Source organism: Plectropomus leopardus, chromosome 4, assembly GCF_026936395.1.
Source record: "Plectropomus leopardus strain MGB_pleo_1.0 chromosome 4, ASM2693639v1, whole genome shotgun sequence".
Taxonomy (NCBI): domain Eukaryota; kingdom Metazoa; phylum Chordata; class Actinopteri; order Perciformes; family Serranidae; genus Plectropomus; species Plectropomus leopardus.
This window is the reverse complement of record NC_142179.1, coordinates 11,440,917-11,545,000: the sequence shown is the minus strand read 5'-3', so window position 1 is coordinate 11,545,000 and position 104,084 is coordinate 11,440,917. Positions and strand designations below refer to the sequence as shown.

General features: G+C 38.1%; 5 protein-coding genes and 1 pseudogene across 6 annotated transcripts in view; all 6 read left to right on the top strand.

Moving 5' to 3' along the window:
* fgf10b (fibroblast growth factor 10b) overlaps window positions 1-1,861 on the top strand; it is an 8,477-nt gene extending 6,616 nt beyond the window's left edge. The window contains exons 2-3 of the mRNA XM_042488665.2: window positions 549-652; window positions 1,035-1,861. Of these exons, the coding sequence (XP_042344599.1) occupies window positions 549-652; window positions 1,035-1,226 (296 nt within the window). The 3' untranslated portion in view covers window positions 1,227-1,861. The remainder of the gene's footprint in view (window positions 1-548; window positions 653-1,034) is intronic.
* A 4,656-nt stretch (window positions 1,862-6,517) lies between these two features.
* paip1 (poly(A) binding protein interacting protein 1) lies at window positions 6,518-16,173 on the top strand. Its single transcript, XM_042489025.2, has 11 exons — window positions 6,518-6,904; window positions 10,010-10,161; window positions 10,419-10,616; window positions 10,797-10,909; window positions 11,601-11,712; window positions 12,338-12,463; window positions 12,566-12,672; window positions 13,062-13,179; window positions 13,284-13,338; window positions 13,894-13,972; window positions 15,118-16,173. Exons 1-11 carry the CDS (start codon window positions 6,706-6,708, stop codon window positions 15,203-15,205), a joined length of 1,347 nt encoding a protein of 448 aa, XP_042344959.2. The 5' UTR covers window positions 6,518-6,705; the 3' UTR covers window positions 15,206-16,173.
* An 8,292-nt stretch (window positions 16,174-24,465) lies between these two features.
* itga2.2 (integrin, alpha 2 (CD49B, alpha 2 subunit of VLA-2 receptor), tandem duplicate 2) lies at window positions 24,466-50,477 on the top strand. Its single transcript, XM_042487902.2, has 30 exons — window positions 24,466-24,621; window positions 25,854-25,977; window positions 29,757-29,866; window positions 30,118-30,209; window positions 31,232-31,346; window positions 31,781-31,908; window positions 32,028-32,176; window positions 32,429-32,579; window positions 32,840-33,005; window positions 33,177-33,253; window positions 35,390-35,528; window positions 36,526-36,671; window positions 36,762-36,905; window positions 37,048-37,251; window positions 37,387-37,517; window positions 37,676-37,839; window positions 38,975-39,126; window positions 39,254-39,364; window positions 39,692-39,777; window positions 41,836-41,977; window positions 42,239-42,322; window positions 42,441-42,517; window positions 42,614-42,697; window positions 42,819-42,921; window positions 43,013-43,123; window positions 43,244-43,354; window positions 44,528-44,641; window positions 44,784-44,873; window positions 45,103-45,219; window positions 45,805-50,477. The coding sequence occupies exons 1-30, from the start codon at window positions 24,576-24,578 to the stop codon at window positions 45,892-45,894; spliced, it is 3,558 nt and encodes a 1,185-aa protein (XP_042343836.2). The 5' UTR covers window positions 24,466-24,575; the 3' UTR covers window positions 45,895-50,477.
* A 1,355-nt stretch (window positions 50,478-51,832) lies between these two features.
* On the top strand, window positions 51,833-58,241 carry fsta (follistatin a). Of its 2 annotated transcripts, none has more exons than XM_042488784.2 (6): window positions 51,833-52,327; window positions 53,506-53,703; window positions 53,876-54,094; window positions 54,227-54,451; window positions 55,005-55,235; window positions 57,077-58,241. In XM_042488784.2, exons 1-6 carry the CDS (start codon window positions 52,237-52,239, stop codon window positions 57,163-57,165), a joined length of 1,053 nt encoding a protein of 350 aa, XP_042344718.1. In that variant the 5' UTR covers window positions 51,833-52,236; the 3' UTR covers window positions 57,166-58,241. The 2 variants fall into 2 exon arrangements, with proteins under 2 accessions (XP_042344718.1, XP_042344719.1); XM_042488785.2 differs by having other exon boundaries at window positions 51,842-52,327; window positions 53,506-53,697.
* Window positions 58,242-59,356: 1,115 nt separating this feature from the next.
* ndufs4 (NADH:ubiquinone oxidoreductase subunit S4) lies at window positions 59,357-81,708 on the top strand. The gene is made up of 5 exons (XM_042488295.2): window positions 59,357-59,514; window positions 62,591-62,669; window positions 78,590-78,762; window positions 79,415-79,488; window positions 81,502-81,708. Exons 1-5 carry the CDS (start codon window positions 59,411-59,413, stop codon window positions 81,603-81,605), a joined length of 534 nt encoding a protein of 177 aa, XP_042344229.1. The 5' UTR covers window positions 59,357-59,410; the 3' UTR covers window positions 81,606-81,708.
* Window positions 81,709-84,975: 3,267 nt separating this feature from the next.
* On the top strand, window positions 84,976-87,048 carry LOC121944164 (uncharacterized; annotated as a pseudogene).
* Window positions 87,049-104,084: the final 17,036 nt, after the last annotated feature.

Below are 104,084 nucleotides of genomic sequence, written 5' to 3'. Positions count from 1 at the left end.
CACTGTCAATATTTAGCCCGTGTTCATGTGTCCCCTCAATAAGAACGTGAAAGTAGCAAAGGACTTTTATTTTGAAACAACTGAAAAGGTTGACATCATAAATTGATGCAGAAAAGTCACCATATGGTACAAAAAAAAAAATTCCCACAATGCAGTATATCAAGTGTTTGATGCTCAGTACTTTCTGGTTGAGGACTCTGAGGAAAGCAGCTCAGCCTTGCAGACAATTTTTCCTTGTGGTCATTTGTAATATTGCAGAAAAAAAATCCCTGACTGTCCAAAAAGTATTTTTCCTATAAACGATCATTGTAAAAGATGCATCTAATTGTCATCGTAAACCTGGAAGGTAAACATTTATTGGGGCATATACACCATGCGAGCAACTCAATGGGGATGAATAGGTGCCATTGCCATTTGGTATCTAGGTTTTATTAAAATATCATATGTGTCCCCACAATGTAAAAACCAAACCTACGCCCTGGATTTTACTAATGCACTCTCTGAATGTTGACACATCTTGATATAATTGTCTTTTTGCTGAATCCTAGGTATTCTGGAAATCACATCGGTGGACGTGGGAGTGGTGGCCATCAAAGGGCTGAACAGCAACTACTATCTGGCCATCAGCAGGAAGGGAGAGCTGTATGGAGCGGTTAGTATCCGGGTCAGGGGTCAATCTGGATGCTCTAGAGAGAGAGAGATAGATAGCTTTAGATTCTTCAGTCCTTATCAAAGGAGGCCTTATCTTTACTTCTCTTACTGCTGGGTCAACTCTAAACACACACACACACGCACACACACACACACACACACACACACACACACACACACACGAACCTCTAACTGCAATTTCCAAAGTGCATGCTAGTTTATGCACAAGTACACGAAGCAAAACATGTAGATTAAGGAGTGGTAAATAAACAAGGTACAATGTGCAGCCACAATGTGTTTGCACAAGAATATGTTGTATGTTTTACTTTAGCCTCACATGCTGCGGTTTTAACACTGAAACATGATACCTGTTGTTTTTCCAGAGAGAGTTTGGTGTCGACTGCACCCTGAAGGAGCGCATTGAGGAGAACGGCTACAACACGTACGCATCAGCTGAGTGGAGGAACAAGAAGCGGCAGATGTTTGTGGGCCTGAACGTCCACGGGAAGCCACTGAGAGGGAAGAAAACCCGCAGGAAGAACACGGCCACCCACTTCCTTCCAATTATGGTGTGAGCTGGATTACTCAAGTGGAGGAGGAGGACACGCAGCACTGGACAGAGAGGTTTTTAATACTGGAAAAAAAGCTGTAAAATAAAGACACTCACAGAAATCTCTCATTTGGAAACAAGGCACTAACACTGTAACACATAAATATGGTCTCTGCTCCTGACTTTGGCTGAGATTATTTACTTTATTGAGTAGGAGAAGATGATATCTGTGTTTTCTGTGGCACGGGATGCAATATTTATCCTTTTTTTCTGTGCCAAACACTTGCAACTGAAGTATGTGTGTAATGTGGACAAAACAGAAGATAATGTCCCAGCTAATGTATTGCGGTAGATGCAGATGTTATTTATAATCCATATTCTCCATATTCTCAGACACCAACATAAAGGGAAGAGATAGGAAATGGACAAGATGAGCAAAGTGATCAGTCAGTTTATCACGTAAAATAATAGAGGATACAACCCATTTAAAGCAAATGTTTGATACTTAACCACTGTGTTTTGACTGTATTGTAATGATTTATTTATTTTGTGAAATATTTAACTGGAGGGGAACACTTACAAGGAAGCATTCCTTTGCATTCTTTACTTTTTATAGGAACTCTGTTATGTGAAAATAAAATACCACTTTCTCCTCTGCAATGTAGCTGTCTTACTTCCTCAAAAATAAACCACAAACAGGGTGCCCAATAACACACTTGGTATGGCGGGCCCCCCAATGGACAAAAGCTAAGTCCTTGCTGCAGCGGCCACGAGTTCAGCCTTTTGCTGCATGCCATTCCCTCTCTCTCCCCTCTTTCATGCTCACTCTGTCCTATCAATAAGGGTAAAAAGCTCAAAAAAATAATCTCAAAAAAAAAAAAAAAAAACCTTTACTGCAAGTAGTGAGAAACTCTTTTGAATGTTCAGGTCACAGTATGTCTATTCTTATCTGGCCCCTCTGAGGTAGGGAGGGACAAAAGGCAACTGGCCAGATATTCCATGTGGCAACCATTGCTCTAATGATTAGCTCCCAAACAAACGGGAAACATACCGACCGACCACAGCAAAATGGGAGGGAGGGAGTTTCTGTGGTAATGGTGACATCATTTCCTAATATCATCACATTACTGTCAAGCTACAACATACCCAGATTGCAGGAGAGCTTGAATAGTAAAGATACAGCAAAAATATTTAACAAAACAGCTTTGATGCTCATCTTGTAGAGCAGGCGCCCCATATAGAGAGGCTGTGTCCTTGCCGCGGCATCCCCAGGTTCAATTCCAGCCCACAGCCCTTTGCTGCATATCATCCCCTCTCTCTTACTTTCACACTACACCTGTCCTATCAAATGAATGCAAAAAAGCCCAGAAAATAATCTTTAAAAAAAACAACTTGTAGCCCTGTAGCTCACCCGGTAGAGTGGGCGCCCAATGTTCAAAGGCCAAGTTCTTGCTGCAGTGGCCTGGGTTCAATCCCACAGCCCTTTGCTTCATGTCATCCCCTCTGTCTGACTTTTACCATAAAGCCAAAAAAAATTTAAAAATTTAAAAAATTAAATAAAAACAATCTTAAAAAAACAGCTTTGTCTTATTGGTCTGCATCACTACAGCTGATAGGTCTCTGGAGGGCCTGAATGTTTGCAGAGGCAGAAATGTGAATGAGGGAGAAAAAGAGACATGACCTGTGTCTGACCACCCACTTCCCTCAGTAATCATCCACAAACACACTAATCAATGACAGCTGCCTCGATGCCAGATCAAAAGACCACGGGGAGAGCATTAACACCACAGGCTTCCGGGCCTCATGTTCTCTCATCCCGCCTCTCTGAACATCCATCTCAGTAAGGGCATGAAAAATCAGGAGAGTGTGCAGACAAAGACAGGAAGGTGAGCGCAAGAGACAATCTTCACTCCCAAATGCATCCAAGTCGGCCCGTGACTGTGACTCCAGATTGGAAACAAGAAAAGGTGACCTATAGGAATCCAGAGTACAGAAAAGCCTTTGCTTTAGGCAATATTAGCTTTTAATGTCCGTTTAAGGAATCACCGCGACGAATGATTAATACCGAGGAATGCTGCAGTGCATTCCACCATGACAGCCAGGGCCATTGGCAACATATGGAATACTATTTCATGACCACCTCTACACCATACACAGTAATGTGTTGCATTTTCCCTCCTCTCTTAAAAGATTGTGCAATGTGGTGGTTCATAACATTAGGAGGGCTTCCATCAACCCTCAAAATGAAATTGGAGATATGAAATAAGCCTGATGGAAACATGTGACTTTCAAAAAAAACCCTCCTGTTTATCGCAAAAGTGCTTTTATGCTTGCACGAGGTCCTATTTCAGGCAATTTAAAAAAGCAGTATTTCGCAAAACTACAGTGGGAACACTTTTTTTTCGCTTTTATAGGTACTGATGCCATGGCTATGCGCTTGTTCATAGGAACTGGCTCCCTCGGGCATGATGCAGCAGGCGCTACATGAGGTGTTACTGCATCATCTGGAATTTTTGAATCCACAATTCCTCTGTGAAATTGTTGACTATCACCTCCCAGAAATCCCTCATGTGGCCGCTCCCACGTACAAGGGGCTTGCCTTCGCTCGCATAATACACCTATGTCGCCTTCAATTGGAAATAATGACGGTTAGTGCAGTTGGGGCAATAGAAATAAACCTGCTAATGTTTTGAACATCCATCGCCATGCTTCTTGGAATATTATTGTTAGAGGAGAAGTCGCATAACATCAAAAGAAAAGTCACATAAAATCACTCAAAGGAAACAAATTTGTCTCGCAATTGTGTTTCATCAACATTTCAAAAATATCACTTAATTTTTGTGCAAATTTGTAATGGAAACCCATAGGTGTCCTGTGGATAAACCTGGTAAACATGTTACCTTTAGAGAAGGAAGTTTAGTATAGGGTTACTGGGTGCAGTTGCTTAAGTCATTTAAATTGAGAGAATTTCAATGCTTTTTTGGACTAAAAAAAAAAAACTTCATGCATTTTGATTTTTGTATTAGTTTGCTTATATTTCTAAAGTTAAAAGAAAACAAACCCAGCTGGAGCGGGCGTCAATATGAGATCAGGAAACATTGGACTCTTAAATAGTACAAATGTTAAATTTTGGTTGAAATCTGAATTAGACTGATGATGTTTTTAATGTCTGACAAAGTTAGAATTTCCCATTGTGTGAATGTTAAAATTATGATATTCTGCAGACTTTGGATTGTGTTCTCCATGCCCTATGACTAAATGTCGTTATTCTACATCAAGATAACGTTGGCATGAGACTTCTTTTTTTAAAATGATGGATTTTAGTTACTTTACAACACAACTTAAATCCAACAAAATATCAACATCATCTGTCATCAGTATTCTATGTCAAATTAACATTGGCATTAGACGTTTCCTGACATAAAATTATGGTCACATGATAGCACAGCCTATATTTAACCAAATATCAGTGTCTGACAACATGCAGCCAGCTGGGAACACAAGTTAGGAAGGTTAACCCTTTGAAACCTGGGCAACTTGGCTTGATTTCTTTCAAAAACATGGGAAGAAGGCAATGAACATCTTAGGAAGAAATGATCCAAAAATAAGTAAGGTGGTAGTTAAGTACAAAAAAATACCTGAAAATGAGCAAAACAAACAAACAAAAAAATGGAAAGTAAAAAAGAAAGAAAGAAAGAAAGAAATTGACCTGAAAAAGTTTTTATCAATGGAAATAATTCTGTAAAATGATTTCAAATGTAGAATTATGATAATGTAGTTTTTTAGACATTCTTACCTAGCTTTAAAAATATATATTTTCTATATACAATTTCTGTCCAGGTTACTAATTACCTCCCACCCATGTTTTCAAAAAAGAAATCAAACCAAGTAGCTCAGGGCCCACACATTTCAGCACAAGAGAAGTGAAGTCCATCAAGGTTTCGAGGGGTTAATTTGGTCTCTGGAATAAAACTACACCTACATACAGTAGCACTGTATTTTCCTACATTTGTCTTTAATTGCTTTGTATGTAACCCAGTAATGCAGTCAATAAATCACCAGGCATATAGGCTACATAAGCACTGCTGAGACATGAAACTACACTGTTTTTGCATTTAAAACCTGTGGCGATGAGTATGCACATGACCCCCCTCAACACCAGTCATTTGTCACCTTGTGCATTCCCAAGATTTCTGAATGTCTGAACTCCCTCCAAGACACTGGCACTGAGAGGGAAACAGCAATAACAGCAAATAGGGGCAGTAATCAGTTTATCAAAGTGGGTCTCCGCGTTTCTGGCGCGGGAATTCTCTGTGGCATAATTTGATCCAGCTTTGGGAAGCAAGTGGAAAATGACTGGAGGCTAAAACAACTAATGAATACTTACACTGAGAGGTCTGGTGCAACACATGTTTGTAGTGGGCAGCTACCGAGTGAGAGAGCGCAGGGAGAGAGGCACTGCTGTGGGGACGCACAGGTCCTGAGTTTTCTCTGTGATCTATGAATGTGTGTCAGTTAGAAATAACTATCCAACCCATGGCGCTTTGGCAAATATTTTAGATTAATATTAGGTTATTTAACCCATTCAACCACACATACCCTTTAACAGGTCCATCATTACACATTCGTGTTATGCACACAACCACTGCCTAAACCCAATTTTCTAGAAATTTACACATCCTATGCAGTAGTTTACATGAAATCAAACATATCCCAAATCAAGACAGATGTGAACTGAGTATTTCCAAAATCCTAACCACAGCAGCTTTATTGAGTGGTAGTCAGGAACCAGATCTTTTGAAAAAATCAAAACTTTAGTTTGATTCCTCTTAATTTCACGGAGGAAAGGTTTACTTTTTATTCCACTGGATCTTACACAAAATAAAATACATGTCTTAAACCAACCAACAAGTCAAACTAAGCACTAACCCAAGTTAATAAAACAGTAAAATGCCATATATATATATATATATATATATATATATATATATATATATATATATATATATATAGTTATTTCTTCGTTTATCTTGTTTTGACTGTATATACTACTTTATCTTGTCTTGTAAAGCACTTTTTAACTATGTTTTGAAAAGTGCTATACAAAAAAATAATAAAATAGAAATAAAGTTATATTAATGATAATAATAATAAGTAAATAAGTACATTATTATTATTATTATGGGAATAATTATGACCACTGATGTTGGTATTTTAAGGCTGCACAATGGATGCGCTTCCACTCCGCGCCACTAGAGGGAGACAGTTTTATTTTTCCATCAGACGCTGTCACAGATGATCAGCGACAGCGGGTTTGTTGTCAAAGGAAGTGGTCGAAAAAGTTGTGTATACTGTGATACTACCCGACAGAGACGAAACGCACCATGAAAGAGAGATAGGGTGTGTTTTGTTGTGATAAAAACCAAAGCGATCGCTTCTGCGCAAAACAAAACGTAGTAAACATAATTTCTTCGTCTGATGCTGCTTTGAGAATCCAGTTCATCATGAACGAGAGTTTCGACCGAGCTCCCGGAGCGGGGAGAAGCCGAAATCTCCCCACAGAGCCCGGGCTAGCGGATATCGCCGGGGACGGTGACACCAAAAGCTCGCTTTTCAACCAAAGGGAGCCGTTGAGACAGCCGCGAACATCCCCGCCTTTTGGCGAGAACAACATCAGCACGGCCAACAACATGGCTGGTGGAGGTGAGGAGCTGTCAACTATGCTAACAACTGAGCTAATTTGGCTAACTAGCTACTTTCAGAATCGGTTTCGTGTAAATGCCACTCGTTGACACTGAAGGCCAAAATGTGTCTGCCTGAATTTAACAGTAGCCACCGAACTTCCCCCGGCTGACAGTTGCTCTGAAAAACGTGTTGGTTTAGCTACTCTTGTAATCTGGTGTTAATCTCACGGTGTCCGTTAGTTAGCTATAGCTGCTAAATAACGTACCATTAATGCTAGCTTGCATTAGCATTTTGGCGTTGCGACATGCACCTGTTGGATTGTTGTTTCATGTGCGGTAACGCAGCGTCTAAATAAAGCTCCCACTCAGATGTCACGTAGTTGATTAGTTGCGTGACACAGTTAAAGCTGTCTTACTCAGCTAAAACTTCAAGAAAAAAAATATCCGTTATGGCTAATATAACGTGATGTTGACTTGGAAAAGGGGAATAGTCAGTTCCCCTTATGAATCAGGTCGGTTACATAGCTTTACTTACAAAGGAAGTAAAATAACAAATGAGATAGTTCACGGTGTAAAAAAATGTATCTATAAAATCGTATTCCCTGAGTATCAGTTGTCAAACTCTTTGTCTTATTGAGACTAATGTTTCGACCTGTGGAAATCTCATTGTGATCTTTTTCTTAACGACTTAACGACGTGGTTATAGTCAAAACCACGTGATTACACAGGCGGGTCTGAGAAGCACCACCTGTGTTAAACTGCATGTTATCAAAGTGTCCTAAAAGTACGGTTGTGTCAGCGAATATGGGTGGAAAATGTATTGTTATTCCCTTCAAAAGCATCACTTTCTCTCTGCAGTTCATAGCCAGCATGCTCCAGTACTAATTTCTGGGATGACAGCCAACCAACCATATGCTATATTGCTACTAGGTTGATGCACACTGCCCTCAGTGCTGTAACATAGAAGTAATAATACTTTGTTACAGTACTTAAGTGTTTTTTTGGGAGCACCTGTCCTTTACTTGAGTTTTTATATTCATGTTAACTTTCACTTTTATTCCAATAAATTTTCTTTATAAAATCTATACTTCTAGGTATAATAATAATAATAATAATAATAATAATAATAATAATAATGATAGTAATAATAATAATTAAATGACTAATAAGTACTCTTAGGTTCTTTTAGGCCAATGACTTTAAAAAAAGAAAAAGTTAAAAGACCCATTGAAAAACAAACAAAAAAAAAACAAAAAACATAACCCACTCCCTTGCCAAACCCCTGCTCCAATCCCAAATCATATGTGTACTTCATTAAATTAAATGTCAGATATTAAGATTTCCATTCAAGTCATATTCTTAAAAGTGACTTTAACTCCTATTAAAGTCATTTACTGAAGTGTGGCTTTCGGGCACTTCATCCGCCACTGTCTGCACTCTAGCTGCTCCTGCAGGATGACCTTAAAGAGAGAGTTCAAATATTTCGCATTTGTGTTGTATGCTGTACTTATTCATAGTTAGCGTACATCAGTCTGCACACCCCAAGTTTTAAAAAGCAGGCTGGAGTCAGACATGAAAGCTAAGTAATGTACTGCCGTGAACAGGGGTCAGCAACGAAACACATTTTAGCCACCTAGAAAAAAAGTCCCATGTAAAACGTAAGCTTTCATCAAAGCCACCAGACTCCATTTAGAATAACAGTCATTTTAGCTCACTGAACACTGGAGCTGCTGGTCTACCGCTGCTGCGATCAGTTGGTTTGATTGTGTTTTTGAGCAAATCTGAACTAACCCTTTTAAACGCCAAAGTCACACAATAACACAAATTAACAAAGTCATTGAGGCAGCAGATGAGCAGCAGGTCCTGTGACATTAAGGTAAAGCTGTGATAATACTCAGTCCAGTGAGAGCTGGGGGCTGTGCCTGCACACTGAGTTGCAGCACTGATGGGCAGGTGCACACACACTCTCTTGACAACATTAGTCCAGAATTAAACTCTTGGTACTCACAGCAGCACTACAGATAGTGGTAAATAGCAGGGTGTATTGTGTTTATGTGCTGTATTGTGTCTTTACCCTCACCTAACATAAGTTTCTCATATTTAATTTTTGTATTGTATAAGCACTCCAGGACAGTACTGTGTAGTAGTAGGTAGTGTTGTCATAATACTGGCATTTATTACTGGCGTACACTACATTGAAAACTATCAGTTATCAATATCATTTTGTTACCATGAGGAAATTTGACATCAAGGGTGCAAAATTTAAAAAAAAAAGTATGAAAAGATAAATATAACAATGGTATAACATGGTAATTTTTCATTTTTAGTAGCAGAATCACTTTAGAAAACATAGAAAATAAGAGAGAGGGGGAAAGAGCAACTGATATTGTATTGACACCGCATAAAATAATCGCTGAATCCATTTCAAATATTCAGTATTGATGTGTATTAATCAATCAATATTTTTGACAACATTAGTTGTGCTTTCTGTTTACTGTGGGTGGACAATGCCTTTGATGTCCTTCTGATTTATTTACTCTATGTTTTTATTATGTAAATCAATATTTGTTTCTACTGTCATCAAATCCTCTGAAAAGAGTAAAAGGAACAAAGAATTTGTAGATAATATGCAGATAAAACAAAAAAATTTTTATCTGCATATCTAACATATGATGTAGCTTATTCCTCTGTGCCATTTTGTCTAAGAACTATTAAAAACACACCAATGAGCTGCATTGTTAAACTGGGTGACATGGTCTTCATTATGATAAACAGTCACTGTAGTTTATTTTGAGTCATCCTACTGCTGCAAATGCTTGCTAGTGCACGAAAACATCAAACAAAAACAACAAACTCCTGGTTGAGTAAAGTTTGCTAAAAACGACAGTGCCTAGCTATATTAAGGAATAAGCTAGCCATGACAAAACATAAAAGAAACAATAAATATTTATTTATTTATTTAGTACTCTCACATGTAAAGCACTTTGCTTTGCATTTTATTCATGAAAGGTGCTATACAAATAAAGATTATTATTATTTAAAGAAAAAAGACAAAATTCCCATTTAGGATGAGTAGTGTCACATATGTCAAAGACTGAGAACATCTTTCCTCTTCCTCTTTCAGACTTTAAAAGACAGAGCAAACCCCAACAAAGTGCAAATGCCAACAGTACGTCTGCCTCCGTAGGTCTTCATGAAGTGGATTCCTTGGTCAAGTCATCAAAGCTTTCAGCCAGTGCCCCTGAGTTTATCCCCTCTGGATTTAACTCGTATGAAGTAAGATACATTTTTACACCATCACTGTCTTTTATTCTGATACTATTATCTTTAATAGTGTTTTTTTTCTCCACACCATTACATAGTATTGGTTCTCTTCACTGATGTAACCTTCCAAGTAGGAGTCAGGAACTATGTCTGTAGTACATTTGTCATAAATTTTAGATTTCTTATTTTAATATTACTCAATTTCTTTTGCATTAGAAAAACAAATTGCCTCTGGATTTCTGTTTTGTGTTTTTGTGGTTTTTGTATAGGATCCCTCTTTTTATGATGACAACGAAAGCTATTACAGTGAACCAACCTTGGCTGAGACAGTCACAGACTTCCTCGGACACCTGAGCTCCTCACCAGGGTCCTTCGAGTCCGACGTCGAACACATAACTGGCATGCTCAATTCCTGGGTTACTACTGAGGAGCTGTTGAACGAGCTGGTGGAACTGATCTACACGCAGGTTTGGAGGGACACATTTAGTCTGCATTTAGCTTTCTGTGTAAATATCAGATAATACGATTTTAAATAAACCCGTCTAAACAAAGCATACGGATTAAATATAAATATAAATGCATGTTTCTGATAAAACACACATTTGTAAAAGTTCCCCACTGGGTATTAAGGTTGCTTTTCATTGCAGTCTACTGCCATTCCAAACTTCTCTTACACGGGTGCACGGCTCTGTAACTACCTGTCCCATCACCTCACTGTCAGCCCACCAAGTGGCAACTTTCGTCAGCTGCTCCTGCAAAGGTGATTTATTTCTTTGGATTTAATGAAGGTTCAAGATCTTATAAAAATCCCCTGATCTTCTCATTCAATACACTTTCTTTATATGTCAATAATTACAAGGTTCCTGCAGATCCTTAAAAAGTCTTAAAAGGCCCCAAAACCATCAATCTAAAAATAAGAGATTACTTTGCTTTAGATGTCTTAAATTGATCCTTTTTTAAGTCCTAAATATGCTAAGACATTGGAGATGACATTTTTATTAATCTTTTTTTTTCTGACAATGCATTGCAAAAGCTGAAATAATAATGGGTAACTTAAAAATAATAATATTTTACCAAATTGCTTTAACATCACAAAAGAATTGTTTTATATTAAAATAAATATTTGAAAAATGAAATACATTTCACCCTAACCTTGAGTAATTGATGCCAACACATTTTTCCTCCCGTCAATATTGGCTTCTTTAAATTTGGTCTTAAATTTCATCCGAAATGGCATTAAAAATGAATTAGATTGATGAAAAGGGGGTGACGTTTTTTTAAGATGATGTAAAAGCATCTGATGGAAATGCCAGTTCGAGACAAGCAGTAACAGAATTTGAATCATTTTTTACTGACTTGCGATTGGGCGAGGAGTAGTAAGGTCAATGTGAAAGTCAGTTTGAACTGTCGCTGCTCAAATTGAGATGAAAACGGAAGAATGTTTGTTTCAGATGTCGGATAGAGTTTGAGCAGAGGGATACGGCTGTTAAAGGAGACCCTGAGACTCAGAAGAAATTCCACTCCTTTGTGCTCTTTCTGGGAGAGCTCTATCTGAACCTGGAGGTAAGAGGTTAACTTTGAGATTGCATTATATAATCATTCCTAAAGTTGTGTAAATGCATTTATTTAATCAGTTTATTACATTTTAAACAACATGATCCTGACTTCGTATTTGTACAATGATTGTTTTGGTGCACCAGCTGCTGCCAGATGTCAACAGTATCTGGTGTAGGGCTACAACTAGTGAGTTTTTCACTGCTGATTAAGCCCACAATTATTTTCTCAATCAGTTAGTTTTTTGGTTTATTAAATGTCAAAAGATAGTAAAAAAAATGGTGAATCTGTTTTTTAAGATGACATCCATAAATGTCTTGTTTTGTCAACAACCCAAAGACATTCTGTTTACTGTCATAGAGAAGTAAATAATAATAAATAAATAAATATAAACTGAACTTGTCAACTGATAAAAACATTTTTTTTAAATTAGCTGGCAATTAATGTAATAGTTGACACCTAATCAGTTAATTGTTGCAGCTCCAGTCTGGCGATGCTGCCAGTGTTGCATCCCACTGTATTGTAGTTCCCTTTGCATATGTTGTAGAATTGGCTTGATGAGCCAACAGCACCAGAACAGTTTGTCTTCAACGTGTCAGTCAGTCATTGTTATTTGTGCCGATCTGTTTTTTAGATAAAGAGAGGGAAAGGACCTCCAAGTCGAGCTGATATCCTCCTAAATGCTCTGAAGGACCTGATGAACAGCCTGTTTTCTAATCCTGTGGATGCAAATCTCATCTGTGCTGTCAAACTGCTTAAGGTTTTAAAATCTCAATTAGATCTGTTTACAGATTTCTGTCGTAGGTTTTCCAGGCAGTTCTATTATTATTCAGGGAGGTGACGAGAATGTGTTCATTTTCAGTTAACAGGCTCTGTCCTGGATGACGCCTGGAAGGAGAGTGGAAAACCACACATGGAAGAACTGATCCAAAGAATAGAAACTATTCTACTGGATGCCACCTGCAGCAGGTGTGTATATCTGTGTGGTCTTTTGTGTGCAGCTCCTATTAAAGTCTTATGCTCGACTTAACTTAAGATGTACAAAGCTTGAAACATCTGAGACGCCTCAAATGTGCAGAGACATTAGCAGAAGTGTCTGCTAACATAGTTGCACCTAATGATCACGCGTGTCCTCGGTGGCCGTGTTAAGGACAGTCATCCAGTATGGAAAGGTTTGAAAGATTAGATTGACAGAGTTTTATAAACAACTGAAATGAATCCAGTCTGCAACAGTTTTAGCTTTTTACCACACAGGTACTCTGATCATGAACCATTATTCAAAAGACGGACCAGTTCAGACTTAAAGTCTTATAGGCGCGCTGGGTAAAATTTCTTGATATGAGCATTATTGTCTTCAGGGATGTCAGACAGATGCTTCTGAAACTAGTAGAGTTGAGATCTAGCGACTGGGGTAGAGTCCGTGCTGCCGCGGCAGCCAGCAACGCCACACCAGACAACGACCCTAACTACTTCATGGTGAGTGTCAATTATACAATGCTCACATTTTTTCTTTTTTTTTTTACTTCTACACATTTTTGATCATTTTAAAAAAAATTTATTTGATTTGTTTTTCTCCTCAGAATGAACCTACATTCTATACAGAAGATGGTACTCCTTTCACAGCAGCAGACCCAGGTGATCCATGAAAACTTGATCATGACCGATCAGGAGAGGACAATATATGCTGTGTATCAGCCCAAATATACCTAGCTATGTTCAGTCAATCACAGTCAGTCACAAGCACAGTGTGAAATGGTTTCTCTATACTTAATGACGTGAAAAATGTTGACTGCTACCCTTCTGGTCCAGCACCTGCCTTGCATGGTTTTTGGATGTCGAGACTACTGTGCTTTTCATCTAGTTAATGCCCACAAAATATAAAGGCTACAAAACTAAAAAAGGCTTAACATAACTAAATTATTTATTGTCCCTGATAACATATTATATATCATTGTGTTTAAAAAGTATATTAACAAAAAAGTGGGTTTTGTTAGTGAAAAAATGAAGCCATTGTATAAATAAATAGACATCGTAGCTTAGCCTATGCTAGCCACTGTCCTCAGCCGAGTCAGTGAATAAGTCCTTTAGGTGGTAGAAAAAAAATCAATCCTCTTCTACTTCAAATGGAGAACATTTGCAGTCATGGTCAGCCTCTTTTGTGCCTAAATGTCAGTGTTTTTGCTTTTACAGAATATGCTGAAAAATACCAAGAGATCCTGGACAGGCAGGACTATTTCCACGATATTGATGGAGAAAATGGAAATGACATGTGAGTACATACCACAGGGATGAAATAATAGAAAAGGGCAACGCATGCCTTTCTTTTAGGCCACAGCTACCTACTTTACCTTTTGATGGTTGTTTCTTTGTAAACCATTTAAAGAGATAATAGTCACATCTTGAAGTGTTATTCAAAATGAAAAATACCTTTTGTATAGCTATTTATCAATGTAAATTGTTTTGTTGTGGGATGCTGAGTGTTGGAGATATCGGCTGTCGAGTGGTTTGCCTCTCTCTGATATAATGGAGCTAATTGGCACTCAGCAGTTTCATGTAGGAACTATGTTCTGTCTACCAAACCACACCTACCAACCGTATCACCACGCAGAAGGAAGTGTGCATCTTCTGCTGGCTCACCTAGCATCACCGAGCTAGCTGATGCACACTTCCTTCTGCACAGTGATTGAGTTGGTGGGTGTAGTTTGGAAGAAAGAAAGAAGATCCTACATAAAAAAAACCTCATAACATCAATAGCAAATCTGAGTGTGTGTCCCTTTTTAACACAGAAGCTGAGTGTTTCTATGAATGAAACTGGTCCTATCCCCTATATAATTAATATATCTGCTTTAGTATTTTAAAAATGTCCTCAAAGAAATAAGCTGGGATCATTTCAGTGCTCATTTTGCATCTTGAATATTAGATTTGGCAGTAACAGACTAAAGCTGCAGTAACTGTCACCAGATTATGGTAATATTTCAGCTCAGATCTGTAAATGCCACAGTGCTGGTACATCTTGGGTCAGGTGACGGCACTGTAGCTGCACACAGGTTAAATAACCACCTGTGGGCCCCTGAGCGTGGCGAATGTGTTTGACTGGCCCACAATGCAACAGGGTCAACCACTGCCTCACATTCAGTTTAGTCAGCAGTTGGATGTCAAAGAGGGCTTAGCTTGCTCTCAGAACCGTGTGTGTGTGTGTGTGTGTGTGTGTGTGTGTGTGTGTGTGTGTGTGTGTGTGTGTGTGTGTGTGTGTGTGTATTCGTGTGCGTGCGTGCACTTGTGGTTTTGTGTGTCATGTAAACGCCAGTTGCTTACACATATTGTATGTGGTCAATATTAGTTACACCATCTGTACGTCCAGGAGCACATTTTTCTTAAACATTTAGTAAATCCCTGGTTATGTTGTGTTCACAGATACGACTCTGAAGATGAGATGGAGCCAGAAATAGAAGAAGCTTTTGAGAATTTTTGTTTAGAATCAGAGAGGAAACGACAACAATGACGTGACAATGAGAATCTGTGAAACACAACAGGCACATACTGTACTTTTCGAGTTGCTGAAATGTTGAAAGGAGAGGGAAGCTAGCATCAGAGAGGGTCAGACTTTTATTTTACTGCAAACAAGCAAAATAACAAAAAGAGCTGTTCATAGTTGCACTCCAGACACTTTTTTCCAATCAGTGTTGATTAGTTAATGGGGACAATCAACAGGGTTTGTTGTTCAAAATATTTAGTTATTACATTTTTTTTTTGACATGACAGTTCTCTCTTTGTTGTTTTAAATTCTTTCAGAACTTATTTCCTTTACGCCTAAACTAAATGCCAAGAGGGAAATAGTGTGCTGTGGATTTTTTTTAGCTCTTTTCTGAAAGACAGATTTTATCAGATGTGTGCATAATTTGTGAAATACTAATTAATGCCCCATTCATAAAGTGCAGGCCAAAAAACTCAGATCATTATCAGAGATGTCATCTTTATGTAAAATGCACTGTAGGAGGGTACGGTGGTGGCTTTACTAAATATACATTTCATATACAGCCTTCATCTTGACTTTGGGGAAATAGTCTCTTGTCAGGTTGCCAATATCAAACACTGTAGTCGAGGCTTTTCATGTGTTAATCTGGCTGCAGGGAATTTAAATGGTCGGGAACTCCGTGAAAGGCTGTGCAGTTTGAAAAATGTGAATAAGTGAATATAGACAAAACTAAAGTACAATAGTCATATTTTGAAAATGCAGTGCATCTAAATTCAGTTTGTTTCCTGAATGTAGCTTTAAATATCTACACATCTCGCAGTTTGCAGCAGTCAGGGCGACATAATGCAACTGCAGCAAAGGATTCATAGTTACCCCAAGACTGAGAGACTGTTTACCAGCAATCCATGGAGCCCACGAAAAGGAATGTTGTTTTATAGTTTGTAAATATTATTTATGGTATTGTTTGCCTGCAATAAATTCTTTATAATGTGAAATTTCATTTGCTTTATTGGTCTTTGAGCCCTTTGAATTTGAAGGGGATATCTGATGCTTAGAAAGCTTTTTTTTTTTTTTTTTTTACATGATCCAATACAAAGTTGTGTAACTTTATCAGAAACAAGTTTATGTACTTCATACTGACCTGATGTGCCTATCTGATGTGACCACAAAATGATATATTACATGAAAACATTTTTTATTGGAATAAACTAAGAAACATTAGTGTTGTTACTGATGTGTTGTATTACTTTAAAGGTGGTTTTGTGCGACGTCAGATAGGCAGGTCAGTATTGTAAGGGCATTTGTAGAAGCATTCTGAATTGTCTCTACTGCAGACCTCTGTTAGAGGTCAAAGGTCATTGTTCTTAGCATCATGAAAATGTGACTGATCAATAGATAATACTTCCAATGATGCATGCCTGATATTCTGTGAAGGTGATGTGTCTGTGAAAAATGACGATATAGATTTGAATCAAGACTCAATTTACAATTTACTCTGTTTATTCTAGTTTAATGTTTGTTCATTTGTCCTCTCCATGGATATTTTCCCTCTACTCTAAAAAAGTAATCACTCAATACTACAGGACAACAAGGTGACTGATACTGTATGAAAAATAAGTCCCTGGTTTCTTTACGCTTAGAAATGCAAATATTGCAGCAAAATAACCTGACAGTGCTGTAAGATGGTAATCGGTAAATTGCATTAGATTTTTTTAATGACCTGTTAGACTCTATTTCTGCTTTGGAATAAAAACTGCAATATTTCTAACTTAAAAACAAGTCAGTCTGAACCAACTCTGCCCTCATCTGGTGATTTTGTGTCTGTGCAGCATTTTCCAGCTCAGACCCGAACAAACATCACCTCACCTCATGAGTGATCAAATTACTGCTGATTGTTTAAGTCTTTGCTCACAGTACATTGAAGCTCTAAAATTTGATACTTGCTTCATTATTTTTTTAAAATGTATTTTAACTTTAATTTTCTGCACTGTGTCTGCGATTTGCATAGCTTCCTCTTAGATGTGTGCTGCTTCTGGACTGGCACCAGTGGCTATTCATCCTCACCTTCGTGCTTTACTCAGGAACATCCATGCAGAGTCTCTGGGGCTCACACACTTGTAGTGGGCCGTAAGTGATGATTGAAAGGAATTACTTTTGTATGAGTTTGTACGTTGTTTTCAGGAAAATCCTGCACAGGATAACTTTAAAATTTAAAGTGCTTTAGGTTTGCAAAGAATCATTTTTTAAGTTGTTGAAAGTTACTGAAAAAAAGACCATGGTAATGTGAAACATTAAGCTATGTTCGAGTGCACACCAGTTACTGAGGAAGACTCTGTTAATATCTATGTGCACATTATATTTGAGCCTTTGCCACCTCCTGGTGACCAAGTTGAGTAATGTTTACCACCACGGCCTTATTATTGTTGTTCAAAGTGCGTCCTGCGGGCCAACAGTGGCCTTCAGAAACAGTTTGTGTTGTCGCGGACAGCTTGCAGCTGCACTTTTCTTTCTTTTTTATGAGCATATTTTATCACCATTTTAAGAGTCATTACAGGTTATCCAACAATGAATGTCCAATGATGAATTGTATTTATTTTAAATATCCTCAGAAATGTAAGTTAGTTGTTTCCTTTAAAAATCTCCAAAATCACACCATTTATGAAAACCAAAAACAGTGAAATGTGGTTATTTATGGCGAAGGGAGGGCTATGCTTTTTCTCCCAGTCACTCACGGAGCCTGAAGAAAAAATATTTTTACCTATGGGGAGGGTTATGAGATATATATGTATCAAAAAACAAAAATGCTACCCCGCTACTCTGATAAATAAAGTGCAGTCCCATAGAAAAATACCTGATTTATATTGTTGAAATTATGCGAGAGAATGCAGGCGCCCTTCTCTTGGTTCATACAGACACCGTTTTCATCTTTGTTGCCATGTTAGAAATGTGTCATGTGTGTTCAGAATGGCCTTGAAAATTCCTAGTGGTCGCTTGAGCTCAGAGGAAAATGACAAACAGACATGCCATGACTTTGCCTTGCCCTCAATGACACACCACAGTTATTTTCCTTGTTACAATAAAATAGCTCTTTTGTGCTTTGTAACTCCCAGCACAGAGCATACATGTATGTTGAAATTCTAACACACAGAGACTCAATTACATTGAAGAAAATTGCATTCTTCTCTGAGATACGGTCTTTATTTCTTTCATCTGTCATCTGTGAGGGTTACAGCATACTGATGCATCCTGGTGAGCCGGCGATGTAAGATGCGTGCCATATAACCACAACAATTCTGCTTCCAGCCTTGTTTGGGATCTTTGTTGCATGTCAACCTCTCTCACACCGGGTGTCAGAAACATAAATCTAAAACTAAAGCTAAAATTGGGACAACACTTGAAGCTAGGTAGCATGCTTTAATATGGCTTTCCCATCATATTTTAAGTGTAAGATAACATGTTTCACTGTGCTTACAATGCCTCGCACAGAGTTTATCTAAGTTGTAAGCATCTGCCAATTCTCACTACTGTGGACCATTTTTTTTGTCAGAAAAAAAAGGAAACACTTTCCCACAAGTCTGTCTTCAATTTATTGCCAGCAAGCAGTTATGGCACTTGCGAAGGCAAGTACTGTTTTACTGTAAATGTTGTGCACTGCATCTTGCCTTTTTATTATCTAAAAAACAGAAGTAATGCTTATTTGCATGCGAGTGCTTTTTTAATGTGTGTGAGTGTGTGTCATCCATATAAGTCTGTTGAGGAAGCACATTGCTCACAGCTGATATCTTAATCTGCAGACCGCTGGTTGCCAACTCATGAACTTGCATAAATAATACATTGTCTCCCTCACATTTACAGCATTCATCACTTTCTGTGCTTCTCTGGAGGGTTGTTGGGAATGCACCTGTGCAAATCTAGAAAGAAAAAAAATCTTTGGTCATGTGACAGGACGGTAGCTTCACCCAAGAGTCACATTGCCACCGTGTCTGTGTGTAGTCATTGACTCGTGAGCCCCTCTGAGCCGGCTGGATGTGACTGCTGTCTGGCTCACAATGCAGCAGGGAAAAACTAGGCCTTAGATTCCCATTGGTCAGCAGATGGGTGTGAAAGAGGGATTAACTCTGTGTTACAGTCCTCTCTCTCTCTCTCTCTCTATGTGTGTGTGTGTGTTTCTGTACCTGTATTCATGTCCCTGCATTATTGCATAAAGTGGTTTTAAACCATAGGACTTTGTAACAAAAGCACTAAAATGGCGACGTATCTCTTCCTGGGACTGTCTGAAAGCTCTTGTGACAATCTGTGACCCTGATTCACTATTTTATTTTTATTATGTTCACGTATTCTATGTTGCTAAGATGGAGTCTGATGGTTGAGAACATTTCCTTTACATCAGAGAGGCAATAAGGATCTGAATATCTGCAAAATGTAATGCCATATTGTCCTGCAATGATCAACACCTTTGCAAACCTTGTGTGTTGGCAGCGTCAGAGAGGTGATGATTCGACTCAGTGCAGAACAAGTTACAAAAAACCATAAGCTCCCAATTTAAAGATCACACTATGAAACTGTGAGACTGTTCTTGGTTTGTGATTTATACCGTACTAAAGTTACCACTAACTGTGTATTTAATCTAATTTACCTTTATTCTCTCAGTACGTGCAGTAGATTTGGATGCAACAGCCTTTGACTCGGTCTTGGTGTTGGTGTTTCAGCTATCCGGATGTGCTTTGTGGTAGAAAACTGTTGCACATTCAATGTTGTGGTTGTTCACCACACAACATTGAATGTGATGCAAGACGGTTCCCCTCTTTTTCATGCAGAACTTCAGGGAACTGCCTTGTATGGTCTTTAGTAGTACTTTTTGTTGGTAAATATGAGACCTTTATGTTACACATGTCTGACTTCAAAACCAGTAACAAAGTTTTTGGTGACTTGCGGGAAACGACACACAATGATTGGTGAAACTATAGCCCTTTTTGTACAGATTGTGCTTTAGAGATGCTACGGAGTCCCTTCTTTACGCAGCCTTTGCATTTTTACACAGGACCAAACTATGGTGGCATCATTCCACTCCAGTGTGTTATTTCAGATCGCATACAAACATCACAGAAACAAAAAAAAGGCATGACAGGAATGACGTTTACACAACAGTGCCAGCCACTAATGTGACATTACATACGTCAGCAGCGCTTTCTAAACAATAAAAATGCCACATGCCAACATGGCAATAACATTCATTTAACGTCCCTGTTTTATGGCGGCTGATCTGGTCCTCTGTTGGAGGTTAAGGACCTCCAGAATCCCATTGTTTTCCCAATTTTTGGACATTTACAGCCGCTGTTTTCTTCTATTCTTCTCCTTCTTCTTACTGCCAAGCACTACTTTTTTAATGTCCTCCGGTGTTCAAGGGACTTATGATTGTTCAATTTGCGGAAAAATTACTGTTACTGGAAAAAATTCCAAGGTTGCACAGAATTCACAGGGATTGGTTGAATTTGCATTAAATTGTGTCAATCGTGAAAAACCAAAACTACTTGTATGGCAAGATGCCAACAGAAGCAAGTGGGAAAGCACTTTTAAGACAAAGGCTTGTCCTGTGATTATAAATGGTCTCCAAACATCCCGGCCGACTTCAAATGATTCATGCTCCTCAGTGGGGATTTTTAATGACGTGCCCACACTGCTCCATTATGCTGGGGCCTGACAGGAAGATAGACCACAGGCTTTGCTGTTTTAAGATCCTTCCTTAGATTGTTTGACAAAGTTTAAGGGATTGAGTGAGCTGCCCAAATCTCTGCACTGTTGTCAGTGACATAATGTATACAAATGAAGGAATGCAGCATCCTGTTAAAGGGAGGAGGATTGAAAAGGTGTAGTGAGTGAGACTTACTTCTTTTTATTCTTGTGGAAAGTGAATGGTTCAGTTTCTCAAAGCAAGTCTTATCAACACAAAAAATCAGCAAAGGAGCTTAGCCTTTTACAGGAACTGCACTGCGTCACTACCACACAAATGCTTGAAGTTGCTTATTTTAAATTCTCAAGGTGCTTCGGCTCACCAGATGACTTACACGTGAATCATGACTGCACAAACAGAGGAGTGGGCGCAGGGGTTTCAGCCGCTGAATAAGAAAGTACATTGTTTTTTGCAGTCCAAAAAAACCTATTGAATCAACTTAACTGAATCACATAGCTGAGGGTTGTGCATTTGTGGCTAACTTGCCTCCCTGCAGACAATGTATCTAGACACAGATGTCTGATAGAAATCATTGTACAGCTTCAGTGTATTACAGCTCCATGGTTTCATCAGTAATACTAGAAAACAGTATTTTTAAAATCTGAACAAGGTTTTCGTTTGCCTCCTTCACACAGGGCTTGTGTGAAATTAAAAAGCTCAGATGCTGATTCTGAAGACCAGAGTGAGAGCCTTTAATGAATTTTTGTGGTTAATGATGTGAAAGCTGAAAGTTTGGCAACTTTAAGGATACGCCTAAGTTCATAACTGTGATTAAAGATTTGACCTACTTGGAAGGGAGGACATGGATAATATTCAACTCATCTTTGGTATTAGGAGTCCATTGGTCTAAGCAGGGACAGCAACTCAGAAACAACAAGACAGTGTTGCAATAAAACACATCTTTTGGCAAAAGAGAGCATAGCATAATAGCTTACTATATGGAATGATTTTCATCGAAATAAACAAAATAATCAGGTAATTAATTTGTGTGCTCCTGGACTCTATATATGATATAAGTTCAGTCAAATGTCCAATCTTTATGCTACCGACTGCTGTCTGACTTTCATCACCTTTCCTGTGATTAATTGTCTGCCATATGAGGACAACAGCAGCCTTTCAAAGTAAAAACACTGAGTTCAATGATTAAAGGGCTTAATAATAACCATCAGTGTTGTCTGGTGAAATGAGTACATGATGGTGAGAGGGGTTAAGGGAAAAGGTCACCCCCAAATTTTCAAAAATACATATTTTTCCTCTTACCTGTATTGTTATTTATTAGTTTACAGTAGATTGTTGTGGAGTGAGTTGCTGAGTGAGATTTCGGCCGTAGAGATGTCTGCCTTTTCTTGAATATAATGAAGTCAAATGGCTTTTGGTGCTCAAGCACCAAAAACATACTTTTTAAAGATTCAGTAGCAATATCTTTTTTCCAGATAATCCACAGACCCTGTTGTGAGCAGTTTCATGTGGGAACTATTTTCTGTCTACCAAACCACACCTACCAACCATATCACCATGCAAAATGAAGCGTGCATCTACTGCAAACTCACCTAGCTAACATTACAGCTTAGCCGAGGAGGATGTCATTAATGTTCATATTTCATGCTGTCACAAGCATGAGGCACTTCCCTCTGTGCGGTGATGCGGTTGGCGGTTGTAGTTTGTCAGAAAGAAAACAGTTCCTACATGAAGCTGCTCAGGCTGTTCCCATGCACTGTTCATATGTTTTTCTAGCTCCCCTGGTCATATCTCCAACACTCAGCAGCTTACTCGAAACAATCCAGACTGATAATTAGCACCAATTATCAGTAATTAGAGATCCTGTATCTGGACCACTGCTCCCAATTATGTGTCCAGCTCAAAAATTGCTGGATCTTATACACTATTTCCCTTAACACAACCAAAAGCATCTTTTCGTTTGACTCTTTCTGCCCGGTAAATGCCCACATACTTCAAATTCCACAACCCCAGTTCACAATGCAGGCTTTCTGTTTAAATCTGTAGCCGAGATTATGTCATCGGGGTCATTTTGTCAGACTTCCTCCAGAGCCACAGAAGACATCATGCAACAGTTTTCTCGGGCTGAGTGGTACCTCCACTGACTGCTACCACTGGGGTCTCCCTTTTATGGCTATAGTAAACCTATCAGTCACAGTAACTTCATCTTGAGTCATTTGCTGACTAAACAATGTGACATCAGAGGGTGTATTAGTCTCAGGGTATTAAGCAACAAGCATCAGTTAACAATGTTTCCAAAACAACATTTTGGAATGAAACTTAAATGTCTGCCAATCTCCTTTACAGTCTCTTACGTAAAAGTTACAATCATCATTTTCAGCAAAGGAAAAAAGCTTTGGTCATTTTTCAAATTGATGGAGAGTCTATTATGAGATACTATGTAGGATCAAATGTATCTGCTAATCAACTGTTTACTGTTTGGGCTTAAGTTTTTAGGTTTTTCATATACAATTTCTTATTTGTGTCTCAATAATCACTCTGTTCCACACTGGCTTGTAAATGCAGAGATGAAATGGTTCAGGAAGATGAGAGATGAGACTGGTCTCAAGTAAATATTTTGGGCCTCTATTTGAACTTATACTTAATTTTTTTTTTTAAAGAATTCACCTTAACCTTTAATGCCCTGCTCAACTGTTTGGTAGAGCACATCTTTAGTCACTATATGTTCATGAGAAATGCCTTTAACTTAACTCAACCTGATTCAGTCATCTCTACGATTTGGTTTAGTTATGTTGAAAAAAAAAAAAAAATCCACTAGATGTTGTTGTGCCTTTTAACAGTGTGCCTTTTCAGTTCTCCTACAGGAAGTCAGTCCAGACTTGAGGGCTCTGTGTGGTGGGATTTTCAAAGGTAGACAACTTTTTTATTCTATTTTTACATGTTATAGTATCAAAAGTCGTACTATATATGTATATGTATATATATGATGTTTTGCCATTTCTGGGATGTTTTAAAGTACTGTACTGGTAACTACTGAGAACGAATACACGGAAATAACACTAGTACTGGTAATACTACTAATTCCACAGTAACAAACTGATATATATTGGTATACTAGAATATTTCAAGCATTACATCAGCACATGGTTTTTAAGTTTGTTTTTTTTTTTTTTAATTTTTTTTTTTTTACTATTATCATGGAATGTAATCTCAACCTTTAAAAAACTATCGGGTTGGTTTAAAAGTAAAATAATTATTTATTATTATTGTTATTATTATTAACAACAATAACAATAATTATAATGATAATGATAACAACAACAACAACAACAACAATAATAATACACTGATTTATTATAGCACCAAGGAAATAGAAAATGCAAAGAAAAAAATCCATATTTTTTTCTCTTTTTAAGTAAATCACTCAAACCTCAAGACCAGCTTCAGGTCTTCTGCTTGATCACAACTGTATATGAAGCTACAGGAAATGTCCCAACCCACTCTGACTTTATTACTGGCGTCATTCCCACCTTTTGACAATAGTACTTGGGTCAAAGTTCGGATCGGCAGGTAAGAGGCAGAGCGCGAGTCCTTATTTAGAAATCATGTCCGGTGCGTCACCGCTGACTCTCCGCGCTGCGCAGCCACAACTTTGACAAGTGCGGCGGCTTCACTTAATCACCTCATCCAAATGGAATAAAGACGACGATGGAGTTCTTCTGGGGGAATTTCTTCTTCACTGTAGTTGTCATTAGTAAGTACTGAACTTGTTTTTGGACTTTTGAATGTGTATTTTACACCGTTATGGCACTTAAAGAGTAAAACGAGACAAATGTTTTCGCCACGAATAGCGAGGGTTTTATATCGTTTCAAAAGGTTGGAGTCGGTAAGGTTTATTGGTAGTTAATTGCAGCTTTTTATGTTATTGTCAAACGTTTGCATACACTTTAAAACAATCCGAAGAGCAGCAGCGGAGTGTGCGATCCCCCTGTAGTCTCTTTTACTAAATGAATTTGCCTGAAGTGCTTTTGTTTTGAAAAAGATTTCACATCACCATGCAAGGCTTTTTCCTTTACTAACAAATGCATGATCCATAGTCAAAACACGTGGATTAAATAACACCAGATAGGTTGTTTTATTGTGCATCACATGGCGTGAAGTGTAGAAAAGAAGTCACATCATACATAATGTTTCAGTGTCTGCCCTGTAACGTGTGAGGGCTTTCAAACTACAGCCAGACAGACACTTTTAATTATTCTCCCATATGCACGTTTTCCCAATTTGTACAATGAAAGGAAATATTAATGTGTTGTGGGGTTTGCAGAGTCTCAAGAGGAGGCAAAGTGCTACTTTGTGCTGCAGGTAAACAGGCGTGGCAGGAGGCTATGCAAGTGAAGGTCTCTTGAGTCCAGTACCCATCCACATTCCTCTGGCTGCTGATTGAGGGGAGGGCAGGCTGATAGCTGAGCTCTGCCTGTATGGGCTTGTGGGTCTGATGCTGCAAGAGTCTCTCTTATAGATGAAAAAAATTCCATGTCCTGAGGGGGTTCAGAGGGCTGTGCTTGAAGGTGGATTGTGTCTATGGTGAAACACACTGTTCCCGCACAAGCAATGTCTATTAACACAATCTTTAGCACTTCATGAGTAAAATGGTCTTCCTGCGTTGTAGAGTTTTTTTAGTCAGTTGCCTTGCATGACTCAAGCTGATGTGGTTTCTACAACGTATATGATTCAGCGACAAAAATCACCCACTTGACTTAAAGAGGAAGCCAGGTTGGATGAAGGGACTTACCTTAAAATCTTTTTCTGATAAACAACCAGAGTCATGATAACACTTTTGTTTTGAACTTTTAGATACAAAAATGCAAAATAATGATTCTCTTTGTGGAGTTTGTAGTAGGTATAGCCTGTACAATGTTTGACAGGGTTGTCATGTGATGTTGATCAGTGTCAATGACATGCAACCTCATTTTTCTCCTCCACCAGCTGACAGAATCTGGCACTCACAGTCCTTCAACGTCGGCACTGCAGGTGCCAAGATTTTCCGCGGACCAGCTGTGGAGGAGTTTGGCTACGCAGTCCAACAGGCGACAAACCATGAAGGCAAATGGTAAAGTCTTTGTTTTGTTGTCTAATACTGTGTTTCCATCACAAGCAGTGTCCTGTCTGGGTGCTATTGCCCTCAGTCCAGTTAATCATTCATTTGGTTAATGTTTCTTTGTAACCTCTTTGAAATAGCAATAAAGCTGAGACAGATAATGACATCCCATATCATGCAGAGAGCAGTTCTAGTCTCGAGCAAACAAGGTGCGGTTGCATGAGGGGACCACCTTTGCAGATACACCTCACCAGTACAAACCTGTACAGCAGAAAAGGCTGAAATCCAGATATAAAGGCCCAGCGTAGGATTTAGAGGGTTATATTGGTAGAAATAAATTATAATATAATAAGTATTTTTTTGTGTATAATCACCTGAAAATAAGTATTGCTGTGTTTTCATTACCTTAGAATGAGACCCTAATATCGACATAGAGTGCGGGTCCTCATTATGGAGATCGCCATGTTGCATTGCCATTTCTGCTACTGCAGCTAAACAGCGGCTCTTGATACTGCCATTCGTGTTTGACATCGGCCGCTGTAATTAGCAGCCCCTCCACGATGAGCGTGTTGGAAAAGCACTGATTTTTTTAACGTGAAACTGATTGTCTGGATCTTAAATTATCAGAGAAAAACCATGAGCACACATGAGCAGGGGCTGGGCTAGTGGAGACATGCTGAAACGCATAAGAGAAACATTGATTTGTAAAGTAACCCTACTTTATTAAGGCTTTTGATCACTGGGTTTACTTCTTTGGAGAGGAACAGATCTCTGTGGATTTTTCGGCTCAAGGCAAAAACCTCCTAAACAATGAACACTGAGGGAATTCTAACCAGTAGAAGTATCAGTTAATACAATCTGAAGTCTTTTAAACAGTTGTGTGTATGACAAAAACGTCTGTGTACCTAATCCCTAAGATGCTTTATAGCACAAATATGGGGCCATTTTTGCAAAATGTTTTGTTAATAAACAAATACAATATTTATTGGTATGTAAGAAATTAGTTGGCTGTTCGCAACCTTTCAGTGTTTGTTGTCCACTTTTTTTTTTTTTTTTTGCAAAGAGGCAAATCAAGTCGCAGCAGCCAGGCAGAGGCCTCCCCTGGCATTTTGTTTAGCTTATTTTCAATGTGAGTTAGGAAATGGTCGGCAGGGCACCCCGGCTGGTGCCCTATTCATAAATAATGTCATGAGTCACTGCTCTACAGGTTTGAGATCTCAGTGTAATATTTCTGAATCCTTCAAGTGCAATGTGCATTTGTGTCATGTGTTGTGGGGAATTTCCCTGGTAGAAGTATCCATTTTGGAAATGAAGGCCTGTGGCTGTAAAGCGATGCACCTGGTCATCAGCAGTGTGGCTTGTAAACAACTGTCAGCAGTGTTACACGACTACCACGACCAGCCTGTGCTGCTGACAACACAGAGCCAAAGATTCGTTCTCTAGTCATCAGATTGTTGTAACAGACACCATGATTTAAAAAAAACCATCCCATTTTATTTGTGTCCAGTTCAGCTTTATCATTTTCCCTTAAAAAAACTAAAATATTGCTTTACCTGACTTATTTTCCTACTAATCTAGGTCACTCTACGTGGCCAGCAACTAACTGGTACAACCTAACACATTATACATGTTAATAATAAATGAAAGCAAAAAGTTGATACGCAATATGTGACTTAATAAAAAGTTTTTATTTTCTTCACCATGTTTCTGCGTCTATGACGTCATGACCTTGTTTTTGCTGACTTGAATTGTCCCAGTCAGGAACTAACTTTTCACCACATGAATGAGATATAGGTTCAGCCTCACAGAGCCACTTGCTTACATGGCTATAGATTCTTGTTCTTGAACAACTTTTCTCCAAATTCTGCCACCCCCTACTCATCTACAAGACTGTCAGGACATTTTTTCACGTCTCGCCATGTGGGATGGGGGTGCCATCTTGTCAGCATGTTACATTGTCCGGGCTGCTAAGACAGATAACTCTATGTTGTTTATCGTGATGAGTTTATCTAAATACCATCACTTGACCAGGTAACAGAGCGTGTTCCTCACCAGGTGGCTCCTCCGGCTGAAAAAAAATGAACACAGAGTGACGTCAACTTCACATTTTCTATAGCAGTTAATAGGTATTGCACAAGATTTCGGAGGCAGATACAAATATTTGGGAGTGTAAGCAAAATCAGATATTATCAGTCTAGCTTTTCTGATAAGTTCATGTTGTAATACGCTGTTGATGCATCCTGGGTAATCTCCTGCAGAACTGAAGAAACTGTAGTCTTACAGTCCCTTAGTTGCTCAATTTGTCTGAGCTGTCATGATTTGCATGTGTCACACTAACAATCCTGCCATGTTTAAAGCCATTTGTTAGTGTAGTTAAACAGTAACTGAGCCTCTCCGTGTTGCCTGGATGTTGTGCACTCTGAATCATAGTCTCATAGAGTAACTCACTGTCTGGAGGAGTTTCCTGTTTTTGGGAAACCGGGGGAAGTGTACAGTATCTGATAGTGCTCTCTGACTGTATATTACACGAAAGTAACCATGAGAAAGCAACAGTGGCACATCCTGTTTCCTGTCCTCTTGACTAATGAAGAAGAATGATGTCTCCAACTTCTTGAGCCTTGTGGGAATAAGACAGTGTCTTGATGTTGTGACGAAGTTTGGGGTCAGCCTTTTAGCAGTTTTTACAAGTGGCTCTGAATTTTAAACCGTAAGGGTCCAGTGTGTAGGATTTAGGGGGATGTATTGACAGACATGGAATATAATATACTAAATTTTCTTTAGTATATAATCCGCTGAAAATAAGACTTGTGTTTTCAGCTGGACACTGGTTCTAGCTAGGGCCATTAACATTGTTGTGTTTGCCACTGTTGTCAGAAGCCCCTCTGCAACAAGCAGAACAGTATTGGAAAAAAACTGTTTTTTTTACTATAAAACTGTTTGTACTGGTTTAAATCACCAGGTCAGCTCGTTTTGGGGTGGAAGAATCCTCCGTGGATAACTTGGCTCCTGGTAAAAACGTCTTCAAAATCTGGATCTTAATTTATCAGAGAAAAAAGTTGAGCACACATTAGCAGGTGCTGGGCTTGTGGCCTGTCTGTGAACAGTGTCAGAGAAACATTGATTTGTAATTTCAAACGGCTATTCAGGGTTTTTCGCAATTTTTATCAACTGGTCAGTTTGTTTTGGAGAGGAAGACCGATAATTTGGCTCCTGGTAAAAACCTCCTGAACAATGAACACTGAAAGAATTTGAACCGGGAGAAATTTCAGCTGGATCTGCAATCCTCACAGCTAGATGCATATAAATCCTACACGCAGCTCCTTTAATAACAGCTCAGTCAACAGAAACCTGCATCTGAATGTTGTGAAATGGAGAAAAAGTGTTGTGGATATTTTCTAAGTGAACTTGTAGAATCTTGTTTGTGGTTTCTAAAAATGTTATAAGAATGAGATGACGGACTTGTTTCCATTTGCCCAGAACAAGTCCACACAAACCTACTGTGACAATGTTGTAAAGACCAATTTTTAGATCTATTTTGGATTGCTTTCATATCACAATTGTTATTAAAGAGTGATTTCTGTTTATATTGACATGTAGTAGTAAAAAAAAAACAAGTTGACATTTATAGATAGAAATTCTGTAACCATTTACGGCATCAACAAATTTGTATGACTCTCATTCCTCTGCTGTATGTAAAGCTGATTAAGCACTGAACATGAAAACATTCAGAGATGACTCTTTTTTATGTTTATGGGAGTGAAGAACATAAAGATATTTTTTGTATTCTGTAGGCTCCTGGTTAGTGCCCCATGGAGTGGTTACAGTCAAAACAGGAAAGGGGATGTTTACAAGTGTCCAGTCTCAGGGTCCAGAAACAGCTGTGACAAGCTCAACCTTCAAGGTAAGTTTTGGTGTTTTATTGCTTAAAGTTTGACCTCTCTACCAAACACTGGCCATGTACTTAAAATGCCTTTACTGTTCTGAAAAGATGCGTCATCCTAAACATCTGAGCAGTCTCCAGACATTTTGAAATTTAAAGTTCAGTACAGCAAAGCATGTCTCTGTGTCATACTTATATGATTGCATACAACTCAACTATGAGCTGAACTTGAATGTAAGAGTATTTTGTCGTCTTTGCAACTTTATCCACAGATTCCATTAGTATTCCAGATGTGAAAAACGTTGACGTAAACATGTCCCTGGGTTTGACTCTGACCCGGATGCCTTCAGTCAATGGTTTGATGGTATGTGTGTGTGTGTGTGTGTGTGTGTGTGTGTGTGTGTGTGTGTGTGTGTGTGTGTGTGTAGTGTGTTTTCACACAAGAAATAGAGAGAACATGATGCTATTTCAGAGATTGGAAGGTTATGCAATTGCTTCTTAACCTAAAATACTACATGTTTCTTATTAATCTATTTGTTGTCTTTGTATTGTTAATTTCTTATAATACTAACTTTGATTGAACGTTCTTTATTTTTAAAGGTTTAGTGGCACAGCCTCCATGTGCTGTCTGAGATATTTTAATCACAGTTGGGCAAACTTTGACCACAATAACCATCGACAAGTCATATTTCCTTTGAAATTTACATACAAACATTATTTTGAGGTGGAAGGAAGTGTGTCAGTGACTTTAGGTAAATTGATCACTGCAGCAGGAAGAAGCGCCAAGACACTGCACAACTACCTATGTTTCAGTTTTCTCTTTGTTGTTATTTAGTAGTGGTGAAATGTAAGTAAGTACATTTACACAAGTACTATACTCAAGCACAATTTTAAAGTACTTCTACTTTACTTTAGTCTTTCCATTTTCTGCTACTTTATACTTATACTTTGAAACATTTGTCTCACAACTTTAGCTACTTTTCAGATTTTGATTATCAAATAAAAAAACTCAATTGATGAATTATGATATATTATTATAGATAAGGATATCCAACATTATATATTAAGTAATTTAAATTAGCCTCACTTTAACTACATGCAGCATTAAAGCGATGAGCACATTATTGAATCAGCACACTTTTAGTTAGTCATAATTAATGTTTTAGAGGGATTATTTCTGTATGAGTCCATACACGGTTTTATAGTAAACTTTAGGTAAAAGATCAGATTATTTCATTCACCACTGTTATTTACTGCCCAAAAAACCCTAAATATAAGTTAAGTTGAATTTATTACTAACAACAATTAAATTCCCTATTAAACTCGGATATAAGAGATAGTGGCAGCTGACAAACTTCCCATTAAGTCTCCTCTCATCTGATACAGACATGCGGTCCTCTTTGGGGACAGCACTGTGGCGATCAGGACTTCTACCCAGGAATATGTGCAAAAATGAGACCCCTCTTTCAGCCTGAACCTGCCTTCTCTCCTGCCGTCCAGAGTAAGAGCTGTCATTTTTTAAAAATATGGCTATAGATATTTTGAGCCGTGTAGATAGAAATCTTTTAAGATAGTCTTCAGTTCATATGAGAATGAATCCATCACAGCCTTTTTTACATATGTTTTTATTTCTAAATCTTGCAACTTTTATGTGTCAGATTAGATATTTTGGTTATTTATTTCTTTATTTACTTTAATGAACATTGGAGGGAGCCTGAGATCTAAAAGATTTTCATTGCTAACAGCTACTCTGTAATTGTTGGGCGGTTAACAATAAAAAATTTAAAAAGCATGTTACCTTTACCTCAGGCATGTTTAAAGTCTGCAAATAATGTTCTGGCATAATGTGAACCTGGTGGCTGGGAGTTTCCTCAGTAACATTCATCACAGCTGCTCAAAAGTATAATTATGCGTCTCCTCTCATGACGTTTCCAGCATGCGGAGGACCTATGGACATCGTGATTGTTTTGGACGGCTCCAACAGCATTTATCCTTGGGATCCAATGAACATGTTCCTCCAGAAACTGATACCTGAGCTCGACATCGGGCCCCAAAACACACAGGTGACATCATGTTTCGTCAACCAAAAGCAGGAAGTTATCATGTGATGAACGTGGGATAGTCTTGTGGCCATTATTAATAGCTTTCTGTGTTTTATCACAACATTTTTTCATTGTGCCAGGTCAGCGTCATTCAGTATGCAACGACTCCCAAGTTTGAGCTCAAACTGAACCAGTATAGAACCAAAGAGGAGGTGATTACTGCGACGTCCAGAATCAGACAGATGTACGGTCAATCTACCAATACCTTTGGAGCGATAGAATATGCCAGGTTGGTGTTGCAGTAAAACTGCATTTAATGTATACAAATGTCTCTTTTTTTAATTATTTTATATGTTTGATTATTTTACTTAATGTTGTCCTTTTCTTCTTATATTTTGTCTGTTGCTCTGTCTGTCTTAACTGTTCATATGTTTTATTATTACTTGATAAGGTGTAACATTGTTTTCTTGGTCCATCAATTTAAAAAAAAAAAGAGTGGGTTTTTTTTGCTCTCTTATGAAGTACTGTGTCTGGTCTTCAGGGATCGGGGTTTCCATCAAAGTAACGGTGGTCGACCAGGCGCTGCCAAGGTGATGGTGGTCGTCACTGATGGGGAGTCTCACGATGTTCACAAAAGAGATGCAGTCATCACTAAATGTGAGCAACAAGGAATCACCCGCTTCGGTATCGCTGTAAGTGTTGATCTGCCATTTACTACTAATAACTTGCAGCTACCTCCAATTTTAAAGAAATATAATTAATATTTAGTTTAAAATTATCATTGTAGATATGAATGATATATACTGATTGCAGAGTGTTGGATATCTTTGTGAAATTCCACTGCCAAAAGTTTGCATCTGCATATATTTCTGGTTGATTCGATGTTTCTATGTGACAGTGTTGTTAACCTAGACCTCCTGAATTTGTGGTCTTTCCATCTTTTTTCCCCCAGGTCCTTGGTTATTACAGTAGAAACAACATCAACACAGACAACCTGATCAAAGAAATCAAATCTATTGCCAGCACACCCACAGCAAAGTACTTTTTCAATGTGTCAGAAGAGGCGGCCCTCTCCACCATCGCTGGAACATTGGGGAACCGGATCTTCAACATAGAAGGTTCATATTATTCTTTTTGGTTTAACTGGCTTTTAAAGGGCTTCATGTATAATCTACTTGACACTACATGTTTATTTCTACACTCTTTCCAAAGAAACTCATCTATGCATGATACAATTTGTCTGTGTGTGCTCCTCTGGTTTTGATTCTGGTGCTGACTGTTTCCAAAAGGCACTGGAAAAGGGGGCGACAACTTCAAGATGGAGATGTCCCAGGTTGGATTCAGCGCTCATTACTCAAGCAATAAGGTACAGAGCACTGCCTCTTAGTTAAGTTTATTTAACAGGGTCATGCACAGCACAACTGTTGAGCCAGAGTTAGCTATACAGCTCATTTGAAACTGCAGATGCCGGACAGAAAGATATTTAAAGACAACACGGTACAACTGCCCAACAGGCAAAATATGGGTTATTCAACCACACGAACCCGACCCAACCTGCAGACCACAGCCTTCATGCATTATAGTAACACAGCTGTCAGGACTGAGGACTGAGACACAGAGAGACACAGACTAAGCACCATGACGTGTGTGCGCGTGTGTGCGCGTGTGTGTGTGTGTGTGTGTGTGTGTGTGTGTGTGTGTGTGTGTGTGTGTGTGTGTGAGTGAAAGGGTGGGTGGGGGATGTTTTCATGCAGTGTTTCTGTAAGTTATCAATAATGTATTTAGAATGCTGCTTTATCAGTTTTTGACATTTCATATATTGATATTTTTATACTAAGCTAACCCGAACCTGCTGCATCACTATTGAAAAACTGGCAGATAGAAATATAACGTCTTTAATGCCTGCAGGTTAAAAGCACAAATTTGGGGTTGGTAAATCATTAATAAAATGATTTCCATCTCAATTGTTTTGCGGGTTGCTTTAAGAAAAGGAATAAAAAAAAAGATAGCCTAAATACTGTAATGCATTTGTAATGATTTTCTGAAATATTTAACATTTGGTGGGGTAGAGGGAAAGCTTTGGCGACTGGATGTGGCCGGCAGTCCACCAGTTGACTGTAGTTACTCTTCATGGTCAACAATGTAAAAACACTGATGCACTGTCCAGATATTGTTAAGTGTGAGTGCTTCGCAAATGGACGTATAGACCACTGACCACCAGTATCTGCTGTCAGAGTTATGAAAACATACGTGAAAATAACTAAACAGTAAAGCAACCTTTTTTTGTTTTTTTTACCAAAGCTTTCAAAATATTACTTCACCTCCTGTAACCTTCTCTTACTACACCCTGTCTGCACTGCTAGTGTCTGATCAGAGATGTCTGTGTCATTCATGATGTCATTTTACTTTTTTACTGCAAACTGGCAGCACAAAGTCACACTGCCAACGTTTTCTTTTACTGACTGTTTAATTACATGTATAAGCGAACAGTAAAGCTGGTCACAGGATACAACCCACAACCTCTTCACAGCTGCCCACTTGCTCTACGAACGTTGCGTTCTCACTAGAAGGAAAGAGGAAGCTGCTTTTTTCACACAGCAGTCTGCCCTTCGAACTTCACCAGTTGCCTTTTTTTAAACAATGCTCACACAATGCCATTTGTGGGTTTTTTTTTACTAGGAATTTAGTAGAATAGTGAAGGAGTTTTTCTCTTGGTTGCTGCAAGTAGAAAAAAGCTCTCACCCTCTCAGGGTGAGTGTTATGTTCAGAATTCTTACAAGCAACTCAATAATCAGTAAATAACTGAATGTCCACACTGAATTTAAAATTTTGAGTTCAAACCTTTTAGTGAATCTTTTCAAGCAAGCAGTGAGCAATTACAGAGCTCTGGATCAGAAATAACTCTCCCTGGCCGATAACATCAGCGAGTCAACCTGCATTCTTTCCCTGATCCAGTCTTTTATACTATTTACAATGAGGAAATGTGAATGAAGGAAGAATCATCTTCTGGTTGGTTCCCCTCATTATCTGGCTCCCTTGTCAGCATGGCATCGTCTTAGGATTGGTCAACTTCAATGACAATCCCTTATTAGGAATTGTTTTTCTCTTCTGGGTGTCCTGTTGAACAAAATCATAGATACCACACATCCACGCCCTTTTGACCCACATCCATTCCGCACATCTCCTCCTCTTATCTCCATATATCAAGCTCTCTTCACGTCATGCTCCCACTCTCACAACTGACCCCCAAGGTTAGACTATCATCCAGGACACTGATTATGCAGCAATATATCTTCTCTCTTAGCTTATTTGAACATTATGTTTCATCTTTCTTATAAGGAGTGGACATGAACACTGAATCATACACTTACATACTCCAACAATAGTTTCATTTAATGTAGATGAAAATCTTTGACACACACAAAAAAATGTTGGTTTTGAAGCTGCTCAGTTCTAATCTCGATTACATGGTGTCTGTTGACTGTATCTGTGCTGTTTGAAGGATGTCATGATGCTGGGAGCAGTGGGAGCGTACGCTTGGAGCGGGACTGTCGTCCATCAAAAAGGATCAAAAGTGGACATTCTTCCTTTTTCAGCCTTCGAGGGAATACTTCAAGACAGAAACCACAGCTCATTACTTGGTAGGCAAATCTTATGCAATAATTTGTTATTTTTTGGTTGGTCAAAGTAGAGCGGTGAAAGATTGTTTTTGGACATAAAGTAGCTATACTACAGTGTATATGCTATGTTACAATAAGGAGCGCTGCATTCCAAATATTACTCCAGTAAAAGTTCACGTGTCAGAAAAAGGTAGAAATGATTAATTACGTAAGTATTAGCTTTGCAGAGTGTCAGTTTTTTTGTCTTTATATATGATTGTGTTGTTACTGATGCATTTAAGTATAAAATGAAATTTTATTCTGAAGCTTGTAGAGATAGAGCAAATTCTGACTGCTTACTATAGTTTGGTGGTGTTATCAGTAATAATGCATTTTTATAAAGTGATCACATGTTGTATTTTTCATAATAATCTTAATGCATAGTCCACAGGTGTTATCACCATTATGGGTCTTTACAAACTGCTCTTGACTGAAATCTCCCTCACGCTTTCTTGATTTTATTGTACCTGTTGAGGCAAGACACCCTGTAATTATTCCCACTGGTGGAGTCATCACTTAATTCCCAGCATCCACCCAGTCTGACTGGAGATCTAATCAACCAGAATAATGTCTGTAAGTGAGCATATGCTATGTTTGTGTGGTGGCAGACACACACTGGCTGGGGTGTGACTTTTTCTATTTACTGACTTTTTCTATTGACCCTTACTATATTTTTCAAAATCCCACTTTTTCTGACCTGAAAAGTCATGGAATTATTAAAAAGCACTGAAAGTTTTGGAAAAGTCATGGAATTTTGTTGTTTAACGTAACTGTTACAGTAATCCTCAGTGGATACATTTTCATGTTATACAAAGTGGATAGATAGATAGATAGATAGATAGATAGATAGATAGATAGATAGATAGAGAGATAGAAAGATAAGATGGGAACTTGGGGGAGTCTGTGCAGTAAAGTACCATCTACAAATAAGTAAGTCCCAAGTTTAGATGTGAACTTGTAAAATGTGTCATGTTTCCAGGTTACGCTGTTACAACACTGAGCGATGGACCAACAGAATATTTTGTGGCTGGTGCACCTCGCTCCAACCACTCTGGACAAGTTATCGTCTACACAGTCAATGCCCAGAAGCAATCTGCTATCATAGACTCAGAAAGAGGAAAACAGGTAGGATCACATCTTCCTAGGACCCAACTGTATAAATGTAGAAACAAGTTTAACTTTTCATCAATAAATGGCTGCCAATTGTTGTCCTAGATTGGGTCATATTTTGGAAGCGTCCTGTGTTCTCTGGATGTAGACAAAGACGGGGTGACCGACCTCCTGCTGGTTGGTGCACCCATGTTCATGAGCAATCTGAAGAGAGAGGAAGGCAGGGTCTACGTCTTCTCTGTCACTAAGGTAAAAATGAGCAATATGTTAGTTTTTAGGAAAAGTCAAAGATATATTCTCAAATCTGGACTTCATTTCCTGAATTTAAAGGAACTGTGGCGTGACCTTTAGCTGCTCTGATTACATACTTTCTCTGTCTTATCATCTGAAGGGTATACTGAACGAGCAGGGATTCCTCAGTGGTCCGCTCCCAACTGAGAACGCACGTTTTGGGATGGCCATCTCTGCTGTTCCTGACCTGGATCTGGACAGTTATAATGACGTTGTAGTTGGAGCTCCACTAGAAGACCAAGGAAAAGGTGTCATTTATATCTACAACGGGGAGCAAAAGGCTTTAAAGAAACAGTTCTCACAGGTGTGGAGGCAAACGGTTATGCTTAAGTTTTTACTGAAAGAGAAAGCTATTTCGTTTTTTGTTTTAGTTAGAGCTAAATAAATAATATACTATCTCATGTAATATATAATTTTATTCATGACACTTATTTTTTAGAGAATTCTTGGCTCCAAACTGGATCCTCGACTGCAGTATTTTGGAAGGTCCCTGGATAGCTTCAAAGATCTGAATGATGATTCCCTCCCTGACATCTCCATTGGTGCATATGGAAAAGTGGTGCAGCTCTGGTAAGATAGGCAACCTCTGATAAACTTTGAATGATTAAAAACTAACTAGATTCCGTAATGATTTACTACATTATATTACTATCAAGTTCAGTAAATGAACCCATTATTTTTATAATCAACAAGGCTGGCAATGATTTTACATTGCACTTGCTTTTCAGGTCCAGAGGTGTGGCGTCTGTTACGGCTAAAGCTTTATTCAAACCTGATAAAATCAACATCATCAGCAAACCCTGCGACATTAATGGACGCAAGCTTTCGTGTTTCAACACCAACCTCTGTTTCAGTGCTGCGTTCAGGCCTAAAAACCCTGTTGGACCCCTTGGTAAATGTGACAACCTATTAAACTTCTCAACAGTATCCAGATTCCTGTTTCATAAATGTTCAGTGTGTAAGATTCAGGGGGATTTAGTGTCATCTAGTGGTTAGGATTGCATGTTGCAACTAGCTGAAACTTCTGTTGGAATTCCTTCAGCGCTTATTGTGCAGGAGGTTTTAACCAGGAGTCGAATTAATCACAGACGCATCTTCCTCTCCAAAACAGACACAGAAAATAAAGCAGTTTCACTTTACAACTCACTGTTTCTCCTACAATATGTGGCATGTGGCACAACAGGTCACTGCTAATGGGTGCTCAACTTTTTTGCTCTCTTAACTTCGGGAGAAGTCGTTCAGAAGGTTTTAGAATCCCAATTATCTGCAGAGGTCTCCTTCTCTCCAAAACAAACAGACCCTGTGATTTAAACCAGTAAAAACACAGAATAAAGCAGTTTCACATTTAAAAACGTATGTTCCAATGCTCTTCTTGTGGCAGGGCTGCTAACTATGGTCCCCGATGTGAAAACACTAATGGCCCTATTTATAGCCAAAGTTTGTTTTTTCCATTTTGGGCTGCTGTAGAAACATAGTGGGCTCCAAGGATGAGGACCCACTCTCCATGTAGATACAAATGGCTCATTCCAAGGTAAAGAAAACATTACAATTCTAATTTTCAGGTCATTATACACTAAAGAAAACATACTTATTATATTATTTTCCATTTCTACCAATAAAGCCCTCTAAATCTAACACACTGAACCTTTAAATCAAAAGCTTGACAAGCTTCTTTGCTCTTGTTGCAGAGTTAGATGAGAGGATTGATACAACTCTCATGTCTCTACGATAAATATGAAGTTACAGGCAGCAGATGTTTAGATCAGCATATAATAAAGACTGGAAGCAGGGTTGCCTCTTAAATGGATTTGTTACCTGTGGACAGAGCCAGGCTCGCTGTTTCCAGTCTTTATTCTAATTTAAGATGACTGGCTGCTTAAACTTAGCTACCAACCTTCTCATCTTTCACTCAAACAAGTTATTTCCCGAAATGTCAAACCTTTGCTTAAAGATAGTCAAATCTCATCCTAATCCTTTTCAGATGTAAGAGAGTGTGTCATATTAAGTACTGTTTTCACTTCTTTCAGATATATCCTACACTTTGACTCTGGATGCTGACTTGCAGTCCTCACGAGTGACATCAAGAGGACTCTTCACGAAAAGCAATGAACGCTTTCTCACAGAAAAGGCAAAAATATTAACTACAGCCCTGTGTCAAGACTACCAGGTTTATGTTCAGGTAAAGGATGAAAATCACCTGTTTTGCAGTCATCAAAGAAGATCGATGACTGTTTTTATGTGAGCACCTTGATTTAATGAAGCTTGTGGAGATATTACTTCATATTTATTTTTTCCTTCTTCTATAGGAGGCACCAGACTTTGTCAATTCTCTCAGTCTGAAAGTAGAAATCGAGCAGCAGAATGCAGATGTGAACCCGGTCCTTGATATGTTTGCTCCCAGTGCCTGGGAGTTCTTTGTAAGTGACTGAAACAGTACATGATATCACTGAAACCGTGTCAGTCAAAGGTCTACAGGAAACACATCAGGTGACGAAGACTTTGAATATAGTTGTTTTCTGCAGAGGTGTTTGAACAGTCATCTAAAATGACATGGTGTGTGAAGATTACTGGCTTTTAAAACTTAGGTGTTTCACAAAGTCACGCAAGCCCTTGGATTTACACACTAGGTGTTTTGCCCCCACAATATTTAAGTTTATCCAGTGCACTAAAAAAATAACAAACTTCCTTTATGTTACATGGCAGCAGCATCCTGTGCTGAATTTCCTGCTCTGTTACCGTTTCAGATCCCCTTCACTAAAGACTGCGGCCCTGATGACGTGTGTGTCAGTGATCTGGTGCTGGCTGTGAAAACAGACACAAAGGGGACCAGGTGAGAATACTGACCAGTTTTAGGTATATTGTTTATGATGTTATGCTTGCTGTCAGTTACATGAACAACATACAGTATTAGATGTCCAGTTTATAGTTTAGATGTGATGATTCGATGTGTTTCATGATTTCACTCAGTTTTCTCAAGATAAAGAGTTCATTTATGGTTGAAGTTGAGAGTAGAAATAATAGTGTGTGTGACAGTACATGCTTGGGCAAGGCGGTGTATTTCTTTGATATGAGTCATTTGTGAAACAAGGATAAGTGATTATCTTAAAGGCCCTGAAAATGTTTTGCCCAATCAGCTCTTCGCTATAAGCAGTTGACTCTCACTGTACATTAAGATTTTGTTTACTGCTAGTTAGAATAGTTCAGTTAATAGATAAAACTAAAGGTTTTGGGGTTTTTTTTCATAAATTTTCATTTTTAAGATTATTTAGTTGTCATTCTGTAATTTGGGCAACATTTTTAAAAAGCAAAAAAATACAAACTTAATGTGTATTCATAATAAAACATAAAGTGCCTCAAGTCAAAATATTAAGTGTAATGTAGCCACTGGTTGGATAAATTCATTGATATATATCAGTATGTATGTGCTATTCAAAGAATATCCGATGATTTATCAAGAACACTTTGAGGGAATTTCTTACAAATTTAGCACAAATGGTCACTTGGACTCAGCGATGAACTGATTAGATTTTGGTGGTCAAAGGTCAAAGGCCACTGTGACCTTGTTTGTCTCATTGTTCATCTCTTGTGAACACAATATCTCAAGAATGCTTTGAGGGAGTTTCTTCAAATTTGGCACCAAAAATCACTTGGACTCAAGAATGAACTGATTATAATTTGGTTGTTGAAGAACAACGGTCAAAGGTCAAGGTCACTGTGACCTCTTAAATCATGTTTTTGGCCATAACTCAAGAATTCAAATGCTAAAATTTCACACAAATGTCTAGTAGGATATAATGACGATATAATCCAAGAGTTCAAAGGTCAACTCCACTGTGGCATAGTTATGTTCTGCAAAAAACGTTTTTCATACAACAGGGTGGCGGTAACTCGTGATATTTTAAGAGAAAGGATATTTTTGTTATTTACCCAAAAAGTTCTCGCTAAAACCTTTCTAATCTCATGAGATGGGCCGTACTGGGTAATAAAGTTGAAAAGATACCGATTTTAACCAATAATTTCAATGGTTTCCCCAGCATGGCTGAGAGTATGTAATTTTCTTTTTCATGTTACCCTTAAATTTCAGCACATTCTTTTTATTAGAATCACAAAAGAGGGAGGGACCATGTAAAAGCCCCTCTAGCTGCCCCCGGAGGCTGTGCTCAACTAAACTACTAACCAGATATTGCAGAACCATCCTCAGAGCCCTGTATTTCTTATGCAGACCTAAAAAAAGTGTAAAATAGGGATGATGTCACATAAAGGCAGCATCTAGTAGTGTGCATTTATATAACAGAGAAGAAAGAATTGTTTGAAAACCAATTTAGGAAAAAAAGTCTCTATTTAATGTTATGTCATGGTTACTCCCAACAACCATGACATAATTTTCTTTTTTCTCTGTTTTATGAGTCTGTCTTAATTGCCAGTAGCTGCACGAAATTAGTTTTCCAGTTTGCACAGCAACTTCATAGCCCATTAAATAGTCGGGTCAGACTTGTGAGCTTGGAAAAGAAACTTATAAGGTTTGGGTGATATGTGCCCAATGAGTTAAGTCGGATGAAACGATGGTGTGGTTTTGCAGTGGCTATTCATGTTTGTGTCTGTAGACTTAGCTGTATGCTTCTTTTTGTGCATCTCAGTTTAAAGGAAGGCCCTGTGATTCATTACTATATAAATAATGTTTTTTTTTGGGTGGACTTAGATACAATATGGTTCTGGTAACTTCTGTTTTAGGTGCTGTTTTGTTTCTCTTGTATTTAAAGCGATTAAGGAAGAAAAAGAGAAAGACCAACGTGTTTACACAACATGAACAAATTGCCAACAGCTCACAATATCATCACTTTAACCATTCCCTCTTATTTTTATCGTCCTGGTCGCTGTCGTGTTGCAGCTCAGATCCATACATGGTCAGTGCAAATAACCGAGAACTGTCGTTTGAAGTCGTCGTGAAGAACAAAAAGGAGAACGCGTACAACACTCGGGTCCTGGCCACGTTTTCCAGTAACCTCTACTACTCCTCCATCGTTCCTTCTGTGAGTGATAAAGGCTTCACTGAGAGATGTCTTCACATGATGCACATTACAGAGTTTTAAGGCAAATTTTCCAAAATAATGGTCATCAAGTTACACTAAATAAATCCATAAAAGTCCATTAATTAAGTGTGTTAAATGTCAGAATATTTACTTTTCTTTTAGCATTATAAATGTTACATTTTTTTAGCTGTATGGTAATGTGTTGTTGGTGTAATAAAGCCGTATAGCAGTTAAACACCATTCTGATCTATAAATTTGCAGACAGATGGAGTCAAATGCACCTCAACACAAACACAAACCATCACTTGCCAAGTGGGATACCCAGCATTAAAAACAGATGAAGAGGTAAGTGCGAGAAAAGCACATTTTTACTCCTGTGCTTTGAACTGATTTTGTCTATATAAAGTTCTTTGTTTGAGTAGTTATAATGAGTAATGAAAAACATTGTGTTGTGTAATTACAGGTGAAATTTAAGTTGAATTTTGACTACAGTTTTGACCAGTTGGCAAGCCTAGCTGAGGTGAAATTTGTGGCTAAGAGGTACGCTGAAATAATTAGAAATTAAATTAAAAAATAGGTCTCTTAATAAAAGTGATTGACATAATATTTTCCTGTACTTTTTGATTCTTTTTACAGTGACGGTGAAGAGGAAAGACCTGCAGACAACAAAATGGACATATCCATTCCTATTCGATATTTGGCAGGGGTTGTTTTATCGAGGTGATTTCACTTTCTGCCACCATAAATATTTTTTTTTTCTTATTTTAATTACACTGTAACATTGATAGCTGACTTTGGGAAATGCTTTTTAGTGTTCATTTTCATGCCGTTGTTCTCCTAGGGAGTCAAATATCCCATTCTACGAGCCAGATGTTGCAGTTCCCGTGGTAACAGAAGTGAAAAGTCTAGATGATATTGGCCAAGAGTTTAACTTCACAGTGAAGGTGCAATAAATGAATCCATCTCCTAAAAAAATCATCCTCTAATTTCTCATTATATTGATTTTAAATGTATTAAAACAAAATGTATTTAAAGGTGTCAACAAGTAACTTCCCAATCAGCCTCCTGTATCTGACCATTGCTCTGCCGGTGGCCACTAAAGGTGGAAATCCGCTCCTCTATTTGACCAGTGTGGACACACAAACAGTGAGTGCTCAGATACCAAATAGCAGCAACTTTTTAGAGAGTTTCAAAGCAGTTTTACCTCATAAATATTCTGGTTGATACCCAATCTGAATAACTGACATGAGGCTTATTCACCTTTAGGGAGGCGCCATGAGCTGTGATTCCAGCGGCCTGGTTGATCATCTGAAGATCGGAGTGGGGACCCGCAGAGCGTCTTTCTCAGAGGAAAATCTTAGAGGCACAAAGAAGCTGGTCAGTCACTTGTTTCTTTGCATGTTTTTATTCTTTATATATGTGAACTTTCTTAGGAGAAATTATCTGGTAGTATTTTCAGCTGAGGATGCACAAAACGCTGTTCATGAGGTACCTAATGGATAGTTTTCAGTGTGTGATGTACACAACATGATCTATTTTGCTTACAAGTGATTTGATCATATTTTTGTATATTTGTGATTTGATGCATTTTTTAATGCCTCCACATTAGTAATAGCCATAGTCGGAGGCATTATGCTTTTGGGTTATCCATCCCATTCTTGTGAATGCAATATCTCCAGAATGCCTTTAGGGATTTTTTTTTTTTTCAAATTTGGCACAAACATCCATTTAGACTCAACAATGAACTGATTAGAATTTGGAGGTCAAAGGTCAAGGTCACTGTGAACTTGCATCCAGTGAATGTGGTATTTCAAGAGCACCTGTGTGAATTTCTTCAAATCTAACACAAACGTTCACCTGATTAGAATCTGGCAGTCAAAGGTCACTGATTTCACAAAATATGTTTTTGGCCGTAACGCATAATGAATTGAACATGTGAATAAATTTATAACAAATTGATCAAAAACATTTTCTGGCTGATATTCGACGTCAAAAACAGAAGGGGAGAAGTTTGGTCAGTTTGTCAATTGGTGACACTAATCTTAAGTGTCCACCTTGAAACTGTGCTGACTGTATAAATCTTCTTTGTTGCTGTGCACTGAAATAATTAGAACATTTTATGAAAAATTCTGACACTGAGATGGATGTTTATGAAGCATCCATGTTTTCAGACATGGATGTAAACTGTAAGTGCAACTTGACTGGTTCGCAGAGGCATGCAACTGCAGGGTGGGAATTCTAGTTTTTTAAAGCAACATGAATTATAAAGCTACAAAACTGGAAATCGCAGATGTTTTTAATATTTATGTTTCATGTGAATATTTTTAGATATTACTTTATTTTAATTAATAATGTATTTATATTGTACTGTAGTGCCTCTAAATAATAGAGGTAGATTTAATTAATATTTATAGAATAATATACACTGTTATTTTGTTTTTGATAACCCAGGTACAGAACATTTTAGGAAATCTTAAATTGTGGTTGCATTAAAATAAAGTGCTGTATACTGATTTTCTTTTGTTAATTTTTTTTTTTTTTTACCAACAGGACTGCAAGAGTGCAAAATGTGATTATATTAAATGCATCCTCAAGGACACAGAACTTAAAAGTGATTATTATGTGAAAGTTAAAACAAGAATCTGGCATGGCACTTTTGTTACGGTAAATACACTCAATAATTAATCATAATTATGGAACTGATTGTTTTGTCTGCTTTTATTTCAACTGATTCTGTTATGTTACTGATTATTGAATTCATGCTGATGCTTTAAGTGGCCTCACTTGTATAAATTTGTCACGAAAGGCCTCCTATCTGACCACTGAGCTGATCTCCAGTGTTGATGTTGAGACCTTTGACCCGAAGCTTCTCAGCATCCCTCTCAAACAGCTGCCAGTAAGATTGAGATTCGTTGCCTCACATGAAGAAATTGAAGAAGAAAGAGACTTTTGAATTTGGAGTTTCAGTTTTTTTTTTTTTTTTAAATTAAAAAAAACTTTTTGTGATGTTTTTTCCTGTTAAATTAAGTATTAAAGTTTGATTTGTGAAATTGTTTTTTGTAACTTATCCCATATCTGAGTGAGGCAGAGCATGTAATGACCTCTTCTGTCCTCCTGATGTCCAGGTGGTGGTGACGATCAATAAACCTGGAGAGAAAGCTGATGTTCCGGTGGGAGTGATCGTTGGCAGCGTCATAGCCGGACTGCTGCTGTTAGCTCTGGCTGTTGGACTGCTGTGGAAGGTAACTGTTTGTCTACAATTTGGTGAAAATAATCTTAACATAGAGAGGAACATCAGTACAGTATTACCTCCACCATGGAGTTTTTGGTTGAGTTTGTTTGTTTTTAGCAGGATTATGGAAAAACGACTTTATGGAAGAGTGTGGCATGGGCCAATTTCGGCGCGGCTCTTCACTTTCGTTCACATTGCGAGATAGAGCATTTAGCCTTGGCGGGGGTCTGCGCTTCCTTTAGTGGCCCTCTAGTTTTGTACAGCTTAGACATGCTGTCTGTAAACATGAGCAGCCAAGGTGAGAAAGGAGAATAAACCTGATCTGTGTTTTAATAGAAATGCACAACTTTATGTCAATAGATCCAAAATAAAACTTGATTTTATTGCTGTATATTTACATATTACCACATAGATGGATAGATAGATAGACAGATAGATAGATAGATGTGTATAAGACAAATAGGCTATGTAAAATGCATTATGGATAATTATTATTATGGATATACAGTATTCTTACAGAGAGAAAAAGAAAATACTGTATATACTGTAATCTGATATTACAATTGTTTCTGAACTCATGCTGTTTACTTTGCAGTTTGGGTTTTTCAAAAGAAAGTACCAGCAGCTTCAGAAGGAGGGCGATGAAGACACACAGAGCCACGCACACGTCGACGAGGTGTTGTGAGTTGGACAGAAAACCTGCAGCCTTCTCGCTTCACTGGATTGTTTCCGGTACTGGTACTTGTCATTGGTTCTTGTAAAGTGCAAATGGACTAAAGCTCAACCACTGGCGTTTTAGTGAAATAGAAGCTGCTCAGTTTGTGTAAAACTGGGATTCAATTCTCTGGCAATTTTTAGGGAACTATTTTTGTAACTATGTGTTTGTGAGCTTGAGTAAAGTTGCTGTTATGCACTGATTTTGAGTAAAGCCTAAAAACTGTACCAAAATTCAGTTTTAGGCAGTTCGTGTGAGGTTTTACACTGTAAATGCATCCAACTTCTGGTTTGCCCTTTGTTTTAAGAAAGTCTGGGCAATGTGATCAACAAATAACCCTCTCAGTTGGATAAATAATAATCTTGAATGAAGCTCACTTGTCAAAACATCGGCCTTTTTAGCACACAAGCTGCAGCCAGTCAATCTGTAGCATAAACTGAGATCCATCATCACCTCTGGCACTCAGGGCTTTTTTGCATTAATAATATTGATATCAGAAGTTTGTACGCAAACAGGAAATGATACCCATCCTGTAAATAGTGAAATCTGTCACTCCCCTATTTCATTGTGTTTGTGCTGTATATACTGTAAGATAAAATGCTGATATTTCATGTTGGGTTTTATATATGAAAGGATTTGAGGTTATATGGGTCCATAGCTACTCGTGTTTTTGTTATTGATGATGTGATATTGATATTTTGTTGTTGTGTTTTTGTACCATTCGTGGCACAGTTGTCAGGTATGAGTATTTTTGTAGCATAGTGTGTTTCAGTGATCTGCTGATTATTTTCTCAATGAATCGATTAATGATTTTGCCTATTAAATTTCAGAAAATAGTTCTAGAAAATCTGTTTCATGGGTTTGAAGCGATGTTTTCAAACTGGTTATTGCAACATTCAGTCCAAAACCAACATTACTGTCCTAAGACAAAGAAAAGCAGTTTAAACCAGCAAATGTTTGGCATTTTTGCTTAAGGAATACTTCACCTCCTAAATGATCATTTGTATATTGATTATTTGACCTGTGTTACATTGAATTTGGGAAAACTGTTTTTCTCTTGCATGCCTCCGCTGAATGAAGAATACAAAAACAGAGAAATTCTTGATGAATTGAAGTCATAAAAATCTGCATTTGACAACAGCAAAATTATATGAAAACATCTCTTTAAATGTTTTCACACGGCTTGTGCAGCATAATCCAAGTGCATTTAATGCAGTATAATCTAAATCAGATATTTCCAGTTGTATGACCTCTTGAACACATGCATGTTTCGTAAGACCTTAGTATTTAAAACTCTTGTGCATAAATAGCACAGATGTGCTACTCATCTGTGCACGAGACTGTTCAGGCAGAAGTGTGAAAATTCATGTGTTTCGGAAATAATAGGACTGGATCAGTATAGACTAACATTATACCGCATGAGTTGTGTTTGAGTTTGTAAACTGATATTTTTATTTAGTTTTGCTGTTTTCCACCGCAAAGCCATGCAAGAAAAACAGTTTTCTTTCTGAATTCAACATATCAGAGGGTGAGAATTTGATACAAAAATTATTATTTGGGGTTTAGGTATTCCTTCAAACCATTAAATCGGTTATCAAAATAGTTGCAGATGCATTTCCTGTCAGTTAATTAGTTGATTACTTGACTAATTGTTTCAGCACTAAAATCATTTATCTGTAGGGCAACAATGCCCCATATGTAGACATTGTTCACTACACGTAAAATATTTTTTTTTAAAAAGTGCATGATGGTTGCCAAAACACCAATCAGTTTAATTTACTCCTTAAAAACAGCCAATCTGTACTTTTGGTTATTTTTACAGAAAGAAGTTTGTAAGAGCGTTGATGAAGCTAATCCTGCAGGATCTAAATGTGTATTGGCACAGCTTTGCCACAAGATGGCAGCATAATATCGATGACATGTTGACGCTGTTCACTATTTTCTCACTGCTCCCTTGATGACTTGAAAACTTAATAACCCAATCAATGAATGCATCTTAATTTGTGGATATAGATTGTGTTTTCTAATCTTCTCTTGTCTTGCAAAAACTTCTCATGTCTTGCATCCTCTCCTCTCCTCTCCTCTGACATTCATGGAACCCTGCACGGACCATTTCCCTCCAAACATCAGTACAATTGAAGTTTTCCCTCAAACTCGATTAATTTCCTCTCACATTTTTGTCGTGTTCTCCCACAGTCAGGTTCGTCTGTCCCTTGACTGTGTCGGAATGCATTTCTGAATGTTTTTCCTTCTGAACGAGCCAACTCCAGCAGAGTCTTTAGCATTCATTTCTCTGGATCTGGCTGGGTGGAATACGCTATTTGTCTTTAATAAGTAGCATATTTTTTGGGTAAGCCTGGGCTTGAGCTTTCCATGTTGGAGGGGATATATAGAATTTTGATAGATGATAACTGCTCTGTTTCACAATTACTCATGCACTACGGTGTTGTGAAATAGCCTTTGGATTCTGTCTATATATGTGCAGGGAGCTGTGTGGAAATAGTTGATGAAATGTGATACAGTGGAAGTGTTTGAACACCTTTGTAGATTCGTCCCCTTTGGGGTTTCCTGCAGGTGATTGGCAGTTAGAGCCAAACAATTGAACCCTGCCACGATGGGATGATTGCTCACAAATGACTGCAATGTTGTAAATCAAAAAATGATGTCATAGCAAATTATTTAATAACTGTTGGCTTTCTTTTGCACTTTGCAAGACCTTTAGTGTTACTGTGATTTTTAACGTTTTTCCCCTGACTACTTTTGTACTTTTGAGACTTAGAAAAGACATTTACGGATTGTCATATACTTGGCGGGTCCTTACGTTTTCTTTTGATAATTAAAACTTGTGTCGTGCAAGTTCATAGATGGGAGTAGCTACAGCCACACAGCAATCAAGTAAACATTTGACTTTATTATGCAAAAATTCTGCATCACATAAAAACAGAGTAAATGTCATCCCCCATGGCATCATGTGTGTGCAACAAATCAGTACTGTATTTATAATCTGTGACAGTGAGCGAGCTTATTGTTGCAAACAGTTCCAGTCGGTACAAATCATTCGCTGCATGTGTCCGTTTGAACCAAATTCAGCACAGAGTCTGGGACAGGGAGCACAGGTTGTCCCTCTGCTGATGCCATTAATGGCTTCAGGAAAACAGCCAGCACTTTAAAGTTGATACAGCAGCAGGGCAGAAATGTACTCGCATGTCAGGAAGTGTTTTGGAAGCTTCGACTCTTCAAAGACTCTGATCTCACAAATCACACACACCAGATGTTGAATGATTTGCCAAACATAACTCAATGTCAGGTAAACATTTTTCAGATTCGCTGAAATAAGTTAATTGTCACAAATGCTGACTTGCTGCTTTTGTCAATGTTTTGATATTGTGATAATTCTTAGACACTAAGTGGCATGAACACTACAATTTCAAGGTTTTTATGCAGCTTTCAGTTGGGTGATTTGAAATCAAAATAGTCTAATAGCGATGTTCACTAATTTGACAGATATTCAATTAATGTGACAAGTCTGATTCTTAAGTAACATGGTATGAATGGACATCACGAAAAAAAGGTTTAGTTTTGATAACCAAATGGGTTACCCTGCTTGATAAGATTAAAAATAGCTTAATAAAGAGTACAAGTGTGGTCCAGTGACTGCCCCTAAGACAGATAATTTTATTGATTTACTTCATCAAAACACAGTAAAATGTTCAATCTAAGTCCAGAAATGTGAAATTTCGCAAAATTTGATGATATCTCATTCACTCATGTTAGCAATCACCACAAGCTGGAAAAGTTGACAAGCATTTTCTGCAGTAGAAAGATTACCTCACAGATACTTTGGAAGAACAATGTTTGGTGAATGTGTTTTATCAGTAAGAATAGAGGGCAAAATGTCAAAATATTTTCCATAAGAGACTCAAAAATAGCTGATAAGTACTGGAGAGAAAATATGGTAATAGCAAGGGAGTGAGTTTTGTTTCAACATTGGGGAGGATAGTTATGAAGTGGGGGTTACAGGGTCTTCTTTCAGGAAACTTTGCGTGTCAAACACTTATTTTCCTGCACTCTGATGGTTTTTTCAGTGCCAATTTGTGTATTTTCTGCCAAAGTTAAGGCAGAAATGTATTTGTCACGTATTCTAAATACTCAGGTGTACATTTCCTGTGTCTCCACCTAATCTACACCTCTGCTTAATAGTTTTATATTCTGGCATTTAAAATTCGATTGCATCCATGATTTTCAGTCTTTCAACTAACTGCTGTTTTTTATTTTAATTTAAAGCAGGTTGTTTGGAATTTATGAGCCGTCCAGTAAGTAGAGGATGAACACATCTTCTTTTTCCTCTTCTGCTTTTTTCTTCTTGAGCACAGATGTCTTTATGTAGCAACTGAATCACTGGATCACATAAAGGGTACGCCATAAATAATACTGCAAGGACTTATTAAATGAGTCTAACACTACAAATCAAACGTTCTCACTTTAGTGTTGAATGGGAGACAGTGGGTGGCCTTACTGTTATGAATAAAATGGAACATGGGGATATGATTACACTATGAATGAATGTGTGATTAATTTTTTTTAAGGGGGTAGGGGGCACATGCCCCCCTCAATGTTAAAACATGTCAATTTGTGCACGTGTTTACCCCTCAATAAAACATTCTAGTTTTGACAACGTGTAAGATATTTGCACTAAACAAGGAAAAAAAAAATTTAAAAATCACCAGAATGCAGGAAATTAAATGCTTAATGCACAAATCCCCACACAAATCTGTGTTATTGTAGGAATACTATTTTTTAAATCATAAAACCACTTTGTTAGTGATTTGTTATAGCTACCAATCCCCTGTTTGTTTTAATAACAGTTTGTAATAAAAATCAGTCATAAAAAGTTATTGCCCAGTGCTGTTAGTAATGATAATGCACTAACAAGAAAAATAAAAATAAGACGGATACAACACAAACCTAAAAAAAAGAGAGAAATAATTAGGACTTGTAATATTTTTTGATAGTTTGGTTGTCCTGGGACATGAATTCCTATACATACTTACAGCAACACGAACAGCTCTGGATATGTGGGAATATTTCAGTTTGGAGTAAATGTATTCTCATATTTTGTAGATTAATAACACCTAAATTGTATTTCTCCGGAATTAAAAAAAGGGGGTATTACAGTGTCATCTTTCTGACCGACAGATAATTAACTCCCTGGTGTCTGATTCACACAGCAGACACTTTGCTCTTTGCTCCCGAGAGCTGTAACCAGAGTTCCGCTGAAGAGGTCGCGCAAGGACTTCTGACGGAGTTCAGCCTGTCTGTGCGTCAGTGTGTGTGTGTGTGTGTGTGTGTGTGTGTGTGTGTGTGCGCGCGCGCGCGCGCGTGTGTGTGCGCGCGCGCGCTTCATTCAATGAAACGCAACACCCCGCTCCTCTGTCTGAAGCCTCTTCGGAAACAGGTTTGATTATATTTAAAAGCTTGACCCGGGAGAGAAACCCAAACAACTGTCTGTTCTAATATTAGCAGTACGGCTGCGGAATACTATGAATTCTATTATTGTCTGGGCTCGGATATATATTCCAAAAGGCAACTCTCATCAAAAGATTTACACTTTTGTCTGCAGTTGGTGGAAAAAATATCAGTTACCAACAAGTAGTACTCTTAATTTGAAGGACTGTTGGTATGCCCGGATAGGCATGTTGGCTCTGGGCCTGTTAGATTAAATAGCAATAAGGGCCTTGATATTAGTAACAATGACCTTCATTATTACTGTTATTATTATTATTATTATATTATCATTATTATTCATATTACTATTGTTAAAGCTTTAAAAGCGCGCTCCCAAGCCGTGCGTAAAAAACGAGCTATCCGCCTTAAAATGGTGGGGAAAAAAGATTAAAATTATACATTAATAATATTATTCTCCATCAAGACACACATTTATATGAACTGACACATATTGTCTGATTTGCTGTCTCTGCTTTTGTTTGACTGCACAGCCGCATGATTCCGGAATTTGCTTTTTTATTTCAAATTCAGACATATCTTCATGTTGTCTGATTATTGTGGCAAGAGAAAGTTGCCTGTAACGATGTCACCTGATTGGGATTGAGAGAACTTTGGTAAGAAAAAAAAAAATCTCCCCACCCCCACAGAAGAGGAGACCGCCCACCAGAGACAGTCAACCCGAGACCCCTTATAGATTTAAAAAGAGAGGCTGCATTCTCAGACTGACACTTATTCAACACTGCCACCTTAAGCAGATTACTTTTGCGCTGCCTGTGTCAAATACGTAGTTCACTTTGCCTCTCCATCATGTTTAGGATGCTGAAACACCACCTCCACCCGGGCTTTTTTCTCTTGTTCATATGGCTTTGTCACCTCATGGAACATCAAAAAGTTCAAGGTAAGCGCTCTTCATCCATTTTCTTCTATTCTCCTCGTTTTTTAGAAACTTCGACATGCTGTCAGCCACCAAAACGCGCTCGAGTGTCGGATACTTGCTGCAACCGTGAAACTTTTCAAAGTGAGTTTCCTCTTTTCTCCCGCTGATAAAAAAAACTCTGCATCAGACAGTGCGTGCGTAAAAGCGTCCATAAAACAGGTGCCATATGGGACACTTCAAAGTGAGACTATGGCAAGTTTTGCAGCCCTCGCTAGGCGCACAAGCCGCCACGCCGCGTTGGTGGCAGCGCCAGCTTTCCACAATACCTGAGCATGTTCTGATACTTTTGTATTAGCGTTTAATGTCTCACGGTGTTGTCGTCAAACCTGTAACAAACTTCAGAATATCAACTGTGAGTTTATGGTCGTGTTTTTTATATATTTCCCCGCACATATCCACTCAGCATTGTGTGGAAAAAATAGCTGTTTTTGCTATCTTAATCTTTGACTGAAAATAATAAAAATAATAAAACTGGAGGTTTTGCATATTCGATTGGGAGCTTTTAGATCAAATAGAAATCTGTCTTCAATTGAAGAACCACACCAGTTCATGAACACTTAATGTCATGTGTGTCTGGGTCGGTTCAGAAATCCTGCTGTTGTCTGGATTTTTTACAGCACAAAAATAGGATAACTAATCTGCTTTTATATTTTTGTACATGTTTGAAATAAACTTTGCACTGGTTTATTATAAGACAAGGCATTGTCTGGTGGGTACATGTCTGGTATATTGTTCTGAGGCGTTGGAGACGGTGGTGTGTTTAGCTAAAGACCGTGGTTTTCTGAAGCAGATTGGCTGCAATTTAACGCTGTCTAGACGCTCCACTTTCTGTCCAGTGATAACAAGGAGGCTCGAGGAATAAAGGAAACCCCCCTCCGAAGATTCTTCTTACTTTTTTGGTTTGTGGCTGCATTGTAAGGGCTGTCAGTCACAGATGGGATAGGCAAGTGTTAACAGTCTCGCAAAAAAGGAAAAAAAAATCAGACAAAATACTGCCGGGAGGGCGAAAGGGAGGGAGGGAGCGTCTCGGATAATACGGGCTGCGTGTGTGTCTAGTGCGTCTGGGTCAGCGGTTTCAGACGTTCAACATGCGACACTCGGGAATTTTTTTAAAATTTTTTTTTTTGTTTTGTTTTCAGCTGGGAACTGCTGGCTGCAGCAGGGGAAGAACGGGAGGTGCCAGGTGCTCTACATGCCCGGGATGAGCAGGGAGGAATGCTGTCGGAGTGGAAGACTGGGGACATCCTGGACCGAGGAGGACGTCCCCAACAGCACGCTCTTTAGGTGGATGATCTTCAATGGCGGAGCTCCCAATTGCATACCTTGCAAAGGTGGAGGTGCACTCATTTCCCTTCGTTCTCTCATGATACACATCCTCAGTTGAATAAATCCTAGTGGTGATCTGATTTAGTGCGTAAATTATTCCTTTCTATGCGCCAGACTAATTTTACGCACAAGGCCAAAATCCTCGCCAGCATCCCATAACACAGACTTTTTTTATTATTGTAGAAACCTGCGATAATGTTGACTGTGGGCCTGGAAAGAGGTGCAAGATGAACAGAAGAAGCAAGCCGCGCTGCGTGTGCGCGCCAGACTGCTCCAACATCACCTGGAAAGGGCCTGTCTGCGGCTCAGATGGAAAGACCTACAAAGACGAATGCGCATTACTGAAGGCGAAATGTAAAGGCCACCCCGACCTGGACGTGCAGTACCAGGGAAAGTGCAAGAGTAAGTCAATATTATTTTTTAATTCACATGAGGTTCCACAATTTAAAGCTACAAGTGCCAAGAATCCAGCGGTTTGATCTTATTTTTTCGCGTCGCGTTTCACGAAATCCTGCAATTTCTTTGTCTCGACAGAAACGTGCCGTGACGTCTTGTGCCCAGGCAGCTCCACATGCGTCGTGGACCAGACAAACAACGCATATTGTGTGACGTGTAATCGGATTTGCCCTGAGGTGACGTCGCCTGAGCAGTACCTGTGTGGAAACGACGGGATCATCTATGCCAGCGCGTGTCACCTGAGAAGAGCTACCTGTCTCCTTGGTAGATCCATTGGAGTGGCATATGAGGGAAAATGCATCAGTAAGTGTGCAACTAGAGAGTGTGAGACTCCCCGAGAGCGCCTCCAGGCACTGACTTTGAATATTGTTTGAGTGCATTTTCTTCCCGTCCAGCTCTGCAGTTATTCACTGCTCATTTTTTGCCAACATTCCACTGAGGAGGGGGTCTCAGAGAGAGAGAGTGTGTTTGGTAGTTGCTTGTGTTTGCTCAAGAAATGATAGACATCTTATTATTTCCTGATGTTGGCAGCACTATCCCATATGGGAGAGAGGGAAGTGGAGGGGGAGGGAGAAAGAGAGCAAAACAGGGGAGTGCTGGGGGCCATGAAGACAGGCTTCAAGTTAATATTTGAGTCAGATGGATTCTTATCCAGAAAGCAGCACGTCTTGAATAAAAACTAAAACATGACCTTGTGTTCCCCGCCAACAAGACCCTAACCCTATAAAAGAGGATTTAGTTTTTATTCTGAGCTTAGTTCTCCAAAAACAAAGCAGTCATCTGATCCTGCTTGAAAAGCATTCACGATAATCCATCTAATCAAAGATTTCCCCTGTTTCTTCCTCTCTACTTCTAGAGGCCAAGTCGTGTGAGGACATCCAGTGCAGCGCGGGGAAAAAGTGTCTGTGGGATGCTCGCATGAGTAGGGGACGCTGCTCACTGTGTGATGAGACCTGTCCGGAGAGCAGGACAGACGAGGCTGTGTGTGCCAGCGACAACACCACATATCCCAGTGAATGTGCCATGAAGCAAGCTGCTTGTTCTTTGGGGGTGCTGCTGGAAGTCAAGCACTCGGGATCTTGCAACTGTAAGTAAATAACAAAAATATGACAAAAAAGAAACAAAAACACCCTCCTCCCTCTCTGAGCAAAAAGACAATATTCCATGTTGCTTCCCCAGCAAAAACCTTCCCCTGAAAGTGCCCCCGCATCCCAACTTTCCCCCTAAAACTCCCACCCCAGCCATATCACCAAGCACAGCCTAAGCAAGCAGAAAGGACTTGGGAATAGAAGAACTTGCATGACGTTGTCTTTGTCGCTGGCTTTTGTTCTTGTGTTCTTGTTGTTTTTTTATTTTACTTTTTTTCTTCTGCAAGACAAAAAACAGAGAGGTGTATGAAAAAGCATAACTCCATATATATCAGCAGATTCTATCTTAGAGTCTCTGAGAAGCTAACATTAAACTAATGAGAATAATAAAGGAGACTAATTTTGTTTGCAGTGGAACAATCCGGATATTTGAAAGTCTAGTTTGAACTGCTGGAGCAGGTTACCTGAAATCTCATGCAGTTTTTTATTTCATTTTTTATGATAGTGGTCATATCTTTACAGCTTGTAAATTCCATGGTCACATTGCTAATTTCATGGTAACAGCGTATTTGTGTTTTTGTACTATTTTTTCTTTTTTTGTTGCTTTTGGCTGTAATCAATCAATTCAAAATGCACTGCCTCTTGTGACATACACCACACTGCCAACATGTCAATAAGAACAGAATACATTTGAATATACAATGTGCATAAGGTGATTGTAACATTGGTGCCATGTTAGTGATAATGGATGGGTTTTGATATTCACGTTTTTATGTATCTGTAGACCAGAGTGAGGCATTCATGCGCTCACATATTTTGGGGGGGGGGGGCATCAAAACTGAAAAATAGCCCCAAGGGAGAATCGAATTTACATTCCAGGTTGTAGGAGTGTCTCCTTGTCTCTCTTCTGACTGAGTACCTTAATGTGATGTGCCTAAGGTATGCAATGGAATCCAAGGGACCAACTTTATGATCACCTCATGAGCTAAATATAAATGTGATACTTTACAGTGTGCAGGATTCAGAAGCTTGTAGAACCACGCTCTCTTACATCTCATCTCATTATTAGAAAAACATTTATCAGCTAACTTTTATTGTTGTTTCCAGTGAATGTGTTACCAGAATATGTATCAGAAATGACAAATCCATTTGGATTGATGAGGGACTGCCTGTTTTTTTTCTTTTTTTTATATTGTCACTTGCTCTCGCTTGTGTGCTTTTTTTTTGTGTCCGATGTAAATTTCTTCTGTAAAAAAGAAAAAAATACCTCAGAACTGTGTTGATGATCTCTGACCTGCTTGCTAAGGCCAGGCTGTGACACAGAGTCCTCCCTCCTTGTATGTTTGAGCCAGAAAACAATCCAAGCAAAAAAAAAAAAAACAAACAAAAAGACCTAGCAAATCCGAGAACACAAGAGCACTTTTCTGTGTTATGTGTCTGCTTTCAGGAATCTGCCCAAAAGAGACCCGAGCCACTGGAACCATCAGTGCCCCTAATACCCCCTCCCCTAACCCACCTTACAACCCCAACCTCCCACGTACCCCTTTTTCCATGCACCCCACTTTTTTCTCTTGCTGCAGCCCTGACTTGCTAGATTATGTAAATGGAGGTTGCATAATTGAGGATGCCACAGTAATTGTTGATGCGCACAGAATCTTTCTCACATAGATGCATGCACACAAACATAAACATTTACACACACATAAAGAAAAGACACAATCGGGAGTGCTGTGTGCCAGTGGCTTTGCTGTGAGCTTTTTTTAAAAAAGAACATTCAGTGATATTTTTGGCTGTTGTGGTCCATATTCATACAACAGCTACCATATATTCTCCCATATAGCCATTACAGAAGACCAGGAGGAGGATGAGGAAGATGAGGACTCAGACTACATGGCCTATGTCCATATATCTTCTATACTGGATGGATAGGCCCCGATCACTAGGGGAGCAGTCCTAGGGCAAGGAATCATGTCCATACTGTACATTATGTGTATGCTTATTTATTTTTTAAAGAAAAAGGAAGTATACATATAGTTCAGTCTGCTAGATGTTTATTTATACTTTTTGTGTTTTATAATTTATACATTTACATTGTCAGGCTTACTATCTACCATGATATATTGTGTTACCACTCATTTCCCCCCTTTTTTGTTGTTGTCCCTTTTACTTTCTTTTTTTTTATCATGAAGAAATATATTTGTCCAAAGAGAAGCAGTGTTATTTATTTGTCATGTTACCGTGTAAGTATAAGTCCTCTACAAGCTGTAAATTGCATTCCCTGAGCTGTAAAAATCTGCTTGTTTCTGTCAAATCTCTATCACAGATGTTTATGTCACACATACGTAAATGCATGTTTAGGCTGTGTGTTTATTTATTGGGAATATATCAATCATTTTATGTACAGAAGTGTTTCTGGTTTGTTTACAACTCATAATAACTGACCAAAGGGATTATCTCAATGGTTTCGCAAAAGAGCATTGTAAAAGTTGCAACACAGCAGTGATGAAATGGAAGAGAAAAAAAGAGCCATTTGTTTTTCTTTTCTTCTTTTTGTTTTTTGTTACCCTTCAGTTTTAGCCCTTAGATATGTTTCCACACGGAGACAACAACTTTAGACATTATTCACTAGCATTTTTTTTGTCTCACCACATTAGAGCAGAGGTAAGTTTTGGACGATACTTGATTATTTTGGAAACAATGTGCCATTAACATTTGTGTGCTATCTTCTTGCCAATGTGCTCCATATTGCTCTCGCAGAGCTGACATAGGACTAACGTACTGCAGTACTCCACACTATATCAGACTTCATCACTTTGTTTCTTTTTGTTTTTTTGATTTTTTTCTCAGAATGCGTTTTTATTTTCAAACATCACAAGAGAAATACAAAATTCTGTTATGAATATATAGTTTTGTATTTTTTATGTAAATGTCATATGTACATACAAAGTTTGATGGTATTTGTACAGATATGAAGAGTGAAACAATAAAAGTTTTTTTTCCTTATACTTCTTCTGACTCTGTTGTATTATTGATTTCAGAATAACATGTAGTTAAACATGTCAAAATATCAATGCATGTGTTTAAATCAAAGTGGTAGTTGGACTTAAATCACATTTTGGACCTACATACAGTACAGGGTTAGGCAATGTGACGCTAGAGACCTTTACCTTATACAGATTAGATGAGATACATTTATCACCTATCAGATTTTACAAATCCGTTTATACTGTGAAATTAATCCTTTAATATCTCTTGGTCAATTAGGCTATTGTGGGATGGATTTTATTTGATTTTTGTATCAGTTTAATTAAGTATTTAATTCATTTGGATGAGCCGAAAACAAACATTGCTCTAAACTTGGTCTAATTTGCTGTTTCCACCGAGGAACATGAAATAAGTGTTTTAAGTAATGCTTTTAACTACTATCTTCTGGGATTTTTTTTTCTTTTTGTCATTTTAATCCTTTGAGTTGTTGAGCTAATAAAGTCCTATAAAAACTTAGAATGTATAAAACTTTACCATATCATGACATATATCAATAATGTAACAAAAAAACTACATTATTTCTTTAATAAAGGGCTTAATTCTTATTGCCCACCAAGTATCTTTCAACTTTATGTTGTAGGCCTACTGTAAAAATGATACCACAGTAAACAATATAGATTCAGCCCTAAAATCACTCAATAAACTGTGAATATTCATTGTGAAATTGTTACAAAATCAGATGGAAGAACCTTTTCAATCCATTAAACTCATGAAAACCATTTAAACAAGCATAACAATGTGGGAAAACTATTCATTAATAATAATAATTCATGTTTAATAATTATATCAGTCATTTTTTAACTATAGTTTGGCCATTTCGATAAACCTATCAAGCAAAACTGAAGAAAATAGCCTCATGATGAAGGGCAATAAGCTTTACAAGTATGAAGCAAAGGCTATTTCCTCCGGATGTGCTGAGTTTCTTTCCATTAACACCAACCTCGTCGTTATTTCTGATATGAAACAAACATCCGAGGCGGAAATAGACGCTAGATGTGTCTGGACTTGTCCCGCAGCTGTATGTAACGCATCCATGTAAAGTAATTTTAGCCGCTGGCATCAGTCCTCCATCTCCTTTCCAGCTGTCTAAGACACCCGCCCGTACAGTTTGTCCCTTCGCGGACACCGTATGACATTGTTGACAACAATCATGGCGTCTTCAATGTCACGTCTCGGTTTGGGACGTTTATCTGTGGTCAATGCTGCTTATAAATTGGCCCTGAATCCTATCAGGTAATAATATATTGATTATTAATTAGTTTTGTATTCGCGTGTGTTGCTGTGAGTCGTTTTTGTTCGAAACATTTCACTCCTGAGTCGAGTAAAGACGAACCAGGCAGGCCGTGTGTGTGACATGGCACAGGCTAGTAAGTGATGTAAGCTAGCTAGCAGTGAAATGCAAAGCTCGTTAGAGGTTTTCGGTCTTTTTGGGGCACAATGTGTTACGTTATACACTTAATTACATTCCTGGTCGCATATTTATACTTTAAAGTGACGATGCTGTAAGCAAGTGCCAATGTTATCCCGTGTCCTTACAGCACTAGGTTAGCCAGCTAATTAGCTAATGCTAGGTCTAGCTAGAAATCTTTTTTAGAGCTAACGCAATTAAACGTTGCTCACACAACATGTGTTGCATACCATGACTAATATACGACGAGACGGCGACTTTATTTAATAATAAACCTCCTTGGGAAAGTCAATATCACTGATTGCTTCGATACAGCTAACCTCAACTGAGCAGCTAACTACACTCAACTGTAGGGAAGCTAACAACTGGCATCAAATAACACGTTTGCCGTGTGTAGACACTATGCACATCTTGCCATAACAGAAATTCATCTGCATTGGTGGTTTGAGTAAGTTTTATATGAGATATAACACTGCCCTAATATATCCAGTTCATTTCTGTTTCACTGATCGTGTTTGTTTATCATGCACTTACTGTTATAAGGTCATTTAACTCATTGTTTTCTGTGCGCTGCACACTGCCGCACAATAATAATGCTTCAGTAAGATGTGTTTAACGGTTATATTGCTTCAAGATACACCTCTTTATAGCGCTGTTACTTTGTCTCTTTTCTGTCTTGCACATATCTGTCCCGTGTTAACCCAAAACATTTCCTTGCAGTACTGTAAAAAAAGTTTAATCTAATCTTTCTATTCTCACAAACATTGGTGGCAGGCATATATTCCACAAAATATAAATGTTTAATCAATAGGTAGTTGACCCAGCTGATTCAGCCGCAGTAAATGTGTTGGTAACATGATGTATATTCGCTCCTACACTTTAGTAGGTGTAGAAATAGGAATTTCCATTATTTATTAGATACTCCCTTTAACATGTCATACAATTGGCAGTTGAGATTATATGTAATTTGAGAAATGAATATTTTGATGCAGCAATGCTAACTTTTCCTTGCAGCAAGAGTTGAATATCAGTAAAAATGTTTATTTTTATTTATATTTTATATAAATCTTTTTTGACTTAGTTTGCAAGCTGAGTGAGATGATCAGTGATTACCTGCTTGCTAGACTATCATATCAACATTGCTAATATTATTAGAAGTGTACATTATCGCTATGTTATCTAGCCTACATGGGTTATTGAAAGAAAAAAAAAGCGCTTATAGTATCAGTCAGTATCTGTCAGCTCTCAATAAGCATGTGGCTCAACATAAATCAACCGGTGTCAGCTGACATATACCATAATGCATTGTGACCCTGCCTGCCACTGTTAAATGATCTGTTTCAGAATTGTAATGCATTTTAAAAAAATAATTTTTAGAGCAAATTTGCTCTTCGTCACGGCAGGGCAGTTTTTCATGCTCAAGTTACTAAAATGTGATCCAATGCATGTTGCCTAAAGGCATGTATTAAGACAGTTTTTGCTTCTTTTAGGTTTCTGTTTTGCTTAAAGAATGAAACAGTATGAGAAATTCTCCATACAGAGTAGAGGGATGGCCTCCTCAGCTTTCATAATAAGATATTGTGTAAGATGAGGTCATTGAATAATAGATGACAGGTTGGTAGCATTGCCTAACCAGAAGATACATAGTTTTGTCCCAGTAAATTTTCAAAATTACAAATGAATTTCATGGTCTTATTTTGAGTTTATAAATTGATGATAAGACATGGATAGCTTAATTTGTTTTGATTTGCTTTACAGTTTATTGGCTAAGAAAATTGGCTTTCAAAACTAAATTTCTTGAGAGAAGTACGGGAGAACACAGATCAAAAGATGAACAAATAGCTTAATACACTGTTGCACATGGTCCCGATTTGAATGAAGTAATGCAACTAATAAAACAAAAAATACTTTTTTAGTGATTGATTAATCTGTTTTTTCTTTGACCTTTTGAGTTAACAGCTGCTTTCTCAAATATTACAAGTAATCTTAAAAAATGATGCATTTCATCTGATCAGCAGTCAAAAACTCAAAGTATTTAATTTATTATACAATGAAATGTAAGAAGCAGACAACTGCTCTCATTTATGAAACTAGAACCAAAAAATACATGGCATTATTATGAGTATTTAAATTGCAAAAAATAGAAGGCCATCTCAGTTATCAGAAGTAGAGTCTAGTCATTTTCATTCCCTTGATTAATCTGCTGATTAACGTTTCAGGAGAGAAATTAACTGTACGCCAATTTTGTCGTCTAGCCTTCATGCGATTAGTTTGTATTTATTGTACCTTTTCTGTGAGTGAGTGCAGTCTATGGGCCTTCATTGAAGTGGTGACTTTAGGAGCCAAATCTTTTTTTCTTAAATTCAATCCCAACATTTACATCAGAAACCAGTTGCATTGATCTCAATGGTTTCCTTATTTTACAAAATATCTAAGTATTTTAGTTGAAATATGAGATGATGCAGGGGAGATTCTTAGCGTAAAAATCCTACATTTGAAACAGACATAAAACTGTGATTATAAGGACGTTATCTGGAGTCGCCCTTCCCTTGCTGAGCCATGATGGCACGTTGCTGTTTTGTGACAGGACACGGCTGCACATTCACAAAGAGCTACACAGTCCTCGCCTGACAGTTGACCACAGCCAACATTAAGCACGTCCTGTCATTAGGATGAGAGTGAGAGTCTGCCAGAGATTCACCAGACAGAACTAATAGGTGGCGGGGGGGATTCCCTCCTTGTCTCTTCCTTTTCACTGTATCCTCGCCACACCGCTTCCTCCAAGATAGTCAGTGATTGATTGCAGAGTGTAACTTTGTGTTCGTCTAATTTACTTCTTTGTCTCTTGTCTGCCTTTGGCTGTTTGTGCTTTGCGTGTAATGTCTATCTAATGGTTTTCAGGTCTACAAGCACATCAACATCGAGGCTGGCAGAGAAACCAGGACAAGACACGCAACTTATTACTGTTGATGAGAAATTGGTAAGGATCCCTCCGTGGACAACGTGACACACAGATTGATGTTTGTCTGATCTACTCTTCCAATTATCTTCCTGGAAAATTTGTTAAAAAAAATCACTGAATACGCTGCCAAAATGAGGTTGTATCAAACAGTGGGCTTTTGTGACAATATGACGGTAATGGCAAAAGTTATCATCGGTAGTACTGTGTGTGCTCTCATCTCTCATTAATCCTCTCCACACTTCTCCCAGCTTTTGATGACAAGTAATTAACAAAATTACTCCAACTACTGAGTGGCTTAATAAATGCAGTTTAGGTGGAAAACTAGTTAAATATGTCCGTGCTTGATTCTGATAAAATTCAGCTCAGATTGATCTCATTGCATTGTATTTTTTAACAGTGCCACAAGCTACAACCTACAAAATGACCATGAAGTTTAACAAACTCCTCTCCAAAACACAAAATAATATTTAACCTTATGTAACCTTTTAGCTAAGGTATTTTTGATTATATACTTTTGGAGACACAACATTAAGCTTAACATCACTTACACATTTCTACTTCACAGTTTGACAAAACATATCAATAAACCATGTACTCAAGGGGCACTGACCATTAGTTAAGACTACAGTAAAATAACGAGGAGGCTGGGAATCTCTATGTACTTTAAAAAAAATAAATATATATATACATATATATATATATATATATATATATATATATATATATATATATATATATATATATATATATTACTGCTCTTATATTTTGCCGTATTTGCTTTACAACTTGTCCCCATCAATATTTTCCACCACCTTCAATGCCTTATACTCTTGTGTCAATCGTCAATCCAAACAAAGAAGTCCCGGTTTTTTTATGTAACTAATCAACTAATCAACAAAAACCTGAAATGTTTTGTTTTTTATTAAACACATTCTCTTTTCATGTCAAAACCTGCTATTTACTTTACGTGCATCGTAACTTGACTGTCAACAGTTTGGTTGGGCATTCAGGTGTATAATGCTATTTAAATTAGGTTAATTTTCAAACTTGTAGTCTTCAGCCCAGCACAAGTTTCATCAGTTGACGCAGTTTGTCAAACTTGGCACAGCTTCCTTTGTAGCCACAAAATGCTTTACACAATTTTTTTTTCATATATGCAGTCCCTAAGACACTGATTTGTGAGTTGATGCTAAATATTTAGACAATAATGATGCTTGTAACATTGATTCTTTCCATCCTTATCGAAAAGGATTATATATATTTTTTTATCCATAGCTTGTATGGACAAAGAAAATGTTTGGACTGTTGCAGTGATTTGTTGCTGCAATTTAGCCTGTTGGATTTAAATCGGTATGTGTATATGCACATAAGACACCGTGTTACGCTGGAAGTTGGGTAATGTGTTTACATGCACTGTTACTGCACTGTTACATAACCGGTTACTGTGATTCTGTGTATACATTATTGACAAGTAGTTAGATGTTTGGAAACCAGTTTAGTAAAAACTTGTACCAGCTATTTTTTTTCTTACTCTGTTTCTGCCCCTTTGCAGTACTTTCTCTGCCTGAAGCCTTTGTGCTTCATAATGACGATCGATCAGTCAGTAAATCAATGGGTCAATCTGAAGAAAAGTTATCAGCCACTATGTTGGTAATAAATAATTTCGCTTATTTTTTCAAGCAAAAATTCCAATCACTCAAAAGTTCTTACTCATCCATTGCAATGATTTGATACTTTTGTTTTACATTAGTATAGACTAAATATCTTTGCACTGTTGGTCAGACAAAATAAGCAGTTTGAAGATGTCATCTTGGGCTCTGAGAAATTGTGATCGGCACTTTTTCCACATCATGTAAATTGGTAACAGAAATTACTTAGTTACAACTACGGCTGCAACTAATAATTATTTTCATTGTTGATAAACCTGTATTTTCTTAATTGATCAAGTACATTTTTATGCTATAAAATGTTTGAAGATTGTGAAAAATGTCTGTCAGTGTTTCCCAAAGCCCGAGATGATGTCCTCAAGTTCTATTTTGTCCTCAACCCAATGATAGTTTCATCTTATAGCGGAGTAAAGGAACCAGAACATATTCACATTTAAAAAGCTGCAATAAGAGAGTTTTCACTTTATTCCCCCATAAAATGTTACTCCAACAGATTTATCCAGTTGACAATTAAAAGATAATCATTGTAGCTATAGTTGCAACCCTACTGCTTAATAGAAATAGAAATTGCCTTCCTCGAGGAACATTTGCTGGGAAAATCAGGCACCTCTAATCCCCCACCGCGATTAATGGAATATTTATGAAAGTACCTGGAGAAAACCGTCTGTAACCCGATTACTTAAGTGTGTGTAAACATATTGAGATCAAATCCCTTTGAGACTTAAATGCAGTATATTTCTTGCAGCTGGAGACTACATCTGTGGTTTGTTTCATGACTTTCTGTGAGCAGTCTTACACTTGTCAACTTGTGTGGTGTGGGCACACAGCGTTGCTCCAAAAGCACGTGGAGAGCAGGTTTCAGTCAAATGTGTGTAATCAAAGCTAGTTCACAGGTCAACAGGTGACTATGAAGTCACAGTGACCTTTTCTAAGAATTATGTGTTACAGCTGTATTTAGCTTTATATTTCATCAGACAGGGTCCTTGGTGCCTCTTTTCATTAAGTCCTAAAGTGCAGCCTAAACAGCAATAAGCATGCATTTGAAGAGGCCAAGGTTAGCAGTGTACCAACTGTACAAAACAAAGAGGGAGCTTTGAAGTGCTTTGTCATTAAAAGACGAAGGCGATAGGAGATAACGGAGAAAGAGGGAGTTTGGGGAGAATGTGGGAGTCTGTTGTGGACTTGTTTGGGGTGGGGGGTGGGGGTGGGGGTTTGCTGTGTGTGGGCAGCGTCAGTGCGCTTTTGTTCCAGACCAAAGCTGACCATACTGGCAGACAAACCTTTGGCTGGGCGGAGTGTCTGTCTCTGTCCTCTCAGTAGGGGCCACTGAGAGGAACAGCAGAGGAGAGGAAAAAAAGGGCCTCTAAAAAATGGGGAGGGGGTGAAAGAAAAGAAGCTTGCATGGAAAAAAGTTTGTGAGACACCCTGAGACTCATGAAAAAGACAGTGGCCACTTCAGTGTTGTCGGCCACAGAGGTTCCTTTGTGGCATGCTGTTGCTGGCGACGGCGGGAAGTACTCTAATGCTCACCCAGACAGGCCAAAAAGAGAGGCCCTCAGCTGTTTACAGTACAGTGGTCTCCGTCTCACATGGAAGAGGGCAATGAGAGCACTCTCCCTTTTGGGCATTCAGCGTATGTCAGCACGCTAGTCATTCATCAGGCTGTCAATAAGTGTGAATTGCTTTCTGGTTAGACCAATCAAACAAAGGTCTCGATCCGCTGAGAGGTTATGCTGGGTTCGCACGCTGTCTCTCTCGAGCTGCCCGAGGAGAATGTGGTGTGCCGCTCGTTGTATGGTGAACATTTCCGAATAACCTCATTTAGATGAGGTTGCATTTTGGCCTGGGTAAATGATATTTTGAATTCACTCCAAAAACTCTGTCTGAATGTTTGTGTGACACTCATTATCTTGTCCTTAGTTCTCGTCTGTCCCAAAAAATGCAAACCTTGCAGGAACTTGCATCTCTAAAGTTTGTTTGGCCATCTCCATTACAGGCAAATTTGGGCTATGAAGGGCAAGAATCTCTTGTGGGTCAAAAATGTGAACTAATCCAGTGAAGAGGTTTTTTGATGGCATTTATGATCAATTTTACTGAAGGTTGCAGTCAGAAAAATACTGGACAACTGTTTTGATAAGTCATTGAAGGGGCTTTAATCAGTGTTTTTATAATAAGAGTGGCTCAAATGACTTTGTGGTTTGTAGTGATATACCCTCATAATGAGCAGTATCATCTGACTATGTATTTCTTAGCTTTTTAGCATCTTTCAGGGCATTGTTTTGTTTTTTGGCAACTTTACTGTTTTATTTACCTTCACAGCTCTAATCAGTGGTGCGTACAGCAACGGCAGGCAGACGTTTTCTGCAGTGAAGCTCTAAAAACCTTATGTACGCTACCTGTCCAGCAGCAAACAGCAGACAGACAAAAGTGGCACATAGCTGGTGAACACAGTGGAGCATTAAGCAGCCTAAGAGCCAGATATTTCCCTCAGAGGTTAGTGGAGACAAAAGCTTGAGCTAAAAGGAAAGTGAATAGTGGACTTACAGTTGCCAAGCTGACAGAAAAAGAACTCCAAATGAAGGATGATATTTCTCAGTATCTTTGCATACAAATTTGACATATCCACTTAATAGGTGACAATATGTTAGAGTTCACAGCTTGTTTCCACTGTCCCCCAAGTGACAAGAAAAAATACCTTATTATCTCTGCCAGCCTGGAGGGGATCATTTGTCAATGTATGCTTAAAAATCTCCTGTGGCTGTGGCAATTCACAATGATTGAACAACCTATTTTACTGGCTGTTGACTCATACCGTCATTGACTGGTAACTCCTCACTCCTTTTAACCAGTTGGTAGGGGCCACAAGTGATTAACAAAGTCTTAGAGCAAAAGGCATTTCTGGCAGTTGGCTCAGCTAAAAACCTATTCTGTTGCTGACCACAGTTTGGCCTTTGTCGTGGCTATAAAAACTGTAGTCTCATTTCATTTTGAACTGAAGCATCTGCAGAATAATTCAATTCTCGATAAGGTATGATTCACTTAAGTTAGGCAAGATTCAAAATGAATAAATCCTTATTTTTTTTTGTTTTCCTCCACTATCTTCACTGTAAGTGAGCTGGGAGGGACAATTCCACCAGGCACAGTTGAGCCGTGTGCATTGTCTAGTGTGGCTGTCGTCAGCTGCAGAACTCCTCCGAGTGCACTTTTCTAGTATCAGGTTTAAAGTCATTCCTCAAGTTAAAAAAATGTCAAACATTACTTAATTCGAGCCTGTTAAACAGTGATACTTGACTTTCTGGCACTGGATAGAGTGCTTGTTGGCCCCCCCAACTATTTTCTAATTCACATTAAATAAAAGGGATTCACACTGGGGCATATTTTTTGTACTTTTAGTGTACATAAGATGGCAGAGTGCATAAAAAAGCATCAAACTAGGGCTTGTTTATCAAAAAGAGTGCCAGAGGAGGATCCTCCGCACCCCCCAACAGAGGTCCTACATAGGCCTCTAATTTCCTAAATTCCGAGAAACATCCTAATATCCTAGAAACATCTCAAAATCCAAGAACTGTCCTGAAATCCTAGAAATTTTCCAATATTTTAAAAAATGTCCTAGAATTCTAGAAACATGCTAAATCCCCAAATCCCAGAAATGTTCTAAAGACTTAAAAACATCCCTAAATCCTAGAATGTCCTAAAATCCTAGAGACCTGTATGGGGCTGCTGTGACTTGCCCCTGGCCTCCTGTCACTCTGCAAAAGTGGCCCCCAAGCAAAGCAAGTTAAGTATCCCCTCTGTAAAGTGTGAGGATTTGCTGCTTTTTTTGTTATGTGATAGTAAATTCAGTATTTTGGGTTTTGGACTGTTGGTTACACAAAACACGTAGTTTGATAACATTATCTAAGGCTTTAGGAATTAGTGATGGTGATTTTTGATTTTTTCCAAACTTTTATTGACAAAAACAATTATGAGGCAGTAGATTAAGTAATGAAGTCAATTGTTGATTGCAGCCCTGTGGACTGATTTAATCTCTTTTCTCGTATTTTAAAGCTTACAAAAAAATCACAAATCTGCCTTCTTGGGTTTGAGATTTGTATGAGCACAACTTTGCAGGCATTGTCTGTGTTTCAGAAATAATGCCAAATAAAAAGACCTGCGTGATGGAGCTCCAGTGCCCAAAGCTGTTCCCCACAGTGCCCATGCCGACCTGCTTTTGTTTGTAATTACTGTTTGATTAAGCATGCTGGGCAGCTCCCAGGGTCCGGCTGGCTGGCCACTGATACACGGCTTTACACGGAATGTCTGCGACCTCCTTCAATTAGAGTCAGGCCTTCGCTGCACTCTCTGGCCCTCTGCAGAAACAACTGTTATAACCTTAGCAGCTGCTTCAATATGCGATAACACGATATCTCCCACTTATTCCTAAGTATCTAAGCGTCTCCCTCTGCTTCAGCCGTGGCCAAGTGCACTCCCCCTCTCCACATAAAGACAACACCATAATCTTAAAGCGCTTGTGAAGCCTTGTTATAGAGTTCTCTAAAGGCACTAGGATTTTACGAGACAGAGGGGGACAGTTATTGGAGTGTGGGGAATCGAGGGGGAAGGAGGGAGGTAGACGAGGAGCGGAAGAGAGTATTAAATTGGTAGGACCATTCGATGCTTGGCATGTTGAGTTTGCTAATCTGAAATCTTTGGTTTCTTGCGTATTTAGAGCACAGTGCTTACTTGGCAAGTAACATCACATCTGGACAAAAGATGTGGGATTTGATTGCGTTAACGCTGTTGAGTATAAAGGCAGGTTGTTGGTTGTTTTTAAAGTTTTAAATTGAAATCAGATTTGAAGAGCCTTCGTGTGTCAGTCATGATTTATCATGCAAAGATATTAGAAAATTCTCTAGTACAGAAGTCACTCAAAGGAAGCTGGTTAACACATGATCGTTTCAGTTTGAGCCATTCAATTTGACACGCCTGTTTGCCTGGTGACACTTGAGAACTCAATTTCCGCAGAATTAAATGTGTTTTGAGTGTGTCATTGGGCAAAGTTCCCTTAACCACTGCGACCTTTAACAGGTATTTACTTTCACATTTGGCAATTGAAAGAAAATAAGCGTGTAGGACGACGAAGGCAAAGCACCACAATAAAGATCCAGCCATCCCAACTATGAGGATATATTTAGCACAAGCAGTTTAAGTCTGCAGTACAGGGGTGTATATTCTCTAAGCCTGTCTAGCCTCAGACACAGAGTGACCTACAGTGGAGCAGACCACATTCACCACCCCACCCCCCTTCCTCTCCTTCTCATCCTCCTCTCCTACCCTTCCTCCCTCCTTTGCACATAGACAACTTAAGTGTCTGTTTTGTCTGGTTGCCCTCTCATACGGCGCGCTTATGCAAAAAAATCTCTCAGCTCAAGTTTGGAGTAGTGGGTCAGAGGATGTTGGTTCTTTGAAGAGTGCCAGACAAGAGGCTTCATTATGTATCATCCACTAAATAGTATTTCATTCATTAACACTCTCTTCCATAGAGACTAAGCCTCTTAAGAGGGCTCCTCAGTCCTGTCAGTGCTGGGTAGTTTTAGGAAGTGTCTAGCTGCTAAGTGTTGTGTTTGCAGAGCGAATAAAAAAAGGCTTGCTACTTCTGTTTGCCTGCACTTCTGTTTGTTCATGGCTGTTGTTAGCTTGCAGCTCTTTTTTATAATTTTAAAACTAGTTTTGGTGTCTTGCACTATCATAAGTCTGGCTTCTAATGTAACTTTTTTATCATGGGTTATCAAGAAAAATCCAGTATGCATTCAATTTTAAAATGTGCACTAGAACTTATATTCTATAAGTGTAGTACACGTTTCAAAGAATATAATATTCCTATAATATTTGTATGCTCTTATTGTCAGCACTGATAATGGATTGGTAGTAATTTTTTAAAGCAAAAATGCAAAACAATTCTCTGGTTCCATCTTTGCAAATGTACTTTTTGTTTTACTTAGTCGTCTGTAATAGTACTTTTAATATCGTTTTGGTTTTGTACTGTTGCTAAGACATTGGTTCGCTGCTAGCAGCCATATGCAGAGTATACAGTAAGTAGATTGATTCATGCAGTGGTGATCACAAGCAGGTGTTCCAACTGAAAACCTTTAGCCATACGCCACTGGCGACATGCTGATTTTAGCACATCAAGTGGCTTGGTGTGTGATTTAGTCACACTATGGCAACCACAAATTAAACTCCGGAGCTGGAAGACCTGCCTGCGGGTTTTCGGTCAGCTACAACTATACCGTAGAGTAGGGGTCAACTGATGTTGGTTTTTCTGGGCCAATACTGACTGATAACAGATATTGGGAACTGATATGCAGGTACAATAAAAATGTAAATGTTTCTGTCAATATTTAGAATTTGGAATTTAACAAACTCCAACACAAAACTTTGTTTAAATGCCTTTGGCAAATGTTTATTCAGAACGGAGATTTTCAACATCATAAACAGCAAGTTCCCAGCAAGTCAAAATTGAAATGAAAAATGAATAGATAAAAATGGCTCCCTGTGGTTTTACAAATTAAAAGTTCCTCCCATGCTGACACTTTCTTTGCACTTTTTAATTAATTAATTTTATCAGCGATCATTAAAATATATATGATAAATAAGATAATCGGCAAAATGCCAAATATCAGCTCCAATAATCAGCAAGGCCAGTAATCTGTCGACCCCACCGCAGAGTTGTGTTTAAGACAAGGCGTGTATGTGTGCGTTGCTCCAACATTGTAGGGGATGCGAATGCAAACACATTGAACATGCTAACACACATTTGATGGCATCACCCAGATCCACATGTACCGATCTCTGAGATGATGGACGTTTGGGTGCTTTGAATGTTAAAATATAGCCAATGGAACTAATTGAAACACTTTTCCTAATGCACAAGGTTTATTTGTTTTATTAATCGAGGTATGTTAAAATTTCAGTTTAATAGCATAAGAGATGCTTATGGGTTTCACAGCCTGTTGTTACCTGTTGCCTTCTGGAAAAAGTGTTAGTTCAGTGTCCGTACAGTGTGATACAGAAGTGGCTGAAATGTTTCTTATTTTATAATGAAAATAGTGTACCAAAGTTGCCACTGGGCAAAATGTTACCCTGGTCCCCAGCAAGATGGATTTGTATGTCTTTGAGACTTGCTGTACTGTCTGTTAAAAAAAAAAAAATGGAAATTGAAAGGATTTTTTTTTTTTTTCATGTGGAACAAACTCGCACCAAAATGTGACTAAACCTGGGTATGAACCAAACAATGACTTTTGTGTTACACACCCCTGTTAATAAATCTCTGAAAAGTTCCCAGATCTTAAGGGGCCATCTTCATATTGCTACCTTTGTCTACTAACAGTCCAACACTGAAATTCATTCAGTTTGCCATTAAATAAAAAACAGAGGCAAGGAGCACATCCTTTAATTTGACAAGCTGAATCCTGAGAATGTTTGGCATTTTTCATGATATATCATGCTAGTTCTAGATGATTTAGAAAGCATTTTACTTATCAAAACACATTTTAAATGGTGTCTTGCACTACAACACACAAAAACAAGTGTGTTCGTATCCAACATATTCATAAATGACTCCCTCCTTTGTCCTCTCTTTCCGATCCTCAAAGGTATGTGTAATGTGAGATTTGAGATGACCCTCAAGCCAGCTGCTTCTCGTTCTCTAGTGTTAAACCACTCCCACACACGAGAAAGCAACATAATATTTGTTTCTATTAGGGACGCCCCCTTATGTCCAATCAGTGATTGGCACGCTTTCTCAACTTCAAAGACGCCTGAAGGTGGGAACTGGCGGAGGCTGATGAGTGAGGCTCTTGGTCTGGGTGTGGGCTGGACAGTGGGGGGTTAAGGGTGATGTGTTTGGGCTTTCACCACATGCTGACTCAACATGATTCAGCTCGGCTGACCTTATGACCCCTCCTGGCTGCCGAGCGGCAGTTTTGGCATACGGGTGCTCGTGCTAAGATAGGCTTGACTGTACTCGTGTCATGGCTGTCACGGTGTCAACCATTACCCAAAACAAAGTGGTGGTGATGCTGGAAATGTTTTGTCTGAATCAGTCATTCACAGACTTTCTTTATTTGTTTGTTTGTCTGCTTGGTTACTGTACTAACAGGAAAGTACACTCTGTGCCTCAGTTTAGATTTGTAAACCCTAACAAATCTTAAAAATAGGACCACCAGTACCAGTGTGTTTAGACGATGTCAGCCTGTATCTGGCCTGCTCTTCCAGGATTAGAGGAAGCATAGGTCTGCAACTAATGATTATTTTCATTATTAATTCTTCTGTGGATTATTGTTTTCGATTCATTGATAATTTGATGTGTCCGAAAATTGACCAAAACACCATGGGGACACCTAAAAGTAGAAAAGAAAACTGTTCAAAAACCTAAAGATATTCAGTTTCCAACAATATAAAAGCAGCAAATCCCCACACTGGAGAAGCTGGAACCAGTTAATAAGTTAAGTTAATACATTAACTTCATGTCTATCTCACAAATTTTTTTCTCTCTGGTTTATTGAAAAGTTGATCATAATTGAGTCATCCAGGAACATTACAAGAACAGATGTGAATTTCCTCTTTATGTTTATTTTAGCTTTAAAATAATCCACTTTTTCTAAATATGCACAAAGGGAGTATCAAGTGATTGAGTGAAAAAGACAGGGCTGTTCAGTTCACTAAGTGAATGAACAGTAATGTGTTCAGGAGACAAGGTCCTCGTCTACATTTCTCCAAACCCCAGGAAGCTGGCCCCGTGTACCACAGTGAACCGCTGTTCAGTCTACCCTATTCAATTGATATTTTCATCAAAATTGTCTGGTTGAAAACATTTATGTGATTTGTGTTGCTTTATGTAATCATTTTCTCAAAGATGCATCCAAAAGTGATTTAGTGATACAGTCTGGTTTTCATTATTTGGCGATATTTTCTTACTGGCAAACCACTTTTCAACTGCAGGAAATATGAACATTCACCTGTAAATCATCTGAAACTGACAAGATATATAAAGCGATTTGGGGACAGTTATTGCTGGAAGACGGTTCAGTGAAGTCCAGTGAATAATGCACACAGTTATATAGGAAGATTTGGTGATTTTGTGTTGTCCTCATTGACAGCTGTTTCTTTGGTTTGACAAACATGAGCCAGTAAGGGTTTTTGTAGGTGTGTTTAAGAACAGGGATGCTTCCTTTGCTTTAGCCAGAAAAATGACCTCATTGTATTTTGTTGAGCATGGGTACGAATGATGCAGTAAATGGGTTGCTGGTTGACTTAGAGCAGGGTTGTCTAAACTTTTTTGAGAGGGGTCCAGATTAAATGATAAGATAACACCTAGATGCCAGGTGCTCTTAATATTAAATAGATTATTAAAAACAAGGCAAATGCAACTGTTTAATCTTTAAGTCAAAATGTTTGTGATTTCTCTCTGCACTGGATGTAGTTTCATAAGCCTTATTCCCACTGTACCAAATACCTGCTAACATCTGGCTTTTTAATGTTATGAGAATACCTACAATTGCCATTCGTACCTGGGTCAAATGACTCTGCAGTAGTCACAGGTATTCATCGACACCAGCTCCGATCAGCATTGATGGGAATGCAACACCGGGATGAATACGCTAATTGTAGGTCCTTTACCAACAAGATGCAATGATGCCACTAATTACCGTCTGCCTCCTGCTCAAACATCACTCCAAATTAGTCTGCACCGAATTTGAAAGAGAGACCGAATAAGTAAGAGATACAGTATATAAAGAGAAGCAACCACCATAAAGTTTTCACCTCTGTCCATGCAACTTTCTACTGTTCACCTGTTCTCCGGTCCGTCCGTGACATCACAGGGACAAACCACACACAAAGCACACTTGTCTGCTGCAGAGCCCTTTGCACAGCTCTGCTCTCCTGGCAACGGGAAACAGTCTATAGCCTATTTTCAGCAGATTTACCCTTGTTGAAAAACCTTGCAGCTTGTGCTAATTTTGGTTGGAAAGGGGTAATATTTATTGGAAAGACATCACCCTCTCGTCTAAACGGAGCTTAGAAAGCCAACAAGTGTATTTCACAAAATGTTAAACCTTTCCTTTAAATCTGCTATTTTGACATAACGCCCGAAACAGAAAAAAAACGTACATTATTGAGTTAGACTGATAAATGAAGTAAAAGGAAATGACAATCACTCTTATTATCACTTTTCATGTACTACACCAGAGCTAATTTAAAAATACCGAGAGACTTCTGTAAATGGAGAAAATTATGATCAGTTTCATTCACATTAATTTAAATAGAGCATATTCTACAATTGTTGGCTCACAACTCACAACTCCAAGAAAACTTCTTTTCACTTTTCTAGCTTTTTGATATCTCGTTATTTCCTTTGTTTTCAAAGCTTAGGCATATCCAGATCTCTGAATGTTGTTTACACAGACATATTCGGTCCCAGGTCTCTGTTGGAGCATTAGGGGTACCAGCGTTCAGCATTCTGGTGGGCCCAGTGGCCCCACAGCGACAAGCCCCTACGCTCTTTATTTGGCACGTAGCCTGGAGGTGTCAGAAATATCGACACGCTTTCACGTGACGGAGACTTTGCCTGCCTTTTTCCCCCCTTTTTTAAGCCCAGCATTCTGCCTGCCCAGCCAGGTATTGTAGGGCCCCGTGAAGGCCCTGTGAATAGTGTCAAACTTGATAGTTCTCATTTTGCTTCCTGTACATGGCTGAAGAAAAAGTGCCCACCGTGTGGGTTTTCCTTTTGTGATGGCCCTCTCTAGTCTTCCTGGGAACACACCACATTCCAGCCACAATCATTCCCTTTGTGAATCCGGGTATTGTGGTTGAGCCTGTTATGCCGATAACCCTCCTAGCTTTCAGTGTAATGCATGCAAGTATCATAGAAGTCTAGACTTGTATTTTTGCAAACAATGCCAGATAATGAGTAGAGTGTTTTCAGTGATTTGGCAGAGCTTTTGTTTTGACACGTCCTCCCTCATTCATGAAGGACCGTTTGTGCTCATCCACGCTTAAGATGTGATTTAAGGTCTACTACATCTGGACGAATTATTGTGCCGGTTTACCATACATGGGCCTCATGTGTCAGTTATGGTTTATGTAACGTACATACGCGTAACCATAGTCTGGCCCTGCTAATCCCAAGGGTATAATTTCTAATGCGTCTCGGAGAGGGGTTTTCATGCATCTATCCCCAAGAACACACCAGACCACAGACCTGCGAAATGTTTCTGACTGCAAATTTGATTTACCTCAACTCATATGGTACTTTTTGTACATGATTTTTTCCCCCCGTCCAAATGTGTTCTGGTTCACTGTGTACAAAGTATTTTAATGGTTCTTGTCTTTTCTCCAAAACTCTCAGGAAGTTAGCTCTCAGATCTTTCAAACATTATCCTTACAAATAAGAACTCGTATCCTGCAGAAAGCAATGCTTTAAAACATTTTCGATCACCTCCCGTATGCCCCAAGATGAGAATAAAAAACCTGCCATCTCATTTTGTTGCACTCTCACACTGTCCTGTGTGTTATTGTGTCATGAAACCATCCACCATGCCCCCCCCCCTTTGGGTGAAGAGAACATGTTTTCCTCCTCTCTGTGACAAGAAGGAATTGTTAAGGTTAAGTAGATAGGGCAGCCGGAAATAATTACCAAGCACTTGTGAAGTTTCCCCCCCTCCCTTTGTTCGTCTTTTCCCTTTCATTTTAACAATCTTTTCAATGTGCAGATCTTGTTTATGATTAAATTTGGTCTGGTCTTGCCTCTGAGCATGGCAAAAGATGTTTCACTGAAATGAGCAGTAGTTTAGCAGTTGGACCTGTAATTTACAAGGCTTAAATACCATTGGACGCTCCTTTGCTAAAGGAAAGGCGGGCTTTTGTGTGGAGTTCATGCAAAACGACCCCCTTTCTACAAATCAACTGGCAGATGACAGACAATGATGAAAATTTGATTCTTTGAAGTTGTAATGGCCATTGAAATGTGTAAAATTCTTGTATTGAAAGGAGAGCGCCCTGGAAAGCCCTCGGTCTTGGGTGGCTGGTGCCTGCGTGCTGGGAGGTTCGTCTGTGTTTTGTCGCCGACTTCCCATTGCTTGTTTGCTAATTCCCCGAAGAATTGGACCAGATCCTTGATAGGAGCTTGAAGGGGCTCCAGTTGCTCAGGACTATGCATTTAGTACGCCTGAAGGCCCCTCCTCCTCTTCTTGTTGCGCTGGCCTACTTTCTGATGGTCTGGAATAAATCACCTCAAGTATTAGGCATTAATGTCATCCACCTCGATGCGAAACAGTATGAATAATAGTATAAAGACGGCTTTGATATTATATATGTTCTTTGAATCCATTATGGACCTTTCCATGTATGTAGGTGATAGTTTCATATTGTTTTTAAAGGCTGTACTCTTAAACAAAAGTGTGAATCACTAAACTACCCCATTAAACACTGTTGGGCATTTACAAGCACATATAAAACATATAACATATAAAAGCCATTTAAAAAAATCACAGCAAACATCTAACAGGTTAAAGTGCAGGGAAGATCTGTTTAAGAGTGAACATTAGATCGCAGAAATAATAAAAAATACTATCCAAAGTCTTAGTTTGTTATACAATACCTATAAAAAGTGCTCACTCCTGAGGTGTTTTATTGTTTTTCTGACACTGAAGATATTCTTGAGCTATTTTTGACACTGATATTTAAAAGTGAATATAAATCTCTACAGATCGATGTGGAGTGCAAAAATATAAAACATAAAGTACCTTTTATAGCTGCTGAACATTTTCCTAACCTCATTTTTTGATACTAGGAACACACTGTCAGAGCTGCAAGTTGTATTTTATAACACCTGTGAGCTAACTGTCAGATGACCTTTCTCTACAAATGCACACACATATATTTTTGTACGAGCTCTTATTCTTTTTTGGGGGAAAAGTAAGACATCGGTCACGAAGTAAAATGAAAGTCAGAAACGTTCTGGCTGCTCTGTAACCAAAAAGATGTCAATTTGTCATTTTCAAACACACTGTTGGAGAAATGGGAGGTTGAACCCTCTATTAAGTTCTTTGTTTCTCTCAAAGGGTTGGCATTTATTTTGTAAACATTTTCTAATAATTATTCACAGATTTAATGATCTTTATTGGAAAGTGTTTTACTTAGTTTTTAAAGTTGTTTACCTGCATGTTTGCGAATCAGCAGCTGAAGCAGAGCGAAGGACTCACATCGCATCAGCATTCATGTGTTTGTAACATGAAGGCCCAGTCCACATGAACACTGGCATTTTTGAAAACAAAGGCTTTCCTTTGCATTTTGGCAAGGATTGTACTAAACTTTTCTTAAACTCCATCCAGGGTGAAGACTCTTAACGATGATGTGTAGACAGGGAAAATAGAGTTTTCGGCTTGAGACATCAAGGTGTGCGCCATGATCTCCTTTGTGCAATGGAGACGAAGACAAAATTAGTGCTTGTTCTAACTTTGTTAACAGGACTTTTTTCATGCTTACAGCATCTACATGCACATTTACTCTTTCACTATACTGAGGAACAGAGGTGTCACAGTGTGCTTTGGAGGTCATTGCGACAGGTAGCCAACTGGGACAGCTTTTTGTCAGGCTTGTGATTGGCCAACTACTACATTTTGTTCAGGTTCTTATTTTTGTTGTTGTTCTTCTTCTCCTCCCCCTTCTTCTTTTTGTGGCTTTAGGTGAGGGTTACACCTCTGCCTGTTGGTTTGGCATACTCTTGATGGTGCTTTAATTGTGGTTTTGCATTTTCATTCAGACAGAGGTTTTTATAACATTGCTTTTTTCCTCTTTTGTCTGAAAGAAAGAGGGAATCACCTCTTCCAAAATTACAGTACTTGTGTACGTGTTGCCTAGGCCTAAGTGTGATCAAATGAGGTCACATTTCATTATAGGTCCTTTTTTTAAAAAAAAGGAAACTCTTGTTGAGTCCATATAGACAATGTAATATTTCTCATAGGGCTTAATAGCCTCCTGTAAAACACCGTTACAGGAGAGGGTAGCACAAAAGTGAGTTTAAATCAATAATGCAAAAGCAAATCAGGACCAATAAAGTAAATTTAAGGTCAGATATGAAAATAGATTATGGGCACTTTCTATGAATGAAGTTATGGACAGCTACAGTATATACCTCTAGCTTTAACTGTTTCTGTTATTCTCTATTGTGAAATTCACATTAACTCTGTTACTCACAGTAGGATGTGTCTCTTTCTGTTTGTCCCTCAGGACATCACCTCTTTGACAGGAGTCCCAGAGGAGCACATCAAAACACGCAAGGTTCACATCTTTGTTCCCGCCAAAACAGCCATGCAGTCGGGAATCAACAGCACCAAAAAGTGGAAGATGGACTTTGATACCAGGGAGCGCTGGGAGAACCCGCTGATGGGCTGGGCCTCAACGTAAGAACCTACAATTTCTATTTTTCTTTTCTGTGTCAAGACTTCTTTAGGATGGCATATTAGGACAGTTGTGATTAAAAAATGTAGCCAAGAATGGGGATAATATTCTGATTAAAAAAAAAACAAACCTTAGAATTCCCGATATTAAAGTCTTAAATTCATGACATTTCACACAAAAAATAAAAAATCACAAATTTATGAAAATATAAACTATTCTGATTTTAATTCTTATTTGATACAAGGTGTGACTTACCTCGTTGAGCCACCCGCGTGGTTTGTTGACAAAAACATGCTCTATTTTTTTTTAGTAAACTTGTGACTTTAATTCCAGAATTTCTGAGTTGTTGTATGTATGTATTGTGTGCTGTATTTTCTTAGTTTTTACTTGTCATTTAATTTTATAATAAATATATCTTCTTTTTTTATAGAATGGCTCTAATAAACCTTTGTACTTTTTTTATCATAGTTTTAGCGTTTACTTTGGGTATATCAAGTCAAGTTTAGCTTTTCAAAATCTCAAAGAACAATCTGTACATCACATGTCACTCTCTATCCTTAGACCTGCTGTATGAGGTTTTTGTATTCTAGGTCTGGAAAAAATTCAGATTTTTGTCTCCAGTCAATGTGACTGTTTTGTCTCTCTGCCTCTCAGCGCTGATCCTCTATCGAACATGGTGCTCTCCTTCTCCTCCAAGGAAGATGCCATTGCTTTTGCTGAGAAAAATGGTAAGAAAAAAATAAAGAATTTCCACAATTTTAGACGGAACATAAACCTTTAATATTTAAAGCAAGACTTTTGTATGAAACAAAGCAGAATACAAAGCCTCAGCTAAACATGGCCAGTCAGTTCAGTTTAAAAATGACAGAGTAATGAGACACACGCTCCCCTCCCGCCAACATTTACCAACATTTAATAAGAAGAGTGATTTTTAAACACATTTGTGACACATTATATCATGACTTTAGTATCACATTTTTACGCCATACTATACTATGATTTTCAAACTTTCTTTTGACAAACTATAGTAGGACTTTTTTTAATTACATTTTAATGACAAACAAAAGTGTGATGTTTGTGATGATCAGATTTTTATGACATTCCTTGCTATGACTTAAGTCATACCATGTTATGGCTTTCTTAATCACATTTTTATCACATTACTATGATTTTTGTCTCACATTTTTTATGTCAAACAAAACTGACTTTTGTATCACACTTTTTGAGCTATTATACTTTGACATTTTTTAAATTATATTTTTATGCAGAACTAATCAATTTCTTTTTGACATACTGTAGTATGACTTTTTTGGGGGAACTTTTTTTAATTCAACACATCATAAAGACAATAGACAGAAGACACAGCACAAAAGAGATGTTTACAATCCAACATAACTGACTTTTTTAAATCCAATTTTTATGACATAATAGTATGACATTTTTATGAATAACTATACTCTAACTTTTTTTTAATCACATGACACACACACACACACTCACACACACTATATTATGAGTTTTATAGTGACTTTTTTAATCCCTTGCTTTGACATACTATACTAAGACTTTTTTTTAATCACATTTTTATGACATAAATTACTACGACATTTGTATCTTTGCTTTCTTTCTTTTTTTTTTTTTACATGATATAGTGAGACTTTTTCCTGCATTGTAATGATCTATACTAAAACTCACATTCTTATGACATATATTACTATGACTCTTTAATCACATTTTTTGACACAGTATAACATGACTTTATTACACATTTTTTGACATACTTTTCTATGACTTTTGTATCACATTTTTAATAATACTATAATTTCTAATCACTTTCTATACATACTATACTATGATGTTTGGATGACATATTATATTCTGCGGCTTTTTTAAATTACGTTTTTATGGCATTCTTCACAATGGCTGGCTGTTTCTCAACAAGGCCAACATAAAATAAAATAAAGCAAGACATTTACATCACAAACATTAAAATTACACCATGTCTAAATAGGAAGTGCTTTGAAATGCAGCATTACAGCTCATTTCACACTGTTTTTTAATTTATTTTTTATTCTAATTGACTGGTTAGTTACTGATTAATGGGTTTCAGCCTTTCAAAATCAAAATCAAGCGAAACTGAAATGCCTTATTGGAGAAAAGGCAGACATCTCTCGGGCCGACATCTCCAACACTCAAAAACTCACCAAAACAATCTAACTCTATAAAAAGCACTACAGGTGGGAGGAAATATGTGTATTTTTGATTTTGGGCTGAAGTGTCTTTTTAAACTTTCAACAAGGATTGACATCAGATGATTGTGATAATAGCAAAACAGCACCTGTAAAAATACCTTTTTAACAACAAAGACGTCTTGATGACAGTGTGTGGGCCTCATAACAAATCAAGTAATAAAGCATTAAGAGAATACTTTGAAGGAAAAAAAATCATTAGACAATGGCAAACAGTCCTCTGGCATTAGTTTAAGTTAAACACGGTTTGTGCAGTTTTCTGTCTAGCAACAGAAAGTTCACTTAGACTCAGAGAACCATCTGGGAAAGCTTGTTGAAACTAAGCAAAGGCACTTACTTTGTTTATTGCACCATGAAAGTGATTAGTGCAGTTTCTGACTACACACAGCCTGTTGATGTCTACAAAACACCTCATTGTGTTTGGAACTCGTCCCAAGTGAATATATGTGACGTCCTCACCCTCATCACTTACTCTGATTTTTTCTCCCTCAGGTTGGAGCTACGATGTAACAGAGAAGAGGACCTCAAAGCCCCGGGTGAAATCCTACGGAGCAAACTTCTCCTGGGACAGGAGGACCAGGAGGTCTGCTAAATAAACTGAAGACACCCATCTGTTAGTTGGCTTCCCCTCAGTTTGTCCCACAGTGGACCTGTATCATTCTTGTCAATAAATGCATAATTATATATGTGTTAACCAAACATTTGGGTTATAATCTCTCTATTCTTCAAACATTCACCTCATTACTGACTACCTAACCCATTCCCCCCGATTAATGAAGTGTTATTTCAGTGAGTCAAGTTGTGCAACAGCAAAACAAAGGAGAACATATTATTACAATTAGAACCTGTTTAAACACAGGGATAACTATCTCTGTATGCCAAAACCAGTGACATTTTTGCTGCGTGAGTGTGTGTTTCCATGCTATTACCTGAATTGTTTCATTGTTGGAGAGCTGCATAACTGTTCTTTAAATAGGAACATTTTTTTTCTTAAAAAGAAAACCAGAAATAGCTTTTTTATGACATTTATTTAAAATTTTAAATAAAAAAAAAAGTTATTTATATAGATATTTAACAGATAATGACAACAAACAACAAATCCCCCCAAACAAATCCCCACCCAAACCACAACAACCCTCCCTGGCATCCTTTTGTAGTTAAAAAAAAAAGCATTACCATATCTTTTATGAGCCTTAACCTAAAATGTCAACTACCCTTTTAGTGAGACCTGTGACCTTAACATGCCGTGTTCTTGCAGATCCTTAAAATGTCTTCAAAGGCATTGAATTCATTAATCTAAAAAAGAAGGCCTAAATTGGTATTAAAATGTTTTATATCAGTCCCCCCCCAATGTTTAGTTAACTACCATGAAAAACAAAGAATAGCAGCAAATCCTCACAATTGAGAACTAAAATAAAAACAGGAATGTTTGGCATTTATCTTGTGAAATAACCTAAAAAGTTTAATCTCTTTTTGAAATAGTTGCCAATTAATTTCCTGCCACTCATCTGATAATAATCTAACTTTTCTGGAGCTCCACATTCTACCGAACACTAAAATGCAGTTTAATTTAATGTTATTGGTTGGGTCATCTTCTAAAGTCTAACCATCTTTTCACATAAAAAAGCAGAATCCTCAAATGATGATGAAAACAGTAAAACTGGTCATGCAGAATAATCTATCTGCTTTATATAAAGCACATACAAATTTCCATTCTTGCTTTTAAAAAAAGAACCTTTTAATGTTTTTTTCTGCCCAAAGACAACATTTGTCAATAAGCAAATAAATGTGGTTAACTATGTTCTTCTCTCTATAGAGATGTTTGGAAAAGCCATAAATTCTTTGAAATGCTCTGCTATTCACACTTGGCAGTGCACTTGCTGCCAGCTCTTGTTTATGGTCTTTGTGTTCAGTAAACAGTGGTGTTACTCTGCGCCGAGTCCCAAACTGCGTGACTGCACTGATATTCACACACCAATCATGGGCGCCTAATTGGTATAGCCATTCGTTAATTAACGCACTGCATTGCAAATCTTTCACAGCCTTGCGCTCGCTATTTATTTTGCTCTGTCACTCGGCACATGAAAAGCGCCGATCTGATATGAGTGTAATGGTCCATCTGAACAGCAGGACATGAATGACAGCATGTGTTGCTTTTCCCTTTGAAATCCCCTCGGAAAGAAGCAGTGGGGAAAAACGTTCTTGGCACAACTTTGTATCATAAAAGTTGAAAGCATTCCGCCCGTCTTGGCCTATAAGCACAATAATGTATGTGAAGTGAGAAAGGCTGCACAGTGGCATTGTTCAAAATCATCATTGTAATGCAAACGTTGGTGATACAACTGCTCTGACCACTCAGGACGTAAACATTGGCTTAAAGTGTTCAATACTATGTACAGTTCTAGTAGTTTAATAGCCATAAAAAACATTTTTTTTCTAGTGTTGGTAGAGAATTACACAAGACTTTTAAACCGTTTTTTTGACATAGTATTTCAGGAGTATTATCTTTTGACATACTACACTGATTTTTAATTTTTTAAATACAATACTATGATCTCTTAACAAATTTTTTGACTATTTTATCAGTTCTTTTAACATACTGTTCTAAGAGCACATGCTATACTAAGAATATTTTTTCTACTTATGACATTTTAGACAAACATTTTCAATTAAAGCTATACTTCTTTTTAAAAGTTTTTTTGATTGTATACTATACATTTTTTTTCATCAAACTTTTTTTTTTTTTAACAGTTACGGACATACTACACAATTACTTTTTTCAAGTTTCCAAAATGCTGTACTATAGTATTTGTTGAGCCTAACAACATTGTGTTACAGTTCTGCCAGCAGTAAGGAGAGGCAGAAACTGGTGCAGGAGGAGGTGCGAACTTCAGTGGAGGAAGAGCAAACCAGCAGTGCAGTGGCCATGCGGCAACAGGGTGCCTGGATGAAGTGGGAACAGGCAATGGAGCGCAGAGTCAACTGGAAGGACGTGGAAGTGGAACCTCCAGAGGATCAAGTTCCTGATCCAGAGGGTTTACAATGTCCTTCCCAGCCCATCAGACCTGTTCACATGGGGAAAAAAACAGAAACACCCACATGCACCCTGTGTTCCAAAACAGGGACCCTTGAACACATCCTGAGCAGCTGCCCCAAGGCGCAGGGCGAGGGACAGTATCGCTGGAGACACGACCTGGTCCACAAGTCCATTGCTGATGCAGTCAGCAAGGGGATAAAAGACAGCAGGTACACCCCTACTACAGCCAAGGCCATTTGCTTTGTGAGGGAGGGACAGCAGCCAAAGGAAAGATTGAAGGATGGCCCAGTCAGTCTGTTCTCAGCAGTCTGAGACGAAATGATGATGGTTGACCTGGAGAGGCGACTGAAAATTCCACCACACATCACCCAGTCCACACTGAGACCTGATATCATCTTGGTCTGTGAGGCCATAAGACAACTGGTTCTGTGGGAGCACCTCAACCAAATGAACCCAAGGACAAGTACCCAGGACAATGGACTAATGACATCGATAATAGAGTGCATCTGCGGCAAAGACTTGTAAGAAGAGTTTAAAGATCCATCAAGGCAGGATGAGATGCTCGTTAGTGGAACCTAAGGCACAGTGCACAGTTACTTCTAGTGAGACACAGGAGGAGCCAGGCCCGGAGGCAACCCACAGTGCCAGGAGCCTGCTAGTATCGCCAACACCTGCTGCTGGCAATCCACCTGCTGCTTCTGTGCTCAGAAACACACAGAGCCCCCGAGAGCCCTCGGCTGGCTGCAGTGCACAGAGCCTCCAACATCATCAAGCTGCAGCCACAACACTTGGCTGTGCCCCCTTGCCCCGACCAAGGATCCAGTGTCCCCAATTCCTAAAAAAGAGCTGAGAAGCAGCAGTGCAATGAGGATGTTGATTGGATCTTGGAAGGGACAGCTAACGGGGATGTGGACCACCGGCTGAAAATTATGACCGCCCTCATAGTGAATATCACATCGGAGAGGGATTCAGGACAGAGGCAGCTAAGCCTGCACCATCGGCCTATGCTCCAAGCCACAGAGCCAGGATAATCCAGGGCCTCAGGGATGAGCTCAGGTTGCTGAAGAGGCTATACAAGTCAGCAGGAGAAGTTGAGAGAACTGGACTGGCAGATCTTCAAGCAATCCTCAGGAAGGAGCTCTTAAACCTGTGGGAAGCCTGTGGGAAGCAGTGCCACAGAAGAAGGCGCAAAGAGATGACAAGGAAGAGGGCAGTGTACCTGGCCAATCCTTTCAAATTGACCAAGCAACTCCTTGGTCAGAAGAGGTCTGGTTGCCTTACATGCTGCAAAGTGCACCTACAGTGACGCCAATAGAGATTAACTGCTCAGTCCATGTGTAGCAGTAATAACACCTCTGGAGCCCACATCAGAGTTCAACCTAAAGGAGTCCTGCCTAAGCTAAGTCGAGGAAGTGGTTAGGAAAGCTAGATCCAGCTCTGTACTGGGTCCCAGTGGAGTGCCCTATCAGGTGTATAAGAACTGCCCAAAGCTACCTTGATGGCTTTGGAGGGCCCTGCAGGTGATCTGGAGGAGAGGGAAGATTGTCCAGTCATGGAGACTTGCTGAGGGAGCATACATCCCAAAAGATGAGAAAACTGAGAATATCAACCAATTTCCCGTCATCTCTTCACTCAGTGTAGAGAACAAGATCTTCTTTAGCACAGTGGCCAAGCAACTTCCTGTTGAGCAAAAATTACATTGATACATCACTGCAGAAGGGAGGCATACCAGGAGTCCCCGGTTGCCTTGAGCACATAGGTGTAGTCACCCAGCTCATTAGGGAGGCTAGAGAGAGCAGAGGGGACCTGGCACCACTGTGGCTGGATCTCACCAATGCCTACGGCTCAATACCCCACAAGCTGGTTGAGGTTGCACTGGAGAGACATCAGATACCCAAGGAGGTGAAAGAACTCATCCTGGACTATTACAGCAAGGTCAGCTTGAGGGTCTCCTTGGGCCAGTTGACATCTGACTGGCACCATCTGGAAGGCAACCCCCTATCAGAGCCATCATGGATGACCCCAGAGGTGATGACAACAACTGTTCCAGGAGCCAGGTGGATCCCCCAGGGGCAAGAGTAACTCATATCCGCAAAGTCCAGGTCCTTGGTTCTGAAGAAAGGGAAGATCACAGACAAGTTCCGCTTCAGGTTTGGTGAAGACCAGATCCCGTCAGTCACAGATAAACCAGTGAAAAGTCTCGGCAAGGTCTTCAGCTCCAGCCTGAAAGACACAGACTCCACCAAGGCCACCAGTGCTGACCCGAGGGCTGTTGAGAACAATGAACAAGTCTTGGCTCCTTGGAAGATTCAAAGGATCCTCGGGCCTCTGCTCATCTACGAAGTCCCTATGACTGTGGTGGAATGCTTTGAGTGCAAAGTGAGCAGCTATCTACGCAGATGGCTGAACTCGTCACGCAGCCTGAGCAGCATCGGGCTGTACGGGAACAGCAACAAGCTTAGACTTCCTTTCAGCTCATTCCTGGAGTTCATTGTGGCATGGGCATGGGAACACCTGTAGTACGCTGGATCCGAACATTAGAAAGTGTCCAGTGCAGGGATTGCTGTGAGTACAGTTCTGCCAGCAGAAAAGCGATGCAGAAACTGGTGCAGGAGGAGGTGCAGTCTTAAGTGGAGGAAGAGTGAACCAAAGTCTGATGAGCCCTGTTCGGGGCGCCTGGACCAGGGTGTCTGTTGTAAGACCCAAAACACACAATGACCCTAGGATACAACACTGAAGATGTGTCCAAGGCTGTACATCAGAAGGTGCTTTGTAGAACTGACATACTGTATTCTACCTTTTTTCAATATTTTGACATATTATAATTGGAACCACATAGTATAGCATTTCAAGATATGGCATAATATAGAATGTTGCAAAAACGGCCAAAAACACCATAATACAACATATCAAAAAAATTATAATATAATAAAAAACAATAATAAAGTATGGCCAAAAATGTCAAAAAATGACGTTCCACAAAAAGCTGAAATTCGCATAAAATGACATGCCAAGACACACCATGGCATAGAATGTTGCAAAAATGTCCAAAAACACTCATATGACAAAAAATTACCTAAAAAGCAATGCTATAGAACAGCGAAAAATGTCAAAAAATGACATGTCCTAAAAACGGCTTAAGTAACATCAAAACAGAATGAAATAGCAAACAGAAACATGCCATAACATAATATGTTGCAAAAATGGCCAAAAGCACCATGATAAAGCATGTCGAAAAAAAATGACCAAAAAGGCAGGGCTATATTAAGGCAAAAATGTCAAAAAATGACGTCCCAAAAAGACCTTTAAACATCTCAAAACAGCACAAAATAACGTGCAAATACACGCCATAGCAAATAATTTTTCAAAAACGGCCAAAAACATCATCAAAATGCATGTTGGCAAAAATGACCCAAAAAGCAAGGCTATAGTAAGGCAAAAATGTAAAAAATGACATCCCAAAAATTGCTGAAAACAGTTCAAAACAGCATAAATTAGCGTGCCAAATCAAGCTGTAGCAAAGAATGTTGCAAAATTGACCAAAAACACCATAATAATGCATGTTGAAAAAAAATGACCCAAAAGGCAAGGCTATAGTAAAGCAAAAATGTCAAAAAATGACATGTCCCGAAAACAGCTGAAAACACTTCAAAACAGCAAAAATTAGCGTGCCAAAACAAGCCATAGCAAAGAATGATGCAAAATCGGCCAAAGACACCATAAAAATGCATGTTGAAAAAATGAACAAAAAGGCAAGGCTATGCAAAAATGTCAAAAAATGGCATGTCCCAAAAACAGCTGAAAACACTTCAAAACAGCATAAATTAGCATGCCAAAACACGCCATAGCAAAGAATGTTGCAAAATTGGTCAAAAACACCATAATAATGCATGTTGAAAAAAATGACCCAAAAGGCAAGGCTATAGTAAGGCAAAAATGTCAAAATATGACATGTCCCAAAAACACCTTTAAACATCTCAAAATAGCACAAAATAACGGGCAAAGACACACCATAGCAAAGAATGTCGCAAAATCGTCCAAAAACACCATAAAAATGCATGTTGAAAAAATGACCCAAATGGCAAGGCTATAGTAAGGCAAAAATGTCAAAAAATGAAATGTCCCAAAAACAGCTGAAAACACTTCAAAACAGCATAAATTAGTGTGCCAAAACACGGCATAGCAAAGAATGTCGCAAAATCGTCCAAAAACACCATAAAAATGCATGTTGAAAAAATGACCCAAATGGCAAGGCTATAGTAAGGCAAAAATGTCAAAAAATGACATGTCCCAAAAACAGCTGAAAACACTTCAAAACAGCATAAATTAGCATGCCAAAACAAGATATAGCAAAGAATGATGCAAAATCGGCCAAAAACACCATAATAATGCATGCTGAAAAAAAAAAGGCCCAAAAGGCAAGGCTATAGTAAGGCAAAAATGTCAAAATATGACATGTCCCAAAAACAGCTGAAAACACTTCAAAACAGCATAAATTAGCATGCCAAAACAAGCCATAGCAAAGAATGTTGCAAAATCGGCCAAAAACACCATAATAATGCATGTTGAAAAAAAATGACCCAAAAGGCAAGGCTATAGTAAGGCAAAAATGTCAAAATATGACATGTCCCAAAAACACCTTTAAACATCTCAAAACAGCACAAAATGACGTGCCAAAACACGCCATAGCAAAGAATGTTGCAAAATCGACCAAAAACACCATAATAATGCATGTTGAAAAAAATGACCCAAAAGGCAAGGCTATAGTAAGGCAAAAATGTCAAAATATGACATGTCCCAAAAACACCTTTAAACATCTCAAAATAGCACAAAATAACGTGCAAAGACACACCATAGCAAAGAATTTTTCAAAAACGGCCAAAAACACCATAAAAATGCATGTTGAAAAAAATGATCCGAAAGGCAAGGCTATAGTAAGGCAAAAATGTCAAAAAATGACATGTCCCAAAAACAGCTGAAAACACTTCAAAACAGCATAAATTAGCATGCCAAAACACGCCATAGCAAAGAATGTTGCAAAATCGACCAAAAACACCACAATAATGCATGTTGAAAAAAAATGACCCAAAAGGCAAGGCTATAGTAAGGCAAAAATGTCAAAATATGACATGTCCCAAAAACAGCTGAAAACACTTCAAAACAGCAAAAATTAGCATGCCAAAACAAGCCATAGCAAAGAATGTTGCAAAATTGACCAAAAAGACCATAAAAATGCATGTTGAAAAAAATGACCCAAAAGGCAAGGCTATAGTAAGGCAAAAATGTCAAAAAATGCCATGTCCCAAAAACAGCTGAAAACACTTCAAAACAGCAAAAATTAGCGTGCCAAAACACGCCATAGCAAAGAATGTTGCAAAATCGGCCAAAAACACCATAAAAATGCATGTTGAAAAAAATGACACAAAAGGCAAGGCCATAGTAAGGCAAAATGTCAAAATATGACATGTCCCAAAAACAGCTGAAAACACTTCAAAACAGCAAAAATTAGCGTGCCAAAACACGCCATAGCAAAGAATGTTGCAAAATCGGCCAAAAACACCATAAAAATGCATGTTGGAAAAATGACCAAAAAGGCAAGGCTATAGTAAGGCAAAATGTCAAAATATGACATGTCCCAAAAACAGCTGAAAACACTTCAAAACAGCAAAAATTAGCATGCCAAAACACGCCATAGCAAAGAATGTTGCAAAATCGGCCAAAAACACCATAATAATGCATGTTGAAAAAAAATGACCCAAAAGGCAAGGCTATAGTAAGGCAAAAATGTCAAAATATGACATGTCCCAAAAACAGCTGAAAACACTTCAAAACAGCAAAAATTAGCGTACAAAACACGCCATAGCAAAGAATGTTGCAAAATCGGCCAAAAACACCATAAAAATGCATGTTGAAAAAAAATGAACAAAAAGGCAAGGCTATAGTAAGGCAAAAATGTCAAAATATGACATGTCCCAAAAACAGCTGAAAACACTTCAAAACAGCATAAATTAGCATGCCAAAACAAGCCATAGCAAAGAATGTTGCAAAATTGGCCAAAAACACCATAATAATGCATGTTGAAAAAAAATGACCCAAAAGGCAAGGCTATAGTAAGGCAAAAATGTCAAAATATGACATGTCCCAAAAACAGCTGAAAACACTTCAAAACAGCATAAATTAGCATGCCAAAACACGCCATAGCAAAGAATGTTGCAAAATCGGCCAAAAACACCATAATAATGCATGTTGAAAAAATGAACAAAAGGCAAGGCTATAGTAAGGCAAAATGTCAAAATATGACATGTCCCAAAAACAGCTGAAAACACTTCAAAACAGCATAAATTAGCATGCCAAAACACGCCATAGCAAAGAATGTTGCAAAATCGGCCAAAAACACCATAATAATGCATGTTGAAAAAAAATGACCCAAAAGGCAAGGCTATAGTAAGGCAAAAATGTCAAAATATGACATGTCCCAAAAACAGCTGAAAACACTTCAAAACAGCATAAAATAGCATGCCAAAACACGCCATAGCAAAGAATGTTGCAAAATCGGCCAAAAACACCATAATAATGCATGTTGAAAAAAATGACCCAAAAGGCAAGGCTATAGTAAGGCAAAAATGTCAAAATATGACATGTCCCAAAAACAGCTGAAAACACTTCAAAACAGCATAAATTAGCGTGCCAAAACATGCCATAGCAAAGAATGTTGCAAAATCGGCCAAAAACACCACAATAATGCATGTTGAAAAAAATGAACCAAAAGGCAAGGCAATAATAAGGCAAAATGTCAAAATATGACATGTCCCAAAAACAGCTGAAAACACTTCAAAACAGCATAAATTAGCATGCCAAAACAAGCCATAGCAAAGAATGTTGCAAAATCGGCCAAAAACACCATAATAATGCATGTTGAAAAAAAATGACCCAAAAGGCAAGGCTATAGTAAGGCAAAAATGTCAAAATATGACATGTCCCAAAAACAGCTGAAAACACTTCAAAACAGCATAAATTAGCATGCCAAAACACGCCATAGCAAAGAATGTTGCAAAATCGGCCAAAAACACCATAAAAATGCATGTTGAAAAAATGACCCAAAAGGCAAGGCTATAGTAAGGCAAAATGTCAAAATATGACATGTCCCAAAAACAGCTGAAAACACTTCAAAACAGCATGAATTAGCATGCCAAAACACGCCATAGCAAAGAATGTTGCAAAATCGACCAAAAACACCATAATAATGCATGTTGAAAAAATGACCCAAAAGGCAAGGCTATAGTAAGGCAAAATGTCAAAATATGACATGTCCCAAAAACAGCTGAAAACACTTCAAAACAGCATAAATTAGCATGCCAAAACACGCCATAGCAAAGAATGTTGCAAAATCGCCAAAAACACCATAATAGTACATGTTGAAAAAATGACCCAAAAGGCAAGGCTATAGTAAGGCAAAAATGTCAAAATATGACATGTCCCAAAAACAGCTGAAAACACTTCAAAACAGCATAAATTAGCATGCCAAAACACGCCATAGCAAAGAATGTTGCAAAATCGGCCAAAAACACCATAATAATGCATGTTGAAAAAAAATGACCCAAAAGGCAAGGCTATAGTAAGGCAAAAATGTCAAAATATGACATGTCCCAAAAACAGCTGAAAACACTTCAAAACAGCATAAATTAGCATGCCAAAACAAGCCATAGCAAAGAATGTTGCAAAATCGGCCAAAAACACCATAAAATGCATGTTGAAAAAATGACCCAAAAGGCAAGGCTATAGTAAGGCAAAATGTCAAAATATGACATGTCCCAAAAACAGCTGAAAACACTTCAAAACAGCAAAATTAGCGTACAAAACACGCCATAGCAAAGAATGTTGCAAAATCGGCCAAAAAACACCATAAAAATGCATGTTGAAAAAAATGAACAAAAGGCAAGGCTATAGTAAGGCAAAATGTCAAAATATGCCATGTCCCAAAAACAGCTGAAAACACTTCAAAACAGCAAAATTAGCGTGCCAAAACACGCCATAGCAAAGAATGTTGCAAAATCGGCCAAAAACACCATAAAAATGCATGTTGAAAAAAAATGAACAAAAAGGCAAGGCTATAGTAAGGCAAAAATGTCAAAAAATGCCATGTCCCAAAAACAGCTGAAAACACTTCAAAACAGCATAAATTAGCATGCCAAAACACGCCATAGCAAAGAATGTTGCAAAATCGGCCAAAAACACCATAAAAATGCATGTTGAAAAAAAATGAACAAAAAGGCAAGGCTATAGTAAGGCAAAAATGTCAAAAAATGCCATGTCCCAAAAACAGCTGAAAACACTTCAAAACAGCATAAATTAGCATGCCAAAACACGCCATAGCAAAGAATGTTGCAAAATCGGCCAAAAAACACCATAATAATGCATGTTGAAAAAAAATGACCCAAAAGGCAAGGCTATAGTAAGGCAAAAATGTCAAAAAATGCCATGTCCCAAAAACAGCTGAAAACACTTCAAAACAGCATGAATTAGCGTGCCAAAACACGCCATAGCAAAGAATGTTGCAAAATCGGCCAAAAACACCATAAAAATGCATGTTGAAAAAAAATGACCCAAAAGGCAAGGCTATAGTAAGGCAAAAATGTCAAAATATGACATGTCCCAAAAACAGCTGAAAACACTTCAAAACAGCATAAATTAGCATGCCAAAACACGCCATAGCAAAGAATGTTGCAAAATCGGCCAAAAACACCATAAAAATGCATGTTGAAAAAAAATGACCCAAAAGGCAAGGCTATAGTAAGGCAAAAATGTCAAAATATGCCATGTCCCAAAAACAGCTGAAAACACTTCAAAACAGCAAAAATTAGCATGCCAAAACACGCCATAGCAAAGAATGTTGCAAAATCGGCCAAAAACACCATAAAAATGCATGTTGAAAAAATGAACAAAAAGGCAAGGCTATAGTAAGGCAAAAATGTCAAAATATGACATGTCTCAAAAACAGCTGAAAACACTTCAAAACAGCAAAAATTAGCATGCAAAAACATGCCATAGCAAAGAATGTTGCAAAATCAGCCAAAAACACCATAAAAATGCATGTTGAAAAAAAATGACCCAAAAGGCAAGGCTATAGTAAGGCAAAAATGTCAAAAAATGCCATGTCCCAAAAACAGCTGAAAACACTTCAAAACAGCAAAAATTAGCGTGCCAAAACACGCCATAGCAAAGAATGTTGCAAAATCGGCCAAAAACACCATAAAAATGCATGTTGAAAAAAAATGAACAAAAAGGCAAGGCTATAGTAAGGCAAAAATGTCAAAATATGACATGTCCCAAAAACAGCTGAAAACACTTCAAAACAGCATAAATTAGCATGCCAAAACAAGCCATAGCAAAGAATGTTGCAAAATCGGCCAAAAACACCATAAAAATGCATGTTGAAAAAAATTACCCAAAAGGCAAGGCTATAGTAAGGCAAAATGTCAAAATATGACATGTCCCAAAAACAGCTGAAAACACTTCAAAACAGCATAAATTAGCATGCCAAAACACGCCATAGCAAAGAATGTTGCAAAATCGGCCAAAAACACCATAATAATGCATGTTGAAAAAATGAACAAAAGGCAAGGCTATAGTAAGGCAAAATGTCAAAAATGCCATGTCCCAAAAACAGCTGAAAACACTTCAAAACAGCATAAATTAGCATGCCAAAACACGCCATAGCAAAGAATATTGCAAAATCGGCCAAAAACACCATAATAATGCATGTTGAAAAAAATGACCCGAAAGGCAAGGCTATAGTAAGGCAAAAATGTCAAAAAATGCCATGTCCCAAAAACAGCTGAAAACACTTCAAAACAGCATAAATTAGCATGCCAAAACACGCCATAGCAAAGAATGTTGCAAAATCGGCCAAAAACACCATAATAATGCATGTTGAAAAAAAATGACCCAAAAGGCAAGGCTATAGTAAGGCAAAAATGTCAAAATATGACATGTCCCAAAAACAGCTGAAAACACTTCAAAACAGCATAAATTAGCATGCCAAAACATGCCATAGCAAAGAATGTTGCAAAATCGGCCAAAAACACCACAATAATGCATGTTGAAAAAAATGACCCAAAAGGCAAGGCTATAGTAAGGCAAAAATGTCAAAATATGACATGTCCCAAAAACAGCTGAAAACACTTCAAAACAGCATAAATTAGCATGCCAAAACAAGCCATAGCAAAGAATGTTGCAAAATCGGCCAAAACACCATAATAATGCATGTTGAAAAAATGACCCAAAAGGCAAGGCTATAGTAAGGCAAAAATGTCAAAATATGACATGTCCCAAAAACAGCTGAAAACACTTCAAAACAGCATAAATTAGCATGCCAAAACACGCCATAGCAAAGAATGTTGCAAAATCGGCCAAAAACACCATAATAATGCATGTTGAAAAAAAATGACCCAAAAGGCAAGGCTATAGTAAGGCAAAAATGTCAAAATATGACATGTCCCAAAAACAGCTGAAAACACTTCAAAACAGCATAAATTAGCATGCCAAAACAAGCCATAGCAAAGAATGTTGCAAAATCGGCCAAAAACACCATAATAATGCACGTTGAAAAAATGACCCAAAAGGCAAGGCTATAGTAAGGCAAAATGTCAAAATATGACATGTCCCAAAAACAGCTGAAAACACTTCAAAACAGCATAAATTAGCATGCCAAAACACGCCATAGCAAAGAATGTTGCAAAATCGGCCAAAAACACCATAATAATGCATGTTGAAAAAAAATGACCCAAAAGGCAAGGCTATAGTAAGGCAAAAATGTCAAAATATGACATGTCCCAAAAACAGCTGAAAACACTTCAAAACAGCATAAATTAGCATGCCAAAACACGCCATAGCAAAGAATGTTGCAAAATCGGCCAAAAACACCATAATAATGTATGTTGAAAAAAATTACCCAGAAGGCAAGGCTATAGTAAGGCAAAAATGTCAAAAAATGCCATGTCCCAAAAACAGCTGAAAACACTTCAAAACAGCATAAATTAGCATGCCAAAACACGCCATAGCAAAGAATGTTGCAAAATCGGCCAAAAACACCATAATAATGCATGTTGAAAAAAAATGACCCAAAAGGCAAGGCTATAGTAAGGCAAAAATGTCAAAATATGACATGTCCCAAAAACAGCTGAAAACACTTCAAAACAGCATAAATTAGCGTACAAAACACGCCATAGCAAAGAATGTTGCAAAATCGGCCAAAACAACATAAAAATGCATGTTGAAAAAAAATGACCCAAAAGGCAAGGCTATAGTAAGGCAAAAATGTCAAAATATGACATGTCCCAAAAACAGCTGAAAACACTTCAAAACAGCAAAAATTAGCATGCCAAAACACGCCATAGCAAAGAATGTTGCAAAATCGGCCAAAAACACCATAATAATGCATGTTGAAAAAAAATGAACAAAAAGGCAAGGCTATAGTAAGGCAAAAATGTCAAAATATGACATGTCCCAAAAACAGCTGAAAACACTTCAAAACAGCATAAATTAGCATGCCAAAACACGCCATAGCAAAGAATGTTGCAAAATCGGCCAAAAACACCATAAAAATGCATGTTGAAAAAAAATGAACAAAAAGGCAAGGCTATAGTAAGGCAAAAATGTCAAAATATGACATGTCCCAAAAACAGCTGAAAACACTTCAAAACAGCATAAATTAGCATGCCAAAACACGCCATAGCAAAGAATGTTGCAAAATCGGCCAAAAACACCATAATAATGCATGTTGAAAAAAAATGACCCAAAAGGCAAGGCTATAGTAAGGCAAAAATGTCAAAATATGACATGTCCCAAAAACAGCTGAAAACACTTCAAAACAGCATAAATCAGCATGCCAAAACACGCCATAGCAAAGAATGTTGCAAAATCGCCAAAAACACCATAAAAATGCATGTTGAAAAAAAATGAACAAAAAGGCAAGGCTATAGTAAGGCAAAAATGTCAAAAAATGACATGTCCCAAAAACAGCTGAAAACACTTCAAAACAGCATAAATTAGCATGCCAAAACACGCCATAGCAAAGAATGTTGCAAAATCGGCCAAAAACACCATAAAAATGCATGTTGAAAAAAAATGAACAAAAAGGCAAGGCTATAGTAAGGCAAAAATGTCAAAAAATGCCATGTCCCAAAAACAGCTGAAAACACTTCAAAACAGCAAAAATTAGCGTGCCAAAACACGCCATAGCAAAGAATGTTGCAAAATCGGCCAAAAACACCATAAAAATGCATGTTGAAAAAAATGACCCAAAAGGCAAGGCTATAGTAAGGCAAAAATGTCAAAATATGACATGTCCCAAAAACAGCTGAAAACACTTCAAAACAGCAAAAATTAGCGTGCCAAAACACGCCATAGCAAAGAATGTTGCAAAATCGGCCAAAAACACCATAAAAATGCATGTTGAAAAAAAATGAACAAAAAGGCAAGGCTATAGTAAGGCAAAATGTCAAAAATACCATGTCCCAAAAACAGCTGAAAACACTTCAAAACAGCATAAATTAGCATGCCAAAACACGCCATAGCAAAGAATGTTGCAAAATCGGCCAAAAACACCATAAAAATGCATGTTGAAAAAAAATGAACAAAAAGGCAAGGCTATAGTAAGGCAAAAATGTCAAAAAATGCCATGTCCCAAAAACAGCTGAAAACACTTCAAAACAGCATAAATTAGCATGCCAAAACACGCCATAGCAAAGAATGTTGCAAAATCGGCCAAAAACACCATAATAATGCATGTTGAAAAAAAATGACCCAAAAGGCAAGGCTATAGTAAGGCAAAAATGTCAAAAAATGCCATGTCCCAAAAACAGCTGAAAACACTTCAAAACAGCATAAATTAGCATGCCAAAACACGCCATAGCAAAGAATGTTGCAAAATCGACCAAAAACACCATAATAATGCATGTTGAAAAAAAATGAACAAAAAGGCAAGGCTATAGTAAGGCAAAAATGTCAAAAAATGCCATGTCCCAAAAACAGCTGAAAACACTTCAAAACAGCATAAATTAGCATGCCAAAACACGCCATAGCAAAGAATGTTGCAAAATCGGCCAAAAACACCATAAAATGCATGTTGAAAAAATGACCCAAAAAGGCAAGGCTATAGTAAGGCAAAATGTCAAAATATGACATGTCCCAAAAACAGCTGAAAACACTTCAAAACAGCAAAAATTAGCGTGCCAAAACACGCCATAGCAAAGAATGTTGCAAAATCGGCCAAAAACACCATAAAAATGCATGTTGAAAAAAAATGAACAAAAAGGCAAGGCTATAGTAAGGCAAAATGTCAAAATATGCCATGTCCCAAAAACAGCTGAAAACACTTCAAAACAGCATAAATTAGCATGCCAAAACACGCCATAGCAAAGAATGTTGCAAAATCGCCAAAAAACACCATAAAAATGCATGTTGAAAAAAATGAACAAAAGGCAAGGCTATAGTAAGGCAAAAATGTCAAAAATGCCATGTCCCAAAAACAGCTGAAAACACTTCAAAACAGCAAAAATTAGCATGCCAAAACACGCCATAGCAAAGAATGTTGCAAAATCGGCCAAAAACACCATAAAAATGCATGTTGAAAAAAAATGAACAAAAAGGCAAGGCTATAGTAAGGCAAAAATGTCAAAAAATACCATGTCCCAAAAACAGCTGAAAACACTTCAAAACAGCATAAATTAGCGTGCCAAAACACGCCATAGCAAAGAATGATGCAAAATCAGCAAAAAACACCATAAAATGCATGTTGAAAAAAATGACCAAAAAGGCAAGGCTATAGTAAGGCAAAAATGTCAAAATATGACATGTCCCAAAAACAGCTGAAAACACTTCAAAACAGCATAAATTAGCATGCCAAAACACGCCATAGCAAAGAATGTTGCAAAATCGGCCAAAAACACCATAAAAATGCATGTTGAAAAAAAATGACCCAAAAGGCAAGGCTCAAATAAGGCAAAAATGTCAAAATATGACATGTCCCAAAAACAGCAGAAAACACTTCAAAACAGCATAAATTAGCATGCCAAAACACGCCATAGCAAAGAATGTTGCAAAATCGACCAAAAACACCATAATAATGCATGTTGAAAAAATGAACAAAAGGCAAGGCTATAGTAAGGCAAAATGTCAAAACATGCCATGTCCCAAAAACAGCTGAAAACACTTCAAAACAGCATAAATTAGCATGCCAAAACACGCCATAGCAAAGAATGTTGCAAAATCGACCAAAAACACCATAATAATGCATGTTGAAAAAAAATGACCCAAAAGGCAAGGCTATAGTAAGGCAAAAATGTCAAAAAATGCCATGTCCCAAAAACAGCTGAAAACACTTCAAAACAGCATGAATTAGCATGCCAAAACACGCCATAGCAAAGAATGTTGCAAAATCGGCCAAAAACACCATAGAAATGCATGTTGAAAAAAAATGACCCAAAAGGCAAGGCTATAGTAAGGCAAAAATGTCAAAATATGACATGTCCCAAAAAAAGCTGAAAACACTTCAAAACAGCATAAATTAGCGTGCCAAAACACGCCATAGCAAAGAATGTTGCAAAATCGGCCAAAAACACCATAATAATGTATGTTGAAAAAAAATGACCTAAAAGGCAAGGCTATAGTAAGGCAAAAATGTCAAAATATGACATGTCCCAAAAACAGCTGAAAACACTTCAAAACAGCATAAATCAGCGTGCCAAAAAAAGCCATAGCAAAGAATGTTGCAAAATCAGCCAAAAACACCATAATAATGTATGTTGAAAAAAATTACCCAGAAGGCAAGGCTATAGTAAGGCAAAAATGTCAAAAAATGCCATGTCCCAAAAACAGCTGAAAACACTTCAAAACAGCATAAATTAGCGTGCCAAAACACGCCATAACAAAGAATTTTTCAAAAACGGCCAAAAACACCATAAAAATGCATCTTGAAAAAAATGACCGAACAAGCAAGGCTATAGTAAGGCAAAAATGTCAAAATATGACATGTCTAAAAACATCTGAAAACACCCATCAACCTGACCTGCGTGTCTTTGGAATGCGGGAGGAAGCTGGAGATCCCGGAGAGGACCAACGAAGACTCGGGGAGAACACGCAAACTCCGCAAAGAAGGGCCCCCGTCCACCAACCAAATCATGTTATATCCTCCAGTGCTCACCACGACAACATTGTGCTGCCTATTTAATTAATTGTTTTTATTCATTTTTTATAAGCTTTGTGCTATCTTTTTATTGTTGTTGTTATTCTTCTATTATACCTTCAGTGTTTCTTCAGTCATGAATGCCTGTTGTTACCTCAGTTATGATTTTTCTTTATCTTTCTTCTATCTGAAGTTGATCTGTCTGTTTGTAAAGCACTTTATGCTTCAATGTTTTTTGTATCAAAAGTACTATATAAATAAAGTTTCACTGATTGATAGTATGGCGAAAACTATCAAAATATGTTGTGTCCCAAAAACAGCTGAAAACACTTCAAAACAGCATAAATTAGCATGTCAAAACAAGCCATAGCAAAGAATGTTGCAAAATCGAGCAAAAACGCCATAATAATGCATGCCGAAAAAAATTACCCAAAAGGCAAGGCTATAGTAAGGCAAAAATGTCAAAAAATGCCATGTCCCAAAAACAGCTGAAAACACTTCAAAACAGCATAAATTAGCGTGCCAAAACACGCCATAGCAAAGAATGTTGCAAAATCGGCCAAAAACACCATAAAAATGCATGTTGAAAAAAAATGAACAAAAAGGCAAGGCTATAGTAAGGCAAAAATGTCAAAAAATACCATGTCCCAAAAACAGCTGAAAACACTTCAAAACAGCATAAATTAGCGTGCCAAAACATGCCATAGCAAAGAATGTTGCAAAATCGGCCAAAAACACCATAAAAATGCATGTTGAAAAAAATGACCCAAAAGGCAAGGCTATAGTAAGGCAAAAATGTCAAAATATGACATGTCCCAAAAACAGCTGAAAACACTTCAAAACAGCAAAAATTAGCGTGCCAAAACATGCCATAGCAAAGAATGTTGCAAAATCGGCCAAAAACACCATAATAATGCATGTTGAAAAAAAATGACCCAAAAGGCAAGGCTATAGTAAGGCAAAAATGTCAAAATATGACATGTCCCAAAAACAGCTGAAAACACTTCAAAACAGCATAAATTAGCATGCCAAAACACGCCATAGCAAAGAATGTTGCAAAATCGGCCAAAAACACCATAATAATGCATGTTGAAAAAAAATGAACAAAAAGGCAAGGCTATAGTAAGGCAAAAATGTCAAAATATGACATGTCCCAAAAACAGCTGAAAACACTTCAAAACAGCATAAATTAGCATGCCAAAACACGCCATAGCAAAGAATGTTGCAAAATCGGCCAAAAACACCATAAAAATGCATGTTGAAAAAAAATGACCCAAAAGGCAAGGCTATAGTAAGGCAAAAATGTCAAAATATGACATGTCCCAAAAACAGCTGAAAACACTTCAAAACAGCAAAAATTAGCGTGCCAAAACACGCCATAGCAAAGAATGTTGCAAAATCGGCCAAAAACACCATAAAAATGCATGTTGAAAAAAATGAACAAAAAGGCAAGGCTATAGTAAGGCAAAAATGTCAAAAAGTACCATGTCCCAAAAAAAGCTGAAAACACTTCAAAACAGCATAAATTAGCGTGCCAAAACACGCCATAGCAAAGAATGTTGCAAAATCGGCCAAAAACACCATAAAAATGCATGTTGAAAAAAAATGAACAAAAAGGCAAGGCTATAGTAAGGCAAAAATGTCAAAAAATGCCATGTCCCAAAAACAGCTGAAAACACTTCAAAACAGCATAAATTAGCATGCCAAAACACGCCATAGCAAAGAATGTTGCAAAATCGACCAAAAACACCATAATAATGCATGTTGAAAAAAAATGACCCAAAAGGCAAGGCTATAGTAAGGCAAAAATGTCAAAATATGACATGTCCCAAAAACAGCTGAAAACACTTCAAAACAGCAAAAATTAGCGTGCCAAAACATGCCATAGCAAAGAATGTTGCAAAATCGGCCAAAAACACCATAAAAATGCATGTTGAAAAAAAATGACCCAAAAGGCAAGGCTATAGTAAGGCAAAAATGTCAAAATATGACATGTCCCAAAAACAGCTGAAAACACTTCAAAACAGCATAAATTAGCGTGCCAAAACACGCCATAGCAAAGAATGTTGCAAAATCGGCCAAAAACACCATAATAATGCATGTTGAAAAAAAATGAACAAAAAGGCAAGGCTATAGTAAGGCAAAAATGTCAAAATATGACATGTCCCAAAAACAGCTGAAAACACTTCAAAACAGCATAAATTAGCATGCCAAAACACGCCATAGCAAAGAATGTTGCAAAATCGACCAAAAACACCATAAAAATGCATGTTGAAAAAAAATGACCCAAAAGGCAAGGCTATAGTAAGGCAAAAATGTCAAAATATGACATGTCCCAAAAACAGCTGAAAACACTTCAAAACAGCATAAATTAGCGTGCCAAAACACGCCATAGCAAAGAATGTTGCAAAATCGGCCAAAAACACCATAAAAATGCATGTTGAAAAAAAATGAACAAAAAGGCAAGGCTATAGTAAGGCAAAAATGTCAAAAAATGCCATGTCCCAAAAACAGCTGAAAACACTTCAAAACAGCATAAATTAGCGTGCCAAAACACGCCATAGCAAAGAATGTTGCAAAATCGGCCAAAAACACCATAAAAATGCATGTTGAAAAAAAATGACCCAAAAGGCAAGGCTATAGTAAGGCAAAAATGTCAAAATATGACATATCCCAAAAACACCTTTAAACATCTCAAAACAGCACAAAATGACGTGCCAAAACACGCCATAGCAAAGAATGTTGCAAAATTGACCAAAAACACCATAAAAATGCATGTTGAAAAAAAATGACCCAAAAGGCAAGGCTATAGTAAGGCAAAAATGTCAAAAAATGCCATGTCCCAAAAACAGCTGAAAACACTTCAAAACAGCATAAATTAGCATGCCAAAACACGCCATAGCAAAGAATGTTGCAAAATCGGCCAAAAACACCATAAAAATGCATGTTGAAAAAAAATGAACAAAAAGGCAAGGCTATAGTAAGGCAAAAATGTCAAAAAATACCATGTCCCAAAAACAGCTGAAAACACTTCAAAACAGCATAAATTAGCATGCCAAAACACGCCATAGCAAAGAATGTTGCAAAATCGGCCAAAAACACCATAAAAATGCATGTTGAAAAAAAATGAACAAAAAGGCAAGGCTATAGTAAGGCAAAAATGTCAAAAAATGCCATGTCCCAAAAACAGCTGAAAACACTTCAAAACAGCATAAATTAGCATGCCAAAACACGCCATAGCAAAGAATGTTGCAAAATCGACCAAAAACACCATAATAATGCATGTTGAAAAAAAATGACCCAAAAGGCAAGGCTATAGTAAGGCAAAAATGTCAAAATATGACATGTCCCAAAAACAGCTGAAAACACTTCAAAACAGCATAAATTAGCATGCCAAAACACGCCATAGCAAAGAATGTTGCAAAATCGACCAAAAACACCATAATAATGCATGTTGAAAAAAAATGACCCAAAAGGCAAGGCTATAGTAAGGCAAAAATGTCAAAATATGACATGTCCCAAAAACAGCTGAAAACACTTCAAAACAGCATAAATTAGCGTGCCAAAACACGCCATAGCAAAGAATGTTGCAAAATCGGCCAAAAACACCATAATAATGCATGTTGAAAAAAAATGAACAAAAAGGCAAGGCTATAGTAAGGCAAAAATGTCAAAATATGACATGTCCCAAAAACACCTTTAAACATCTCAAAACAGCATAAATTAGCGTGCCAAACCACGCCATAGCACAGAATGTTGCAAAATCGACCAAAAACACCATAAAAATGCACGTTGAAAAAAAATGACCCAAAAGGCAAGGCTATAGTAAGGCAAAAATGTCAAAATATGACATGTCCCAAAAACACCTTTAAACATCTCAAAACAGCATAAATTAGCGTGCCAAAACACGCCATAGCAAAGAATGTTGCAAAATTGACCAAAAACACCATAAAAATGCATGTTGAAAAAAATGACCCAAAAGGCAAGGCTATAGTAAGGCAAAATGTCAAAAAATGCCATGTCCCAAAAACAGCTGAAAACACTTCAAAACAGCATAAATTAGCATGCCAAAACACGCCATAGCAAAGAATGTTGCAAAATCGGCCAAAAACACCATAATAATGCATGTTGAAAAAAAATGACCCAAAAGGCAAGGCTATAGTAAGGCAAAAATGTCAAAATATGACATGTCCCAAAAACAGCTGAAAACACTTCAAAACAGCAAAAATTAGCATGCCAAAACACGCCATAGCAAAGAATGTTGCAAAATCGGCCAAAAACACCATAAAAATGCATGTTGAAAAAAAATGACCCAAAAGGCAAGGCTATAGTAAGGCAAAAATGTCAAAAAATGCCATGTCCCAAAAACAGCTGAAAACACTTCAAAACAGCATAAATTAGCATGCCAAAACACGCCATAGCAAAGAATGTTGCAAAATCGGCCAAAAACACCATAATAATGCATGTTGAAAAAAAATGACCCAAAAGGCAAGGCTATAGTAAGGCAAAAATGTCAAAAATGCCATGTCCCAAAAACAGCTGAAAACACTTCAAAACAGCATAAATTAGCATGCCAAATCAAGCTGTACCAAAGAATGTTGCAAAAAAAGCCAAAAACACCATAAAAATGCATGTTGGCAAAAATGACCGAAAGCAAGGCAATAGTAAGGCAAAAATGTCAAAATATGACATGTCCCAAAAACAGCTGAAAACACTTTTCAAAACACCAAAAATTAGCGTGCCAAAACACGCCATAGCAAAGAATGTTGCAAAATCGGCCAAAGCCACCATAATAATGCATGTTGAAAAAAAAAGACCCAAAAGGCAAGGCTATAGTAAGGCAAAAATGTCAAA

Bases quoted from the DNA above. Each gene is read 5' to 3' on its own strand.
- paip1 (XM_042489025.2), top strand. From the start codon at position 6,706: ATGAACGAGAGTTTCGACCGAGCTCCCGGAGCGGGGAGAAGCCGAAAT. The intron at 12,464-12,565 runs GTTTTAAAATCT...GTTCATTTTCAG, and splicing joins GTGCTGTCAAACTGCTTAAG to TTAACAGGCTCTGTCCTGGA. The intron at 12,673-13,061 runs GTGTGTATATCT...TATTGTCTTCAG, and splicing joins CTGGATGCCACCTGCAGCAG to GGATGTCAGACAGATGCTTC.
- itga2.2 (XM_042487902.2), top strand. From the start codon at position 24,576: ATGGAGTTCTTCTGGGGGAATTTCTTCTTCACTGTAGTTGTCATTA. The intron at 29,867-30,117 runs GTAAGTTTTGGT...CTTTATCCACAG, and splicing joins TGACAAGCTCAACCTTCAAG to ATTCCATTAGTATTCCAGAT. The intron at 41,978-42,238 runs GTGAGTGATAAA...ATAAATTTGCAG, and splicing joins ACTCCTCCATCGTTCCTTCT to ACAGATGGAGTCAAATGCAC.
- fsta (XM_042488784.2), top strand. From the start codon at position 52,237: ATGTTTAGGATGCTGAAACACCACCTCCACCCGGGCTTTTTTCTCTTG. The intron at 53,704-53,875 runs GTGCACTCATTT...TTATTATTGTAG, and splicing joins CATACCTTGCAAAGGTGGAG to AAACCTGCGATAATGTTGAC. The intron at 55,236-57,076 runs GTAAGTAAATAA...TCTCCCATATAG, and splicing joins GCACTCGGGATCTTGCAACT to CCATTACAGAAGACCAGGAG.
- ndufs4 (XM_042488295.2), top strand. From the start codon at position 59,411: ATGACATTGTTGACAACAATCATGGCGTCTTCAATGTCACGTCTCGGT. The intron at 62,670-78,589 runs GTAAGGATCCCT...TTTGTCCCTCAG, and splicing joins TTACTGTTGATGAGAAATTG to GACATCACCTCTTTGACAGG. The intron at 78,763-79,414 runs GTAAGAACCTAC...TCTGCCTCTCAG, and splicing joins CTGATGGGCTGGGCCTCAAC to CGCTGATCCTCTATCGAACA.